Source organism: Corvus kubaryi, unplaced genomic scaffold (genome assembly GCF_017639235.1).
Source record: "Corvus kubaryi isolate FWS band 111438036 unplaced genomic scaffold, C.kubaryi_AGA036_p1.0 37302, whole genome shotgun sequence".
NCBI lineage: Eukaryota > Metazoa > Chordata > Aves > Passeriformes > Corvidae > Corvus > Corvus kubaryi.
In genome coordinates, this window is record NW_024581095.1 from 5,017,258 (window position 1) to 5,161,436 (window position 144,179).

Here is a 144,179-nt window from a genome sequence, read left to right on the forward strand (position 1 = left end):
AAAGCTCCATTTCACCAGTGGCTGTTTTCTGAAAGGGAGAAGACTGGTGGTGTCCCTCCCAAACACCCTGAAGTGGGTTGAATGAAGGCATTCCTTCAAAAATGCTAAATCTACAACTCCTTAGCCAGCCAGAACATATTTTAAATTAGCTTTTCCAAAGTTTTCTAAAAGCCCTCAGCAACTATAACAGCAGCCTAAACACTGTAAACAAAGTGTCTTTTCCATGCTGAACAGCTTAAGGAAGAAGGAAAGTGAGAAAAAAAGAGACAGAATAGGAAGAGCAATGGAGCACCGAGGCTGTCCCTGTCTCTGTGGGGACAACTCCCCACACCTGGTCCGAGTGCCTTGTGGCTTCAGCAAAACCTCTGCCTCAAGCCTTCAGCTTTGCCAGGCAGGTTCCTGGCTGGTCTCAGCCCGTGCTGGTCTGTTTGGTGTCCATCACCCTGTAGGATAAAGAACTTTCCCTGCTTTTTGTGCTGAGTGAGTCCCTGCAGCTCCACAGGAGCGTAGCCCCAAGCCTCTGGTGAAATGCACAGCGCTGCCTGAGGGACTGAGCTTCCCCAGGCTTGTTAAAACCAGCCTCTCAATATCCTGCAGCCTGCCTGGGAAGTTTTGGCCAAGCTTCGTCAGTGAGATAGGATGAAATATACCATCTTGTGGTGGAAATATTAATTAGTTACTGTTTCTGAAGTGTATTAGATGTTATGGTGTCTCTGTCTCTTCTTATCTGCAATATGGGCTTTCTGGCCCTTCTCTCTACCCCAACCAATTTTTCATATAAACCTGGAGTGCAAAGTCTGCACTGACACATTACAGGATGAGCCAAGTGACTATCATTCAAATATTTATTTCATGAGAAGTAAGAACATTTTGCACTTTTCTCCAGAACTCTTTCAAAATCAGCTCATTTCTTCTTGTTGGAAGAGAGCCCATTGTTCATTTGACACTAAAGATAGAGCTTTGCTGTTTTCTTTTAAGTCTGCATTTGGAGGGTGGACAGCAGAGAGGGAGTTAAGCTTTATTATGCTGCCTTGTCAAAAGGATACAACATTATGCAAAAGGAATGAAGTGGAACAAAAAATTTGCTTTCTTTTCCACAAGCTGTCTCTCACTGGCATACAGTTTTCAAACGATATTCCTCTTTTGCTTTGTCTGGTAGATTGGGTTTCAGATGACTGTGTCAATTAAATGGCAAGAGCACCTTGCTGCCTCAGGAAACAGCCACCAGCTTCCTCCTGCCCTCAAAACTTCTGAATTAATGGGGCAGAGGGGTGGTGCTGTTTGTCTGGTTTTAAATCTCTCTTAAATAAGCATTTGAACAGCTTAGTGCTGGAGCCTGCAGTCTGGAATGAACAATGTTCCCCCAGAGCAAAGGCAGGCAGAGTGTCACACCCGCAGGAGGGCAGGAGGGGCCCTGAGGCACAAAGTGATCTGCCCGAGGTGACACCGAGCCTCAGTGCAGGGGCAGGGACCCAGGCTCACAGCTTCCCTGGCTTCAGACTGGAGGCAAACAGAGAGGGACTGCGTGATCCACCAAGAGAAAAGAGGACAGATGGTTGTTTTCCTCTGTGGCTTTGCAGGATAAACCAGGAAACACTGAGGGATGCCCCTCCTGATTTGTTTTTCTAACAACGTGTCCCTACATCCCAGCTGCTCGGCTCACTGCAGAACGCTGTGCAGGGAAGGGCTGGAGCACAAATCTCATCAGGAGCAGCTGAGGGAGCTGGGGGAACTCAGCCTGGAGAAAAGGAGGCTCAGGAGGGACCTTCTGGCTCTGTTCAACTCCCTGACAGGAGGGTGCTGCCAGCTGAGGGTCGGGCTCTGCTCCCAGGGAACAGGGACAGGAGGAGAGGAAATGGCCTCGAGCTGGGCTAGGGGAGGTTTAGGTTGGGTATCAGGAAGAATTTCTTCACTGAAAGGGTGAAAAGCGTTGGAACAGGGTGTCTAGGGAGCTGATGGAGTCACCATCCTTGGAGGGATTTAAAGGATGTGTAGATGTGGCACCTGGGGACGTGGTTTAGTGTTGGGCTTGGCAGCGCTGAGTTAATGGTTGGACTTGATGATATTAAAGGGGTTTTTCAACCTAAACAGTTGCATGATAGCCAACAAAGTATTTCTTTGTGTGTTTATCACCCTTGGAAGTGGAATCCCTCATGGCTGGATGTAGCTTGCATGGTGCACAGCGAGGGACTCCAGGCAGACTCCCAGTGAAATCCCGAGCTGGGTGTGATTAACTTCCCTGCGCCTCTGAGGAGCAGCACCAGGAAATTGCTAACACTGTAAATTGTCTCAAACACGCACTTACTGAAGCCTTTAAAGAGCAATTACTATATGTTAACTGAACACCCATCAACTGTAAAACCAGCAGTTATGTGGGTTTAATAGGTATATAAAGGAGAAAATCTCACCACCCTGCAATTAGTTCTAAGTCACATAAAAAGTGTAACTTGTACACTTATTGCTTATTAATACATAAAACATGTACAGTGTGTTAAAACATTTAATTAGCACGTGCCTAACAGGTTAAAAGTTAAGTACCAAATTATGACTAAAATACTGCTGAGCTCCTCATTAGCCATGTGAAACCACTCCCCAACACGCAGAGCTCATATTGTCCTGGGAATTAGGTGCTTTCAGCTGCTGTTCAGTGATTTTAGATCGGGGACAATGATATTCTGCCCATTTCCACTGACTCCAGAATCACCTCACAACACAGGATATTCCTGAGAGAGCCAGGAGGCAGAGGAGGGAAGAGATGCTCCTGAGCAAAGTCTACAGCCCTCACCTCCATGAGGCTGTGTTTAAAAATCTGGCCAGAAAATGAGGTGTGAACAACAATCCACATTGTGCTGACCTCCACCAGGGGCTATCAGCACATCAGGACAGAGAGGAGGAGGAGTGGAGAAGGTCCTCGTGATGGAAGAGGAGATCAGTGGTGAATGACATCAGCAGGAGGGTTTGTGGCAGAGGCCAGGGAAGAGGGGAGCCAAAACTGGAGGGCTGGAGGCCTCCAGCATCACCAAGAGGGAAGTGAGGGACTGGATATTACTGAAAAAGTAGGAAAAGGGAATGAGGGCGGGCAGAGCAGGGGGTAGGGCTGCAACTTGGACCTGCAGCAAGGATGGATTCTTACCAGGGATCCCAGAGGGTGGAAAATATCTGGTGTGTGCCATTGGGAACGCCACCCCATCGCGCAGTCTGTTGACAGAAGGAAACCACAACGCAGAATTACCCTTTGTTTAGTCTAAGTCAGCTGCCAGCATGCACATACACCACATGAAAGGCAAAACCTGAACATGTTCCCAGAACATCTTCCTGAAAAAGCCATCTGCTGCTGTCTGAGCTAATGTTACCGTCCTCCCCACCACAGTGAGCTTTGGAAGCATAAACTCCATTTTCCAAGGAAGATAACATCCTCACCTCTGCTTCAAGCCCCAAGAGACTTGTAGGGTTTCTCTGCTTGCACAAGGAGGTGGTGGGGGTGGGACATCCAGAGAGCTCCCTGATTCTGTGGGGTAGGTCTGGAAGTGGTTGGCCAAACTGAAAGTCCAACAAGAGAGGGCTTTCTCTTGACCCCAAACAAACAGAGGTGCAGTTGCTTCTCCCCAGAACGTGATGGCACTTTATTCATCTAGATAGTAGATCCTAACTCATGGTACCCCACCAGATGGAAAGATTAAAAAAAAATATTAAAAAATAAACATTAAAATTAATAATTAAAAAAAGAATTAAAAGTTGTGTGACTTTCATGCACAAAGATATAACTTGGAGCAAATATTTAACTGAAAGCTAAATCCTTTCCACTTCTAAATGTCTTCAGGCTAAGGCCATGGACAAGGATCCAACTCACCTGAATTTGTTTTTGGGTTATGATAGAATTCCTCAAAACAACCTCAAAAATACCGGTTCTCCATCTAGCAAAAAAGGATGGTAAACTATTTTTCTGCTCCAGCAGAACAGTTCTTTATATTGCAAGATTTTTTTTGGTGGAGTATTTCTGCTCTGTTCCTTCCAGAGGAAACACTGCAGAAATACTTGTGTGACATGACTTCTTTATGCTATTGTCATGTAAAATAGATTATTGTCTTGTTCCATTTTTCTTATTCCATCCTCTAATTACTCTCTTTGAAAGAGCATTAGGGGCAAAGGATAGTAGCATGAAACACTAACAGACTTTTGCTCAAACGCTGTCTACTCTTGGTGAAAAGAAACATTAGATTTAAAATAACTGAAATACTTCATGAACATGAAAGCCTCTCTAGTGCAACTGATCCTTCATGAAAGGGACCTTGAAATGGTGATAGGAGATATTTATACATAGTTTTAAGCCCTTGTCTGTCACTGGACTATAAACAGGAATTAAAGTTTAGGGATTTTGAATGCAAGTTTTTACAACTCTTCCTCCTTTGAGAGACTCAAAGCCTAAATATTATAGGTTTTAGTGTTATTCATGACACAGTAAAGTTAATCAAGAGGGGACTATCACTAGCTTTAAAAGAAAGAGATCCCAGCCTGAAACTGGAGACAACCTGGACTAACCACAGCTGTGCTGGAAACCTGCTTTTGAGGAAGAAAACAAGATTCCCCACTGCTCAGAGTCAGCTGAAGACAATCGAGAAAACTTTGTGTGCGTTCAAACCAGCCACGGAATGGAGTTCCTGGCATTTGCAGAAAATGTGGCTGAACACAGAATTAGTAAACTCCCACAAAGCAGAAACTCACCTGAGTGCTGGAGAGCAGCCCAGCTGCACTGCACCCTTGATATTTCATTTACAGCACTTGCTGGTGCTCATTCCAGGATGGGAGCTCTCTGAAACTTAATCTGGACATTTTAACTGAGAAATCTTGGAGACTTGTCTTGTTCAAGGTTCCACTTCTGCATGAAAAATGAAGTGATCACCTCTTTCCTGAGCATTTTAACCACCTGGTAGCACAGCACTTCTCCACTGCTGACTGGTGAAGGCACATGATCATGCCTCTATTTGAATTCAGAGTGTACAATCACAGAGTTTGCTTGCAAGGATGACACTGAGGAGAAGGTCTACCTTTTTTTCACAGCCAAAACCGAGGTGAATTCTCCCAGTCTAAGGCTCTCCCAGAATGCAGTGTCCCTGGGAACAGCCCATCGACTCAGCAACAGCACCCACTTGATATAAATTAATGGGAGAGGAAAAAACATCTCCTTGTCAGCTTTCCAATTAAATTACATGGAAAGAAATCTAGGTTACAGCACGAGACCCTGCAGAGGTCCTAACTGCTGAACATGCACTTTTAAATGGATTAAATAACAACATACAGTTAATCTGATGGTAAGAATATAATTATACTTTTGTTGCTGCTGGTCATTTTCGTGGGATATGATATCAACCTCTGATCACCTGTTCTTCCTGCTCTTGGTTAACAGGACAGAAGCACAACCAGTTCCTCAGAGAAGGATCAGTCATATTTAAAGCTGTTGACCCCCAAAAATCTTTTTTCTGCCATTGAGCTGAAGAAGCACAAGTCCTGTCTGCAACCCCTCCCAAACAACCGTAATAATGTCTCCTTAAATATCCCAGCTCCTGCCAGCCACATCCTGGGCCAGAGTTTTCCACCTGGCTCCCAGAGCACTCCTGTGAGGGAAGGTGGAAGAGGTGGCTACAGGAGCAGCTGAGGAACAGGGGGAGTAAACATCATTTTCTAACCTGGTTTCCAGGAGGATATTCCTGTGGCATTAGCGCAAGAAATAGCCTGCAACTGCAGCAAAATGTCTCAAAGGCCTCATGCCTTTCTGCAGGCAGCATGTTTTGAATGCTGGGTATTTATTCACCTATGAGAAACCAGATCCTTTCCACTTCTGAATGACTATTTTTGCTCAGATCATGTGGCTCCAACAATCATGTGCCTGAAGTCCTGAAGAGTCTAAGCAAAGGAAAACATTTTCTGGAAAAAAACACATCAAAGACCTAGTGCTTTACAGAGCTTGCCTGCTAATTCTCTATTGGTTCTTACAGACCCAAACTTCATTCCTTTAACTGCAGCATCTCTGCTAGAAGTCTGCAGTGACTTCAGTCTAAATGATTCCACAAACACTTGAAGCAATGTTTGGCACAGTAGCTGAATCTGGTTTCCTCCAGTTGCAGAGAAAAACTTAAAATTTCAGTCTAACATTTTCAACATGAGCTAAATTAATTTGAGGCATTGCTGGTGAGTACCCCCCTCTCTTTAAATGATGCTGAGAGCACAACAGAACAGCTGCAGAGAGACATATTTCACTTAGATCTGGAAGTCATGCATGTACAGTTGGCTAGACTGAGCTAAGCTCTTCATTAATAGAAGTGTAAACTCTATGGAAAATTCAAGAATTGACCTGAGGCATATTTGCTGTTACAGCAAACTTTCAAAGAGAGGAATTATTTGAGAAGGAAAGCGTGACTCTTCTCATTCCAGCACCTGACTTCATTTTTGTTCCCTAAGCATCCCAGCTGAAATTAATCAATTGCAATTCTTGACTGATTATTTTATGAAAAATGCATTTTATGAACAATGTCAGAATAACAGGACTCTCACAACTAACTTTTAGGAAGCACTTCCTTTTAGGATACTAAAATAGCAAAATTTTTTAACACAGAAGTATTTCACCTCTCAGTTCTCATCAGAAAAACCAGGTGTTTAGTCAAATCCAAAACTGAACTGGTAGCAAAAGTACTGTGACTTATATTACTAGAACACAAAATTAATGTGAAAGAGGACTTCTACTTCTGTGGATAAAAGCTTTTGTCAGAATGGATTAAGGTGAGACTTTCATTAGGGACAGATTATTCCCTTCCTGCTCACCATGGGATTTTCTTTTTTCTCCTTCAGGAGTCAAGACATTGAACCAGAGAGGGAACACACTTGATCTGATCAATTTCCACATTCTGCTGGAACAAAACAGATCTCAAATGCAGCGAGAGGAAAGTCAATAGTGCTACCCGAGTCTTAGCTGCACACTCTGTTGCTACACAATACAGTGCAGTGCATGAGGATTTATGTTATTTTGCTTATTTTTTGAGGCTTTTTTCTCACTTTTTCGCAAGCTGACAGAGTTTGCATTGGATTCCTCTAGCTGTAAAAAGCAAGAACACTGGTTCAGCCATGAGAGCAAAGCAAACCCAAAATCTCTCCACACTGACACTGTTTTTTGGGTTTGATTTGAGGCATATTGCATGTGTGCTGCAGAGAAGGGATTGTGGGATCCAAGTTGGAATGAATTAAATCTGAGCTAGAGATCGATAACTTCTCCTCTGTGATGGTCACTTTCTACCTGTTAAGGGCTCTCGTGTGCTGTCACCCAGCAGTGATGCCTATGAACCTAAAGAGAAAATCTGACAAAACCCACTTTGATTCTGCTAAGAAACCACTGCCTTAGTTAGGTGATGTGCCACTGAGCATACATTTAGATGCTCATTTATTTTTGGTCAAAAATGATTAGCCGTAGGACAGGCAGAAATGCTGTTCAGAGAAGGGCTGTGAGTCAGTGAGCACAGCATCAAAGTAGTTCACACTTTCACCAAAAACCTGGGCTTGCAAAAGCAGACAGGCTGGAGAAGTCAAAGGTTTAGAGAACACCAGAGAAAGAGGAATTGGGAAACAGGCTCATGAAGGAGATCTGGAGAACTCTGGTTCCGCCTCTTGCCAAAACCAGGATTATTGCTGACACTAGACCAGGCCAGTGGTGTTTGTGGTCTCTTTGCCTTGGAGCCAGACAGATGGCTTTCATGGTGGAAAAGTCCTGTGTCCTCAGAAAAATACTGAAGGAAGACTTCAGGGTGAGGAAGAGAGCAGAAACTTGTGCCAGCTCCCATTGAGCTGAACACCAGCAATTGTGTTTAGATATTTTCTTGAAGCCTGGGGGCTCTTTTGCTGTGTAGGTTCACATGAAGTCCTCCAAGATAACCGGGCCAAGAGTACCAACATTCCACATAGTCCCTATCACTTCCCTAAGAGTGGATTTTCCTCTGGAAACCCCACAGATCCAGTCTTCTGTGTGACCCTGCCAAGTGCCAGTGCTGTCCCTGAGTCACAGGACAACCTCAAAGGCTGACCTCTTCTCCAGGGAGGTTGGATGTTTGGAAGGGAGGGAGATATCAGCCTGATAACTGCTATTCCCATAGCAACTCCTGCCAGGCCTTTGCTCTGGGGTGAACACAAAGGCAAGAGCTCTGCATGGGGAGCATTCAGTACCTCCAGGCTGAAGGAAAATGCCAGCAGTCAAGATAGCAACAGTAAGGCAAACATTTACCCAGGCTTCATAAGCAAAGGGAGGACAATGAGCCTGGGAACACAGTGTGTGCAAAATCCTGGCCGTCCCACGGCACAAACGCTCCCTGGGAAGCCCAGGGCTGAAAGAAAAGGACTTGCCCATCGAGGCAGAGAGGTAATGTGAGTAAAGGATCACTGTCAGTCACCATTCCCTTTGCTTCTTCTCTCCCACTCCTGTGTTGTGTTTCAGCTCAGCACAGGGAGCTCAGCACAGGTGATCCAGGACCTGAAGGGAACTTACAGGAAAGGTGGGGTAAGGCTGTCACCGTAGTGATAGGACAAGGGGGAGTGGGTTCAAATCAAAGTGAGTGGGTTTAGTTTAGATTTTAGGAAAAAAATCTCGGCTGGGAGGGTGGGGAGGCCATGGCACAGGGTTCCCAGAGAAGCTGTGGCTGCCCCATCCCGCAAGGCCAGCTTGGACAGGGCTTGGAGCAACCTGGGATAGTGGAAGGTCTCCCTGTCCATGGCAGGGCGTGGAACAAGATGAGCTTTAAGGTTCCTTCCAAACCAAACCATTCTAGGATTTTGTGATCCAGTCACATCCAGCCTGATACCTAAACATGGGGAGATCAAATGCTTTTGTTTCCAACTCACACAATCCTGATGCCAAGGTGGATGGCAAAATGCAAGTGCAAGAATCTAGAACTCATCCCAGGGTCTCCCACTGTTACATCAGTGATGCAATCCTTATTAGCAATGTCTCACTGAGCAGCCCTTTCCTTTTTTAAAGTGGTGGAAGTGCAGGTAGGCTCTGGGCTAGAACACATTGCGTGCAAATTACTTGTAGGCCATCCTGAACAAATGTTGCCAGAGATCACTGGAAAAAGGTAGTGTCTGACAGCCCAAAATGCATCATTCCTCCCCTTCCCCTGTAAACATAGGTTAAGGAAATAAGCACTGTAACAGGGAGATAGAATATTTCTCTGCTTTTTGACTTCTAGGGAAAAAAGCACACACAGCTACGAGGCGATCAAAGGTTTCATGCTGTTTCACAGCACACACATTCCTTTAAGATCCAACTCCAGTAACAACCAGAAAGCTGCTTAAACCGGGAACAGGGTCTGATTAAAGCACAACCAGATAAAAAAAAAAAAAAATCTTCTGGCATCTTCTGAACATGCACTCAAAAATCTGTATTTAGCAAAGGAAGATTCCATGACGACACCACGAGCATCACTTTAGGTTTCTGGAGGATGAGGAAAGCCTCCAGCTCCAGATTTCTGGGTGTATATTCAGCTCCAGTTAAGCACAGCCCCAGTGCTGGATCCAGCAGGTCATCAGATACTGGGGAATACAATACTGCAGCAGCTCATGACGGGGCTGAGTTGGTAATCCAAATACCAGCCTGTCTCCATCTATTTTGATCTTCTGATACAGCCTGCAAAATTCCCTCATTTCTATGTTTGGGTTCAGGAGGAGTCAGCAGAGCTTGGCAGCATGCCCCTGACCTCTAATGGATGTTGGCTGGGGCATAGTTGAAGCATTCTTGGGGGATGTTGTAGACCAAGACCTGCGTGAGCTAGGGAAAGTCACTCCCCATAACCTGCCAATGAAAAATTCCCTGTGAAACACTGGGGGAAAGGGTGCAGGAGGGAAAAAAGAGCACTTTGCTCCCCTTCAAGAGCTGCCAAAGCCAGTCCAGTTGTAGGGACCCATCTCCAGAGCAAGCCAATAAAAAACCACACACAGACAAGCACGCACTCTTAAAAAGTTTTTATTAATTTTCATTGTTTTTTTTTTTTAAAAAAAACAAACCCGTCAGTGCAACAGTTCAGTATCCCCTTCCTATCCCCCATCAGTAAGCAGTAATTTTAAAATCAGGAAATACCGAGTGCTGAAGCCAATGGGTTAGCATTTTGCTATTATTTCCTTCTGTCAAACTCTGAAAAAGTCCTCTGTATAAATTAAACAATGAAAAAAATGTTATTTTCAATTCTATGTCATTACAGTCAACAGAATCATAATAATGCACCTAAAATGTGTGTCCACAATATATCAGGTATACATTTTTGGGAAAAGAAAAAAAAGGAAAAAAAATATGACATTCTAAGTTGTTAAAAGGATAATGGTCCCATATTTTTTTTATTACAGGTTAGCAAAACAAAATCCAATGGATTACAATATTTACATGTTATTTGAAAAATTAAGTAGTGATAAAAGCATGTCACAATCATTGTTTCTTTTTTTTTTTTTTTTTTTTTTTCCTTTTTCGTTTTTGGTAACCATTACAAACACCCAATCCAGGTATGGAACTGTTTAAATATATTTGAAATTAGGCCAATTAAAAAACAAATACACAAATAAAGACACAAAATGTGTATTTATACTTCTCCCTCCAATGTGTTTTTTCTATGATGTTCCCTCCCTATATAAAAAAAAAAAACAAACAAAAAAAAAACCAAAAAAAAAAAACCCAACAGAAAAATTGAAAGAATCCCCTTAACACACAATTGATGAATCCCCAAAAGCAAAACACCATGCTTCTCAAGTAGCACTTATTCCACAAATGCAACATTTTTGCCATCATTTTTAAGTGAAGCTCTCCAGGACACAATTTCCTGGAGAGCTTCCTATTTTCCCCCCTCCCCCTCCCCCAGATCCCCCCCAAAAAACAAAAAAAACAAACAAAGACACATGCATTTCTAAAACTAGGTTTCAGTCAAGTACTTTCTACTTTTTGGAAAGAAACTTTTTTTTTCAGTTTTTTTTTGTTTTTATCGTTTTTCCTTTTTTTTTTTTTTTAAATTCTTTTTTTTTTTTCTCTTATTTTTGTTCACAATCAGAACATACCATGGGCACCAGATCCTGTATTGGCCACTCAGGCAAAATCCCCAAATTGAGTTTAAATAGGCTTCATCGCCAAGGAGTAGTGCAGGATCAGCCACTTAAGGTATGCAGGTTTCTATCCATTCTACACTGCTCCCCCCATGCTAAAAAGCTAAGGAGGAGGGGAAAAAAACTCAGCAACTCCATCCACTGGATTAGAGTAAAAGTAGTTCTCCAGGCTCACTGTCGTGTGTAACCAACTCACCTCCGCTTGCAAAAAGATGTGTTAACAGACACCCCTCCCTCCCACCACACCTAAACAAAAAAACAAAACAAAACAAAACAAAACAAAAAAAAAAGAAGAAAACACTCACAAACCACAGACGGAATTAAAAAAAAAAAAGGGGAAAAAAACCAAAAAACAAAGGCAGCCAATCTCAACGAAAAGTTACTGGTGTGAGACTGATCGATGTTAATATGACAAGCAACAGAATGGTTATGAGGACCCATGTGTTTGGCCCATGAGCTGCATAGCTGTGCTGTAAGTTTGGTTCTTAAGGTATTTTTTTTTTTAAAGTTAAAACTTCTTTGTTATCTCCATATGTTTAAAATTAACGAGGACGACGACGACGACAACAGCAACAACGAAAAAGGTTCTATTCACAAGATCTAGTCTCCTTTCCCTGTCCCCCACTCAAAAAGAAATACTCACTTTTACATGAGAAACTTAATTGTGCTGTATTTGTAACACCTCAGGCTGATAGAAAATAAAACGTGTGGCAAACAAAACTGCACAATCAGTCACATGAAATCTACCAAATACTAAAATTATAACTGAATACTAACAAACAGCTTACCTGGAATAAAGGATGACAATTCACAAACAGTTATCTAGGAATTAAAGTATTTCTCTCTTTTTTTTGTTTTTTTTTTTTACTAAAATAATTAAAAAAATCACAGTATTTTAAGAAATAAAACCCACACTGGGATTTTAAGCACAATTTGTTTTTTTTTCCTTTCTTTAAAACTTTTTTCTTCTTCTTCCTCCATTCACCACCTTGCCCAGCAGTCTCTCTACATTTAACCACAACAACAACAGGTAGTACTGACAAATGCAGAGATCTCCCTTGGTTAATTCTGAGGTACTAGGAAACAGGTGACTGTTTTTTAAGCAAAGCAGTTTCTGTTTTGTTTTTTTTGTTTTCCTTTTTTTTTTTTTTTTTTTTTTTTTTTCTTTTCTAAAGCAGTTGCGTTCAGTCTGGAAAAGCGTTATGTATTAAAACTAGAAAAACGCACACAAACTTGTGCGTTGAAAAGTTGTCCCCCCACCACTTCTTCCACGCTCACGACGCTTCCACTCATAAAACAATCGAAGTCTCTCCACTGCAAAGCACGATGTGTAATGTAGGAAAAACACGGGGAGTTGCTTCATTAGTCCAAGATGAATATAACTTCCCATTGTCAGATCCAGGAGGAAAAAAATGCAGTGACGTAATGGAACCACTTATTCCATCACTTAAATAACTTTTAATATACACACACTCACACAGGTACCAGTGCTTTGAAAATAGATCATTCAGTCCTAAAAGCAGCTTTATCTCTTCCTTCTGCCCGCCCCACCCCACCCCGCCCCTCTCATCACCGTTCAAGTACGTCGATTAGAACCACACACCAAATGCTTATTCACTTTTGGCCTCCGGGTTGTCTAGGAGAGGTTTGTCAGCAGCCACGATGCTGACCGCTGTTTCTCCGGCGTGGGAGTAGTCCACCACCATGGTCTCGATGCCTTCCTTCTCTTCTGGCAGCGTGCTGGCGGTGTCCTCCACATCCTCCTTGGGCTGGCTGTCCTCGCCGCTCCTGTGCTTGCTCTCGTTCAGCGCCCTGCGGTGAAAAACAGGCACGGTCGGTCGGGCACAGGGTACAGCAAAGCCATGCCCGTCACATGAGGGACAGGAGCGGATCACTTTCCAAAAGAGCAGCCACACCATGCCACAGGCTCAAAAGGAGAGGCAGACGAATGAATGTGCTGGTTGGACCCATGACATTCAAGCCCTGAAATCGAATCTTTATTTGTTCTGCGCTGGGACAAACTTGGGACCAGAGGGAAGAACTCAAATTGTGACACTTGAAGTTTATTCCCATCTCCCTGGCCTCTTGTAAACAAGACTTAGGAGACACCAAACAAAAGAACAGGAAAGGAGTACTTTTCCCAACAAATTAATAAAATCCCATAAAACTTTTCATAGGTTGCAGCATTTCAAGTACTTATATTCAGACTTATATTCTCTTAAGGGTAAGAGAAGTTATTGTTTCTCATCCCATCGCAGTTAACCCACAATATTGTACTCAAATGCTTCCCAGATGTCCGCAACCTTGAAAGAAATCCACTCTTTGAAGATACTCTGGCTATAAAGGAGATCTCTGCTACCAATGAGATCTTCATCAAAAGAAGGAAACAGACTGTTCCAGAGATGCCTGTGATGCATATCACACCACAGTGTGCAAACTGCCACAGAGAGGAAAAATTATTTTAAAAATCAACAGTACACTTAGGGGAAGTGTATGCCAAGTGAATGCCAAGAGGCATTCACCTAGAGACAATCTTTAAGTTTTAGAATCACAGTTAAACCCTACGGTTTATAGCCAGCCTGGTCAGCAGAGTTAAGAAGAATGAATGGGTGAACATGCAGAGACATCTGATGACAGTATCCACAGATTTAGGTCTACACAGAACTGTGTTTGCATTCATCGTGGCTTTTTGGGAGGGGAGATCTGGGGTGAGGGGAATATACAGAGTTCTACTGACACCCCTGGCTGTTCGGCAAGGGAACACAGAGCAACTTACATGCCGTGTCTCAGCACATGCCGCTCCCACTCAGAGCCCTCTGTAAATGATCGGCCGCAGAACTCACACGGGAAGCGTTTCTCTGGAGCGCTGCTGTCAGGAAACATCATGGGATCTGGAAAAGAACAGCACAGCCCATGAACTCGGAAATGCCAGGGCAAGAAGGGACCACTGTGATCCTCCTCTGATCCCCTCTGCTGCACCTCTCATTCCAGAAGAAGCAAAAGGACTTTCCTGTCAAGTAACTGGGAAAATGCAACTCCTGCAAAAGAAAAGTGACGCTGCAAGTGACAAACCCCATCCTAGGTCTTAAAGCATCTCTGCAAGCAGGGGCAACAAGTTACTACTCCCTGTTCTTGTATTTCAACAAATGAAGAGACTGTGGAATTTGAATTCTAAATCAAAACTGTAAAGTCTAGGACTGAAGTGGCCTGAAAGCAAAATCGAAAAACCCACTCAAGTCTATCTACAGTTTTGGAACCGGTAGTACAAATTTTAGGAAACACATGGATTTGGCATATTTAACATGCGATTCTTGTAATAAATCATGAAGTCTCATGGATTAAGTCCTCCATCTTAACTACATAGGTGTTTCATCGCATCCTAATCTTTTATACAAAGTGCTTGGGGCCTCATTTGCAGAAGTGTAAAGCACCTTGTAAAATGAGTGAAGTCACTGGCAGCTCAGGGAGTGACATTCCTGAAAGCCAAGCTCCATGTGAACACAGCCTGCTCCGACAAAAGATGAAACATTTTCTCACAAATTAAGATGATCACCGCACAAGCCATTAAAAATAATTGCACGAACTATCTCACTTGATTCTTTTGCTGGAAATGAGACAGCACCATCTGCTCAGAGCATTAATTCCTTAGCAGGGATTATCTTAAGCAAGAAATCAACAGAATGTCTTTCTGACTCCTCCTGAACTACATAATAAAAGGGATTTTGCTTAATTTTGGTTCTGATCTCTGCTCACTTGATTTCTTCTCTCAGACTTACTCTGCTCGGGATCAGTCTATGAACTCAAAATTGCTCACACATTCCCTGTTATTCATACCTAAGTCCTGCAAATGCATTTTTGTGACACATTTCTCACTAGTTAACCTTTACCTCAATTTTATATGGAATGGTTCTTGACATAATTTTTTGCCTCTTCCCATGAAAGGAAAAAATAAAAATCCACTTTGCATTTCTTATTGTTGGGGACTTATTTGTTATGTGGTTAAATATCATAAAGCTGCTGTGTCAGGGGGAACACCAGAATACAAGCAAATGCCATTAGCTCCGTTTACATCTGGATTTTTAACACCTTAAGCATGGCACAAATGCATAAACACACTGCAACACAGACTAGTCATGAGAGGGGGATTAATATTTTTGATATTTAAATCAGTTTTAAAGGCAAATGCTGCTGATGTTCTGTATAAGAATATACCTATGGTAATAGCACACAACAGGGTGTTTATTCTGGGCCTCTGCAGAGAGGAGATGTGAAACACAGAGACTGTTTTTGCCTAAACAGGGAGGAGCTGGGGTTGTGCAGCCTGGAGAAGAGGAATCTCTGGGGAGACCTTTCAGTTCTTAAGGGAGGCTTATGAGAAAGACAGAGAAACACTTTTCACCAGAGAGCAGTGACAGAGAAAAGAGCAACAGTTTTAAACTGAGAGTAGGATAAGACTGGACACAAGGAAGAAAATTTTTAAGATGAGAGTGTTGAGACAGTTGCAGAGGGTGCCCAGAGAAGCTGTGGCTGCCCCATCACTAGAAATGTCTAAAGCCAGGTTGGACGGGCCTTGGAGCAGCCTGGGACTGTGGAAGGTGTCCCTGCCCATGGCAGGGAGTGGAACAGGATGAGCTTTAAAGGGCCCTTCCAACCCAAGGCAGTCCACGATTTGTACCTGCAACCCCCATTAAGTTTAGCAAGTGTTACTCCAGTAAATTCACCACCTCTTCAGACAACACTATCCTGCTCATCCTACTTCCCAGTAACTTTTGCTTCTAGGGATGTGAATTTGGGCTGGTTCCCTGGAGGAGTATCAGCAGCTGCTCTTCTCTGGGTCCTGCAGAGGAGAAGTACCAGACTGCACACATGCCTGACTTCTCTGTGGTTTTGCTGTGTCACACATACAAGCACTCACAGACATTTAATTTTTGCCTGTTACAGAAAAACACCTCTCGATCTGCTAAGACCAACACATAAAGATCAGTAAGAACCTGTCTGAGACAGAGTTCCTACCTGGGAGAGCTGTACTTTGCATGGTCTATGCCAGACACTTCATTTCTCCCCACACATCTCCTTTTATGCTACATCCTTTACCACAAGCAAATGACTGCCCTCCTTTCCCATCCAAGACTGCAGGTCAGCTCTGCTGCCCAGCTCTGTCTGTCCACATGGACAATGGCCTTTCTTTGGACCAACGGCCCACTTGGAGAAGCCACAATCTCTTATTTGCACCTTCAGTACTGCGCAGAGGAGCTCAAGTCAAAGTGGTGAATCTAGGGAAGAAATCCTGATTCTCCCAAAGTCACACACTTCGGACAGGTACTTGGAGCACACAGAGGCACTCTCAGCAAATCCCACTTTCTGCTAACACCACAAAGGCTAGAATTGTCATATGCACCCCACGAGCACCCAGGATTACACAGTTTGATGTATTTGAAAGCTGTGACAGCATTAGCCACTGTGACAGGCTCTGTCTGAAACCACAGGTCTGGTCCTTTGCTAAGAGGACAAACCATTTCTGTGCCAGAAGTATCTTCTGAAAATGCCTAGGAAGATGCCAGCATGCAACTGAGCATCCACCCATGTCTTCAGTTCCTGTCTCATTGGGATATTTCTCAAAAATCTTGCACCTTAGAGTGGCAATTCACACAACTTGTCTAGAAAAATGCAATCAATACAGCTGGATCTTTTCTAATATCCTTATTGCAGTAGGCATAAGTGTTTTCTGCATTTTCTACCTATTTTAGTATCATCTGTTACAAATGGTTAAGAGATTAAAAAGGAGGAAAAAAAAATAACAACAGTGAGACATTAACCCTACAGGCCAGAGAGGAAAGAAATGCTGCAAAACAAACTTGAAACCTTGCCTGATTTTTTTAGGCTGGTCATCCAAACAAGCATGCAGAAATAATTTTAGCCAGTCATGGATTGAAGAAAACAGAGACACAGGTGAAAAAAAAAAGGACAGAATCATTAAAACATTGCCTTGCTTAACTCTGAAACATGAAGACAACACATCCATTAACCCTTGCAAATGTAAAACTCCAGCATAGAAGGTGACGGTTTTACACTTTCACAGTGTAACCTAAAGCCAGTTTAAACAATGAACTTCACCTTGGGCTGCCCCCCTGCCCGTGGCACATTTGCAGGGATTTGTAAGGCTTGGCAGAGAGCACTTTCCTCTCCTTGGTCTGGGTACCACAGCCTCCAAGGTCACCTCAGCACCTGTGCCTGTGTGTAACGCTAAGGTAATCCTCACCAGGACAGCTTGACTCCTCACCCCCTGCTAGCTGTGGGTCTACACAGGACATTAATCAGCCTGCTGCATCTGCAGCTGTGGTGAGCTGGTGCTTCAGTCAAACCACAACACCATTTTTGTTCCAGCCACCAAGCTCTGAGGGTCGAAGCTGTCCCTGAGCAGACACAACCAAGCAGGTTCCCAAACAGCTGCTAATGCTGAACTCTGAAATGCATATGGAATTGACACCCCTTTAGGTCCTCCTCCACTGGCTTCCATTCTCATTTAAGTAAAAGCCATCACTACCCACTCTTGAAGTGCTGCTGATAAGCAGAAACTGAATTTATGCTGCAGGGACACTAAATTAAACCCAGGATGCTGGGGTCTTGCTGTTAAAAGGCAAGAGGCATGATCTGAACCCCCCTAGTTCTGTAAACTACCTGTAATCCCAGAAATAGGAATTTTTGAATGCCTGAAAACATGTACAGAGACATGTTTCTTTTTGTGAAAAGCCCTTGAGTGAGTTTGAAAGCTAAAAAATCAGGAGGAAGAAGGTAAAAATGGTGGAAGTACAGAGAACTTGGCTAACTGCAGTTGTCAGCATCAAGAACTGGGTGACCTGTTGTACAAACCACAAAGGCACTAAAGACATTAGAGAGCTGTTGCATTTGAATGCTGAATTGTTGCACCAGACAAAACACAGTTACACCAGATATTGAAATAACTTGGCTTTCATGGGAGAAGGTTGTTGGAAAAGAAACCCTTCATTTAATTAACTGAGAACTTACTTGTTCCCTGCTGATCTAACTTCAACCAAACCAAAAGCATATGGCCCGGCCTTGTTGAAGTTAGTGGGACTATTCTTAGATACAAACCATGGCACATATTTAAATATAAAATGGTACAGACAGGTGGGGTAGGGATGTACCGTGGCTCTGGAGCTGCCAGCTGCAGCAATTGCAAACAGGACTGACTATCTGACAAAGAATGCTGGCCAGAGAGTAAATAACAGCCCACAGAGTAGCCTACATCCCTCACTTGGACAACACCAAGTGAAAGCTGGGTACTGGTTACTGAAACAGAAAATCTGACAGGCCACTAAAATACATTTCCATAGTTTTTCCAAGCCCTTATAGATGTTATCTGAACAGGCAGATTAGTCACAGATGCTATCTGTGCTTTCTCATAGCATGTATTCTCTTAACAGAAACAAGGAGGATTAGAAACACAAGATTCCCACAGGAGCTGTGTCTTCAGGAAAGCCACATTCTGCTTCTGCTGCCATGCCTGCTGCAGACTTTGTGCTGTCCACTCAACAGCTGACCTCGCACAGTTAGACTGCTGAGGCATGTTGCAGTGCCTAAAAAAACCCAATGAAAACCCCCCAACACATCAAAGACCAGCACTGACCTCTCTCTTCAGCCTTGGGGCTTAACTCTTCTTCTTTTTCTTCTTCATCACTGCTAGAGCTCTCTGTTTTCCCTTTCATTTGTTCCAACTGGTCCAAGTTAACCCGTCCAACCAGCTCAAAATTACGACTCACCTTTGAAAGAAACACTTCTGTTAGCACCCAGCACAATCACCAACCAACCAGAGACGTGGCCACATATGCAGAACAAAACCAAGCACACCCCAAAGCCTGCTCAGGTCGAGGTGACATGCAGCCCCCATAAACAAATTAACACTCATTTATTTCCAGTGACAGCAATCCTTCTACTGCTGTTTATTCGGCATTCCTAATTTCTGGTTTCTGGAAATTAATGAGATTCGGCAAACCCCCTTCATTTCTCCATCCAGTAAATGTGAAACATCAAGTCGTATCCTCATTTTTATGCCATTATTCAACCACTGTGATCAAACACTGCTACCACAGATCCACGCTGAAGGGAAACTCTCTGTGACTGGTTCATTCAGCTTTATTCATGAAAGGATGGTTCTTTTTCTCACTAAGCACACGGCTGCTGTGTGCCACATACACTCTCACTCATTAATAACAGATTAATTTTCATTATGCCGGGCTGCAAAGTGCTTTGCAAACTGATACACAGACTATAATGGGAACACTTCACCCAGCAGACAAATTCAGCTAACCCTGGGGTGAAATGCACCAGCTACTTAACAGCTCACAGCAGCAGTATGAAAGGAGCAGCTCAGGGCACAGGAGTCAGGAACTCCACCACATCCAACAGGAACAGTGGAGCAGCAGCCCAGATTTACAGTGGAGGCGGAGAGCGTGGAGCATGACCAGGACACTGAGGCTAATACTTGCTGGATGACAAACGCCCTCTGAGCTCATTGATCACTGCTGGGAAGTGTTTTGGATTCATCTTTCATGCAGAGAGACAGCCCTCCAGCAGCACAGGCACTGAGCCACGGAGGCAGAGGGGATGGAGACAGAGTGGTGAGTGCAGTACAACATGTCCTGCAAGATGCTGAATGAAATATCAACACCCACTGACTGTTTTTTACCCCTCTGTGGGAAAGGAAATGGGAATGATCCCGAGGAGGATGTGAAGTAGACTGCAGTGTACATCCAAATAACAAAGTATCCTGAATGCAGAGGTGTGAGGATTCCTAGTACTGGGTACAGACAGTTGTGATGAGGTTCTCTAACTCAGCACATAACCCACAACAAATTTAAACAAACAAGACCGCACGAAAGGCACTTGATTTAACTCAGCTCATACAAAGAAATTCTTTTTAAGGTGCGATAGACAACCTGTGTAGTAGCTGAGCCCAGAACTTAAGACACAAATTGGAGAGGTATAACTTCCAACGAAAAAAGGGGAAAGGATGCCCTAAACTCCCCAGCACCACCACTGCAAGTCCAGACTGGAAGGGAGAGCTAAGTTAAGGGAATAATCTTCTCAGCCTGATGCACTGTGTCAAAAAGAACCAAGCAAAAGCTCGTCCTGCATATACCAGACATCTTGCTGTGATGACCAGGAGGTGTGGAACTCCTTCTGCACCATTTGAATTGCAGAAGACTCTCCAGAAGTAAAAAAAGATGGCAGAGGAGCATAGCAGCCCAGCATAAATTAACAAAGTTTGGTTTTGTAAGATGGACAAATATTTTTTAAGCATAAAAAGTGGGAGGTTTTTTCTGGGACTTCTGCTGCTAATACCTTCCCTATAAATATACTTGGCTTTAAGGAAAAGTCATTCAGTCAATGAAGTTTTAGTGAGGACCTTGGGCAGCTCAGCTCCAACAGGTGAAGGCATATAGCTGCCTCCCCTGGAAACTGCCAAGGAAGCACGCTAGGAAATATTCCAAAACACATCCCAGTTCTAGAACTTAAACGGTTTCTCAGCTACAGAAATTCAAAGCTAGCAGTCTGTGGAAAGCCTTTAATGACTTCTCAAAGACTGGACCTGGTTTGCACTCAGGTAATCCACAAAAACTCCAAAGCAGTCTTAACTTAGGACCTGGTTAGATTTGCTGTTTATCTTTCCCTTGTTAAATGTAAAGCGGGATGTATAGCCCTCTTTGTTAATAAAATATGCATGGCATGTCACGCTGCTGAAGTTACCAGAGCAATCCTGTGCTTGGAATCTCTTGCCTTTTTACAGGGGCTGAATCACACTGCCTTGGTATTGTTCCACGACCCTTTTCCCACCCCCTTTTAAATAAGCCCAGCATGCACAAGGAGCCTTTTACAGATAATCACACTCTGCATGCAGCAGTTTGCCAATTCTGATCAATCTGAACAGCTTCAGAAATGATTATTTTTCAGTTTCTGAAGAAAAAAGAAAATAAGTAAGAGAACAATGAGGAAGGGAAGTGCAACATCGGATTAGTTTCCAGATTTGGGGAGGTAAAAAACCCCCAATGCCAAATTGGCTACTAAGACATGCAAGTAAACTAATAGTGTTTGCAATGAAATTAAAGCTATTTGGGTCTTACCTTGTGCTCATCTCGAAGGTGAGCGTCCAGCTCCTCTGTGTGTTTGGTCTCATAGTAGCAGAGTTGGCATTTGTAAGGTTTCAGTTCATTGTGCTTCTCTATGTGCTGCTGCAAGCTCTCGTCACTGGAGCAGGTGAAGGTACACTTGTCACAGCGGAAAACAACTCCCTTCAGGTACTTGGACAGCTTGGAACGGCAGACTTCAATGGGAACAACCCTCTCCTCTGTGGGGACAGCACAACATTCACTCAGTAACACCAGGGAACAGTTCTCCCTGCCAGGACGGGGTTAATCTCCAAAAACTACAAAGGCAGGTAATGGGTGATTGGGTGAAGAGGATAGGAATGGAAGGTTTTGGGCCAAATGAGACTCCATCTGTGAGTCAGAGGAGCAGAGCCCAGAAATACAAAACCAGCCACAAACCAGCCAAGACTGAAAGTGTGATTTTGTCCAGTACTTGACAGTGGCCAGCAACAGCTTCTAGAAAAGTAATAAACAGGGAAGCTGCAGGGTGCTTCCCAATGCATTACAGGCTGCTGGCTCTGCACAAATCCGAGCTGGTGTCCTCATCATCACACCCAAACCTACCCTCTGGGGACTGAGAAGGTGAGCAGGGCAGCACCTTTCCCTGGAAAAAGGCTGCATAATTCAGCCAGCAGCAGAAACTTCCCGACATACCCAGAGCCTTCAGAAAGCTCAGACTCAAACTCTGCACATGTACGATGTACTGAAAATGCTCTTGCTGAGTTTCTAAACTCTCCACTCCTCTAACAAAGCACTGATGTTTAACAGAGCAGCAATTAATTTCGGTCATTTGACACAGCCAAAATCCGATGTGCCTCAACATTCATCCACTGTGGTTCCCTCCACGCTGTGCACACAACAGAAACCCCAAATCTGACCGTGCAGCTGAGAGTCACCAGCAGATCCTCATTAAGGCTTTTGTTACCCCAACTGGCATTTTGAGCTAGAACACTTGAAACTTAGCACTGTTCCTCCTTACGGACTGCACGTTAAAGGAGGGGTTTGATCCTTCTCATCCAGGCTCATCCCTAAGGACAGGCAAAAAAAAGAGGCCTGAATCTCTTACGGTAGACATGAAGGCTGAAGGAATGTGAGACGTGGCAATGCACACATGGATCTGAGCCAACAGGCCCTTTCTTTCAGTGAGGAGGGTAAAATTACATCCAAAGACAACTACAGAAACACGCGCCCCCTTTACAGTAAGACTTTTTTCTTCAGCTCAACAAAATATTCCATCCTGCCTGGCTTTTCCCTGAGCACAAAACTTACCCTATCTCGTAACTTCCCTCTTTTTGAAGTTTTCCCCAAAGCTATGCCTTAACCAGAAAAGAAGGAAACAAACTCCCAAAGACTTGTGATTCTTTTCTACACCAACAACAGCTTCTCTAACCACAAAGAAACTGAGTAGCGGCCATTCAGGGTGGAAAGAGGGGAGGGGAGAATAGGGTTCAAGACACAGCAGAATTTGAAGCTATGGTGCTGAGATCACTAGAAAAACTTTTTACAAGGTTGTTGCAGCTGTGTGCTTTTGGACTCACAGAAGTAAGTGACACAGCTGGTTTCAAAAGTCAAAAAGCCAAGTGAGGTTTTCAAAAACAGAAATACTAATTAAAATACTTTAAAATTCACTTTTCATGTAATGCCTGGCACAGATTTAAAAAGCTAAGACATGGAATGGTATAAAACTTTAAATCTACCAGTCTGAAGTAATGAAGCATTCTCTTACTCACATTAACAAAACCTATTACCTCACAATCACACAGAGTCCCCAAATCAAAGGCAACAAAGTAAGAGGAGAAGAGCGAAACAGACATGAACATCAATTCCAGATTGAAGGATTTCAGTATCAGGGAATGACTTACAACCTTCACATGATGTATTCATGTCAGTGAGCTTCCTCCAAGCAGTGATTTTGGAACCTGCAGGGCTACCTGGACCTGGAATGTTACATTTCTTAAGGTGATGCTCTCACCTCCAGCTTGCCCCTGCAAAGCCCTGTTTATCTAATTACTCATTTACTATGCACTTATCATGTCTGGACAACAGAAAAATTACAGCAAACCATAAAACCCCCCCACACAAATTGAAGAGGTAGCTTCTTTACCCACGTGTAGACTTCTTCAGAGTTCATCAGTGTCTAATCAAAGGCTGCTGCAGACACCTCACAAAAAGATGTCCTGGCTTGTGGAACGATTTTGCAAGAGGTGTAATAAAAAAATAACCACAAAATAAACACCTGACAAAAGCATCATCTTGGTTTAAGAAATCCAATCCTTCCATTAGACTGGAATATTCAGGCTAATCACATCAGGGAATTAACTGAAAGGACATTAATGACTAACTATTTGCAGTGCTATAACTCAAAGTAGACACATATTTTTTTGCTCAAGGCACAAGAGAGTTCAGGACTGTATTACTCCTTAGTTTTAAGGAGATATCTTTATTCAGCAACACACCAAAGCTCATATAACTTATTTCCTTCTCTCAGAGGTAAACCAAAAAAAGCAGTCCTACTATCTAGACACAGACCAATTATTTGGTCATCCTGGGTTTTGAAAATGTGTATTTTTTGCCTGGAAATCCAAACTACAGTCACAGAACATGCAGAATTTGCACTCCAGTAGTCAAAAGCAAGCACTGCATAAGGGCTCTGCATGTCATCAGTGAAGCTGTATGCACAATGGAAAATGTCACAAACAAGCATGTGCAAGGAATCAGGATATGTGGCAAGGAAGCCTTTGGGGAGGTAGCTGAATTTGAAAATTTATCCAGAAGGTAACTACTCCAAACGTGTGGGTGTTACCCCTCTTGTATGGGAGAAGAAAATCACTAATTCTCTAAGGGAAGGAAAAGGAAGAAAAATGCCCAAGGATTTAAAAGTAGAGCCAACAGTGAACTTGGTAAGCTGCATTCAGCCCTGGAAAAACACCAATACACTTCAAACTGCATGAGAGGAATGCTACTGGAAGGGATAACATCAGGAGAAAAGGTGGTCAGGCACTGGAAGGGGCTGCCCAGGGAGGTTTGGAGTCCCCATTCCTGGAGGTGTCCAAGGAACAACTGGAAGTGGCACTCAGTGCTCTGGGCTGGCTGACAAGGTGGGGATAGGTCACAGCTTGGACTCGATGGTCTCAGAGCTCATTTCCAACCTAAATGGTTCTGTGACACACTAATTGCATTGTCCAGCATAAAGGCCAACACTGCTGCTGGTCATGGATCAGGAATTCACTGTCTCCTCTTGCCTGTCATAGAGACCAGGAGGGAAAAGACCTGTCATAAAGAACCAGAGAGCCAAACTTCCCCTCAGTGACCTGCAGCAGCCTCTGGGTATGTCAGCCCCGTGGGACAGGACACCGGCAATCAGATGTCTGTGCTCCACCTGTACCCACAGAAGGGAGACTGAGCTGCCCTTATATTGATCAGGGGTGAGTGGTACATGACAGAAGCTCTTGGAGCCTCTCCTTCTTCATGGAAAGCAAATTCCTTGCCTAATTTTTTTTTGTTCTCACTAGGCATTCAGGCTTCTAGCTGATACTCCTTTAACCCTGTGAAATTCAGCCTCAGTAGCCACTCATCAGGAGGCAAATATATTCTCCATTTCAAGCACATGCTGTTTCACCAAGGATTAGGAGTGCAGCAACTTGGAAGTAATGTAAGAGTCATGCATCTGTAAACATGCCTTTTGCACAAAAAGGAACATTAACCATGAGTGGATCAAATCCTTCACTCCTGATTTTACATACTGCACCACTCCATCTACCTCAAAACTAATTTTCTTGGGCCGCAGCTCAGGGTTATGCCCTTGCTTTGCCAATGCAATGGCCATAAAACAGGAAGGCTATCTCAGACTACATTGACTATCCCTCAGTCTCTCTTCCAGTCCATGTTAAATCTTGTCAAAACTGTCTGCTCCAGCTGCCACACAATTAAACACAAGAGCAGAGGGTTGTTTTTTAGCTGGATATATGCACCAGAAATAACTCTTTAAGTATGAACCCTGCTTCCTTTATTACCTGGATACGTGATGTCAAAGAAAACCCTGTGGTGGCCTCTGTGACTCTTTATCAGCTATAATCCCATTTGCATTAAAACTTCTTATGCTGCTTTTTCTCTCTCAGCACCGTGGTGCATACACCATTACGTCCTTTGCTATAAGGTTTATTTCAGCAGCAAAAACTCTTTGAGGCTGGCTTCTGCAATTGAAGCAACAGTTCTACAGAAAAACAGATTGACAGTTTTACTCACCCAGGAGGCGAAAACCTCCTTGCAACGGGCCAGAAACAGCTCTGCACAAGCAGTAGAGCTGCTTGAGCTCATTAAGTGCTCTTCCACTTCTGCAACTGGACATTCCCAGTATCAAATCTATGGATGATGGAAAACACCCTAAATCCATCCAGTTCCCCCTGTTTTAAAAGTCTGGCATTGTCTCCTGGAGCCCTGGCACAGCCACAAAATGGAGCAAACCAGGCAAAATCTGACATAGCAACACCTTCAAAGACAGGAAGTACAAGCCAAAGCATCTGCCAAACCCTTGCAACCAAACATGGCAGCTTTGTAATGTGCATTCTGAATCACTAACAGGTCATTTCCCCAGATGTTGCCTCAGAACAGCCCTGCTAGCAGAAAGAAATCCAAATTCTGCCAAGCTCCCCATGCACCTGGTACAAGAAGGACTTCAAGCTACCAGCACTGAGAGTGGTATGTTACAAGGAATTACGGTAGCACTTGTCACACCAGAATCTCCTCCAGGAAAAAGATGGCATGCAAAACTTGTGTTTGCTCACCAGCAGTACCCCACTGTGAAACTCTGCCCAACCTGCACGCAGGCAGAGTGCCATCCCAACACATGGGTTTGGATTTCGGCAGCCAACAGACCATCTACAAGCATCAAGTGTGATAGCTGTGGGCAGGAATCCCAGCCCAGAGAGCCCAAACTGCTGTCTCTCCTGAGCTAGCAAGCCCACAGTTAATGGAATGTAGAAATCCCTAATCCCACTTTTAGCAGGCTTAAAAAACTTAAAAAAAGGAGACATGTAGACAGAAAAGGAGTCTTACAGTAAAACAAAAAATGAGATATTTTGTTTCTAAGAACACTGAGGAGAAAATACTCAAGGAATTTATCAAGGGATATTTTGAGGCCTCTATGGTTAGCTGATAAACCTTTTGGGTGAGTTTATGATAGCAAGGCCTTTAAGATAACAAGGACATGAGCAGGGCACAGCTCTGGCCTAGATCAAAGTTGCAAATTAGGGCAACACTTGCTAAACAGATGTTTGATGGCTGCTCACCTCCCTTGAGGAAGAGCTTAAAAACTATTCCAAATCTGCTCTGTTTTGGCACTGGTGAACTTTGAATTTTACAGGAAATAAATCAGATGCATCGTATAGAAACAAAACAAAAAGATAAGCAAGGGCTAGTGACTTCTTCAACATGAACTTGTCCTCATGTACAGAGAGAGTAAAAATTTAATGAAACCAGTGTAAACAATTTAAAGAAACCAGACCAGGGCAGCGTCCAGCACTCCCCTCGCTGGACACAGACACGGACACGGACGTTGTTACCTCTGTGCAGAACTATGTGGTCAATCATGTTGCGTTTGTATTTGGTGTGATAGAGACAGAGAGGGCAGCGAAGGTCTTTGGGTCCTTCCTCAGGGACTGCCGAATGCCCGGCTTCCACGTGCATAGTAAAAGCAGATCTGTGAGAGAGGAGGGAGAGAATGGCAGCAGTCAGGAGGGGAACCACGAGGTGTCACAGCTCTATAAGGGATGTGTGGTGTAAAGAGGTGCAGATGCCACTCAGCTCTGTCTGCACGGCCCTGCAGAGGGGCTGCTCACATGAGCGACACATGAGCAGAGGTATCTGCAGGCTTGTACCCTCAAAGCAACAAACACTCCTTGTGACAAGATATTCTGCTGCATGGGTTGCCCCATATAGTCACGTTGCTATAGCTAAGATAGCAAAAGAATTCCCATCCTTCATGCTCATTATCTGTCTTCAGGCTGAAACATTCAGTACGCTTTCTCCAGCAAAGGTTCAATTTTTAGCCAGTTGAGCAAAATCCGTCAACTGTTCTGGGTTTGCAGAGGGGAGGACAAACTTATCTCGGGCAGAAAACACCTTAACCATCTTGATCTAACCAGCTAAACTTTAGGTTGTGGGTACAAAAGGGATTCGTATTCATACTGAGTTTGGCACGGAGTGGTTTAACTTTCAAAGCATCAGCCATAAATATGAAAACCCAAGACTTAGAATACTCTATTTATTAGTGTGGAAGAATAAATGAATACTCCACAGTACTCCTCAACCAAAAATTTCATGCTGGCATTACGCTGGCTGCATACTTAAAGGTTGCAAGAGATAACAGAACTTAACTGTACATCCATCTAACCACAAACTCAGTTGCTGAAATGAGAGCTGTGCCTACACTTGAGGCACTTGGTAATTTTTTCCCAAAGCAGTGATAAACCTTGCAAAAGCTAAGAGACTTGACACATTGAACTGGAGTAAAAAGTGGCTTTGGACCCAATCCAGCAATCACTGAATTCTGCAGGTTTATTTCTATCAACTTTGGTCACTGCTTTCATACACTTAAGTTTCTAGGGTGGCTTGAAGAGGGGATTGGTATGGGCTTTTTATTTTGCCTTCCCCATCCCTTTTTAAAGACAGAAAATACACTGCTATGAATGTGTTTAAATGCTGCCTATTTCATAACACCAAGCTGAAAGAAAATGGCACTTGCAAGACACAAAGAGATTGGACCTGGAAATTTCTGGTAGTATTTAAGACAGAGAGCAATCAGGATATTAAGCAGAAGTAGCACATTTTAACACAGAGAAAGCAAAAGTGAAGCCACAGAGGGTAGAGACATGTAACTAGGAGCTGCTCTCATGTGGATTCTCCAAGCTTTGCACTCAACATTTTCTTCAACAGAACTCCTTCCCTTTATCAGTCCTACTGTTTACTGTCACTAGTAACAAGTTTAAGACCTCAAATGTCAGCTGAGGGTGTTATGCTCAAGGGCCCAGCACATCAGGAGGAAATGATGAACTGCACAGGTGCCTTCTCTTTTCTTACAGAGGAGCAGCTAAAAACACACACACAAACAAACACACAAGGCACTGAGCCTTTAAATTTAAATAATTGGATTTTCTGAAATGTCTCTGTATGCTATCAGATATGCTAGAGAATAGCATCTTTCTACCATTTAAGCTAGAAAGATCGGAGGGAAATAGAATTACATGAGAAGGGTTTCTTCAGTAAGGTGATATAAATTCCCCTGTAGCCCCAGGACACTTGATTGTCCCACGTTTCATGCTGGTTGCACCAGGAAATTACATTATTTCTGCAGAGAAAATTTCCACACTTAAGGACAAAGGGATCATGAAATGATAGTTTTTGATTCTCAGAGAATCTCAAGAGAAGGAGGGGTGCAGCAAAACTACCACCACGGACTTCCAGAGGGCAGACTTTGGCCTGGTTAGGAGACTGGTAGAGAGTCCCTTGGGAGAGCATCCTGAAGGACAAAGGGATCCGGGAATACTGGATGTTTTCCAAGAAGGAAATTCTAAAGCTGCAAGAGCAGATTGACTCCATGTGCCAAAAGATGAGACTGGCCTGGCTGAACAGAGAGCTGTGTCTGGAACTTGGGGGGAAAAAAAGGAGAGTTTATGACCTCTGGAAGAAGGATTGTGCCAAGAGGACAATGGGGACGTTGTGAACCTGCCGGCCTTAAGTTGCACCAAGGGAGATTTAGATTGGATGTAAGGAAAAAATTCTTTCCAGAAAGGGTTGTCAGGCACTGGAACAGGCTGCCCAGGGAAGTGTTTGAGTCACCACCCCAGAGGGATTTAGAAGATGTGCAGATGTGTCACTAGCGTTTAATGTTGGGCTTGGCAGTGCTGGGTTAATGGTTAACTTGACGATCTTAAGGGTCTTTTCCATCCTGAACAATTCCATGACTCTAAAGCCTACTGCAAGGACTTACTGTGCTGTTGTCTGCAGCAGATGGTACCGGCTGTTGCAGGAGAGAAGAAAATGGATTACATGGATGCTGCTGTGATCTGGCATGGCATTTCCTACGCTCCTCTCCCTGGTCAGCAGTGGCCATGCCCCTGTTAGCTACAGCCAGCTCTCAAAGATCTCAGAAGTCTTTTCAACTGCTTAAAAACAAAAACCCCTATGAGTTAATTTCATCTGTTTTGTACAGTACTTACTTAAAGCCTGTATAAAAGGAGCAATCTTTGCACTTGAAGAGCTTTTTCCCTCCGTGCTTGTCGCGGTAGTGGCGCCGGATGCTCTGTATGTAACCCGAAGAGAATTCGCAAAATTCACAGTTAAGGATGGCTTCTGCTTTTTCCACTCCTGCAGCACTCCCTGAAAGTGGGATTGGGCTGATGTTGTTGTTGTTCCTGGCCAAAGCTGCTGACTGGTAGTGGTTCAACTGCTGCTGAACATCAGGAGGCTCCGAGTACGAAGAGTCTGCAGGGAAACAGAGCAAAGTTGTTATTCCAGGTGGATCAACAAATCTAAAAAAGGCTTGATGATGCCTGCTCCAGAACCTACTGGCTTTTGGAGGGAGTTGACCAAGCTGTTGGTTATGAAACTAATCCTGCTTTCTGAAGGGATTAAGAGGTGCAGCATTTCTTAATCTAATTTAATGTGTATTCTACAATTTAAAAGGTGAGCAGTATGAATTATGGTTTTTTAGATCTGATTTTGGGGAGGAAAGGAGTGACACATTTAAATTAAAAGTAGCCTAAAAAGAAGCCTGATTTTGAGACATTTAGTTTGTGAAGGTAAAGCCCGTTAATCATACTGCCAAATGTTTTATGTGTTTGGCACATAAATCAGACCAGATCCTCTCAAATATTTTATGCCAGTTCACACAAGGTGAAGATCTGGCACTGGATACATGTAAATAATCTATCTATATGGAAAAAAAAATAAAAGAAAAAGAAAAAGAAATGGATACTCTTCCCTATTCATGCTGATGATGTTAGAAATTAAATCACCACTGGATAAAAGAGATGTTTAATCATCAATTACAGCAAAGCAAACTTTCAAACCACTGTGTTTTGCTATACTGAGGAAAGAGATCCCTATAGACACATCCCTTCTACAGCCCCACAGAACTCTGCCACACCATTTTAATGGCATGTGGAAGAATGCAGTCCAGAGATGTCTTGGTACTGAAACTGAAAGCTGTTAACATCTTGGTTGGATACCCCAAAAAAGGAGAGGGGGGGTGAGGGAGGGTGGTGTTGAACCTTTCCCAACACACTGCTTTGAATGTGGAGGTTAGGAATTCATCTGCTTTGTTCAATATAACCCACAGCTGCCCATGAATGGCACAAATCAAAGCAGATGAATAAAGCACAGATGAATTTCAGTGCAATTTTCCTGAATAGAAGACAAAAGGCTCTTTTCCTAAGCTTTCTAGAAGGGGGAAAAAAGCAATGAGGGGGGGTGTTGGGAGGGAGGGAAGGCAGGACACAAACTGTACCAGCCACCTCCTGCTTTGATGCGTACTTTGTTTTCCAAAGCTGAATTCCCCAAAGCTAGATATATAGGAATTCCCTAACAGACACACATTTGTGGGAACTTAACACCATCCATTCCGACCAGTTAGTATGGGGAGACAAAAGGCAAACAGGCCTATACAACACTGAGTGTGGGGACTTCTCCACCTGTCTTCAAAAGAGCAAAATGCTTGCTTTTCTTTTCCCACTACCACAGGCGGGGGTTACACATGCCCAAAAAATGAGTAACAAATAATGACAATAAAAAAACCCACACCAAACCCCGAAACAAAACAGGCACAGCAGATAAATGTCTCTGGGCTCCCCTGGCTTTACCACCAGGTGTAGACAGCAAAGAGAAAGGCACAGACAAGAAAGATTCTGGTAAAATGAATTGTTTTGTTTTGTTTTGTTTTCCTTATCCAAGCCCCATGAGCTGAGTGAGGCTGGATTACAACACAGCATTTCTCATCTCCTGCTTCCACCACTTCTACAGCACGTTTGTTCACCAGGAGAGCTCACAGTGAGCTCCACCTGTTTAAATGTCAAGGCTTTCTTTCCCTTGTGCTTGAAGCAGGCTTCCCACTTCCTTTACTTTGGCACAGGACAGGCCTGAGGAACTGTAAACCCTCTGCAGAAGCCTCTTTTCTCTCAAAGGCAGCAACTGTGTGCTCACCCTCCTTTGGAACAGAACCTTGAGGTCCAAGTGCACGGCTCAGAGGGGATTTGCTGACTCACTTCTCTGGGCTACCAGGTTCAGTGATTCTAAAAGCTCAAAACACTGTTAGACATGACAAGGGCATGGCAGCCTAAAAAGAAAGTTCATAGCATTTGGAACAACTTTTTTTTTTTTTTTTTTTTTTTTTTTTTTTTTTTTTTTTTTTTTTTGTGTAATCAAATTACTCTTAGGGTAATGAAGTCTAGTTTGCAGCTCACTTGTTCCCCTCCTCAGGAAGAAACGATCAAAAATTTCCACCACACCACCAATGTTCCTGGCCAAAGCCTCAAGAGATATCCATGGCTAAGAAAGCAACAGGTCTAAAAATGATTATTTTCAGAAGGAAGTTTTGCTGTTGTCTGCAAGATCTACTTTACTTCAGATGTTTTTACTCCTCCTATCATCTGGTGTCTATTATTCCAGCTTTCGAACTTTCCATCAATTATTTACACAGCCCTGTGGAACCTGGTACGTGAAAACTGCAGAAGTGGATAGCTTCATGTCAATTCCCACACACACACACACACACACACAAAAAAAGCACATCAAGTCACTTTCCCTGTCATCAGGAACAGCTAGAAGAAAATTCTACCTTTCACGCTGGCCACCTGGCAGGTTTTGGTATATTGTTCTTTTACAATTAAAATAGTTATGATATTTAGAGGAATTTAAAAAAGCCATCTGAAGAGTTTTTTTTCCAGTGAGTCGTACCCTTGGACAATGGTAGCATGCATGGCCTGGTGTACTCTTTGCCTTTTCCCTTGCCAAATTCTTTCATTATACGGCAATCTTGCTGTAGCTCAAGATCTACCACTTCCTGAAGGAAAACACTCAGGATTAACACGTGTGTAAAGGGCTTCTGTTGGTGTCTGAGAAGCAGCTTGCCAGACAGCTATCCTGGCATGAAGGTGCAGCCCAGCTCCACCAGGAACACCCTGGACAGAGTCCAAAGTTGACTGAAGGCACGGGAAGTTTTCCACTGGGTTCAGCGAGCCCCACCTTCATTGCGCCGACTCCAAAACCAGCAGAGGCAGTGGAATGACAGCAACTGACTTGAGCTTGCCTCCAAAGATCCTGGCACACAGAGCACAGAGCAAACTGCCAGCAAATGACAAACAGTGGATGGGGGTGAGATTTCGGATATTTTTTTAACATTTATTTTTCAAAAGCAGTGTCTCAGAGAAGGGCCAGGGGTTCCAAATCCACAGCCATGGAGCAACAGCAATGCTTTAAAAACGGTACTTTCCCTTGGGCACCAGCTGGAAGAGTGGGCTGATGTTCCAGACACATTTTGGAGGCTGCCCCAACAACAGGATGCCTGGATGCCAGGCTGGAGAATGAAGGAGGAAGGGAGCGGAGCTTTTCCCTCAGAACTGACCCAAAAACTGAGTCATGGCTGTACACAATGCAAGTTCCACCTCTTCTTTTTCCTGCACCCCAAGCACAAACGGCTGGGAGTGCTCTGATAAAGTGTTAACAACCTTGGCCTGGAGCAGGAAGAGGGTTTAGCCATCCACGTCTGAAAAAAGCAAAAAAGGCCCTAAGAGCCTACAAGGTCAAAAAGCAGAAGACATTTAAAATAAGCAAAGGGAAGATTTAAGAAAATTTGTATTAAGTACATGTAAAACACAACAGCAGTGAATAAACACAAATGAAAGGGAAATGAAATGAACAAAAATGAAATGCCAGGAAGTACCATTTACATTTTAAGGAAAAAAGGAGGGTTTTTTTTCACTAAACAGCCTTGAGGCAGCACAGGAAAATAAAGCACATTCATATATGCAGTGAAAGAGAAGAAAATGGAACACTTAGCCCTGACTCATTTGAAACAACCAACCCAACAAAAAAAGCCCACACCCCAAAACACTGAGATTCCTTTTCAAAAAGTAATTTTATTCAAAACAAATGGAAGGACTTCACCGTGCAACTCCAAAAATAAGACAACAGCATAGGATGATCTGAGATAAAATGAAGGACACCTACAGTTGTGTCAAGAGGCAAAAATTAACAGTGACTGCTGTAGTTAAAAACGGAAGAACAGCGGCAACGCTGCAAATCTCAATTTTGAGATTTTACATACGGCATCTACCTACAAATTACCTGCAGAGGATGAATAACAAGGCCAACAAATAATGTAACCCCTGTCAGCACCTGTGGATCTGAAAGCCATCATCTTCCCTTAGTACAGAACAGCGTTTTTATACCCAAAATTCCAGAAATGAATAGCTGAAAGGAAAGCAGGGGAAATGCCTGTCCATGTGGTGATTTAGCTGTATCTACATTACCACTGCACTCTGGTAAGAACACACAAGCAAGTCCCACTGTGTCCCTCCATGGGCATTACCCAGAGTGCCTGAAGCACTAAAATGCCTGGTCAGGGATCTTTTCACCCTGAAAAATTCATCCAGAGTACAGTACCAACAACTGGGACAATGAGTCTGCCAACAAACCTGGAAGTTACTACTTCAGCCAAAAGAGCAAGGCAATAGAGTCATGACAATTCAGCTTGAATCCCTGCATACCCTGGGATCACACACTGGGGAAAAAATGTACAATGAAAACATACAATGAAAACCCACCAGAGAAGCAACATGAAAATCCAAGTTTTATTGGATCCTAAGCAGCATGTAACACGTTTGAGATACCTAAATGAAAACAAAACTTTGGGATCCCTCCAGAAGAAAAAAACGCAGTTTCAGCCCCTGAATACATAAATTTACACAGAAATTCAGTGATGTTTCCGTTGTTTGTAGGTATTTTCAGCGCCATCAATGAGCACCATACGCAACAGCAACACTTCCACAAGACTCCTAAACCCAACAACAACAGGCTGGAAATACACCCAGACATGTCTAAGTAAAGAGACACTGAGCAACCGCTGGGAAACAAGAGGGAAAAGGACTTTATTAAAGGGAAGAAATTAAACCACTGCTTCATCCTTTTAGGGTGGACAGAACCAGATATATGTAATATAAACACTTTCATGCTTGCAAAGTGATGGATAGGGGTGGAGGGAGGAACACTGCTTAGGAAAAGCAGTTGTTGGAGTACACTGGAAAGTGACGTTATTGAATTCACAGAATTTTAATAATTCAGCAGCTCAATGACCAGGAGGAGTCACTGGGAGATTAAAGTGAACACATCATGCTCTCCTGGTATATCCACACAGAAACATCAACCACTCAAAAGAGACCAGCATTTGCAAGAACAGTGAAACTGGAGACACAGATGTTTGGCTCGTGAGGTACGAAAAAACCCCGAAGAGAATGTATAAATAACATTATACACACAAGCACAAAAAGTGCTTAGTAACGCTTTGTGAGGAAAAAGAAGGAAATTAAGTATTAATAGAGGCCTAGGACATTCTGGATCTGTGAGGAAATGTTCTAGAGAGACTAAGAGGAAAATATTTGGAATGTTATTTAATTTTATCTTTCATTCATAAAGAAGATTTTCATCAAGAACGACAGAAAAAAAATCCAAGGGTTTAAGAAAAGCAGCAGTTTCCTCTGGATAGAAACAAATTTGTAAAACCAAGTACAGATGCAGTAAGACCAAAGAACATTGACAAACAACATACGGCCAATTATTGCTTTAAAATGCTTAAGATAAGCGTAAGGGTGGAACTTAGGAGATTTAGGAACACAATCCTTTCCAAAATTCAATGGGACTCAAAATTACCAGCCGACTGAGTGGCAGGATTGCACACATAGCCATGAATGGCAACAGCTTGAAAAGTGGGAGGGTGGCGAAGCAGGGTGTCATACAAAGATTGTGAAGACTGCACACATTTGTTCACTTTATGCCATGCAGCACTGACCTGGAAGGAAGAGTACGTGGGAGGGTGAAATGTTCTGGCAATAAATTAAAGCGGAGGGGAGGGGAAGATAGAAGAGACTAAAACTCTGAGAGATACAGCTAAACACTCATGAAGAAGCTCAGGGAAGCAGACAGCCCAAAGAAGTCTTGTTCACTGCATATTTAAAAACAGAGCGTGAGCCCTCTACCTAAATCCTGATTTCTGCTAATGAACCTTTATGCTGCTAGAATGTTGTGAGTTAGAGACAATAGAAGCAAGTTTTGTGCCCTCAGTCGCACACTCCAAAAGAAAAAAGAAAAGTAATCACCAAGTAAAGAAAATAAAGCCCTGGAATAAAATTGCCATTTAAACGATTTATACACTGCCACCACGCCCCTAAAAAACCCACAAAACCCAACAACGAACCCAAACCAAACCAAACACCTTCTTGGAGGAATTTATTTCAGCATTATCTGTGAAGGCCACTTCTTGGATCATGTCAGAGCAGCTTTTGTGAGAAAGATATTATATCTATTTCTAAGCCTCAGAAGAGAGCAATGAGAAATACACGTGAACCATGCAATCTTGTTTATTCAGAAGAGGTGAGAGAAGCTATATCCATATTCCTTTATAACTTTTAATTTCCTCCTAGGTTGTGTGCATAACCTAGCTCTGATTGGGACTGAGACAGGATAGAGGCTATGCAGCTTCTTGTGCTAATATCCATATAATTTCCAAGGGACACAAATTTCACCAAATATGAAGAAAATAATAAATAATTTTTATCATCTGAATCACTTCCACAGAGTGAATCTCACACTGCTGCCTGTAAAAGAATTTTGGAGCTTCATAGCTGAGATCAAGAGTGGCTACAATAGTCCGTGTAAGATGATGCATTTGAAAGCAGTAGGAACTAATCAGGATTTACGTAGGAGTAATGTAATTTATGAAGTAAGTTGTATCATTGTATTTCCATAAGAAGAAAAAGATCAGTCCAGGAGATCCCCATGCCCTCCTGTTTTAGAGTATCTGGCACCACCAGGAACTCCTATTTGCATGAGCTCTCAAGGCAGGCACAACCCTGCTCTGCTGATGTTGTGATTTGAAAGGATCAATTTAGCAGTCAGGAAATGCTTCACCATAACTTCCAGTTATCCCTTGTTTTTATCTCTTCTCCCCACAACAATATTTCTTTCCTGGTTTCAACTCAGTCTAACTTTCCTGCAGTTCTTTAGGTGACTTGGCCACTTACTGGTCTCATTTAGGCTGCACACAACCCTCTCATTCTAAACGGAGTTAAATTCCATTATCTAAATACAGGATTGCACTTAAAACCAAGACTTCTGCTCCATGTCAAACACTGGGACCTCCATGAACTTACCTATTTCCATAAAATGCATAAAATAAAAAGTTTGTCTAGCTATTCCTTATTCTGTTGAACCAAACTCAAACTTCATAAATGGAAGTGCATTTACAGAAGAGAGGAACACAAATAAAAGTGGAAATAGCTTGAGCAAGACACTGATTTAACCAATCTGCTAAAATGACTTACAGGTTTTTTTCAGAGTTTACAAATGTACGAAGTTCTACTTCAACTCACTCTTCACTCAAGACAATAATCTACCATCACTGACCAAATGATCCTTGTGCTATTCTGTTCCATGATTTCCTTCTCATTTTTAAGGGCAATTCATCAGGTGTTTTTCAGATTTCCTTCTGTATTGCACTGACCCTCTACATATTTGTATTAATACAAACACAGTGCCACAAACATGTTCCTGTCACCTAAATGCTCACTCTCCTCTAAGGCTTGAAATGAAGAGGAAAAAGAAATCAGATTTATCAAGCAATAGATATTTGCATTCTGCTTTAAAACTGGCCCTAAAATTACAGTGGCAATATATGGCTACCAAGGATTCATTCTAACCACAGAACTCAGGAACATGAACTTGTGTGATTTGTTCTGGAGACCTCCAGCATACACCTTGACATTATTTTTACTGCCAACAGAAAGTCCTCATCTCTGTCACCAGCTCGGAGCTCAGAACACTTCGGGCACTATTTTCAAGCACTTGTAGTAACAATGTTCCTTAAAGAAGAAATAAAACCAGCTATCTAAATGTCAAATATTGGGCTGTCAACTATGATGATAACACACATCCATTTCAACAGAGCTAAAATGAGCAAAGAAGTTATACCTCTCTGCCAAGCACCAAATCTCTCCAGTATGTTTTAAACCAATGGGATAAACTGGAGTCTCAGGTGACAGGGAGAATATCAGTGAGGCTGACAGAGAAGGCTACGAGTATGTGGGAATGCAGAAATGCCCTCTTGCACACCCTTGGTCATGTCACACCCTGTATCCCTTCATGCCAACAGCATCCTTTTTTACTCTGTGTTGAGTGATCACAAATTCCCCAGACACACAAGTGATCAGCATCTACCACTCTTGTCCTCTTCCTGAACATAAAAAACAGAGCCAAAAGAAAGTGAAAACCTCAGGGAAAAAAACCAAAACAAAACGCACAACAGGAATCAGGATATGCTTCTTTCTTTTCACTGTGGGTGCAATCAGGTGAACTCCTTTCTGCTCAGAATGAACCCAGAAGATGTTTCTTCCTTCATCTGTTTCTTGATCCGCCCAAACATTTTTCTTCTCCCTACCCTAGGGAAGCCTTTCAGTGCCACAGCAATCCCATCACAGCAGGGTGGCTGACTCCATACAAGGCTGACAGCAACCTTCTCCCAGCTGCATGAGCTCCAGTCTCTGTCCTGTTGAACCTCAGCTCTGCCTTTGCCCATCCAGCTCAAGCACAAAAAACAGTACCAGAAAAAAAGCACAATGAACAGCGAGCTGACACTCCCCTCAGCACAGCCAATGACATCTTCCTCTGTTCCACCAGCCACAAAACAGCTCTCAACGTGCTGTAGGAAAAGGCCAGAAGCCAAACAACCATATCGCAGTGGAAGAGAACTACAGAGAACAAGGTCATTCCCCCCCCAGTGCCTCAGGACCTTGAAACACTGAGGAGTTTGTTCAGTAAAAGCGGAGGTGAACAAGCCCTGTGCTTGTTCCACCAGTCTCTGCCAATCTCATGAAGGAGAAAAGTCCTATCTGATCAAGCATCTGGTATTTAGCTTTAACACTAACCACAAGGAGTAAGACACACCAAGTTCCACTGAGTTTTACAAGCACTGGAAGGCAGTGTGGCCACTGTGGGAAGAAGAGACAGGCAAAGGCTGAGGGGAAAGCAGGAACTTGCTTGCTCTAGGTTAGAGAAAGAAGGAACACAGCTGGGGAAAATAAAAAAAGCAGCCTGGAGGTAACACAGATTAATCTGATACTTGAGAGTGAGCATGAGGCATCACTCCTTTGGGGCACAAAAGCAGGGAAACAAGCAGAACAAGCTCTTTGCAGCCCAGCTGTAACTACAAAAGCAGAGGCATCTGCTGTTCTGCAGTAGGCAGATCACCATCTTGCATCCCTACCATGGATGCAATCCTTCCAACTCACCTGGCAATTAAAGCAATTAGCTGCTGAGGCTCCGCCTGAATTTGCCCTGTAGTCACTACTGGCTCTCTGCCCTTCCAGTCAAACTACAGTGAAACAAAAGGGTCTGAAACTTCAAAAGAGTCTTTGTCCAAGCCCCTCCTCCCAAAAACACCCCAAACCCTGAACTAAATACATTGTGCTCTAACACAGTGTCTTCTGGCTGTGACGACTGACCATTGTGATTTTCCCCAGACAGCAGCAGCCATAAAACACAAAGACACACCAGCAACAATGAGAGAGAAACAGCACCACAGGGGAAGGGACCATCTTAAGAACTTTCTGCCCCGAATGCAAGGTTAGAAAAATATCCCTTACCAAGAGTAACAGTGCACATGAATAAAAATAAGCAAGTCAGACACAATCCATTATACAGATCAAAAAAACCAAAACCCAACAGCAACAAAAACCAAGAGAACCCAAAAATCAGGGCAGCACGTCTGATAAGATGGAAAGCCTGCCTCTCTTCTGAAAGGTGGAAGGCAGAATCATGACTCACTGGCATCAGATTAGTGGATCTCATTGAAACGGTGCCCTGCTGCCCACAGTTCTCCTCTCATTCTGGTACTACATGAAATTGCTTCAGCAAACCTACTACCAAAGGCCCTCTGCACCCTTCGGGGGTTCATCTGTGAGGCACCACACAAGAAGACTGATTATGCACTATCTGCTTCATAAAAGTGTACAGAAACAGGAAGGGATTTACAGTTCTGAAATAGCAGTCCAAGACACAAGACTTAGTCAAGTAGTTTTGTGCCCAGCCTAGCTCTGGCAAAGCAAGCAGATGTATTTATATTTCAGTCTCTAGATGAGGCAAAGTCATTTTCCACTGGCAAAGGCTAAAGTTCAGGAAAAAAAAACTGGAACGGGGCACTGGATGTTTCACTTAGCAGTTTTCAATGCATTTGCTGCTGCAAGTAATTAATGAAGATGTTGACATACCATGTATTGGAAGACTCAAGAAATCTTCTAGTTCTGACCTTACGTGTGTTTTGTGATGTGTATTGGTATTAATGACAGATCCGGTTTGGTTTGCACAACAGTGAAAAGAGTAATTATTCAGCTTCAAGGGTACACAGGAAGTGTTGTGGCTTTCTATAGATCAAGAACTGGTGACCAGTAAAAACAAATGGCCTTATACCACAGCAGCACGACTGAGGAGACATTAGAAACCACACCCAGGTCTGTTCAGCCTTGCACTTTGCTGTTTTATTTTGACAATTCTGTATTCCTAAACAGTAAAATTTTAAAAAACCATAATTTTGAATTACTGCACACAGTCATGATACAAAGAAATTTATGAGGCTCCAAATCTGCCAGCCATATGAGTAAAGAGCAGTGCTTTTCTCTACAACATGGTTAGGCCAATGGGGTCATTTTCAAAAAATAAAGGGCTACTCCAAAAATCAGTAATAGCACCCAGGGCAATTTAGGGCAGGTATTTCACACGCTCTCAAGAAGTCTCTGCTGTGGGTGAAGTCATAATGTGAAACTCTTTATCAATCCATTGAGTCACTCTATTTTACAGACTTCATGACAAGGGGTTGAGCTCGTGAGTCTCTCCAGTTTGTGAGAGGGAGGCAGTTCACCACCTCCACAGCCCCTGAACATGAGCACACAGTTGTAACACCAGCAGTGTCTATGGACAAGTGCTTTCCCCTCAGCTGATGATCCCTTTGCACACAACTCCTGCTGCTGTTTGTGTTTTGTCACGTTCAGCCACACAATCTTTGTGTCCCTGCCTCGCCTGCAGCTCTTCCCTATGGAAAGAGAAGGGAGCCTTCCAGTGTGGCGCCTTGGCAGTGCATGTGGTGGGATTCCATTGCCTTGCACTGAACAGGAGCAGAGCTGGGAACACTTACCTGTGACACACAGAGCCCCACAGGATGACACCACCACCAAAAAACCCAAAAAACCCATTCTGGCCAGAGATCAACATGAACGCAAGCTCTTACTCTCACAAAGGCTGAAAGAACGTGGAAGCAGGTCTTGTGAAGAGAGTCATCCAGCCCTCCTAGCAGTTCGTAGCATTTAAATTTACAATTAACTTTTGCTGTGCAAGTTCTCCGAACTGTTAAGCAACATTTTGGTGTAAAACACAAATAAGTAAACTCAAGCAAACAAGCCAAACACACTTGCAAATATATAGGAAATCCCCACCACTTCCTTCTTGCAAGACAAAAAATACCAGTGAACTATCAGGAGAGCAAAAGAACATTTTACCACAATGGCAACCTCATCATGTTAACAAGAGCTGGACACTACAAACTATTCAGTGCTCCTACACTTTGAAAAGCAGAAAAATAGCACTTGTGACCAACATTATCTGGGTTGTTTTTTTTTTTGTGACTGTTCGTAAGTAAAACACCCACAAACCAAAATATTATTACCCCACAGTGCCCAAAAAAACCCCTCTGAGTGCTTTGCCTCTGGTTAGAATAACATTCAGTGAAAACAGGTTCTTTATATACCAAAATATTGCCCAGCAGGCAAAGAGGGGTACGATACAAAAGGCAGGATCTTTGAATGATGTATCTTTAAAAAAAGCCTTCTCTGCTGACTCACTGAGAGTGACACAATCACCTTCTTACACTACTGCCCTGAGAGAAGCACACACGCCTCTGAATCACTGTTATTAACTGGACTGAAGAGGTTTTTATGCTTTCTAATGACAACTGTCACTACCAGAATTGTCACTACAGTTGGCAAGGATAGGTCTACCCAAAACGTTCAGCACCTACTCCATTTTAGCTTCAGTTCCATGAAAAAAGTCTATCAAGCACCCCAAAACACCTCTGGGATGTACAGCTGAGTGCTTCAGGTAAGTCTGCTGGTACCAACACAGAACTGAAAGAGACAAGCCACAGAAATCTAAATACATTCACTTCTTTTAATGAATGGATCAATCTAAAAGAACAAAAGGAATGTTCTAAGAAAGGCCCGTCAGGGAACAATTTTTTCCGGGAAAAGAAGCATCACAGAAATTCCACTGGGCTGCTGTCCCAGAGCAGCTCTATTCAGACAAGCACTCTGCTATTACAGCTCAGTACCCTTCTTTCTCCCTCTTCTACATTTTTACAGAGCTCCACAATCAACAAGATGAGTTCTGCTAGCTCCCCAAATACCCGCAAGCCACCCTGCCATATTTCCTATTCCAACCACAATACTCATTCACAGACAGGAACAGCTCCTCTCTGCAACCATTTCAATCACACAAGTCTGCTGCACACCTATCAACTCACAAAACAAGTTCCCTAACAACGGGATACAACCTTTTGTCTGTCTCTCACCTCAGCCCTAGTTCAGTGCTGCATCCCAGGTGAAATGACTCGATTCACTGTTCACACTGCAGGTTACTTTATACACACCCACAGGCAAAATCCAGCTACACCACACCATGTGAGCCCTTCCTAATACTCCAGCTGGACATAATAGTGCCTGCACAATAATTTCTTATTATTGGGACCAGTATTTTATCTAGCCTTGCACCTATTTTATCTATCACCTGCAACTCACAAGCCTGGGCCAGAGGCAATGGTTTACGGCCTTCTAAAACAAAAAAAAAACCATTAAATGGTGTGAGAGAGGCCACCATTAACCTGATCTGCAGCCAACAGTATAATGTCAAAAAATTACTTAAAGCAGGTTATTCCTTCCTCAAGCAATGCTGAAAATGCTAACATGATTATTATAACACCTGTACTTGTCTGACCAGCTCCCCAGTGGGTGGCTTCTATTCTTGTCAAAGTGACTTAACCATTAACCCCATTTAAAGATGATCTAGCTAATTGGGACAAATTTGGCCTTGGTCTCAGGCTGTAGTGCGCAGTGCAAACCTAGGTAACAGAAGTCAACCCAATGAAATGCTTTTGTTAATAGAGTCATCATTTTATCTATTTTTAAGAGGAGTTCTTAAAGGCTGAAAAATTATCCTCTACAGGATCTGCAGTTGAATTTTAACTCCACTAATCATGAGTTTGAGGTCCCAGAATAAACAAAATAATAATAAAAAAAAGTAACTGAACCATCCTTCTCAAAACTGAGTTTTGTCCTTCTGTATCTCTCCACACACCACTGCTAGCAAAAGACTGCTAACACACAGGAAAGGCTAGGACAGCCACTGAAAATTATTCTGCACTTCTTAAGTCAGTAACAGAACATTTTATTTAAAAGGCAGTAAAAAAAAAAAAACAGTGGAACACACCTCAAGATGTACTCAGCTTGTTGGATTAGTTTAAGCAAGCATTAGCAAAAAAACTCAGTAATTTCACTCTTCCAGACAACCCACTGACAAAAAGTTGTCTGGGAGCAGCTGGTCAAAATCTTTTGTTAAGATTCTGATTCTGACCCAAAAAGTGACTTGCTAAATCACAAAAATATTTTGCATGTCTTTTTTTTTTCTTCAATAAAGTATTTCTATGCTAATTACTTATTTCTTTCAATTCCTTTCAGCCATTTTCTGAGCTTCTTTTTCTTGCACTCTTTCTCATTTCACTTCTGGGTTTTTTTGTTGTTGGTTTTTTGGTGGGTTTTTTTTTTTTTTCTGGTGAGAAAGAAAAGGAAGCTAGGACACCAAAAATGCTACAAAATGATTACTGATAGTGATTACCTCCCATCCTTAGTTCACCAGTATTCCAAGCAAAACAACAAATAACAAAATTCTTGCTGTTTAGCAGCTAGAACCACTCAAGCTTCTGGAAAAAGAAGTATTTTCCCCTCTTCTAACACTCCTTCCATACATTCCAGTTCTCTGAACATCTGCAAACATTCTCCTTCCATGTCAATGAAACTCATCCAGGAATTAAAGCTGTTTTGTTTTGGCTTTTTTCCACAGAAGAGCTCTTTTCTTAACTGGTAGGAAGTGACACCCAAAGATGCCTCATAAGCTACTACTTAAAAAGCCTTAAAGCTTGCTGTGATACCACACAACACCTCTTCTATTTCTCTGTTTAAACAGTGTCCCCTCCCTCTGCTGCTGTCCAAGAGTCTTCTTCCCCAGCCCTCCAGCACAAGGGGATTAACAGCTTTCAAAGGAAGCACTGAAATGAAAACAGTGCTCAGGTTCTCCTTCCTGCAGCTGAATATCTGAAGGTACTTTTGGTGCCCTCTGTAGCCAGGACAACAACAATAACTACCCTTACTACTATTACAGGTTCACATTTTAAGCTTAATCATGTAGTTTAACTGAAGTGCCCTACTAACAAGATTAGGCATTAGGAAAAAAATTGTTCCCTGTGAGGGTGGGGAGGCCCTGGCACAGGGTGCCCAGAGAAGCTGTGGCTGCCCCTGGATCCCTGGAAGTGTCCAAAGCCAGGCTGGACATTGGGGCTTGGAGCAACACCTGGGATAGTGGAAGGTGTCCCTGCCTGTGGGAGAGGGGTGAAACAAGATGATCTTCACATTCCCCTTCCAACCCAAACCACTCTATGATTCTACGAATGCAACGGAAAATCAGCAGCACGGATGGAATTTGAAGATCCCTTCCCCACCGGCTATCAACAGAAACTATGAAAATCTTCTACAATGTAAATATCTGCTAACAAAGCCAGCAGTGACATATTCCAAAGTCAGCTGGTGCAGTGAAGGAACAAATTAATGTGGAATGAACCAGTGAGGCCCTCAAGCAGATCACTTCCTACAACACCACGTTTACTCTTGGTTTTGATGCAACTTCTGGGTTTCCTCTTAATGGTCAAATGAAGATGCTTTAGGTGCAAAGCTGCCTGCTGCAATTTTGTTTGCAATAAAAATATTAAGCGGCACCTTAGACAATTAAATTCTTGCTCTGAGGCACCTCTTACCATTAGAGTCCTCCACTTCTTCAGCAGGAGTGTGGTTCTTGGAGGTGTGGTGGGCGTGTGAGGCTGCAAGGTTGACAATGCGGGGTCTTGGTAGTGTCAGTGCTTTCCCATGCACTTTCAAGGAGTGCTCTTTCAGCTGGCTGATTGTCATGGTGGAAAATGAGCAGGAGGAACATTTGTAGGCATGTTCACCTGGGTGAGCGAAATACAGGCAAGTCATCAGCTCACAAAAGAAACAAAATGGGGCCCTCACACTTCTCTTACTGAACTTGGCAGTAAAATTCCCATGGACTCTTCAGCGAAAGAATGATCCCAAAGAAAACAAGCTATGCATGTCTCCTTGCTGGAGCAGTCTGGAGCCTGTGGGTGTAGACACCTGCTTTGGACCAAAGCATCACTTTCTGACAACTGCAGATCCTTGCACAGCAGCTGAAGTCAAAAAAACAGAGACCAGACTCTTAGCATGCCTGTGTTGCATGGTATGGGAAGAAAACAGACTCTGGGATGAAAATGGAGTCACTTAACCACGGCACTTCCAAATTTCTTTGGGAGCACAGCAACTAGAGATGGTGAAGTCACTTGTTTCTGCATGCAGCACATCCAGCGTCATTATTAATGAAGCAAGAAGGACACTACAAAACTTTTAACAAAGGGCCCTCCACAGAAAAATAAGAAAGAAAAAAAAAATTTAAAAAAACCCCCGCCAGTGTGGTGTAATTACATTTGGGAAAGGTCACAGTTTTCCTTGTGAAAAACCTGCCATTAGGCAGCAGTAATCTTCACAAAAGTGGCAACCAAGTCAAGGTTGTGAACACAGCAAGGCCAAGTACAAAGGGTGTACCTACGAGGCTGTGTGGAAGTGTGTTATGAAAAAGCACTAAAAGGAGTGAAAGAACAGAAGTAATGCACAGTAGTGGATTTAATTCTGAACACATTCCAAGCCATAGAGACAGCAAACAAAGGGAAACAAATCTTGATACAAGATTTGTTTTGCATGGAGGCATGGAGGCAATTGGAACACAAAGTGAAACTGTCCCAACACAAACAATGTGATATTATATACAGGTGCCAAGTTATTGTTTTGGAAGTGCCACTTCCATGTACAAGAGTAACACTGGCCACATATGAGTCATACATAAAGTGCCAAAACTAATATAGGAGTGAAATATTCATGAACAGGAACAGAAGAACGAGAGTTCTGGTAATGAACGAAGCAGAAAATGTTTTCCACCTCTCAACAAATCCAGCAAAGAAGGTTCTCAAGCAGCATGGTTTCCCACACCAGAAATAAGTGAACCAAAAGAGAATATGAAAACACACGTGTTGCAGCCAATCAGAGTAAGCACACCTGAAAGGATTAGCAACCATCCTCCACAAAACTCCCACCCCTGTCTTCCAGAAAAACCACACTAATTGTCAGGACAAAATACAAGCTCTTAGAACGCCCTTTTTTGGTGCACCTGAAAAAGAACAGATCACTCAGAGTCTGAAGTGGTGAAACAAAAAACTGTCCTGCGTGTTTTTTTCAAGTGACATTCCTCACCTGTGCATTGTGTGAGCCACATATTTCCTTTTTACAAACAGAAGTAGAACATTTCTTGAGTAGCACGCACAACGAGTTGTTCAATGGAACATAAAAATTTGTGGACAAAAGATATTCCAAGGTTACAAGATACCAGTGGGATACAGATAGAGACCTTCATGGCTTTGTCAGTGTAAGAGATTCCTGGATGACAACATGCACCAACCAACCATTAACTTAAAAACACCACAAGACATTAAAGCAAATAAAGGATGATTACATACCAAGCAGCCTAGACACACTAATAAATATGCTCACTATTCATTTCAAATGGACATCAAATCATGAAAGGATGTGCCTGATTGCAGAGGAAAAGCAACAGTTTGGCTCAACAGAAGTCTTCTGCACTTTTTTTGACTGCTAGTTTTGCATCTGACAAAGTAATCACATTAATACACATACAAATAAATAAATAAATGCAAGGATTTATGTAGTGGGTCTCAACACTTGATATGTACTCAAAGCATTATGTTCCAGATTACGCAGAAACTGAACAGGCCCAATGCTCTTCTCCTGCAGTCACCCATTTCTGCATTTCCAGAGTAATTACTAATTAAGAAATTGGTAACAAGGATCCCTCAAAAACACAAGCAAAAAAAAAACAACCCCAAAAAAAACCCCCAAAAAAACAAAAAAGAAAACAACAGGTGAAAAAGTTCAAATGCAAACAACAAAGAGCCCGTTTAGAGAAACTGTAAACTGTTCTGCTCCACGCCAAAGGAGATGGCACAACTGGATGGAAAAACAAATGCCAGAAACACTGGTACCAGCTGTCACACAAGAACGGATTTTGTAGTTCACTGAATTTTGATCCATGCCCAGAAAATGAGGGAGAGAGGCAGACTGAGTAAAACACTTCAGGATTCAGGATTTTACAGACTTTTATAAGACCTCCAGGAGACTTCAGGAAAAATTCGGGAGGACTGAAGTTTTAAATTCTAAATAAACGGATAATGAGATGATTGACAATTGACAAAAAAATGGCAACATGAGAGAGTTTCAGAGAACCACCATGTTACTGAAAAACTGGGGAGTCTGAGGAAGTCAGACATTTGTTCAGTAATACATACTTCTGAATGACTGACTCAAAACATACTAAAGCAAAGGTCTGACTGAAAAACATACAAGCAACTTTTCTGTGACGTGACCATTCATTTGGTAGATATGGGACTGAGGCAGAAACACATCTGTAAGCCTTTGGAAACCCTATTACCCAAGTCATTGTGCGAGCACTATCTAGGCAACCATGAAATTGTGTTCTTGTACAATGCAAAACACGGCCCTTCAAGGGGTGTCCATCCACTAAACCAAGTTCAGAAGCATGAATTCCTAATAAATAAATCAATGAACTACAGGAAGAGAAGTGTGAAGTAAATATTAGCTGCACGGCAACTTTGGGTCTAAAAATCTGGCAGGTTCAAGCAGGAAGCCCAGCTGTGTAATAGCATAAAGAAAACATTACTTTGTGGTTGGTGAAAATAAAGAACCATGGCTCCTCCGTACAGGATGTGGGATTCTGTGACCTGGAACTGCTGTATACAGTTGGATTTCCTAGAAGGGACAGAATGCCATGGTCCCATAGAATGGGAAGGTGGCAAAAGTTGAGCTAATCTGTTTTATCCATCCAAGTACAGAAACTGGCACAAGCTCTGTGAAATCCAAAAAAAATACAGGAAACAAAGTACACAAGACCATCAATCCCTCCTATACTTCTGTAGATGACAAATGCCTTTGGATCAATGGCAACAGTTAATTTTTAGTTTTTTTTTTTTTTTTTAATCAGCAGACAGCTAGAAATTTCTTATGCCTTTTCCCCCCATTTTTCCACCTTCCTCCTCCACCACAGCCAGAGTATATGACTTTAAGCAAGCAAAAAATAGAAAAAGGAACATTCTTGTAGTCCTTTTTGTCAGAAACTCCTGTTCAAGGAGTTCCTAGTCAAAAGTTTTTAACAACTGGGCTGGTTTTCAGGTTCTCAGACTGGTCACTATTCTATTATTTGCATCAGAGTGCATGTTTGGATTGCAAACCAAAGGATAACCTTTCAATTCAGGATGCATGACGGTGCCAAGAGTCTACGGCCGAGGAATAAAGATGAGGAAATCCTGAGTCTCATTTTTTAATGATCAACGGTGCAACAATCTCAGGTGACCTACTCTGTGTGACACATCACCTTCCCAGTTCCAGTTCCTCAGAAGCATGTCTGCTTGCTTGCTTGCATGGATTCCATACTGAAATACAGAGATTTGCAGATTTCCATGTTTGGTAATGCAATTCTGACATTCTCAGTCTGTTGCACACAGACCTGACTCCCAAAGTTTGCAGTGTTTGGTTATAACATGAAAACCAGCATAAGACTCTACCAAAACCAAGGTGCAGTTCACAGTCTTTTTCCCAGAGTCACCTAAAGCACAAACATAAATACAAAGAGCAGAGCAAAGCTCACTGCCAATTTTGTTATGGAGTCTATGGTGTTAAGTGATGAAATCCACTTGGAGAAAAGCAGAAATAAGGAAAAAAAAATACCACTCATATAAAAGAAAAGAGAAGAAAGAAGTTCTTGAAGTACCCATCATTTTAAATCCCTGCCCTTCCCATTACCCAAACACCCACTTATCCCAACAGGTTTCACTGGCTGGCAAGCCACGACTGTGGCCTTTGGAAAAAAATCTTACCCAGTTCTGGTGACAAAACACGTGGTTCAACCCAGCATCTGTGATCAGCCACAAGAACAACACGGGCCATTTCAGCTGCCAGGCTGCAAGACTCAGAGAGGAAAAACTTACCAGCGTGAGCCTTGAGGATATGGGTTTTCAGGCGGCTGTTGTAGGAGGACTTGAAGGGGCACAGTTTGCAGCGGAACGGCTTGTGGTGTCCATGGTGGGTCTGCATGTGGCGGTCCAGGCTTGAAAAGAGACAGAAAGGGAGACAAGAAAAGAGTCAACCATTTCAGCCGTCCCTTCAGAGGCAAACCAAAGCACTTTATAGCAACAACAGAACAAGTAAGGATTCTTTCTCATACTCTCTCTTCAACAAACTCAACACATCTGCTTAAACAACAAAGTCAAACCTAGTGTGATGGAAAGGAGCAGAGCTGACACCAGTTCTGTTCATACAGAGAGCAAGCCACCTAAATAAACTTACAGGGCAAGATTAGTATAAACTAAGTTATGCATGACCCAGAAAGAAGAAATATGAAACAGGCAAGAAATTATTTTCTTATGAAATGATCATTATACAGTTTTTCTCCTGCCAAACGTTTTTGTGAAAATATGTCCCCTCTTGTCCTGTTGATCAAGGATTAAAAAAAAATTAAAAAAAAAATATATTTTTTTTGTTGACCAGCTTTACTGAGGAAGCCTTCTTTTGGTTACTGCAGCAAAAGCAGATTAGAGATCCTGCTCTGGGGAGGGTGCCAGCAGGGTACAGTTGATGAGTTCCAGGATTAAAAGGCAGCAGAGTTTCAGAAGCAGCAGTGTAGGAGATTCTACATGAAGCTCAGCAGGAGGAGAAGGGGTGGCAAAGACCAGCCTCTACTTTCTTCAGGGAAAATGGAAGTACCAACAGCCTGAATACAGCGAAGTGATCAAACACTGCTCTCTCCACAATTTGCTGTAGCAGCTCAGTAAAGTTTGGAGGAGAAAAAAAGGATGTTTCCCACATTTTCTAACATAAGATCAAATTCATTCTAACTGAGTGAATCCTGCAGAGCTCTGCAGTTCCTACACTGTGGCTGACAGGCATGAATTCACTGTCTCTGGGTGGCAGGCAAGTAGTCTGAGCCCAAGCTGTAAACATTTCCAGTGCAGCCTCTACTTTGGACACATTTCTGCTTTGTGATCTCGTCTTAGCTTGAGTCATCTCACACACACACACGGTGATGGAACAACAACAGGGCAGAGACACTGCAGGAGTTGCAACTTGCCAAAACTGCCCTCCATCCCCCACTTAGTTCTGGATGTATTTCGGGCATAGTTCTTTTTATTTGTCCCAAATTGTCCTGCTCTTTTATGGAATATCAACATGTAGCTCAAGTAGCAGTTGCTCCAGCCCTGTCACGCTACACAAGATTTCACGTGATCTTTAGTCCCACACTGACAAGAGCATGAGCCAGAAAATCCCTGTTTACGAGAGCTAACACTGAAGCCTGTGTATTCAAACATCTGATAACAGCAAAAAAAAAAAAAAAATAGAAAATGAACTTTATCTCCTCTCAGGGTCACTTCATACAATATAACTTTAGCAGAAATCCAGGATGGGGATTCTGGCAAGACAAAATGCACAGGTTTCCTAGAGAAATGGGGGAAAAATTCTCCTAAATGAGTAAGGCTTTGAATGCCTGCAGTGAGTACTTCACAGAACAAAACTTGTTTTAAATAGCCTCCAGGGAATGAGATTACTTAACAATTAAAGCAGGCTGCCAAAGAGGTATGTAATACATATTAAGCTATTATAAATATATACCTTAAGGTACTCTACATGGCAATAATTAAAACTATATTCACAACCACATACTTTGCCAGCTGCACTCTTCCAAAAGGAGGTTTTAAAGTTTCGTTCAGATTCAGGCTGTTTAAACATTTGGTTTGGTTTCTTTCACAGACTTAATCTCCCAGGAGAATAATTGCATCAGAAACAAAAATAAAAGAAGAAGCAAACAACTTCAACAACAGAAACCACACCTATTATCAAGTTAGGTGATGAGCTCTTCCCTGCCATCCACCACTTTTTGATTTACCCATCCTGCAACTTCTGGGACATGACTTATCCTCTGCAGGAAACAGAGTAACTAGGCACCAAACCCAACAAAAGTCTGATTGTTGAAGCAAGTTTACTGGGCAAACAGCAAGTCCGGCAGGGGCTCTCCTCACTGTCAGCCTTCCCAAAGCAGTACACATCCTTCCCCTAAATCCCTTTCCTACTCTGGGCTGCTCAAGCCCGTGGACCTTCCCAACAAGGCAGACCAAACTGTGGCATCAATTTGCAGTGCTGTGACACCACCAGAAACCTTCCTTTTTAACACAAGGAACTAAAAAAATGCCTTCTCTTCCACATGCATTTGATTGCAAAGTGGTGACATCATCACCAAATTTAAGAGAGAGTGCTGTGAATGCCTACATCAAATGAGTACCTGGATCTGTCTTCTTTTGTTAAAAGAGTGAATAAGCAGCTCTCTCCCCAGACATTAAGAGAAAACACAGACCTGTGAATCAGGTCCAGGATGCCAAAATATAAAATATATCACAAACCCCATTTTGGGGGAGGGGGACACACATTTTTACAATTAAAATAATTTCTAAAACTAACAAAACTAAGTCAAAGCTCAGGGAAACAAATTATAAGAAATGTGACTATTAATGATCAACATGTATCAGACAAGGAAGCAGGGTGAAGGAGTCATTCCTATACCACACTGGTATGAATTTGAAATATTTGTAGACTGAAACTGCATGCCATAATTAAGAAAAAAAAATCTGATCTAAGATAAATTTATGGCACTGTTTTAACAAGAGAAATGAAAACTCAACCCACAAAGAGCTGTAGTAATTACAAACAAGGTAAGTTACATGCAGCAGAAGTTTCTTAAATATGAAAGATTAACTAGGAAAATACTTCTTGGTTTGTTAAGCCTCATGCATTTGACAACGGTGCCTAAAGTAGTGGGCTGCACTGTTTGCCTACTGAAATAATTCTTATTCTTTGGCCTGCATGCCTCTCCCCTACGTGCAAAAAGAGGGCTGACATGAATTCAAGAAAATACAAAGGTGAAATCTTATGAACAGCCAACCATAATGGCCAAGGATATTGTAGGTGGGAACTATGCAAATACCACGAGAAAAGTGTGGCTCAACATCAAGTCGAGCGAGCCCTTCTTCAGTGTCAGCCCACAAAACAGCACTGCTAGCAGGTGATTTTTAGGAAACAAAAGTAAAAGCCACAACTTACTTGTGCCTGAAAGCAGAGACAAAGGAGCAATACTGGCAGCTGTACTTGTCTTCCCGGGTAAACATGGCCAGAGCCAAGTGACTCCTCTCGTGGGATCGCAGACCCTGCATAGACATCAAAACCCGGTCACACTGGCTGCAGTGGTAGCCCCCAGGCCTGGCTTCATCTTCCAGGGATGCTCCATATTCAGCTTCTGTAAATTCCACAATGCCAGGGTCTTTGGCTCCCTCAAAACCCTCCATCAAAGTTGTGTTTGAAGGATCTTCAGCTTCCTGCTAAAAAACACATACCCCCCCAGAGCCATCAATTCTCTCTCCCTTCTGCCCCTCGGTCTTTCCCCTGTGTTCATCAGAACGTCCAGGTTTCCCACTGCATTATTTCTCTAAATATATCCCTACACAAACTCCACATCAATGGCTTTCTGAAATGAAAAATATAAAAAAATTATCTATTCTTGGGAGGGAAAAACATAATTATATCTATTATATACATGCATGCATACGTCAAAAAAAAAAAATCTCACTCCTTGATCAAGATAAATGACAGTTTATTTTGCTCTGGCTGACTGTAGCTACCCTGCAAACTAATATAGTTGTCTACTCCACAGTAGGTTTTGTCCATCAGTGTCGAACTCTAAAGAAAGAAGCCAGTACACTAAGCCCCTAGAAACCTCTTCAAAAATATAGAGCAAACAGAAAAAGTCTTTTTTATTTTCAACTCTCTTTCATAACTTTCCTTTCTCTTTTCTAACCAGAACATGCATTTGTGCAGCTACTTAAATACCCTGTAAGAGCACATTCTTTAGACCGTGGCTCTCAGCTTTTGTTCCCTGATGCAAGATTTCTATTTACTCAAAAGAAAGCACTGACCCTACATAAGCATGACTTGAGAAGCGAGGAGAAGAGGGAAAGGACTCTTAGGAGGGAAGCATCTGAATCTGTCAGGAGTACCAGATAAGAAGGTAAAGAAAGGTCAGTGGTAGGGCAATGAAAGCTCTCTCAGGTGGTGCGAGTTAGGCTGTGGAGGACACGGCTTCCCCATAAAAAGCAGATTATGTCACCAAAAAAGCCCTGTCAGTCAGGCAGCAGGAGTCTCTGACAAGAGCTAGTTCCCACAGCCTTGGTGCACTTTCACTTCCCCTGCCAATAAATATCCTGGAAATCAGACTTTGGGACATCGCCTGTCCTTGGAGATGTCATAGGAGGCACCTCTTTCCACAGGGAGAAAGGAACAACACGTTTGCACCTCATCACCTGAAGGGGATCGCTGGCTCAGCTGGCCACTGACTGTTTTGTTTGGAGCCAGCATGCAAGTTCCAATGTGGAAAGGTGCACACTTCCTCTTCTTAAAAAAAAAAATTTAAAAAATATATATATATAAAAGGAAAATTAACAGCTCTTTTTGAGCTTAACTAAGCAGAAACGTAGCCCAGAAAGTAGCTGAGAGAAAGTTCCCCGCTCATAAACCAAGTCTTTCGGTCATCAACGACATCAACTCCTTTGTGGCTGAGAAGAAATGAGAATTTAAAGAGTCTTCGTGCCCCTGGATCAAGAGTGAAAAAAAGTTAAAACATCTTGAAATGAACCAAACACACTTCAGAAACTTAATGTTAGATTAAAACATCATGCTGAACCGGAATGTCCAGTTCAAAACCCATTCAACTTCACAAGAGCCCTCCACAGGTTATCAACAAGGCCTTTATTTTACACAATGCGAGTAGTTTCAGTCACTTTCAGTCACCTTTAAGGAAGTCTTACCTTTACTGTGGCTGACACAGAAGAGACATTCCCGTATTGGACATGCTTGCGGAGGTGATTACAGATGGCTCGAAGTGTTGGATGGACTTCCACGCAAAATTTGCATTTGTAGCCAACCACCTTCCTCTCCTTGAGTTTTGAAACGTCTTCCAAGTGTCCAAAAGCCTGTTTGAGCACACAAGCACAAATCAATGAAGCAGGTTTTGTCACATCGTTCTTAGGAGCACAGACCAGACTTCAGACCTGACGTTATACTTGATGTCCAGTTCTGCAGAACTGCAAGGTCAATTCCTGTTGACATCATTAATTCCTACCAAGTGGACGAGACATCTGTGCAGAAAAACCCTTCAGTTCATGGTTAACAGCGGTCCTCTAGAAGACCATTCCACTTTAGCCTGAACTGTGCCTTCTCCTCCATGACCCCATGACCTCCCCAACATCTGTGCAAAGCTTTTCCTGCGCAAGTGTATTTCTCAAACTGAAGCAGAAGGAAGGAGGAAAGCGGGCAAGAAATTGAGCAACAATTTGGTCCTCTAAGGCACTTGCCCAAAGCTTCTGTCACCAGACAGGTTTATGTCATGCTCATACTGAGTGCTCAATGAGAAAAAGGACTGAGAGAGAGAAGGTTGAGAAGCAAACTGATATGTTATTCAGAAGGACATGGAAGAAGAGGATGGGACATTTTGTAGAGAATCTGCGACACAGTACATGGCAGCCTTGCCACAAAAGAACAAGCGACTGTCAGACACAGATGGCCCTCCAGAAGCATGGGAGGGAGGAAAGAAGATAAAGAAAATACTGAATGAAGCAGTAGGAAGGAACAAGATTTCCTACAGAACCTAGGGAGATGTGGGGATGGATGAAGAATTAAAGCAGAATGTGTAATTGACTTATGGAACTCACTGGCACTCTGAGTCATCCATTAGCCTGTGGTCATTTGGCTGTCAAAGAGAACATGCAAGTGGGTATTGGTGGGCTCCCCAGCGGGGAGCAGGGGGCAGAGAAAGAGACCAGACACACAAATCCTTACCCTCTCTTGTTTGAAATCTGCAAAAGCACCATCTGCATATTTCTGCTTGCTCAAAAGCTGCTTCCTCCTCTCCTGACGTTTGGCACGCTTCTGGAATTCCTCATTGTGACCATTCAAGTGTGCAGTCAGCTCTGCCGTGCTATGCAGTTTTGTATCACAGTGCTTGCACTGGTAGACAGGGCTCTGAGAGCGGGTGCCGCTTCCAAGTATGGAAAAGTCCCTCTTCAAATCCTTGCTGTGGTGGTCAGTGTAATGCATGCACAGCAGCTCTGCCGTGCTGAAGGACAGCTTGAAACATTTAATGCACCTGAAGGGAAGCCACTCGATTTCCTGAGCCTCAGCCTCCACCTCAGGCTTTTCGAAGTCGTTCCTCTCCTCGGCTGGAGCTGGTTTTTCATGCTCATCAGCGTACACGGCAGTGAAGTATCCCCCCAGCTTGCTGGCATGCTGCTTCTTAGGGAAGACACCAGGGTGACGCTTCATGTAGTGGGAAACAATGCCCTTCTTGCTGAAGGACTGGAAGGAGCAGAGCGAGCACTTCTTCTTCTCTACAGCCCTCCTCAGCTCCTCACTTAGCTGAGGAGTGTCATCCTTGGGAGGAGATGGAATGATCACTTTATTGGGTTTGTCGCTTACCGTCCTGGAGGCTGCCAGGCAGTGAGTGTAGTAAGCATCAATGTCATGTCTTTTCTGGTAGTGTGCTGCAAGCCCTTTGCGGATGGGGTTGGTGTAGGAACATAGAGCACACTTGAAGAGGTTGTTCTTGCCCTCTGGCTGTGCCCGGACATTGTTATGTTTGATGCGGTAGTGCCTGGCTATCCCCTTCCGGGTGGAGCAGAAATATTTGCAGAGCTGACACCGGAAAACTGTGTGAGACACTAAGTGAGAACTGGAGAAATGAGGCGCTGGCATGGAGACCTCTCCAACATCCTCAGCAGCAATTTCTGGGGAGGCCTTGATTTCAGTCACCATGTCTGGCTCCACTGAGGCAGACACCTTTGGTGGCGACTGGGCAAAAACATCAAATTCAGGTTGATTGTGGTACTTCTCGTAGTGGATTTTCAGCTTCTCAAGGGTTCCGTGGGTGTAAGGGCAGAGTTTGCACCGGTAAGCACCATAGCCTTGCTTGAAAATCCTGCTTGTCTCTTCCACATCGTTCTGAGCAATATCAGTCGACTGCTCCACGTCATGCACGAAGTCTTCAGCAGTGACTTTTACTGATGGGTGCCGCTTCTGGTAGTGTGTGAGGACGCCATGAATACGTGTGTTAATGTATGGGCAGTGTCTGCACTTATAGACAGCCCCTGGGTTAATGTCTATGTCCTGAGCAAAGTCTGCTGCTTTCACTTTCATGCCAGGATGCTTTTTGCCATAATGTGTCAGGAGGCCATGCAGGTTGTTGTACTCAGACTGGCACACTGTGCACTGATACGGAGTGGAGGAGATGGCAGGATTTGCAGAAGCCAGCTGGACAGTTTTTTCATGGGAAAGGCTGGGATCCTCTGCACACTCGGCATCCTGATCCATCTGTGATGTTGCCATCTGGTCTTCAGAATCCATTCTGACCCCACCTTCATCAGGCTGTGGCATGGTTTTCTCCACAGAATCTTTCTCCTTAATGATATCTAGCAACACAGACTCATCTCCATTCATGGCCCAAGGGTGAAATGCTTGGTAGTGATTAGTAATATCCCAAATAGAAGATGCTTCAAAAATGCAGTCTCTGCATTTATAGGTCTTCATCTCTGTTGGCATCACTAGGGCAGGAGGGGAAGGATCAGGACCTGCCCAGAGTTTGGTTGCCATGTAGGTATAATCAACATAATGCTCGGGATGTCTCCTTTGGTAATGCACAAGCAAGCCACTTGGCTCAGTGTGTGAATAAATGCACCATTCACAGTGATAACCAGCTTCTATCAAGCCATCCAGAAACGCCCACCTCAGTATGGATGTGACCGTGGCCTTCAGATTCGGGTGGTCTTTCTTAATATGCTTCCTCAATGCATAGAAGTACGGGGACGTGTAGCTGCACTGCCTGCACTTGAGGGCTCTCAGCTTGGACTTGTCCCGCTCGGTGCCGGACGTGTGGGCAGGCAGGCTGCCAGCTGACTTCTTCTGGCTGCGGTCACAAAGGCTCCTGATGGTGGCCGTGTGTTGCCGGATCACATCCGCGTTGGCTTTGAAGTCGCGATGCTTCTTCTGATAGTGGATGAGCACGCCCTTCACAGTCCGGTTCCCGTAATCACAGTGCTGGCAGAAGAACATTTCGTTCTCGGGAGGGTTCACGGAGGTCTCGGATCCGCCGCGGCCCAGCTGCTGCATGGACACCGGTGGCCTCTGCATGCCAGGTGGCAGCTCCCCTGCCCGCATCATGGCTGCGGTCGGGGGGGCCTGCCTGATGTACTTGGCTGTGACCTTGATCTCTGGGTGCCTCTTCTGGTAGTGGACAAGCACCCCCACCACAGAGCGGTTGCTGTAGGAACAGTGTTTGCAGTAGTAGAGCTCAGTAGAGAGGTCTGGGGGTGGTGGTGGGGGAGGTGGAGGCTGAGAAGCCAAGTTGGACAGTTTTGGGGAGATGGGAGCCCCCAGCTCAAAAGACATTTGAGCGAGGGCAGAGCCCCTGTCGACAGAGACTACACGCATGGTCTTCTGGATTCTGAAATATGAGGCTTTCTCTTCGGGGTGCTTTTTCTGGTAGTGCACCAAAACTGAGTGCATGTTAGGGCTTGCAAATGAACACACATCACAGTCATAAACAACCACAGTGTTGACTGAAGGTTCCTTCTGATTTTCACATTCAGGACTGAAGCTCTTGGTGGCACTTTTGTTAAAACCAGCTGGCACACCAGCCCCGCGAGCCACGGGGGTGGAGGTTGCCATAGTTTTTGGAGCAGAATTCAAGATCTCTCTCAGTGTCTGAGACTCCGTGTTCAGCCCTTCTTGCTGCTCAACAACATAGCTTGAAAATATCATTGCATTGTTAATTTTCACTGTGGGATGCATTCTTTGGTAATGTGGCATCAGGCTTCTAACATTTGGGCTTGTGTAAGAGCAGAAGCGGCAGCGGTAGATCAGATCAGAATGATCAAAGTTCAGTACATTCATAGCTTCAGGATGATGCTCTCCATAATGCTGCTGCAGGTCTTCAAAGTTTGTGTAGTCAATGTAGCACTCAAGACAGCGGTACACTGCACTGTGATCATTGGGATCCAGGATGTACCTGAAGCTGAATTTTATGTAGGGATGCATACGCTGGTAGTGGGTGCTAACACTCCTGGCAGATTTGTTGCTGAAATCACAGTGTTTACAATAGTAAAGCCTGCCAGAGTCACTGAACTCCGAATTCTCATTGTTCTGGTCGGTACCGTACATGTTGGACTGGCTCCCCAGAACAGAGGCATTAGGGCTCTGATGGTCCTTCATGCTGACAGCAGAGTAATAGTCCTCCTCATCCTCGGACAAAGTAAGCTCAATCTCTGCCCCGTTGGTGGAATTGTAGTCATGCTGCATGCTCCTGAAGCTTGCCTCCTTCTGGGAATCATTAGCCTCTCTGCCCCACATTTGCTGGGGTGCGTAAGAACTGGAAACCTCTATCATTGGTTCTGTTTGCTCTTCTTCTCTGTCTAACTCCACCTCTATCTCCACCTCATTGTCCTCCTCCTCTTCCTCATCATCCTCCACATTAATCACAGCATCCTCCTGCTGTTTGTTTTGGCTGATCTTGCTCTGCAGGTTGCTCGCTATTTCATCGATTCTAGTTCTCTTTTTCACGGGAGAGAGATCTAAGGGGAAGTCATTTGAGACCTTCCTAGGAGCTTTTGCAACAAAGTTATTTTTAGATGAGAGCCCAAGGATGGAGGTCTGGCTCTTCTTCACCGTGCTGGCAGAGGGGTGAGCATCTGCCTCGCTCTCCTGTGGTGCGTTCGATGGCGGCCCATCGTATTTTGGCAAGTTGTCACAGAACGAATGCTTGTGCTGCTGATGAACTCTGAGGCCTTTCAAAGTGGTGGTGGAATAGTTGCACAACGTGCATTTGTATGGATGCTGTGAATGGGGCTGGGGTGATTGCTGCTGCGGCTGCTGCGGCTGCGGCTGAGGCTGAGGCTGTGGCTGCACGGGTTCCATCATCCCAGCTGACTTCCTGCCGTTGATATTCCCACTCTCAAAAGACACTGTGCTGTCGTTCAGGGACGAGGCAATGCTCTCAGCCTGGGAGTTCATGGTGTCCCAGTCAGATGTTGTTCCTGTGTGACACTGCTTGTGGGCACCGAGCTTCAGTGAGCTCTTGCAGGTGAAAGGGCACTCATCACACTTGTACACCGCCGTCTTCCCAGACAGGTGGATGTTCTCAATGTGACGGGAAATACTTCGGCGGTGCATCGTCAGGAAAGGGCAGAAAGGACACTGGAACCTGTTCATGTATCTTCTAAAGGGAATTCCCTTTGTTTCCAATAGTTTGTTGCCATCAGATCCCATCAGCTGCTCTGCAGACATTCCTGAGGTCTGGTGATCCATGGAGTTTAAGCCATTCTCGCTGTCCATTTCATTTAGCTCTTCATCTGAGCTGGAGTCATTTAGCATACTGCTTGTTTCCAGGTCAGCAGAAGAATTCGTCATATCAGCAATTCCATAGCGGGATCTGTCAGACAAATTAACCATGCCCGAGTTGTGAGGTGACTTAGGCTTTATTTGAGGGTAAGACACAGAAGAAAACTTTGAAGATGTAGAAGAGTTGGGCCTGATAAGAGAATTGCCCATTGATCCCCTGAAGTTTGAGACATTAGCATTCGACATCTCACGTCCTGTTGTGTTCATGGAGATGTAATTCGAGTTTGGAGAGGCACTCTGGGCACTCTTACTCTGCAGCTCGGGTGCACTGGTTCCATCCTGCTGCTGCCTCAGGCTCGACAGTATTTTCACCATGCTGCGGTGCTTCTTCATCATGTGGTCACACCAGCGCTCCCTCCGAGGTGTCTGGTAGCTGCACCACTCACAGCAAAAGTTGCCCCTAGACTTGGTCAGGGGCTTGACCATCGACTCCAAAATGCTCCGCTCCACCACCTCTGCCGGCAGCTCCTTGCAGGGTTCCTGCACTGGCACAGAAGCAGACGATGATTCAGACACAGCAGCAGCAGCAGCAGCAGCAGAAGAAGGAGCTGAACTCTCTTTCAGGTTGTTTTTGTGATACATTTTCTGGTGCTTAATAATCCTTGCACGCCTGGGTGACTTGTAGGTGCAGAACTGGCAACTGAAAACTTTACCAAACCCTTCATGCATCATGATGTTGTAATTTAGGGAACTAGAAGCTGGTGGCCCCACTGAGCTCCCCCCAGCCTGTGCTCCATGAACCTTCCGTGTGTGCTCTATGAGGAGGTTTTTGGAACGGAAGTAACGCACACAGAACTTGCACTGGAAAAACTTGCTGGTTGGTTTAGGATTTGGAGCCATATGCTGCCCATAGAAAGTCTGGCTCTGGCTATAGTAACTTCCAGTCCCCATCTGACTTGTTGCATTTTGCCCTAAAATGAGAATTAAGGTGTATATGTAAATAAATAAAATAAAATAAAAAGGCTTTTCCTCCACCCACCCGGTATGCTTAAGAATGTAACCACATCCTGAACTGACAATAACCACTCCAGGATTCCCTCACTTACTTATGGTAATATCTACAGACCTGGCAATGGTCAGAAAAGTGACCACTGTGCATGTCTACATATAAATGACTGTGGTGTACAGTTTTGGGTGGATAATTACCAAAACTACCTTCTTGGGGGAAAAAATAAAACTAGTACACTAACAAAAGTTGAAAATTTTGAGGAGATTCATGGTAGTGAAGAACAACCATGAGAAGCTGAAAATGAAAAATCAGTATGCAGAACCCCATGAAAAGAAGCTGGGAAATAAAACCATCTTCCATGCTTACATTTGCAGGGGGGAAAAAAAAAAAGCCATGGTCAGAACCAGTATGGCTGATGCTAGATACCTGCTTTGCTGACATAATGCAAATTTTTAAACCACATTAAAGGCAGAAACGAAAACATATTGAAATAAGACAAATGTAAAATAGGGGGTAAGAGCTCAGATCTCAGAGTTGAGACCAGTCTTGGAGTTGAGATTTACCTGCTATGTCATCTGCAATTGCGAATTCATCCTTTACAGAAGAAAATTCAACCTCGGTCTGGTTGCTAGCATTGAGGGAACCAGACCTTGGCTGGGTAGGACTCTCCTCAGAGACATCAGTTGGCTGCAGAAAAGCAGTGTGAACATCCTGAATGTGAGCTTTTAGGTCTTCGTAAGATGGAGCTCGAAAATCGCAGCCATCACACTGCAGGACCTCCATGGTTCAGGATGATCTTTTACATTAGAAAAATCTGCAAGAAACACAGGGGAAGGAAACAAGAAGAAAGATATGAGTTTACAGCAGTGCTTTTGGAACAAATCCTGGAAACACCAAGGTAACACCAAGCTTCTGATGACTCAGTCATTTGCAGAGATTCCACAAACACAGCAGCGTGAAACTCAACCTTTCCTTAACCTATTAAGAAGCGTCTACTCAGATCCACAAGAAGTCCTATCTGGTAGCTCACAAGCTGCTGACTCAACTCCACGAACAGTCGAATCTCTGACAAGTGACTACTGATCCAGTGGACTCTGTCCTCTTGGCTTTTCCATTACATAGGGCTGTTATTCAGAACTTGGTCCTGTTCAAAGACCACAGCCCATGTGAAGAGAAATGGCACATCACTCCCTGTCATGCACTGGAATTTACCAACAGAAGACAGGAGCTTCTGCCTTCAGGAGACACACCCTAACCTTCCGGGAAGTTGACGACTCCTGCATCATTCACTACCATACATCAAAAGCTTTCACAGGGAGAAATCTGCCTTCCTTCACAGCATCCTATCAGTCCTGATATTGGTGGAAAACCTAGACCTAACAGCAAGGTTAGATGCAGTGACACCAACCCAAGGCAGAATACTTTCCTCTGCTGTACTTCCACCAAGCTTTTAAGGGTACCTCCACTCTTGTTAAAATGTTTACAGTTTCATTTCAGTCTATTCTAGGGACAAGACCTTTGTGCCTTAGCAGTCTGTGAGATGGAGACAGCCAGAGGAAGAAAAGGACAGCAACGGGAATAACCATACCGAAAAAGTACAATGGAAACATGAGTTACAAAGACTCAAGAGCCATTATGACTTCCTTGATTTATCCAAAAACCCTGCATACCTTCAAGTATAAAGCAACATAAAATACAGTGAAGGATGGTGGTTCAGCTCGTGACAATTAATCCTGCAACAGAGGGCTGCACTGCCATGAAGGACAGGAGACACAAAGCACAAGCCAAACAAAAGACTTAGACCCTCCTACCCTGTGCAGTGCTTAGACACAAGAGCTACCTTCCTGTGCTAATACAGCAATTGCCTCTCTAGGCTTCTATGCATGTGCCGGAAAAGGATGACAAATCGAGCATTTCAGCAGCCCAAGACACAACAGCAGCCCAAAGCAATTTAAATTCCTTGCATCTGTTGTATGTGGAGTATGAAGGAAGCAACCTACCAAGTGAGGAGAAAGCTCCAAAACACTAAGGCACAGAAACAACAGAGGGTACTGCACCAGGATTTTAGATGAAAGAATGCTTCTTCTGATAGCCTGCTAAAATAAACTTCTAGCAAGTCAAATTCCGGACAGTCTGAGCACAGAGGCTCTCCACATATTTACCTGCATTACTTTGCAGGCTGCACCGTCTGCTTTCTCTCCCCCCACTCCTTCTCACCACCAATAAAGAAAATGAACGCTGCACCAGCTTCTTTTCAGCTAACAAAGTTACAATAATCGAGATACTCAAGCCTTTATGTGCAAGCACCAGACCAAATTGTGTGGAAGAGGTTGCTATCTGCTCTGGATCAAATTACAGCAGTCAGTGAAGCCCCACCCCACGTCTCCTTTAGCACAGTCCATTAGACCTGAAAACAAATTTTTCCATGGAGCAGACGACTCCTGCATTTAGAGCACTTCACAGAAAAGCAGATCATCCAGTTTTCACTACCCATCCCCCAAGCTTAGTCCTTTCATCTCAGCCAAACAAGCCACAGCTCTGCTGAATGTGTTTATCACACTTTCAAGAGATATGAGCCCCTGCGTCACTGAAGCTTTAAGACTCACTAAGCTGCCCTAGTCCTCTGAGCTTTGGGAGCAGCCATTTTAGCTCAGACAACTCCTGCACTCAGAGCCTCAGAGCTTCTTGCCTGTGCACAACATGGCCTCACTTAGCTTCAGCTCAAGCACACCAGCCTTTTTTTTTTTCTCCTTTTTTTTTTTTTTTCCCTTTTTTAACTCCTCCTCCTTAGGTGATGCTTTAAAAATCACCATCCCCCAGAACACATCTCCCTTTCTCCTGCATGGCTTGCCTTCCAAATTGTGTCGCTGCTCTCCCCCTGCCCTCCTCAAAGCTGCACCTTCTCTCCTTCACCAGAGGCTTGGGTTTCCCCAAACCATCTCCTCAGGGTTGGGTTCCCCTGTCCCATGGATGACAAAACGTGACGGTTCGCTCCACAAACGCTGCATTCACAGCATCAGGACACTGGTCCAAGCTGTCCTACATGCAGAGGCGATACACCGCTGAGCCTCCCAGGAGCAGGAGGAGGAGGAGGAGGCGCGGGGGAGTGAGGGGGGACAGCAGGCGGGGAGCCTCCAGCCGGGCCTGTCCCTGGGGAGCTCTCCTGCTTGGCGCAGAAGACACACCACCCCACTCCCCTGCCAGATTCCAAAGTCTAATGACCTTTGTTAATCACCAGCCAGCCTGTCTGCATCAGCAAACCCTGCCAGCAGACACACCCTTCACACAAAGGCTGTAGCTGTGCCTTTTAAGAGAGGTTCTCTGAAAGCTCCATTGTGTGGAAGAGATGAAAAACAACGCGCACACAAAAAAACCTCACTCTTCCCCCCCCTTCCCACAGCCCTCCTCCTTCTCAGACCCCCGAAAACTTCAGACCCTTTAGAAACATCACCGCAAAACGCTCTCAGCTCTGTCTCTTTTGGAAAACTTCAGGTCAGCTTACGAAATAGAAAACCAGAAGGGAGACCAACGCTGAGAATATGAAAAAAAGACAATCCTGGCAGCTTCAAGAGGTGAAAACCACCACCATGTTCATCTCCAGCACAGGCTGCTGCTTGGAGAATGCATCCTTAAGGATGCTGCTGTCTACACGAGCTTAAACCAACCTTTGTGTTGAGAGGTATCATTAATAGCTGGTGATTACAAAACTGGTGGAGACTCTCTAACGGGTTCCAGCTTGAATCTCAGCAAGGTCTGCCCCATAAAGGCAGCACAAAGTCCGAGAAGAGGTTAATCTTACTGCTTCCTGTGAGGAACAAACATCAGGTACAGCTGAGTGGACTTCAATGTGATGTTTTCACCATGCATCACCCTGACAGTGGGATGAAGCATTCTGTAAGGAATTCTGCTCTACCATTTCCATGTTCTTCTTTAAAATCCTGTCATTGCACGAGGGCTAAAAACAGAAACTTCCAGTTGGAGCTCATATATCAAAAGAAACTGTAACACAATGTGCATCTTTCTTCCTTTTTTGTCCGCATGGGACGTGACACCGGGAGAGACCCACCTACCAACCAGCAAAGAGCGTTTTCAGGTGTCAATGGTAAAACACTGGCAAGACACATTCCAAGCCAAGGAGACAAAGCAAGGTTCTCCCATCTCCATCATGGTCAGCTAAGGGAACACATTCCATAACCATTTACATTTTCAGTAAGAAAATTTAGAGGGGAATGGAGGTGGAGTGAGACAGGAGTTACCAGATCTACTAACTCAACAGCAGAAGTGTGGGAAGAAAAACCCGAAGCAACCAAACAAAACCACCATTAAATGAATCCATAAATCCCACAAGCCTTTGAACATATTCACAAGCAATCTCTTGAGACCACATTGCCTATAAATAATATGTGATTTCTAAAATACTTTTACTAATGCAATGCTAACCTCACGAAACATTATTAAAATGCCATTGTCTGGCTAATTTGCATTTACAACCTCTTCTTAAATACATGGCCTTAATGCTTAAATATGGAGGTATTCTCATTTTTCTTATGAGCAAAAAGCTTTCAAAACATTGGGCAAAAGAGATTCTCAAAGCCACCATTTTAAAGACAAAAGGTGGTCTCAAATTGTCTTCAGCATCCTTCTCTACACTCATAAATGCCTGAGAACATCTGAGACACAGTTGCATTAGATTTCGAGGTTTTTAAAAATCCAAAACAAAAGATAATTGTGCTTGTTGAACAACAGTAATTACAGAATTTGGCAGCAGCCAAAGTAGTACAAATCATTATGTTTAAGTTTGGTTTTAAAGCTTCAAAATATAAAATTAATTGTGAAGCCCAAGGCACTGACCTCAGAATTGAGCTTCTGTGGTTTGACTACCCATCTGTTATATTTTGAGATGGAGTCAGCAGAGCTTCTACAAGTTAAGAATATGCACACGCACAACCACAACTAAAAAGGTCAGTCAGACCACACAACACTCTGTGAGCTTCCAGCTCAGCATTAGTAACACTGCATGTGAAACAAAGGCATCTCCAGCTCTCCAGCCCTTCCTCTGGTCAGAGGATCTGGGGCATCTTCATCCCTACATCACACAACCCAGATTGCACACACAGCTTTCATTTTACTCAGTGAGAAGGTGGAACTGAAGAGAAAATTTCTTCCCCCTTGCAGGGACCAGGGAAATGGTTGAGTCACCCTCCCTGGAGGTATTTAAAAGATGTGTGGATGGGTACCTTGGGGGCACGGTTTAGTGGGTGAACATGGGCAGTGCTGGTTGATGGTTAGACTAGATGGTCCTCGAGGTTTTTCCAGCCTTCTGCACCCTTCCAGAAATTAACTACCAAACACCATGGAACTGCAATTTGCTGGCAAGTAATTGCTTGATAAGACAAGTTCTCAAAACTCCCATGAGTAACACCTCAGGCATTTTTCCTTGCTGGAGAAGGCTGGGTTTTATACCAGTGCCTACAGCTGTGCTGAGAACATTCCAACTCAGCCCTGCTGCCTGGGCTCCTGGCCAGGTTCAGCCCATGTACAGTGGAGCTGCTGCTCTGATGTCTTTGGATTTGGGACTTTCTTTTTTCCCCCCTGATTTTTTTTTTTCTTCAACACTTTTTATAATGTAAGATCACAACAGAGAAAACGAGGACTGAACAAATACAATTATAGGAGTAATGCAAAAACTTACACATTGAGAAACTGGAAACCAGAAGGCTATTCGAACTGGAGGAAGCCAGCCTCATCTTTCATTTATGAAAGGAAACCCCATAATTAATTAAGAATTCAGAAAATAAATTCAGCTCTCAACTGCAGTCAGGCAAACTTACTCAACTCATGGGTCTTTTTCAATGACTGAATTCCAGTCAAGCTATTGGAATTCTTGGTCCTCTGAGGACTGTCTTTGGAGTTACTTCTCTGAGCTGGTAGCAACATAAACTAAACTGAAAGACCATTTCTTTTTCCACTTTTTTTTTTCTTTTCAATTTCATAGAACTGGATTTTGATGGAACTCCATGAATTGGGTTGCAACTCTGCAATATACATCCTTTGTGGTTCATATTTTCTTGTAAAGGAATTAATGATAAAATTTTATCACCTGTTACAGCTTTAATTATCAGTATCTCCATACATCCAGTTTGGGGTTGTTTGTTCCATTCTGAAACTCAACACTTAAGGTGAAAGAGATTTGTTAGTTGATACCTATGATTCCATTCTTCCACTAAGTATTTCCCTTGACTTACATGGGAAAATGTATCAAAATTTAATGTATTTTCAGGAAGAACTTTACTATTAGAGATTCATAACAAATCAGTAGTAATAACAATCTAAACTGAGAAGACACAAACTCATTTTCTTCCAAAAATGTCCTTATCCAGCCACCTGAAAAGGTGTTTGAACCTGAAGTGGGCTTCAGATCTGATTCCACGAAAGGAGGTATTCCTACTACACATTCTTAGTACATTATCTTCCAGACTTTTCAGAAATCTCCCTGTCATGGACAATAGGATAGCAAACTTTGTTGATCTCCATACAGTTGATATTTATTTATGTTCCTGAATACAGACATTTAACATACCTGACACCACACTAAGTCTATCACACCTTGCAAAATCTTCTACGTTTTAAAAAAAATATAAACCACATTAATCTTAAAGCTCATGGAAGAGATGGTACTAACTGCTGCCAGAAGCATGGCTGGGTTTTTTTTTTCAGTTCAAGAAAGTAACAAGGATTCACAGAACCTCTCACATAAATGACATGAAATGAGTCCATACATTGCTATCAACTCAACTGGGTCCCCAAGACTATGACTTCTCAAAAAATGGGGGTGGAAAAAAGTCAAAACAAAGAAACAAAAAATCCAAAACTCTAGAAAAACATGATTATGGAGTATTAATACCTATTAGCCATCTCACTGTAAGACCCTAGCAGGATAAAGGCACACCATGGATTTTCGATGAAGGTGTGTAAGGAGAATCAGACAGTGGCACCTGTCTGCTTCTGCTGGGGCTTTACTGATTCAGGCTACCTACCGTGCCGATCACGCCTTCATTTCTCACAAATAATGTTTCTTCTACTTTTTTCTGTCCTGGGGTCTACATATATATCTGTTCTGTTTAAAAAAATACATTAGGAGGCCATCCAAATGACTGAAGGCTACTTTCAAACTTCAAACTTTTGAAATAAAAGCAGATTGCAAATAAAATGCCACAATCTTATTAAAAGACAGACTGTCATGCAAATTACAATTCTGGCTTTTTTTGTCTTTCTTTCCTTTGGCTTAGCTGTGAGGCAGTACATGATACAGAGCATAGGCAACAGAGTCTTAGGATAAAGAACTTCCCTTATGAGAAAGCCTCTCAAACATTAAATGCTCTTGCTCCAAGCAAGGCTAGGATGAGTTCTTCTGATCTTCTGAATTACTTTCATGGCAAGTTATTAATCCCTACAGAAATCAGAAAGACACTAAAATTATATATAAGAATCTGAACAACTGGATGGTCAGAGTAGCACTTTCTTCCTTATTAAGTATGATACTTAATTTGCTGCACAAAACTAGTTTAAGAGGGAGATGAAACAGCATGGGGCAAAACTTTTAGAATAGAAATGTGGTTTTGCCACTTGGTTTCTGTACTAAATGCTCACAGGACATGAGCCAAGTCATCCACCTCCCTGACACAACCCAGCCCTTCAACGCTCTTGTGCACAGACACACGTGTCGAAGGGGCAAGTGGGCTGGCCCAGCCGGGGAAAACAGACACCAGAGCCAAGCAGCTTGGCTTTTGTACCCTGCTCATTAGTGCTCCCCATATGGCACAATGGAACTGAATGCGCTGGGTCTGGGGTTTCTAATTTCCAGCCAAGAGTGTATTGTTAATCACCTCAAGTAATGCTGTTGCTGTGAGTTAAGAGGTGCAAACCCCGGTGTGCGTGGAGTTGAGAGAGAGAGGGAGATGTCAGTAGGTGGTGCTGAAGAACACGGCAGCACCGTGCCTGGGTACTCCAGAAACAACCTAATTCCTTCTCATGCATTGCAAATACCTTCCAGGAGCTTTTACACAAAGGATGCATTACCAGCCTCACCCTGGAAGGAGCAGGGGAGGAGCAGGCTCCTCAGTTTGGCACAACCCCAGCAAAGATCTCTTCCCTGCCAAGAAAAGTCAGAGCTGTTTTAAAGGGGGTCCTGCCAGGAGCAGATCAGATGCGACAACTTGCACCAGAGACTCTGATGGACCATGGACAGAAAGAACAAAGTCACAAAGTCGTGTCTGAAGAGAAAAGAGATTATCTCCTGTTAGCCATATGCCCTTAAAACACTCTCTAGTGCCTTTAGAAGTAATCTTGCCATTCACCCTGAACTCCATGCTCCATGCCATGGTCACTGGCAGTGCTGTGGCTGGTGAGCTGCAAACTTTAAAGACCAAATCTCAGTCTGCAAGAAGCACGGTATTTTTACAGAGGCTAAATGCAGCTTTATAAACTGGCGACAGAGCTAAACCATGGGAACACAGAAACTGCTGGATTATTTCAGGTGCCACAGAATTTTAATCTTAAAAGATCTGAGATTAGGCCAGCCAACACAGCTGGTTTAAAACACACACAGGCACTCAGTGTAGTCACAGAGGTGAAAATCAAGTCACTAGCACTCAGAAACCACAAATGCAAAGGGCAAAGCTCTGCTTTGGGCCTGCTACTGAAAAAATGTGATGCCAAATAAAGCCACAGTATCACTAGCTTGAAAGATGGATGTGAAAAGTTGCTTTCCTGGACTCACGTTCCTCCTTTAAGTGCAGAAACTGAACCGGACCTGATGTAGCTGTGGTGACAGAGATTGAACTTGGCTGGTGAGAGGAGTAATCTTCCAGCCAGGGATCATTTCCCTAATTTGGCACCCCATTACCCTGTTTGGTCATTCAAGACTCGCTAAGAGAAGTTCACAGGGGCAGTTGGGAACCAAAGGAACATTGCCTGGATCAGATCCAAGGAAGCCACAGCCCTCTGCCCGTCTTTCATCACCCATAAGAGCTCAGCTGAGTAAGGACCCTTGGAAGTAAGGAGCCCTCTCCCTCAGTCCATCCAGAGATCTTACATGCTCCAGAGGTACTTTAAAAGTACAAGAGAGCTTGTGGAGGGGATGGAAAAGGACATTCAGAGGAATGGTTTTAACCCCACAAAACTGAAGCACCAGAAGTCATGTTCTGTACCAGCAAGCAAAGCTGAGTGCAACAGCACATCACCTCATGCAAACTAAAACCCACCTCGTGCATGACTCCAATTATAAAGCAAGATCCACTGCTGAAACCCTGCTGGAGGATAAGAAAATGCTGATTAACGAAGTCTGAAGATTGTTCAGCTCTCCCAGCCTACCCCTCAGAAGCACGTTTGTTTGAGGAGCTCCACTGACACCCTAGCTATTTTAACACTGCCTTTGTCTCCAGCTATCCCTTCCCTTCCCCCAAGCTTTCTGCTATATTTGACATTTGCAGGGCAGCAAGCAGAAGCTTCTCTGTCCGCCAGTTCATTTCCTCAGGTAATACAAATCCATCACTGACCCATTTATAATACCAGACAGAATACACAGTTTTATTTGCCCACTGACTCACACGCAGTATGGCAGCCAGCATCTCTGCCCCAGGTAAAAGAGCACACACTTTTCCAGCACTTGACAAATCTCAGACCAGTGATTACCATTAGGCTGCCACCTTTTTCCCTGCCAGCCCCTCCCAAGAGATCTTTTCCACCTGAGAAGGTGAAGGTCCTCTGTCTGTTTTGTGGTAGTGGCAGCAAGATGCTGGTGCTGCCACTGATGGATGAGATGGGATGATGCAGAAAAGGAGGACAAGTTGCTGCTAATGTATTGCCCAAAATACTTTGTCCCAAACAACCTCAGCTGTAGATAAGAGTCGACTTACATGTTGAGATGCACTATGAATGCAATATCCTGGGTCCAAATGAGAAACTTGCTCCTTTTTGTCCCCCCTTCAGCCCCCATTTCCACCCACTTACTCCTTCCAGGAATCAAATTTTTGCAGTTGTTGTGTAATAATACAAAAATCAACTACAAAATACTTAAAATAGCACTCTGGCTCATAATCATAATCATTAATGTGATACATAGATGGCAGATGTGCCCTAGAAGATACCAAGTGTCTACAGTGCAGTTCACGATGGGGGGAAAGGGTGATCCTGGGATTACGGATCACAACATTTGTGAATCCACCACAGTTAATGAAAGTTCTCCAGCCAGAAAGTGTTTTAATCAAAGAGGAATTAGAAACTATTAGATTAAAACCAGGAAAAAGCTGTTATTCCCTGAATATTAAAAAAACCCAAACTTTGTTATGCAGGTAATAATTAAGAACAATCTCCCATCCAAAAAGAAAAACAAATAACACAACCAACCTCTTGTTAACCTTATTTCAATTCTTTCCAGTAATAAACATCTCTTGCCCCTGACTACTGCAGATGCATTCAAATTAAGGAGAAATCTGCTATTAAAACTTGGTTGTATCAAAAATGGTAAGAGGTTGAAGCTCGTAATGGAGTTCTTCTGCCCTACTTTAATCCTTTTTTTACTTTAAATAAGCTGTTTGAGGGTCAGCCACTGAGATCCAATTTCTTTTTCTTCCTCCTAAGAAATACTCAAACAGGAAATGGATCATAACAAATAAAAAATAACTAAGACTTTCTTTGTAATAAGGGCTGTGATTATAAGCAACTGCATCCTTCAAAAGCTACAATCCGTGCAAGTATGTAGCCATTACAGAACTCTTAGGAGTTTTTTTCTCTTCTGCAAGTCCATTACACAACACCTTATTTTTTTTTCAGCTGTTGCAAATGCTTTGCATTTAACGACTTAAACTCAGCATTGTCTTCAGGCATTTAAATTCATCTAGGAAGGTAACAAAATCCAATTTTAGAACAAAATCGTCAGTCCCCGTCATAAAGATGACTCGTCTTGAAGAGCCATTCTCAATTAACCTTAAAGATACGGGGGATGAAATCTGATAAAAGAGAAAGTGGCTGCCAAAACTTGGCTCCAGAATATGTAAACAATTGCCAAACTACATATATAGCCCCCAAGGTCTCTTGCCACAAGGAAAGTTCAATTCAAGACTAGTTTATCAACATAAAAAGTATCTCTTGGGATAAAAAAAAAACCTAACAAACCCACCCAACAACAACTGAGTAACCTGGAATCTGCACTCAAGTATTTTATTTTTGTAACAGGCAAGAAGAGACTGGAAGAGATTTTGAGTTTTCCTGGCCTAAGAGAATTCTTGGGTAAATTCAAGGTGTCAGGACTTTTTAGAAAGCACTTAATGTATGTCCCTAGTAAAAATTTGGACCTTTTCCAATTAGGAAAAAACAAAATGCACTTAAAACCCCATCAAGATTCTTAGACAAATTCAAGAAAAGGCAGCCCAGTGGCAGCTCAGGCTTTGTCAGGATTTTGGTTTGGTGCATAATAAGCAATAAAGAGAAGCCTCAGGAGAAGCATTAAATAAACAGCCAATAAATGGTCTTCTAATAGGACCTGTCCTCAGAAAAACCCTTATTTTGTTGCAAATGCAGTTACATTATTGAAAATTGGTGGGACAGTGGCTCTTCAGGACAAGTATTCTGCTTTTGGCAACAACTAGAAGGCCACCCACACTTGGCTTCAGAGAAGCAGGGTGGGCAGCAGGTCAGTTCTCCTCTCCCCCCACCAGCACACTCGCTTTAGAGAGCACCTGAGGGAGAAGCTGCTCCAGGAATATTCCCTCTCTGGAATGAAGCAGACAGATCATCTGGGCTGCCAGCAGCTCCACGGCCAGAACAGAGAAACACAACCCAGTGTCTGCCTGTGTGAGTGTGGAGCAGATCCTCAGGTTCATCCTGCACATCACACCCAGCCATGTGTGTGAGCAGGCACACAGGTGAGGCTGTACCCAGAGCCAGACGTGCTTTGGGACCAAAAAAGGCTGTTTGGAACTGCAGTGCCTCTGTCTAAATAACTCCATGGCTTGGAAAACCTTGACATTTACTCTGCATGCAAGAGTGGATAGAAGCGGCTAAGATATTTTAAGCTAATAAAGATGGAAAAGAAAAAAAAAAGGTTTACAAATATGCAAAAGAAACTCAGAAGATTCAAGTCCTATGGTGGTGTAAAATCCATCTGTAAACCAAGCAGAACCTTCAACCTGATGAGATACAAACAAAATTATGCAATACAGCTTGCCTTTTAATCTGGAAAGTTCAGAAGTAATGTTCTGAAAGCACTGGCTCCCAGTGATTTCAACAAAGAGAAAGTAAATTCACCTATGATAATGGCAAAGACACCTCTACTGCATTCCCAGTTCCAAAGCAAAGGGGTACATAATTCCTATTATCTTTACTGATTATTGTAGAGCCACTTAAAAAAAAGGAACCAAGGTTTGACTTAAAGGGAAGGCACTTAAAACCTTCCCAACTTACTGCTTTTCCAAGACGTACATATAAGTACTTCCAGAAGATCGAATGCCATTGAATCCTCCAGCTCAAGGAACTTTTAAAATAAAGCAGGATTAAGTTCAAAGCAGAACCACATAAAGAATTCTATTTTCTTCTTATTGAAGGAATAAAGATGGAAACAAGCAAGCAAGAAACAAAAACAAACAAGCCAAAAAAAACCAGAAAACAAAACCTAAAGTATAAAGACATATGTTAAACTTAACTGTTTAAAAAAAAAAAAGTTTTATGGTGGTTGAAAGGGACAGGGTACATATTTTCATTTACAAATGGAGAGGAGACAAGGACAATCACATATATAAACAGCACATTCTCATTTCATTAGGAGTCCAGCTAAGTGAACAGCTCTTCAGACACAGCTTTCAGCAACACCACTTGCCAGTCAGTCAGGTGGATCTCCTCCCCGTTCCTTTCATCCCAAAAGAGCCATACATGAACCTGATGACACCAGAATTCATAGAAAGGGTATTCCGAGACATTTGATTTGTTTTTAGCCAACATCCTTGAACACTAAGGAAGAGAAAAAAGAATGTAATGCGGTTTGCAGTCCACGCTGGACTTTTTTCCGTTTTAAAAGTCATTTGAATAAAAGGCATTTGCGCCTTTTTTTTTATTCATTTCTAGCAACAAGCATTCATTCAGGCGTGGGTTCTTGTTTGCAGGAATGCACGCAGAGTCAAAGTTCCACATTAATTTATGACCTCATTGACAATGTGTCTATGGGAGAAGTGTACAATCAGTTCTGCGCAGATTTCATTTTCCCTTCTGCTGTTTATGGAACACTGGAGCATGACAAAAGACAGGATCATATGTTTCAGGTTTCCATTCATTTATCACAGACAAGTCATTAAAGTCAGCAGAAGTCACTTGCTGCCAGACAGAGCAAAGACTGAAGTATCCCCCTGTTTTTCAAATGGCTTTAAATTCAAAACGAAATCTGAGGGCTCACAATTTTAAACTGCACATAAGAAACAAAAAGGCAGATTTAAGTATTTCAGGCAGCAATACTGACAGTCTATTCCATCCAACCACAACCTATTTCTTTGACTCATGCAGTTCAGGCCACACTTGTTGGTGGGCTCTGTCTGTGTGAAAAGCGAGTTGAGTGAGTCTGCACCACAAAAAAAACTTCTTCCTTTACCTGGTAGTGGAGAACCACAAAGAAGTGCAGCAGCCTGGCTCCAGGTCACACAGCTGGTCTGTGGCACAGCCAGCAGCACAAAGTGGCTTTCCAGACTCCAGTGCTTGCTTGTTAGGCCATGCTACCTTCCTGTCCCTGGAATCCCAGTGCTAACTTCCCACAAGAGGAAGAAATGAAAAAGCTCCCCAGCAGAGCAGAAGTTAAAATTCCAGAAGCAAGGGTAAATCAAAACACCACACACAAGGGTACAACTGATGCTCTTTATTTATCTTTGTGTTTACTTTCTAACTGGAGTTGCCATTTCCACCTTTCTGCACAGAATCCAGGCCTTTTGCTGAAGAATTTAGGTCAACTCGGCAAAATGTCTGCAGAGCTGCAGAGAAGAATACCAGTGGAGACAAAGTTCGGGGCTGGTGAACATGGTCTAACCCTCATAATACTTGACATTGCAGTGGAGGAGGGACTTGGAAAAAACACTGGCCTGTTTTTTCAGGAGGGCTTTATTTGAGGGTGAGGAAGGATATTTGGTTTTCAGGGCTGGCATCTAGAAAAAACTGAAATTCTCAGTGAGCTGATAGGCTTTTGTTTTAATAGGACTTTGCCCAAACTGCTGAGCCTTTCTACTCTATTCCCAAACTCTTCTAAATAATCAGCAAAATAATATTAATTCTGTTCTAGCAAATATCTGGACAAAACTCCATCAATACTTACTAGCAGTCATCAAAGAGAGTCTCCTTTATAAAGGATATCTGCAAGAGGAACTCTCTGGGTCTTCTTCAATGTCTTTTTTTAAGCAGGAGATATTCAAGACCATGGAAGAGGAAGTTTGATTTAATCAGACCTCTCTTTCACTCATGCTAGCTGGAGCCACAAAGCATGTGCACACTTCCACTCCACCCTGGCTGTCAAAATTTATGACAGCAAACCAAGCAATTAGTTTTCACATGCTGACAGTTGGCACCTATCCTTCATTGTTTGTACGTCACCACAAGCAAGATACAGGTATTTTATGGATTTCTTGCAAAAATGCTTAGGTTGTAAGAGAATCACATCCTACAAAACCTTTAGGCTACACATCACCTTCGGCCTATGTTCAGCCAGCATGTGAAGGTACTGTGGTTTTTTTGAAAATGTAGTTTTTCAACAAAATAAGTGTTCCATACTGAGAGTCTGGTGTCTAAGAAAATACATCTTTCCAAAAGACTCTGTGCTCAGAGCCATGTGCAGCCTACCAAGGACTCCTGATCCTGTTTAATGTGAACCCAAACTCTGCAAAAGGAGCTTACAGGCACAGAGCAGCCTCTGTAGTAATCCAAGATACTGCTGGCATTCCTGCTGAAGGAAGCACACTGAGCATGCTTCATCCTGTGTCTGCAGAGCAGAACCAGCCTGAGCTCTGCCAAAAGCCAAGTGTGTCATGGGCAGCTGTGACTGCTACTTTGCCTGGGCAGAGATGAGGGAAAACACCTCTTCTTTGGGTGTTTATTTTCCCTGCCTGTAGCTGTCAACTGAGATACACAAAGATTCTTGGTGCAGCTGGAAGACACCTGGCTAAAAAACTCAGTTTGCATTTGCAAGGTACATCTGGGCACACCATGCAGTAGAAAGCATGGGCTCCAATCTTCCAGCACACCTGAGGTGGCACACGGGCTGTGCACAGGTGCCTGCGGCACTCAGTCTCTGACAGTGTCACCCCAGAGAAGGACAACCCCTGCTGCTTCACACCCTGGAGGAACTCTGGCTTCCCACCCTGGTCAGCCCAGCTCACAGTTGCCACGCAGAGCCTGGGAGTTGGTGTGAGATCAGCACTTTGGGGAAGCAGGCAAAAAAGGGTTAAGTCTTTCACTGTCTTCATCCCTCTCCACATTCATAATTAATGAAGAATTGTATCCTCCTAGGTTCCTAGACTTGTTTGTCTGAGTAGAGTCACCTTTTCTTTCAAAAGACCATTCCTTTCTAAGATAATTTGCCTCACTTTCCAAGCTGTGTTCCTGGCATTAAACTGCACCTTTCTGCTTTTCTGTCACAAATTATTCTTCCTGGTCTATCCACTATCTCCTCTGTATGCCTCTCATCCTCCAGGTCTTCTAGAAAGATGATCTGATCATCTGCTATTTCTACAGTCCAACAGATAAACATGCCAGTGATATGGGTCTGAAGCCAAAATAGTTGGTCCTCCCTTTCTTCTGAAGGTGTCTGGCATCCCCATCACTCAGCACTCAGCATGAAGTAAAAGCCACTGCTTTTCTCACTTAAGAAAGGAGCACATTCTCAAAAAAGACTGCTCAGCCCAGACCCCTTACTCAGTAGGGCAGAGAAAATGAGGGAGAGAGAAGGGAGTGCCGGGAAGGGCCTACAGCAAACATCACCAGGAATGACTGGCAGCTGTCTGTCCCTCAACCTGCTGCTGCTGCTGCTGAGGGGCCTCCCATGCACACCAGAAACTGGCATCTGAGGCTACAGAAGCCCTGATATTTCTTCCTCTTTCTTTTTGAGGAACAAGACTCCCTTTTTGGTTCTCATTGTCTGCTGCTCAGGGCTCTATAACTGATACAACCGTGGCCAGCCAAGGTCCTGCATATGTGTTGTGCGTGTGTGTTTGCTATGTCTGGATCCTCAGGAAGGCAGCGTGGTATTTTATTTTTAAACTTTGGCTCCTGTTGCACAGCCCCACATATAATGGCTCCACTCCTGAAGGTTGGATAGTCTTCTGCTATCAGTTTTCAACGAAAAACAAAGCCATCCAAGCCAGTACCACCAAGAGGACAGGAGCAAAGTTCTTGCCTGAAGATTTTCATTCTCACAAAAAAAAAAACAAAAAACAAAAAACCAAGAGATTACAAAAAATATTAAGCCATCACTGTCATCCCAGCTTCATGCTGCTGTATTCTTGCAAGCTGTAGAATATTGTGCAAGTCCCAGTAACTGCTGTGGTTTCAGAGACTTCTCTAGGTTTTTATTTCTAGAAATTTGCTGGAGTTCTGCCAGTTTTCCCCAGCTGAGGACCAGACCTTTACGTGGATCAGTACTCACTACCGCTTTTATGATGGAGAGTCAAAACAGGAGTTTCTCCTCACCTGAAAGCAGAACCTGCAATGGATCTCCCAGGTCTCAGAAGCTGAAGGAGGCAGAACCCAGACATGATAATCAAGGCCTGGTGCTATGGTTCACCCTTCCTGGAGCACCTGACCTTCAGATGTGTTGCAAAGCTGACAAACTAACTGATATCCTATACTTCTAAGCCACCTGCAGTACAAGATCATTTAAGCAGTGAAGGTTCACTGTCAAGAAAGAAATAAAAAAGAAGGAGGTTTCATTTTCAGCTGAGCACACAGGGTCTATATCTACAGTCCTGATTACTAGAAGAAAGGAAATGTTCAAGTTGAAGACAAGAGAACTTGCACCCATGCCTGGGAGAAAAGATTTGACAAAGGATATGGGAGAGAAATGGAGAAAAAGGTTTGAAAAGAGGAAGTCATCTTTTTATATCTTATCTTATCTTATCTTTACTTGCAGTTCATGATGGGGCACCACTAATCAGAGTGTTATTTACAGGTTAAAATAGTCACTCACTCCAAAAACAAGGGGGGAAAGCTTCAACATCTGTCTCCTTTTTCATTGCTGACCACCTTTCTTCTCTCATTGTCTTCTAGCTCTTTCAGTCAGACTACTGCCATACAGAGTTCTGAATCTGGAAAGAAATCTTCCAAAACTGAAACTACAAATTAAGAACTGAAAACAATCTGCCAATTAGGGAATCAAAATTCTCCTTCATCCTGCCGTAGTAATTGGTTTATAAAGTTTAAAAAAATAGCATTTACAGTGAGGCCTCTACTGCTGACCTTCAAAGCCAGGCTAATGTACTATTTTTCCCCTGAAACTGACTTGGTTTTTCATCAGTTATCAAAAAAGAGGATCTAATGGTAGTGCTTACTGTTAAAGTCTTTCATAAGCACAGATGATGAGTTAATCTCTAGGTTGCCTAGATTTATCACCTTTAACACTCCAAAGGCTAAGATTTTGAAAGATGACTAACAAAAAAAAAATGAAACCAATTACTACTGAAATCACTGAGACCCTGAAATCTACTGAAATGCATTCACAATAATAATACTACTGCTAGTAATAATTTCAGATGGCTTAGTTGGGCTACCTAGAGTAGAATGTTAGGTTACCCTAGGAGATTGGCGTGTTGACAAATTATGATTGGGTTTTTGTGCAACAACCTCTTCTATGGTAACTACAGGACAAAAGCCTCCAGTTCCCATCTGTAAAACCAGGACTAAAGTTTGGGGTGACTAAAGTGCTGCTAAGTTCCAGAGGAAACCAGAGATCTTCCTTCTGGGGGATTTATTTATCCTGTAGAAATCACTATGTGAAAGTCTACAGTAGCTCTGTCAGGACTATTAAAAAAAAAAATCTATTTCATTTTTTCCTCTGCTGTAGAGACAACAGAAAAATGCATCTGACTGTGAAGAGGATCAACTTCCACCCACCTTCTGCACAGATTCCACTTTTCCACTTGGAGAACAAAATGCAAATCACTGGTCCATAGTTTTAAGCTGAAAACGGGGATATGGGGGAAAACCCACTATAGATAATCAAGCCCAAACTGATAACTACAAACCTACATTCAGCCTTATCATTTCACTCAGTTTGGTTAATTTGCTTCCCATTCGTTTGCCAGGTGAGAAGGAATCTTCTTGCATGTTCTGGTAGAACACAACCACCTCCTTGGACTCCCTGCAGCTCCACATGGCAGGATTCTCATCAGCTGTGCTTTAATCCCTAAACTGACACGAGATAACAGCACTGGGACTCATCTTGCTGAACGTTCAGCTTCTACAGCCACATAGTTTGTCCACAACCAACCCAATCAAGCCTGTCTCCCACCACAGCATCCGAAGAGAAACTACACTTGACCCCTTACAACTTCTGACAGTCCATGAGAAATTCCAGTACCTCTTAATTTTTTTGCACCATTAAATTAGAAATAAAAAATTGTTTACATAATGAGCATTTTTCTAGTCTCATGTTCCAGCCACTGCATCTTTATACAGCTTAGTACAGACTCCAGATTCCAATAATCCTGGACACAGACTAGCAAATTGTCTGCTTTTAGTCCTTCAAATGTCACTCCTGAAAACCTCTGAAAGGAAAGAATGGACTACCTGAAAGCTTTCATGATGAAGCACAATTTTCTAGACTTCAAACTGTTACTATCCCCAGCATTTCAGCCTAGTCCGCTGTTCTAACTGTTTTAAATATCTACTACTTTGCAGGATCACTTTTTTTGTATTTTTTTTTTAATTCAAAAGGAGGACAGGACCCTCTAAGCCCACACAGCCTACAAAGCCAACACATTTCTTGAGTGAGTCACAGAGCTTTTTCTGTTCCACATTTCCTATCTTTTGCAGATACAAACTGAACAATGAGCTTTTACGTCTGACACATTAAAAAATATAAATTACTGGTGTAGAAAACAGACAGAAAAAAAGGAAAAGTCTTTTTAAATCTTGTCAGATACCCTTCTTGTCTGACCTGTGGGATGCTTTTGTTTTGAATGGAATGGGTCCAAAATACAAAGGAAAACCCTTGCTTATCTCTTTGGGATCAAGGGTTCTCAGAGGCACAGCACTGGTGTTATTTGTTTGATACATCACAGCAAGGTCATTACTTCAATCTTGGAAAGATCCAAAAGTCTTCTGATATGCCAGAAAAGCCAATGGCCAGTGGGATCTATGACTCTCCTGCACTGTCTGCATGGAATTTTCTCATCCCACAGTCCCTCTCTCCTAGAGCTGCAAAAAACAGGTGCCTCCATCTGGATGATCCCTGAGGCACTGACCCAATTCTCAATTCCTTTTACTTGGGGGGAAATAAACCAAAACAGAAACAAACAAAAAGCAAACCACACAAGATGTCAGACTTAGATCTAAAGATGGTGCAAATACATGTTTTGATCATTTGTCTCCTTCAGCTCAGCTCCACTGTGAACATTCAACGACAACCCAAAAGTCTGTTGTAGTCTTTTGAGTGCAATGGATGAATTCCAAAATTCAAGTTTTGTCCACAGGAACTTCAGACATCCACTCTGCTTGACCTAAGAGATGCCTGAGAACCCAAGCACACTGCTGTCATTCATGCAAGCCACTCCTCCATGCTTCCCATGCTTCCTCTTTGATTTAGGTCACAATATAGCTGCTTTTTTTTTTTTTTTTTTTTTTCTTGGTGAGATTTATATGCACCCATGAGATTTTTCCCCTTGTCCTCACACTCAGGCATGGATTGAAAGCTCACTGATCTCCTTCCACAGGACAGTTTTGGAATATAAACATTTTTGATCATCTTGTCCAAATAACACTGACTTAGTTTAGACACAGTTTGCAGCCATGGTTGAATAAAGGAGCAATATTGTGGTATTATTTCCTGTCCCCAGTATTACTCCCTTCAGGTCAAAGATGCTGGAAACTCATGCTGGTGGTTGTTGGGACAAATCCAGTATGGCACATCCTCTGGGATGGCTTTTTAGCCTCTGCTGAGAATAAACAGAGGGAACAGTGAGGTGGATTGAGAACCGGCTGAAGGGCAGTCTCAGAGGATGTGACCAGTGGCACAGAGTCCTGTAATTAGTGGTGTCCCCAAGGTTGGATACTGGGTCCAGTATTGTTTAATGGCTCAGTATAGAGTGTCCCCTCAGCAAGTTCACTGATGATACAAAACTGGGAGTGGCTGATGCCCCAAAGTGCTGTGCTGCCATTCTCAAGGGCCTCGAGTGCCTGAAGGGATGGGCAGAGCAGGACTTTTTGAAATTCAGCAATACAGGGTCCCGCACGTGGGCAGGAATAACCCCAAGCAGCAGCACAGGCCGGGGTGATCTGCTGGAACACGGCTCTGCAGAGAAGGACCTGGAGGTCCTGGGGGACAAACAGCTGTCCCCGAGCCAGCAGAGTGTCCTGGGCACAAGGAGGCCAATGGGATCCTGGGGTGCACTCAGAAGGGCATTGCCAGCAGGTCAGGGAGGGATCCTGCCCCTCTGCCCAGCCCTGGGAGGCAGCTCTGGAGCGCTGTGTCCAGCTCTGGCTCCTCAGCACAGGAGGGACACGGAGCTCCTGGAGCGGAGCCAGCAGAGGATACAAATGTGATTGAGGCACTGGAGCATCTCCTTCATGCAGAAAGGCTGGGAGAGCTGGGGCTGTTTCTTGAAAAGAGACAACAGGAGGTTGGACCAGATGACCTCCAGTGGTCCCTTTCCAACCTGATCCTTGCTGTGATTCTGTGTGATTCTGCAAATTTTCACAATTGCTTTTGGATACTAAACATGCCAATCACGGCAGCCCAGCCATCACACATTTGAAAGTGTCAACACAGGCTTCCAGTCAGGAGAGTCTGATGACTTTCTGATGCGCTTTTTTTTAAGTGGGCTTCTAAAGCAGCAGCTTCATTCCCAGTGCATGCTGATGATGGACTGTCAGCATCCTGAGGAATTAATTATGTCTCTTTTGAATTGACAGAATCTTCTAGGCTGTATGTGGGGGGAAAAAAAGGGCAGAAGGGATCTTGTGGATGGCGAAGACCAGTTGTGTTAGCACAGATACAAATCTAATCTTCATTAACTCAAAGAAGAGAAAATAGCATGTTTGCTAAAAAAAAAATTACAGCTGTTGATTCCTGAGCCAAGGAATGCTCTATTTTAAAGAAAACTGGTTCCATATGAAAGCCTTCCAATCATGGTGCACCTAACTGCTAGCAATTTCTAGTCCCAGTGACCATGCAAAAAGGTAATACACAGAGATCTAACCAGCCGGGTTACTGATATAAATTCTACACCCCTCCCTCCGAAGGATTCATTTCTCAGCTGAAATACCCCTTGAGGCTGGAAGTCATATATTATAGTTCTGAAATGTGAAGTAACCCTCAATTCTATGCAGCTTATCAAAAATTCCTGTCCTGCTCTCACTCTTCTCACATTTCCTTGGCTTCATTATGCTTTTAAAAAGGGAGATTGCTACTAAAATCCCAGTTGGGTTAATCTGACAGCTGGAGCAAGAGAAACCACAAGAATCTCCCAAGGAGAAGGTTCTGACTGTCCCAGCAATTTCATCAGTCCAGCTCTTCCTATGCAAAAGTCCCATCAGGAGCACAACTGAGAGGTATCCCAGAAAACACAGACAAGCTATTTAGGGGACACAGGGAAAGAACAAAAGGGGGAAAAAAAAAAAAAGAAAACCACAAAAAACCAAAAAGAAAAGTATAGAAAAAGTCTCAGCTAGGAGATCATAGTTCAGTGGATTTAAAGACCCACTGAGTATCCTTCAAGGTAGGCTTGGTCTCATATTCCAGGCCTGGAACATTTCAGCAGTTTCCTAATTACAGATCAGATTTTCTATGCAGGCTACAGAAGTGAAAGTGCTCCTTCAATACCAGTAGTCCACTGCCACATTTTCCTGCTACAAGCTTGTCAGCCTGCCAATGCAGAGAACTTCTAGAACTCCTCCTTGCTCTCTTCCCACAGAACACAAAGCAGCATATTCCTTCAGAAGCCCTATTCAAACTCCCTTTCTTCTCCATGAGCCTGCATCTTTGAGACAATGGATAAGAGGAGGCGGACCACTTCCGCCATTCATTTGCTCAGCCTGCTGAAACGTCAGATCTGTCTGATCTTGCAGCAGAAGCATTATCCTTTGTTCTGATCAGGTTGCACAAATAGCTGTGCTTGTGTCAGTCGCAGAGCAGAGATTTTTTTTTTTTTCCTCCTTTTTTTTTTTTTCATGACCAGTATGATTTACGGCTCACACAACACATTATGTCCTGCTAAAAATGTTGCAGTTTTGTTTTCCACCAGGCAGCTCTCCTACAAAAAAACTCAGTTCAGTATTGCACACTTAAGGAAGAAGGGGAAACTGCACAATGCTGTTGCTACATGTATCCTAGACAAACCTGCCGAAATATTCCCAGCCTCACACAAATGAGCCCGTAGTCAGAAGATGCACCTAAACGGGCTCAGGTTGAAGGACTTAAGAGAGGCAAGAGATGACTGTGACTCCCACCACTTCTCTGAAGGTTGGGCACTCCTCCTGCCCATCAGCAGCACCTGCATGTCCTGACAGCTTACTGCATCCCACACAGACAAATCAGGCTGGGCCCAGCCCCCCCCACCGCTGTGGTGACATACCTCTGCCCAGAATTCACACCTGGACTGCTTGCAAGCCATCTGCAAGCGAAGAGACAAAGGTTGGCCACTGCCAGGTTGTGTGAACACACACCGTGGAATTACTGTCTGGTGAGCAGTTCAGCTTCCCGCACACTCGGAGGAAAAACAGATCTCCACATCTACTGATAGAGTGCTGAGCTCTGAAGAGGTTACAAAACGTGGCTTTAGCTTTCCCTTCCCCCTGTTCTACCATACTTGCTTATGAAAACAGTCGTTATCATACATCCTTCCTCTTCCTAGGGCAGAAAACCAAATCAACCAGAGAACGCAGCCAGCAAGTTCTTCAGAACTTCAGCGTGTCGCAAAGCCTCGTTCAGGCTGGAGGTTGAACTTTACCTACTACCTCCAAATTCCTCATATTTTTGCCTAAGTGCAAGTATGTATGTGAGTATTCTGTCTCTGTTATCAGGTAAAAGCTCTAATACCCATTTCTGGCTTCTAGCCAGCATTTAAAAAGGAAAAAAAAATTGCTAATCCAATGGTTGCAATGGAAAAAACACCTACCACAGGGAAAAAATCCTCCTGCCTTTAGCCAAATCTAATCTAATCTTTTCTCACAGCTGTAATATCACTCTGAATGCTTCACTACCTAACTTTAACTTCACATACGGAGCAGGGGGAATTATTGATACAGACCTTTTGTACAAGGCCAGCCTGGGAAAAAAAAAAAATTACATGAGTGGCTGTGTTCAACATTCCTGAGTTTGCCATCAGAATCAATACAGCTCCATGAAGATACTGCCATTTTTAGTAACTATGTCCAAAACGCAACAGCATTATATGATTTCTGTCTCATAGAGGCTTTGACGTTCCATCTATTATCCCAGTCTTGCTTTAGCACATATTTTATATTAGAATGCGTTCCAGGAGGCATATGGCAATAGAACTAGGTCAACCATTAACCAAATAACAGGAAGCTGCTCTGCAGAGCACACCCTTCAAAGCTTGCCTAATGAGCTGGCTCTTCAGAGTGTGTCCTTCAGTAAGGTGGAAGCTAACTGTTCCATGGGATTTTCCTTAAAGACACAAGGTCGCCCAGGGCAGGTGACTTATGGACATGACAGACTCTGAAGAGCCGTCCTAGAAGTGTAAAAGCATCTGGGTCAGATTTTGATATGAAGAACAGTCCACGGTCACACCTGGGACATCAAACATCAGGAACCAGCTCCAATGATTTCCTTATCTTATGGAGCAGAGCCCGTTCCATCATTAATCTGCTCCCACAACTTCACAGGGAAAGAGCAGAGCCTCTGTAGAGTTTGTAGGGAAGGATACCATCACTAGATAAAGATTTACCATCTCTCTGTCCAGATGAGTCAATTCCAAACTCTTGCAAGGTTTGGGAGAAAAAAGGGCTGATACTAAGCCTTGCAAGTCAGTCTTTGACTAAATTCTTTGAGAAAGCATGTTTGCTTTCTGATTGATCTCGTTGAGATACATGGATTTAACATCATCTGCCAAAACCAGTAGAAAAAGAAGTCCATCATAATTGCGGATATCTTCATCTGTTCCACCTCAATCTTACCAAGGGCCTCCACTAAATATCACATTCCACACTTTTAAGCAACCGCAGGTGCCCAAGCTTGAAAGACAAGTTTTTAGGACTGAGAAGCACCAGGCACCACAGAGGAGAATCCATGAGTAACATGGAAGTTAGAAAAAGTTCTGACTCATATTATACTGTCAACAAAGCAGTAGAGATGGCCTGATCCAGTTGTTTTTAGACAAATAAAAGGTGAACACTTGCCAGCACCCTCATTGAGAGGAAGTTTGCATACAGCAGCCACTGATACCCATCACATAACTGTTGCAATAACATGGTAACTCAACAGCCACGTAGCACAAAGCACTGTGAACTTTTCAAATTCAAAAAAGACACCATCAAGCTATGTGACTACAGCTAAATCTTCCCACTAAGTATATTGGGAAAGTAATATTAGTTTTCTACACTCTCATAAAAAATGGATACAATCTCTTATCTCTTTATCACATTCTTCCTTCTGGACAGTATCTCTACGAAACAAAACATTCAGAGATCCTGAGGCTGTTATTTAGCCAAACAAAGCAAACAGTAAAAAAAAAAATCCTCTCTACACCATTACCAGGGATAGGCTTGTATTTCTCCATAATTTAAAATAGGAATGAGTGCTGTAAACATATATATATATATATCTATATATATATATCTCAAGAGTTTCCCCAGTAATTCACATCTATCCTTGTGACAAAAATAAAAGGCAAAAAGCCCATGTCTAACAGACATTCTTCTACTAGAGCCTCCATAACTGCGAACTTCTCTGCAACCAAATCTTTGTGAGGTGGGAACTCAGGTCCATCTTTCTGGTGGTGGATCCTGCTGGTTTACCAGACAATAATTCCAGTTCCTAATTACAGACACAGGAAATGATAAGGCATCCATGATGACTGAGAAAACAGTCAGTGTGTGTGATCATATGTCCCTGCAGATTGCTTTGTATCTTAAGCGACAGCTCCTTGCTGAAACAGGCTAACTCAGTGGAAGACTGCCAAGCATGCTGTGGTGAGATTATCATCTTAGTAGTTATTTATAATAAACTATCTTCAGCAAGTAGCACCTTTTTCAGTAGGAAAAAGTCAAGGACAATGCATTTTCTTCGCAGTACAGAGATGGTGTATGAGAAAACGTGCAGACAATTATCTGGTGGCATTGTTCATTTGCATATGAAGAAAAACCTCTGATGAACATTCCTCCAGCATGTTCTGAAAACTGTTCCAACGCCACTAGAAAAGGCACAAAACAACCAGCCACTACAAAATACAACCTGCAATGGAAATTATGTGGATAGACAGAACAGGGTGGCCATACTTTATTTTTAAAAAAATCTTTTGATTTGCCTGCATCCCTAAGACTTGTGATGATGAAACAGCCACACCATGGCATATCTATGGAACCAAGAGAGAGTTCTGCCCTGAGAGATGGTGTTCAAGTCTCAGATAACTCCTCAGTGCTACTTCTTTGCAAGAGCCCTATGCAGAAGTGCCAGAGTCCCATAGCTCCAACCAAAAAATCTGAATGGGGCCAGTGGGGCAGTTTTAAGGATGGAGTTACTGCAGAACAGAACAAACAGTCTTCACACACAAGCCATGTTTTATGTGCATTCCCTCCTCCCATCACCAAGTTGCAACTGGGAAAACATACCTGTGGGCTGACTACTCCCACACTCCCACTCCAGTTCTTAGGAACACATGAAGGAAGTCATGCTTCTGCAGGGCTGCCACGGAACGGTGTCTAAGACAAGGATTCATTCAAGGGGATCTGTAATATATTCTCTGAAGATCCTGCTGAACAGGCAGTGGAAACCATGAGAGCTCTGATTATGAAGTTCAGCTCTGCTGTGTCCATCAAGAAGCAAGCTCTGGTATTCTGGAGTTTCCCAAGCTGCAGCTACAGGAAGGTATCTCCAAATGGTATGGGTGGAAAAAAACCCTAGACCAGTTGACCAGTGTGTGGCTGAGCTGACAGAAGACATACCACCAGATTTTTTAAGTCCATTGAATGCTTAGCAAGCTTATTTAGAAATCTTCTTTCTGCAGATTTAGATAGACATGTAACAAGATTTGGCTCTTAAAAAAAAAAAAAAAAAAAAAAAAAAAAAGGTGTCATGGCTTTAGCCAAATAGGACAAAGGCATTCTAAAAGTGCATTTCTGCTAAAAAGAAAGCAGGAACAGTTACAGTAGCTTCCTAGAGTTTCTGAGTAATTACAGCGTTTCAAGGTCTACACAGTATCACAGCATTCCATACCTTCTGCATTTCGCAGCTGCAGTTCAACGCTCCCAAATGGTTACAGCTTTTGAACAAACTGTGTCTGCACTAAAGCCAAAAGGATCTACAGTGGAGCTTCATCGGAAGCTCAGGACTTGCACATGACTGGAACGCTTCTCTTTCTCCAGCTCTGCTTAGCCCTTCAGCCTCCCCCCAGCCCCTTTTATAATCCATCTGACATGCCTCTGGAGTGCACTTCATTGCTTTGTGTTTGGTTTGTTTTTTTTAAAAAGAAACATACACACAAAAACCCAAAAAAAAACCCCAAAACAAAACCAAGGAAAAAAGCCCCCACAGGTTCAGAAAGAGAGGAAGAAATGGAGCCCTGCTGGGCTGAAGTTTTCAGATGACAAAGCTGAAGGTAGTCGTTTAATACCAACTATGAAAGCAGCACAAAAGGACAAGATGCAGAGGGGGGAAAAAAATCTATTTGGGCTTCCTGCACTGGCATGAAATGGCTGCTTTCCTTCTTACTGCCAGCTCCCATGCTTCATGTTGACATTACACATCCTGTGCTGTAGATCCACCCCCATGCTGATGCTTGCCCAACAGAATTATCTCCTGCGTCACAGCAGTGGTAACAGAACTGCTGGCTCTGCAGATCCCAGAGCACCATTTCAACACTTAATACATGCAGCAACTGGACACACCACCAGATATTCCAGGCTGGTTTATGGCACTCTCAGCGCTGTACTGCTTTGCCTAACCTTCTGTTAACCAGATGGTCTGCTCTCCCCTTGGGACCAAACCATTAAACTTTATTTTATTAATTTCTACCAAAACGCAGGGATGGTTTGGAGCACTTGTATCTGGTTTATCTCCAACAGGGTTGCTAAGATGGAAATGGCCTAAAAATAACTGGAAACGCTGCTTCACACCAACAGAGAACAAGATCTTTTGGAGTAAATATTTAAATGATCTTCCAGATGAGCCACCACAGCAGCATGAACCACATGAATGGGAACTTGCATTATGTACACACACGCAAAGGTACACGCTCCTGTCATTGTGGAAGGACCTAGGTTGCCTTTTTCCTGATCCAAAACACTTTTGTCTTCAACAAGCCATTACCATATTAGTATCTATTCAAGCCAATCCCTTAATTAAGAAGAAAAAAATGAGGCAAAATGAGGGCTTCCAAAACCACCACAGTTAATGATGGGACTCCAGAATGCATGAACATCATCCACAGGAATCACACCAACAGGAATGTTCTCACTAGAACATCTGCAAAGTCACATGAAATCGTACTTCAGGGACACGCCAGCACTAATTGAAGTCAAAGTTGAGTATTTATAACATTCATGCTCCTACTGTCAAAATAGAAAGAGTGAGAATGAAAGAAGGAGCACATGAATGAAAGTGAAAGAATTATCTCATGCATATGCTTCCGCTGAATCTTGCAAATCTGCTACAGCCATGCCCTCACATGCAACCACAAATGAGCATCTCATGTATGTAGGTGGAAGCTGTTGAAAGTTAAGGGCATCCTCAATTCAAGATGTAATTTTCAAACGCCTCCCTGAAAGCTCCACAAGAATTACTCCACACAGCGAAGGATCTGATCTTCAAATGTTTACTCACACAAGTAGCTGCAGTGAAAACTCAGAATCAGAGCACAGCGACTATTCACATGAATGAGCTCTTAGAGCACAAGGGCTTTAGCTCCCATCATCTATTATCTACCAAATGCAATACGGTAACATGAAAATGCAGCAGTGGTGAGGCCTGACCTGTTAAAAAGCCTTTGTTAACATTCCTAAAAGTGGCAGTGAGCAGTTATGAAATAAATAAATAAAGCGCACATGCCTGCACACTCAACAAAATCCCAGGAATGTAAGAAGAATCCTGTAAAAGTTGCAGTTTTGCTGTCTTCCAAAGGAAATAGGAAGCAAATCCACATAAAATCTAACTATTAACAAATCATTAAAATCTGTTCTTCATGGCTACCACCACAGTGCAGTGCTTTGAGAGCACGACTGGATTCACTGCTCAGATTGCTGCTCGCATAAATTTGTCTGAGACTGGAAATCATCAACCTAAAGCTCCAAATCTCTGCAGGCTGGGGTGTCAAACACTCAAAGAGGATGGCACTGCCACTATCCAACTTCCTACATGTGACTCACTTCTTCACACCACCTGGGCAGCTAAAATGTTCTTGTGGTCATCCATTACTAAAAGTCTTACTGAGACATGAATAACCCTCCAATCTGGATGTCAGCAGATCAGCAGGTATTGCCTTCAGCTCATAAGCAGACTGCTTAATTCACCTGTAAAGAGGATTAGATGTCTTCAGCACATCAAGGAAACAAGCATGAGAACAGGCTGTGTAACATTTTAGCTCCATCTATCTTTAAAATTTCCCCAAAGAGCAAGATTTTTTTTTTAATGTCCCATTTAAGTTACTAACTCATCATCATATGACTGGCCTCCACTGCTATGACATACAAAACTTCAGTATATGGTGACAGGCCCCCTAGAAAGTCATTCCACAACCTGAAACATCATCTACCCTTCAAACACACTAAAAATAGATTCCTCACCCCCTTGAGGTCTCAGCAGCCCATCTGATATTACAGTACAGTATTAACAAACCTATGTAGACACGAATTCTTAAAATAAATATCTTCAGAGATAAGACCAGAATACCAGCAAGCAAACTATATTCCTGTGCACCACTGGTGAACCTGTGGAAGCACTGAAGAACCATGGAGGGCAATGACCATTCCATGTTCATTTTGCAGGAGCACAACTCGTGCAACCTTTGGTCAACCTGTCTGACACCTTGCCAAGCAGCTTCTGACTGTCTGAAAGACATTTTCTGAGTACAGCCTCAGCAGTTTTTTTATGTGGTTGCTTGGGAGAACAACACACTGAAAATCTTGTCTCCCCCCCAGCCCCTGCCCCACGGTGGGAGGAGAGCAGCACATTTGTAGAGGGTGTGGAATGGAAAATTCATAGTAGTACTTTATCACCTCTGCAATCTGATCCTTTTAGAATAATTCAGGTTTACTCATTTATTCATGCAAAGACCCAAACACACTGACTCACTCTCTCAGCGGTCCCAGTGAGTAATAGTTATGTCCTTGGAGCCAGATATTTCAGGTCTCACACATGCACGGGGTGTTCTGGCAGGAGAAACCCGCATGCTCTTGAGCAACAACAGCTTCTTCTCAAACCTACCAGGATGGGAACACACCAGGAGCCAGGGCCACTGAAGGGTTAAACACACCCATCCTGCAAGCCCCGAGGTGCCATTCACCATCTATGCTGAGAAGAATGTGGCCTTGGGTCACATTTACCTACAGAAGGGCTGCTGGAGTGCTCCTCTGCCCAGGCCCTGGTGCTGTTGCACACTGGGCTGTTTCACACCATCTGCTTGATCACAGACAAGAGAACTTGGCCTCTAGGTGACCTGACAGAGCTGAAAGCTGATACGCTTTCTCCCCACTGCCCTCCCCCAGCAAAGATAAAAGGTCATTTAGACCAAAAGAAACCTGTCCACACTGACTTGAACTTACATTAATTCAACTTTTGGGATGCACTCCTGACCGGGAACCCAAACCCTTTCTCGCAGGGCTGCAAGCCACAGCCATATGACGGGGCAGGAACAATTCAGCAGTCAAGGAGCTAATTAACTAGGCTGAGAGCTGTCTGGCTGCTCTCAATTTTCCATCAGCCATTTGTTACATTTTTTTATACTTGTCAAGCTATTTAGAAGCTGAGCAGGATAGAAGCAAGGCTTCAGAGCCTGCCAGTCCTGGAGGTCCCACATCCAGGAGCCAGAGCCACCCAGCTGTAGACAGAAGGGAGGGGAAAAACTGAAATGCAAAATCAGAGCTCCCAATCAAATACTGAGAGAAATAATTCCAAATTTCTTCACACTGAAGTTTTATTTATTTATTTGTTTTCACAGCGCCACTTGTCTCACAACACAGAAGAAAACAAGAAGATGACTCCGTTGGCCACCGTGCCTTCCAAACTTTGCTGCATCACCAACTAAGCAGGTACTGTGAATATATATATTTGTCCATACTCACCGCAAGCAACAACACACTTGAGAAGACAGGATCAGTCAGAATTACAGCAGTGACACAGAAACAAGGTGGCAGGTAACCACATCTCATCTCTCAAGCGCCTGCCAAGAGCAGAGCAGGTTTGCTCCAGTCTCACACACCAGAACCACTCATGAAAGGAGGCTTTTCTTTTCTTATCTTGGTTTGTTTTAACACACACAGCAACAGAATCCAGCACCAGGGTCTTAATTTCCAATATGGCTGTTAAATCCTAATTATGCCTATTTTACTGGGTAGGGGGATAGATGGTTGAAGGAACAAAAAAAATTAAGAGCAAGATTTCAAGGGCTAGACAGCAAATCTTTGGTCTCCTTACAAAGAGCCTCATGTCCACAAATCTAGCTGAGTCTGACTAGAACTGAAGAATCCAAGTCTGAGTTAAAATAAATAAACATCCATGGGCCTCTTAAGTTCTCTCCAGAAGCAGTTTGCTCAACTAGAGATGAGTACTCATCCTTGACTCACTGCAGCCCCCTCAAGACCAGCACTCCTCAGGCTGTTCCAAGTTTATCCCAGACTGCAGTTATCAGTTTGTTTAACAAAAACATGAAAACTAAAAATTAAAAAAAAAAAAAAAAAAAGGAAATGACAAAAAAGTTGTTAAACAATCACCACTGACATAAACCACTTTCACCAATCCTTCTGGAATTTCTGACCTAGGATCTATTTCAGCTGCCCTAATATCAACAAGAGGGAGGCAGAAAGGAAAAAAACAAACCCTTTTCAGCATCATCAGCCAGCTGAATTCTGACTTTTGGGCCACAGCAAGGCCTTTATTAATGATCCCTTTCCCAGCTGCACACTCAGTTGAATTCTCCAGCATGTCAGTCATTAGAAGGTAAATGGACCACCCTCCACATCACCATCATGCTGGACCAGAATCTTCCAGCACAAGTAGTCTCCCCTTAGCTTTGCTGTTTATTTGACAAATATGGAGAAAATTTTAAAAAAGTGTGTCTGCTGGAGCACAGGTTCCAAGCGTCACATGCCCCCATCCTGCTCTTTTCTTTGAGAGGTCTGGGGACAGTGTGTGGGAGGAATGTGTTTGCCTGGCTCCTGTGATAAGTGGCCATTGTGCTTTGAAGCATTTGCATGACAACAGTCCAACCCAGGATGACCCATCTTCTTCCCAAAAGGAATATCCTGTGATGCCTTCTTTCCGCAGCAGCCACCAATACCACCCCAAGCCACTGTTTGAACCTAAGAGCTGCAGGCGGAAAGGAAGGGTTTGCTCATCCGAGCAATGCAAAAGAAGCCCCCATTGTCCTACCAGGCCACGGAAACACTGACCACATGTGCATCAGAAGATTCCATTTTTAGCATCTTTCAAAACAAAGTCTTCTCTTTCACATTATCACGAGCACACTGAATCCTCAGTCTTCCTATATCATTCTCTGCAATATCTGCTTTGTTTTGTCTTGAAAAATCGTTCTCTCCTGCCTCTCTACCCCATGCCATTGCTCTGTTAGCAGCAAGTTTCCACTGCACATAATTACGGCATGCTTTTGCCTACTTTTTTTCTGTTTGCTGAATAGCTCTGCCTATTTTCTACTTGTGCTGATGCTACCATTTACTTTTCCTGATGCTCTAATCCTTGTATCCTTTGAAGGCCTGACTTCCTCCACACCATGACAGCAGCTGGGGTTCTCAGGCCCCTTTCCAGACCTTTTTAATAGCAACAGTAATGCCACTGATGAACATCCTACTTCCTAATCTTCAGGTCAGCATAGAGCCTGCATCTGTAACAAGTGCTGCAAATACACCATCCAGGGCTGCTGAGCACCCATTATCTAAATGACTATCAAGTTATTAATTGCATATTCCTGGAACTGGAAGGAGAAGGAAAAACACAGCCACATAATGCAAGCACTTAGCTTCTTCACACATAATCCCAATTAGAGGGTCTTATTTTCCACCAGGAAGTAACAAGTGACACACTTCAGGAACTGAATACTTAATATAACTGGTTCAAAACTAATAGAAGTAGCCCAGTGAATCAAGTGCTTTCTCAGAATTATTCGTCCTAAACACACACTGGCCTTGCAATGATTTCTACCCTAATAAGCTCTAAATAAATCCTTCCTAACCACTCAGTACATTGATGCTGTGCCTACAGCTCTTTATGCTGACATTATTAAACAAGTATTCTTAAAGAAATTGCGTTTGACTCCACTCAAGAAGAATTCCTGAACATCCTGAGATCTCCTGTTTCCATCTTCCTTCAATTGCCAGCTAAACTAAACTAAATTAATTGCTTCTCTTGATGGATCTTACCATCTTCTACCTAAGAAGCTGATTTTAGCCCAAGCCAAAACCCCACTGTACTTCCCCTAGACAGCAGCTGTGGAGGTCCATCATTATACCACCAAAAAATCCAGCCAAAAGCGATGAGACTTTTGATCAAGGTAAAATATAATATACAGCACTGCTGCTAGGTCTGGAACAGATGTCCTGACAACCAACGGATCTCCAGAAATGACTGCTACAGAGCAGTCAAAACCAATGATAAGGGAAAGCTCTTTCCCAAACATTGCTCAAAGAATAGCTCCTTCAAGTATTGATTAGGCCAGGATATTTTGAGTTACTGCAGTAACATATGTTGCCTCAAGCTGACCAAAGCAACTGTACCAAGATCTTCAACTCCCAGAGAGCTGAAAAGAGCACAGGAAAAAAAAAAAAAATTACATTGTACCTAAAATTGTATTCAACTATAAGGCACTAGACACAAAGATTTCCCTTTCCTCATCTCAGACTCTCTCCTCTCCTTCAAATCCCTTTAGAGATGTATTTGTGCTGCAACTCCTGGCACGGCTCAATAAAGCTCAAGAGATGAGGGGCAGACTTTTTAGTTCTTTGGCATTGTTTTTAAAGTTAAAAGAACAAAACGGAATAGAACCCAAAAACAGTCTCAGTGCTTTTGTATTTACCTATGTGCTGAACTTCCCAAGCACAACCTGAGAGCAGAAGAGTACTTCCAAAACTCAGGACAAAAATGAAGAGCACATTCTATTAAACCTGGTCCTCTTAGTTTGGAAACTTCTACTGATGCCCTTTTTTTTTGCTACAACCAACAAGATAATTATCATAAGTCGATCTATCTCCCTTCCTCCCCCCTTTTCTTCTTTCAGCACTGGCATACAAACCATGCTATTTTAACTTCTTTCCTGTTCTCCCAGTTCTTCTGGAACATTTTATTTTCAACAGTCAACTCATTTGGAGAAGTGCCATGCTGAAGTTCAACCGTTTACAATGTTAACTGTGTCTCTGCCAGCAGCTGAGGACTTGCATCACACCACCTTCTCCAGCACCTCTTGATTAAACAATTAAGAGTTCCTCTCTCTGAGAAGTCAGATGTCTAAGCAACCTTCACTCTCATCACAGTCCTATTTTTTTTCCCCCCCTCAAAAATTATTCTCACTCTCTGAAGAGTAAGATGGCATTTCTCATTCTCTCCTCAACTAACACTTAGCAGACCTCCTGCTCACCTCCTATGGGCCCACAGATTTCTTGGTTATTTAGTGTTCTAGAGTGAAGCAACTGTTTGACAAGCAAGCAAGCATTTGAACTGATGAAGTTCAACATCTCTGCTGAAGCCAGCAATTAGAAGTTCATACTTGAACACATCTTGGATCAAGAATGCACCTTAAGCAAATCATACAGTTCTGGCACAGGTAGCAGACCATATTCATCCAGAACAAGTTCACAAAAATATATAATCTTTAAAGTAGAGAAATATCTGTTAAGAGTCAAAATAGAGAAACATATGATGTTAAAGGAGAATTTCCATTATTTTTCTCCTACAATGGATTGGAACTGTAACAAAATATAAGGAAAAAAAAGACACATGAAATGACACAGACGTCTTGGCCTTCATAGACCTTTCCTGATCTGTGAAAAACAGGACCTCCTTCCTCTCTTAGCAGCTTCTTCAGATCACTATTTCACTGGGGACTTTTGCATTTGTCCCTAAGTTTGCCTGGTGAAGCTTCAACATGGGACAATATTAGTTAATAAACAGTACACAACTATTCACCAATTTCACACTTTTAAGTCCTTTTTATGCGGTTTCTTACTTCAAAGCAGTGTTGTTCTGCCCAATTAAGGAAATTATCCACAACACCACACAGAGAAAGTGTTACAGTAAACTGAGGTAATCTCAATTTATGTTGTAACTCCACACATGTTGCTTGGAATAATGGGAAAACCCAATAAGAAAAGATGATTTACACTGGGTTTCTGTGAGTTCCAGATTTCAAGAGACATCTTTTGAGCTCTTCTGAAGTAACCTCCCTCAAACTGTAAGTTGTACTATTATAAGACTTAAGTTCTTCCCATTTCCTTTTTAAGGCTAAAATTAAACTTGCCCATTCCTTGGGGCCCAGAGGAACATCTGCCAGATGTCCAGACATCTATGTTGAACAATAGTCATCTACTTGTCAACTCTCTTTTTAATCATCCTTTTATCGGTCTTCATAAAAGTCAGTCCTCTTTTAAGTCAAAGTTCACAACACTAACAAATTTGTTATAAAGGTTACTGGATTGGAATAATCATATTTTTATCCGTTTCCACTTGCAGTTGCCCTACTTTCCCTTTCCAGCACCCCATTATGTCCTCATATTCTTCACAATCTTAAGCACACACAATTGTATTTTTAGTTTTCCTCTTGCAACAAAATAGTATTTTTAATTACAGAAGGAAATTGTAAACATGACATCTTAAGTTTCTCATCAACATAACCTGGTATGAAGCTAGTGAAAATATGAAAGGAAATCAAGTAATTGTTTACATATTTTTAAAGTAGTGGTTCATAGGCTATGTCTAATAGGTGTGAGAAAAGTGATTAAGAAAAGCATATTTAAATACTGGAGAACAAGGTATCAGTGCTCATTCTTTCTGTTAGAGCTTGCACCAAGAGAAGGTTCTGTGTGCTCCAAACCAAAACCAATTGAAAGCCATTGTCTGAACGAAGAAATTTATGCCTAATTAGGAGAAACATCCATGTCATCACCATGGCATGAATTAAGATCTTCTCTCTGGAGCTTCTTTAAAAACCAATGGGTTTTCGGGTTTTTCTTATTTGTTTCTTTGTTTGTTTGGGATTTTTTTGGGAAGTAGAATTGTCTTGCGTTGTTTTGGCTGGTTTTTAGGTTTTTTTTAAATAAAAGTTCTTCAGCTAGTATTGTAATAGCAAGGTGAACTTCAGTCTGTGTGGGCAGAACTACAGCAAAAAACACCATTAACAAGAATATAATTCTCTGAAGAGGTTTCAGTCTCATAGGGAGGAAACCCAGGAAAAAAAAAAACAACAAAAAACCCCCAAACAAATAAACAAACAAACCATTAAAACACCACCATTCTCACTCCAGCTCAAACTACGGCAATGTTGTTTGGTTTTCTAGGGTGTAAGAGGCCCTCCCATAAAGGTCCTGATCTTAAATCTCAGCGTTGTTCTTGGATTGCACATGCCACGTTCAAGGGCAGTGTGTCTGCAGGGCACGCCGTAGTGCCAGCACTGGGCTGACCTCCCCAGAAGTAAGAGGAGAGATTCACAGCTCTCTGTCAGAGAGCCACAAGCACTCTGCATACAGTCCATATAGGGGATGGATATTTGGGATCTGACCCAAATAACCAAAGGTCAGTGGGCAAATTTTCAATTTTTCTTCAATGGCTGATTTAGACCTGTGCAGAGACTGAAAAATGCATCAAAGAATATCACCTCAGGGGGGAAAAAAGGAAAACCAAAACACCACAACAACAGCAGAAACAAACAAACAAAACCCCAAAACCAAAAGCAGTTAACCTCTCTATTTGTCAAAATATAAGATTAAACATACCTGAATGGTATGTTCCATGGCCCTCTTCTGAAAGATGGAGACAACCAGAGTATCTTAGTAATTTGGGTGACGCATCAGCAACCAGAACTTAAGAAATGCACAGTTGATAAAGCAATATCCTTGCACAGCATATTAGATTACACATTAAAACATTCCTTCCACAGCAAAAAAAAAACAAGGGCATTGATTTTAACGTTTAAGCCGGATCTCAAGTTCATCACCCATCACTGGAATCCTCAAATCTTTCTGGTTTTTTGCACATCTGGGATCGTGTTCTGATTCACATTCACTGGTCCCCATCCTGCCACTTAACAGCTTTCCATATTTGTTCTTAAATCCCTCAGAGTAACCAATGTAGGGACATTACTCACACCTTCCCATGGAGCTGTGCCTTCAAACTCAGCAGCACTGCACCCTGGTATCCCCCTCATGCATTTCAGGATGTATTTTGAACTTATTGAGGAGCTGCATCTACTGTGCAGCAGACGTGTATTTTTCAGCGGGTGGGAAAAGATCCGAGGCCTGCTTTGGGTCTACTCAAAATCGCTTCAGATTAAAAGGTGGGTTAAAAACAAAGCACACAAATTCCTGCTCAACTGCTATCTCACTTTAAAGATCTCAGGTTTCCATAATGACATTAAAATCACAGTAAGAATGTTGCTGTAAGTTTTCAGGAAAAAAGAATATTTTATGACACCAAAAAGACAGCTGTGAAAACTGTTTTGCTTTTTCCAAGAGAAATTATGTATGTTATGATGCTCTGAGGAACCTACTAAACGCTTGCCAGTATCACTTTAATGCAACCTAGTGAGTGGAGAGAAATATTCCATCTTAATTTAAAACACATCCAAAAGAAGGAATGCTCTTGAAAATGAGATGTTAAAAATCCCAAAAAATTAGGCATCAGCACCTAGGAAAAAAAGAGACATTTCATGATACCCTCTGGAAGAACCTGAGCAGCCTCAAGCTGCAAGCACTTACCTCCAAATGCTTTCAGGAATCTATAAATATATGCTTATATACACTATTTACTTGGCCAACTGATCAACCTCCAAAATCCTGTGGTCTTTAACCAAAGAAAAATATCTAGAAAGGTGACCTCCGCATGAAAGCATCAGAGAAAAAAAGCCTGAGGATGTGTTTCTCTGTGTGAAGGAGAATCTGAGCAATTTCCTCCAATCCTCATTTCCTGATAGCATGAAGACAGCGAGAAGACCCATCACAATGTTGTGCATTGAAAAATCTGAAGGAAACCTTAGGGGAAAAAATCATGATTAAGCCAGCTCCTGCCCAGCAAAGCCTCAAAACATGGAGAGACATCCACAATGTTAGGAGCACTTCCCATCTCAGCTTTGTCTACTCTCTCTCTCCTCCATTTTCTGGTGGAGCTAGAGAACATGACATGGCTTACCTGACTCAGATCACAGCTCTCTGCCAAACTAGTCACTTCCTCTTAGACATGCAAGCAGCTTCATGAGACAAACAGACCCCCACAGACGCGCACACAAAAGCAGGAGCAGAAAGCACTCAAAACTTGAAGGTCTTTCCCCTTCCAAACACCAGAAAAACAAATGAAACTTTTCCCTTTTTCTCCCCCAAAAGAGGGGAGGTGAAGGGAGGGGGAAGAAATCCTATCAGATCACAACTACATGAAGCTCCAGGAGGATCTCTCTGTGTGGAGAATAGAAACCACAATGCTGAGAGGAGCCGGGGGGGACGGGGGGGGAAGGAGAAGGTTACTCCAGAAGACATAAAGAGCCTGTGGACCGTGTGTGTGCATGTGTGCGAGAGCGAGGAGAAGCTTTGTGTTGTGGAGCCTGGACTGGAACCAAAGCAGACAGCTTGCAAATGGAGGACAGGGAGATAAAGAAAGGGAAAGAGGGGGAGAGATAGGGAGAAACCTGCTCCGGGTGGGTTGAGAAAGGGGCAGGGGAGAAAGCGCCTTCTCCCTTGCCTGGTTTAAAGGTAGGGACATCGGGGAACTGAGCAAGTAGAAGTGGGCTCCTTCCCCTTCCTTTCTTCCCTTCTCGCTCTCTTTTCTCTCAAAGGAGAGCACAAGCGTGTGTAATGGCTCCTGCTCTCCAGCTGAACGCTGTCCTCCTCCAAGCCACCTCCTGCGGGCACCACCAGCCCCCCAGCCCCGACGCCGCCGGGGACCCCCGCATCCCAACTCCAGGAGAGCCGCGGTGGAGGCACCACCGCCGGGGTGAGGGACCAGCCTCGCCAGCGGCGAGGAGGGCAGCGAGAGGGGACGAGGAGAAAGAGGAGGAGGGGGAGAGTGCCTGGGAGAGAGAAAGAAAGCAAGAAAGAAAGAAAGAAAGAGAGCGAGAAAGAAAGAAAGGAAGAAAGAGGTCACCCGATTGCGTGGGTCGTGCCAGCACGGAGCTTTTCTCTCCTCCGTGTGTCTCCCGTCTCTGATCCAAGTCCACACGCACAGCACCATCCAGACCTCGCACACACACACATATCCTCTCAGGCACCCCCCACCCCGAAAGCTCGGCTGGTATCTCACTTATCTCCCCATATTTCCCCCCCACCCCCCCCGTAATGCAACAACAAAAAATTAATTAACCGCCTTCCTCCTCCTCCCACCACCACCACCACCACCACCAGCACCTCCTCCTCTTCTCCTCCTCCATGCAAGAGACTTCTCTCTCAAACAAAACACCCCGCTCTCGCTCCCCTCTCTTCTCTTTTTTTTTTTCTTCCTTTCTTTCTTCTTCCTTCCTCCGTTGACCGAATGAATGGATTTCAGAGGAAGGTGGTGGAAAGAAAGACATAAAAGACCAAACAAAATAACACACGCACAGACACACACACACAGACACACACAGACACACACAGACACACACACACACACAAACGAGAGATGATCTCTCCAATGCCAAACCAGAGATGGGTTTTAATTGCAAGAACTTACAGGAGCGTCCCGGCACTGCTGCTCTTGCTGCTGCCTCCTCTCCTCTCCTCTTCCTCTCTGCCTAGCTCTTCTTGTTATTGTTGTGGAAGTTGTTTTGTGAGTCTCATGTGCTCCTTGCCAGGTCTCAGCAATGGAGGATCGCCATCTTTCCCTGCTTTTCCCCCCCTCTCTCTCTCTCCCTCTCCCTCTCTCTCTCTCTCCTTCACTGGTTTGCTGCAGCTGCAGATGACCTGAGATATCCGTCTCTCTCTCTCTCTCTCTCTCACCCTCTGTGTCTCTCTCTGAATAATGAGCAACCAGAGGGAGAGAGAGAAAGAAGACAATCTCCTCTCCTACCACACAAAACGCAAGAGCACCAGGGGGTGCAAGAATCCTTTCTAACAACAACAACAACGTGTAGGGGAAGAGGAGGAAAAAGAGAAAGAAAAGAGAAGAAAAGAGAGGAGGAAAAGGCAAGAAGAAAGAGGAGGGAGGTGGAAGAGGAGGGGGGAAAGCAAGCAAGCGAGAGAGAGATCCAGCAGGCAGACAGATGGAGGAGAAGATGGTAGTGATAGAGGAGGAGGTGTTGAAGATGAAGGAGATTAAGAGGAGGAAGGTGGTAACAAAAAGTTAAGGTTTGGGACACTGAATCACTCACAGGCCAGGGAGGAGGAGAAGAAGGGGGAAAGATCTGAAGATCTTCCCCTTCCAAGCTGTTGCCTTCACAAAGCTTGCTGTGCAGGAGCACTCAGCAGCTCCTGCGATGCTGGGGGAGTCGCTCGGATGGAGCGCTCTGCTGGGTCATAGCTCTCTTCCAGCCATGACAAAAACCGGTTTCTGCATGCAGATCTGCCCCCGAGGTGATCCCTCAGACACATCCATCTAGAGGCTAATCTTCCCTGAGCAGGGTAAAGAACATAAATGGAGCTGGAGGTTGCAAAGTATAAAACCAGATCTACCACGTGGTTGGTTTTTAATCCCCCTTCCAGCTCGCATTTGATGTGGAGAAAGGACACTCAAATTGTCCATTTCTGGCACGTATTTTGAAGTCTACTCCTGGAAATAAAGACAGTCATCTCCAGGTTTTTTATTTCTCACAAGCGTTTGGGAGAAAAGAGAGCTTGTACTACTATCACCAAAATCACTTCCTACATTGGTGAAACGTTTTTTGGCTGCAAAATAAAATAAATAATTCCACTTAAAATAACTTTTATGCCTCCCAACACCTAGTTGTCTGCTTCTTTGTGACTGATTATTTAAAACCGTGGAAACTAACGATCAAGGCTCACAAAGAAAGGTATCTGGGTGATGAAGGCAAGCAGACAAAGACAAAGAGGCTGTAGCCTGCATTTTTATTTAGTCTCGTTTCTATTAAGCATTGTCCTGAGCTACTTCTTTTGCTGCCCCCACCTCAGCGCTCCCCCCCCCCCCCCTCCAATCTTTCCACAGCACCAGGTCAGATTCTTCCTGGGGTTATGTCTAGCGGGGAAAGGGGGATGGGGGTGGAGGGGCGGGAGGAATTAGGGTTTACGTGCAGACTCAGTGAATCAATACGCGGGAGTGAGGCAAAATCAATTTGAGCACAAGGGCATGACTGGTATTGGAACATCAGTGGGGTTTCTCGAGCTCTCAAGCTCTCCGCAGCTCGCATGGGCTGGAAGAGAGACTAGAACCAAGGAGCTCCGGTTCGGGTGAAGGGGGAGATCCTCCCCTGCTCCGAGGAAGTTACATATGAGTGTTGAACCTGAGGTGATCTCCTGGAAATTTTGAGTTCAGGTTTTCTGACTCTGGGAGAAGTGTCAGGCATGTTAGAACTTCATTGTCTCTCCCAGCTCAGCTGAAGACCAAATGCAGAAATACTAACAATAGCAGTAAAATAAAATAAAATAACGAAAATCGGTCACCCAGGTACTGGTCAAATATTAAACCCATGCACCCTCCGATCTTCCCATCCGCAAGAATGCCATGAGTACAAAGCACACATGCGGGATCCCTCCTATTAAATCTTCTTTTTCTTTGAGCCGTGCAAGTTAATGACTAAACAGGAGAAAGATCTTCTCCCTCCTCCTCCTCTCCCCTCTTTCCGCTCCCCCCCCCTCCACCCCAAACAAGTGCTGTGAGAAATGGGAGGAAGGATAATATCTGGGCAGGAGCACTGTTGGATTTAGAGAATCCTTCTTAAGGAAAAGGGGAAAAAACACCAAAACTGAGGATTCCTACTAAGACTACTGGTTTCATGCAGACAAACGGAGCGGACACCTCCTAAGAAGCTGATAAAAGAACATTAAGGAAAGGGAGGGACTGTCTTACGGCTGCCAGAATGTGCATGTGTTCTGCCTGCAATTTTCTATAAATCATCCTCATCGCAGGAGCAGAGCGCCTGGGCTTTGCAATGTTGACGTACCATCAACGCCGAGGCAGATAATTCACCTCTTTGTCTCTCAGCGTTATATCTTATATTTAAAAACCAAACAAACAAACAAACAAAAGGGGGGAAAAAAACCCCAAAACAACAAACCCAAACAGAAATAAATAAATAAATAAATAAAAAGAGACCGAGAAAGAAAGAGCAACCCACAACCACAAAACACGTTACTTCTGACCAGAAAGAAAGAAACTGGATCTTCATGGAGATAGTCTGGAAGTGTTTTCCCGCCCTATCCCCCCGCTCCTTCGGCGGGGGGGAGGGGGAGTCCCTCCCGCGGCGGTCCCGGAGGAGACCCCCGAGCTCCGGGGGGACAGCGGGGCTCCGGACACGCACCCGCGGTCCCGGCGGGAGGAGGTCGGGGCGGCCGGAGGAACCGCGGTTCTATGGGGCAGCACCGGGGGGCACGGGCGGGAGGCTTCTCCCCAGGGGTCCGGTGGTCCATAACTTCCTCCCGCAGGCTTTGTGACATCCCCGCCGCGCTCCGAGCGCCGCCGGGGAGAGCCCGCAGCGAGGTGGACACGCTGGGCTGTGAAGAAGCAGCCACCAGGGAAAAGAGAAGGGGGGAGCCTCCCCGGAGACCCCTGAGCCCTCGGAGCGATGGTTTCGCGCAGGAACTGGCATTTCTGGCTACGGAGGCGAGGGGGGCGAGCCCGGGGGGTGCAGGATTCTCCGCGGGTGGTGGGAGTGCGGGGGGACCCTCCTGGCTGCCCCCGGTGCCGCGGCCGGCAATAAAGAGGTTAATCGTGCTGACAGCCCCCCTGGTCTTAATTACCCCGGCGGATTAAGTGTCCCATTAAGGGCAAGGAAGACAGTTTGGTCCTCTCTGGGTGCTGGCATTTGGGTCTCCGGGGGACGTCGGGCTGTAGCCAGGATCTGCGGGGGCTCCTCTGACAGAGCCCACGGCAGCCCCGCTGCCCACACGCGGGTGGGAAGCTAGAGAGGAATTTCAGCCATCGTCCATCTTCCCAGCGAAGGTGGTGTCCCCACCGCCGTGTTGGTTTGAAGCCACCGGAAAAGGGATGATCTTGGTTTCAAATTAAAAAATTAAGCCTTTGGTCATTGATGTGGAGTAGATGGTCGATGTTCCACCAAGGGAAAGAAAAGCCTGGGGTGAGAAAAGAAAAAAAAAACGAAAAGAAACAAACCCAGACATTTTTCCAGCCTCTCAGATTGGCTGCATCTTTCCTCACCCAAAAAAATCTAACCAGCCTGAGCCCAGTCCCAAGCATTTCATCGCTAAAACTGGGGTTGGCTGGTGTGCAGTGGTCAGGTTTGCATGGCCGTGGCTGACACCTGCATCCTGCTCCTTCAGCCACAGCAGCCCGTGGAGGCTGCACAGTGAGCCCCAGGGTAGCAAGGCCACAGGCAGAAGCGTGAGCAGGCAGTGTAGAAAGATCAAGATGATGCTGTTCTGACTTTCCTTTTCCCCTAGCCCACTGCCTCCACCCAAACCTATTTTTCCATGGGATGGAGAAACATCATTTCAGGGTTTGGCAGACTGGTACATTTAGCAAGGTCAGTGAACACAGCCTTAGTGAGCAGGAGATACCAGAAAAGCAATGTGGAAAATAAGACACTGAGAACACAATCATTGTCCATGATCAATAGTGAGGCACTGTTGTTGATGTCCACTGACAGAACTGGAAGTGCCTTCCCTTTTTTACTTCCCGGATTTGGAAGGATTTCTTCCTTTTCCTACAAGGAGTTTGTATGAACTTCTGTTTATTCTCCTCTTCTTCATGACTGTTTTATCCTACCAGAGCCAGGCTTCAAAGTCCTTCTGCAAGAGGCGAGTAAGTATTCTATCAGCTGCCTGAACAACTAAATATCAGTCTGTCTGTAGAATAGTGTGTTCTGCAGCTATTGAGAGAACTCCACTTTCCTGTCTCTAAAAGATTAGTAATGTGCTGATCTGACCTTTACCCTGTCAACTCACTTATTTTTTTAACCTCCAAGAGTTTCCTTACTGTGAAAGGACTTTGTGGAGAAACTGGTTGGCTGGCAACACTGAAGTCTCGCCCTCATCTATGAAAGACAAGGGATATCTCATCAATAAAATTTTCTTTAAGCAGATTCTCTTATAGAAGACAGTGGATTTAAGAAGGTTTACTTGTAAATAGCCCGAGTCTATGCTCTTAAGAACTCTTCAGAAAATTCTCCTATTAAAACATAAAACTTTCAGCCTGCTAACAAAATTTAAAATGCTTTTTTTTACCTGACAGAGCTCAGACTGGAATCCGAGAGCTCTGACTGGAATCTCCAAGAGCCAGCTCTTCACTGGTGAGATCACTTTGCCTGCAAGGACACCCTAGAATGTAGTACACATGTTGAAAACCCATAGAAAGATATATTTTTATGTTGCTGAGAATGCTTAAGAGAAGTGCACTGGTGAGGACCATGCTGGGTATTGCAAGTAATTTCCTTCTCTGATAGATGCATATTGTGGCAATTATAAGAGAAATAGAGGTTTTGCTCCTTTGAGGAAGATGAATCTTTGGCAGTCAAGTGTCTGAGTAAATTCACAGTTAGGTTTTTACCTGCCCCCAGTATTCCTCAGAAACACTTCACTAGGACCAGGACTCAAGAAATCACTTTGCAAAGAGAACCAGCCCTACTCCAAAACCTTTTAATTGAGGCATGAGACAGGAATAATGGATGTGTGGTGTTGGCAGGCTGTGGTAGACCGCAAGGTGGGTTTCGTGGGTACCACAGGTCACACTTCCCCAACCTTAGAAAGTGTCTAAAAGTGCAGGCAGCAGAAAAACTTGTGCTTGGAGAGCAGTGAAACTTGCAGTGGAGTTAACGAAAAATAATTCCTTCAGTGTTAAAATTAACTGAGTTGGAACCAAACAAAACACATCCCTAGTCACTAAAACATGAACCTCAAATGGCCCTAGATCTTTATTAAGTAATTTGTCGGCATATATCCACTCTTCAGTGATAAGTTTGATTTAATAAAATAATAGAATGAAGTCTAGTCAAAAGGATGTTTTATCCACCACTAGAAGACTAGCAACAAACTGACTTTGCAAAAGTCTGCAATTACCATAACAAGGATTTCTAAGCAACTAAAGGCACATCCTGACTTCACTTCTCACTGCTGAAAAGCAGTGACCATGAAGCTTAATCAAATTCAGGGGTTTTTTTTTCATTTTTGAAATCTTTAGAAGCAAAATATTCTTTGCTGTAGGTGCAAATTAAGTTTTATGAAATTCAGTCCTTCAAAAGACACAGCTGGATTTCATTTACCTTCCATGTGGCTTTAGATGGAGTCAGTGAGATTGGAACTGCAGTCATTTTACATCATCTGACCTCTGGACAATGACAACAGTTTGCTGGTTGGGTTATCGTATCCCAATATTGCATTATGCTCACTGCTAAGACGACTTCAGGAGAGAAACATTTTGATGTTGTCTTCAGAAGAGAGAGGTACTGAGTGATTTGTGAAATGATTTTGTATTTATGGGTTAGACACAAATGGTTTCTGGCTATATTTACTGGTCATTTTCCAGTGTGTGCCGCCCTCCTACTGTATTTTACTAGATGTATGCAATTCAATACAAATCTATTTATACTTGTATACCCTTGAGAAAAGCATTTCCCTTTTTTTTTTTCCCAAGACCTAAATACAACTCTTGCATCTCCTAAGGTCTAACACCTTAGTATTTTTAAAACTTAAGCTCTCAAATACCAGCCAAATAACTTTTATTCTGTGTGTCCTAATCAACTTGTATAATATACAGCCTCTGAAAAGCTTGAGTTCCCCTTCCTAGCCAGTTTTTCTGATACCTAATTTTTCTAGACATGCCATAAAATTGATCAAGGCCATCTCTGGCTTTGTAGGGAAGTACCTGGTACCACGGAATAATCTGTCTGGTGTATGCAGTTTGATGGCATTTTTATTGATACATTACAAAGTTAGCCCAACTTTCATTTTTTGAAGCAACTCCGGTAGGTATTTCCATTGCCTGTGGAAGGATTTCAGGCGTAGTTGATTTCCCATCTTGCATGCCTTTGAAGATATAAAAAGGAAACAATGTATTTTATCTTCTACTTTTTGAACTACTTCAGCTTATAGTTTATCTCCTAATGAAGGTGTTTCTTCTTCAGCTTCTGCTGAAGTCCCAGTGCTACCCATGGGTCAATTCCAGTTCATTTTCCCTGGGAGTAGAGGGATGCACACTGCAGAAAGTGGAACGTTGCTGAAGTGCCTGCCAAAGCTCTATTCTTCTAATAATTCTCATTTGTTTTGGGCACCCCTTTTCCTCTCTTTGAGCTTGTCACTGCCGCTGCTACTCTGGAGAGGTTTCGACAAAATCCCTCTGAAGATTTTGCTCAGGATTTTAAATTTGTGACTAGCACAAAATCAAGGTCTTCCTCATCCCTCTGCCAGCCATTCATCTTTGTTAAAAGATTGAACTTTCTCTAATCCCATATATTTATGGCATTTCTTTTTTTTTTTCCCCCTATTCTGCATCTCGAAATGATCAGCCAAATCCTCAGCTGATGCAATTTGGCTGGCTTCATTGACTCCAATGGATAAAGTGCTAATTTAAACCTTCTGCTTGGCTCATTCTTGCATCTAATTGGGTTAATAATCTTTACCAATTCCTTTCAGTAGTTTAGAGATTTCTCTTTTTACTTGTAGGTGTCATGTATTGAAATTACATGTTTCTCTCTCCATTGGTGTTTTATTTATGATACAGTGATAGCTCATAAAGTCTTAGTCTCTTTTTGAAAATTACATTTTTTTCTGCTTCCTTTTCTGATCTCTCCAGAGTTACTGTCTCCTAATGCCCACCCTGACCTCCTTTATTTTAAACCACACTTTTGCTGAGTTTCTCTCTCCATTAATTTATTTTAATATGCTGTATTTCAAAGGAGCCCTTCTTCTGCAACATCTCACCCATACTCATGTTGTGACAATTATGCAGAAGGCATTTTTTCCAGTCTTTATCTTCACAGCTGTTGTGTTCTCTAGAATAATTGAAGATGCACCATTTGTAATATGAGTTCATATTTCCAGTGATTACATTGCAGGCTGATCTAGTCAGGGGTGGCCAATCCTATTGTCATGAAATGTAACCTCATATTTAAGGAGAGAAGTGCTACACTGTATATTAAAAAAAAAAAAAATCCAAATATATTTCATAATTTACAGACATCCTTACCTGTCTTGCAACTGCACATAGTAATGTTTTTACACTAACACATGGAAACAGCTGGATACATTTTGCTTCCTTTTTTGCCAGCGCCAAATATTAGGATTTTCCAGCCTTTTTATGGAAACCTAGGCATTTGAGGTGACTGGGTGGATCCCGTTAATAGGGAGAAGGTAGGACAAAAGAAAGATGCAAAGAAGAACACAAAAGAAAGTCCATAAATAGTACCAGCACACTTGGAAAAAATCCTCACCTATAATTGCAAAAATATTTCAGCATCCCATTCTCTCTTCAGAAAGGTAACAATTATTTATACATATCAGTCGCTATGTAAATGCCACCTGTCCAATCAATATATTAATATTTGAATTAATTTCAAAAGAAGATGGCAGAAAAAAAAAGCCATCATTTCCTCAGTAATGAACTAATTTATCTGAAAATCTGACAACTGCAAGTGGGTGGTACTCTTTTCGGTGTAGTCTTTCAAAAGATATAGCTGCAATCAAGCTGCTACTTATTATTCTAATAGTAAAACATGCCGAGCATCAAAACTTGACATGGAATGTAATGAGAAGTGATATAATTGAGCAGAGATTTAGCAGACATGTTAGTGATATTATGTGAGCATGGTTTCTGCTCCAGTTCTTGAAAAGTTTATACACACACACACACTTGATGAGTGAGACAATCTCTGGTGGAAAGTGGACCTTAGGGAAGGACCCGGAAGAGACAAAAAAAGGAAATGTGGCCAATGTAGGGACAACGCTCTGATATTAAATAGGCAAATAGAAGAGTTTATTATGACAGATGAAACAGTGGCTTGTTCAGCAGAGTCGAGGGGAAGGGAAGGGAAATAAGGCAAAGGGGTTAAAAAAAGGGAACAGAGGAAGAAACGTTTAAATTTTACTTGAATGCAAGTAATAACCAGAGAAGAGGATTCAGGAGAGGGCTGAAATGTAGCTGGGAATCACGTGTTGATATTTAGTGGTGGTATCTGGGACAGATTGAAAGGGACATGGTGGGTGTCGGGAAATGCACCAGAACTGATTGTGGCAAAGGTAACCAAGCCAAAGTTTCTCAGAACAGCCACAAAGAAATCAATAGCTTCAGGGAAAAGAGTAAGGATTCATGTTTGGGCTAAAAAAGGTGTGGGCAATAGCAAGTTCACAGCTCTTCAGAAGGAAAACTAGATAAATTACATATGCAGGGGGTATAATCAGGTTTATTCTGCAGCCAGTTAGCTCCAGTTCAGTTGAATTTGCACTGAAAATTGCTCCCTGTCTCTAGACTGGATTATCATACTTGTTGCTGCTTGCCTGTTCTGTTCTCAGTGGTTTTTTGCTGCAGGTGCTGTTGCCTGTGGAAGCTTCTCCCTGGTGCCCGGTTGTTTTCCAAGGCCCAAGTGTGCATGTTGTATAACGTGTTTCTAGTCATTGTGACTGCAAATTAAATTCTGATAAATGTGCCTCAAACACAGCTGATGCAGGTACTTCTGAGTCTGCAGAGAGCCTGGAGCAGTAGCTCCAAAAGGTTTGGACCTTCTCATTCATCTCAGTATGTTCTTAAATTGTCATTCTTCACATTCTTCTAGCTTAAATATCAGCTTTAGAGCCGGGCTCACGTGTTTAACTGTTTCCCTTTTGATCATTTCATAGAAGCCCTCTGAAGTTTTTATTCCTTAATTTCAAAGTGTTTCTTGTGCCCTCCAGGTGAGAAAGTCCGGAGCTGCAGTGATATCTATTTTCCCTCTTGACAACTTTCAAGCTACAAATGGGAATTTCCAGTGCAGGAACCCATGGCATACTAGAAAAAACATAGGGACTCCAATAAATTAATTGGTTTGCCTACCTACTAAGTTGTCCCTGGGATTAATGTATTGAGTGATTAATTGCCTTCATAGCCAGTTACTCACGGGTTTCAATATCTTCAGTGTAAAATCAGGCTGCCATGTAATTTCCCGGCAAAAAGAATGCTTTGGCACACCAACTCAGGTGTGGTTTGCTGGTGAGGAGCCCTTAGATGTCAAAATGTCTTTATTCACTCTTGATCTTGCACTCCTGGGGTTGGAGGGCTGGTGTTAACCAGTTTTGTTCCACCAAATGCTACCTAATTGCGCTGATCAAATGTCAATTCACAGCAGTTTAGTGCTCCACGAGTTTATTCAAACATCCATCCTCCTCTGCTGTTAAGTCGTTAAGTTAAACAATTGCTCTTTGTCCCTTGGGCATGGGGATTGACGGACACAAGCAGGGGAAGTGTGAGTCACAGGGGATGGACACTGGCATTCCCGGGCAGTGAATCCTGTCCCAGCGTTCACCATCAGAAGGAACCCAGTTTCCCTGCTGGAAACCTGTTCATCTGCCAAAAGCTGTTCTCCTTGGTCTTCCCCAGCAAGCAGGACTGAAAGCCAACTTTGGACTAAGCTCTGAGATAGCCACAGTTTAGCCTGATGGGTAAACCTGGCCAGCTTTGTGCTTTCCCTCTCTCACAAGGATTCCTTTGCCTTGCTAAGGTCTCATCTGCATCAGGAAACTGATGAGCCAAGCTTTAGCAGTATCATTATTTCAATATAACCAGTCCATTTCCTGTGTAGACAAGCCCTTCAGACTAATCTTCTTGCCTGACCCACAACCCCAGTTGCAGAAGCCTTGGAACATGTTTTGGAGCCTCGTTCCACTCCTAGATTATGAAGCCTGCCAAACCTTTTCATTTTGCTCAAGGCTTCCTGCCATTTCAGCGTTGGAACCCATCTGATTCCAGATCTTTTGCCCACCAGCCAAGAAGTTTCAGCCAAGCCACATACATCCTGCCACCAGGATGCTCCTACCGTGCCAAGCTCAAAATCCTCCTCAGTTCTTCTGTCCATGGATATCTAACCTTGTTCAAACTTTAACGACTTGAGGAGTGGACATTTTGAGGCCAGAACGCAAGTTTGGAGGTCTGTTCCTTTTCCTCATTGTTAGTTTTCACAAATGGATACAGAGGCACCTGCTCCTAGAGAGTTCTGTGATGTAAAGGCTGTCTCTAATGTTGCCTTACAAAATCAAGAAATTCCATCATTCCTGTTCAATCCTTTTCTTAGTTTAGCCACCAGACACTGTTTTCATCAACTTACCTCTGTGAAAATAGCAGGCAAAGATGACATTTTTCTTCTGCACTTCTTATTTCATGCTCTTCTACATACCATTATTCTTGCTTTAAGTTTTTTTACACATTATTAAATTATATGAAAAAAAAAAACCCAAACCAAAAACCACCAAAACACCTAACAGATATGCAGTGATGCAGATAGATGTATCTTATGAAGACACCTAAATGCAAGTATGCACCACGGGGTGAATAGGGTTTTTTTTTACATTTTGTAGTTTTCAGTTTCAATAAGTCTCACACACTATTCCAATTTTTTTTTTTTTTATTGTTATTAGATTCCAAGCCAGACCAGCAAGAGCAAGCTTATGTGCAGTTTTTAGCATTGTGGGCATGCACTATAAAAAGAAGACTGCAACAGAAGCACAAGTTTCACTGTATAGCAGTAATTCTTCTTCTTGCTGTGTAAAATTCAACACTACAAAAGAATCCCACTGCTTAAATGCTCTCAGGTAGGAAGTGCAGTAACTCCTGCTCATCCCTTCACTGGGGGAAAAAAAAAATCAGTCACCACATCAAGATCACAGTCTTGGCTGTTTGCCTCACAATTTCAACTTCACTTCTGCCAAGTTCTGTCAGGGCCTTCCACTGCTTACCTGAAATCCCCTAAAATCTTCACTGCTGACAGGACCTGTCAGCCAGGTCAGCCCTCTCTCATTTCTCCTGTCACTTGGGGACCAAACTGAGGAGCAGCATTCCCATGTCCTTCGTAAGGATCTGCTCTCCAGCAGGGCTGGCTGTCCCCATGGCCCCAGAGGGACACACTTATCCTGCACTGGAAGTCGAGGAAGGGTTGTATCCCATCTTCCAGCCACGTCTTTCACCCTGCTATACCAGCCCTTCCCAGCTCATTTTTCACCACTGGGCACTCAAGGTTGAAATCAGGGCTGGGAAGGACCTTGAAGACCAGAGATCTGACCTGGAACGAAGTGTTGGAACCAAATGTTGTACAGAAATGTGTGTCTAGAGGGCCATCTAACTTTTTCCTGTCTCAAAAAAAGTGTTTATTGAAAGGTAAAAAAAGCACTCAGATTTTGAAGTGTGAATACTGTTGATTATGTTCTTTGCTTTATTAAGAAAAGCTCTGGCATGTGAGGACAAAAATCAAATGAATCCCATTCCCTGCCACTGGTGATTCTTCCCTGTGGTCTTGAGAGCATAAATCATTCCTTATTCTCTCCTTTCCTCTGAAACGTTAGAGAACAAGATGCAGTAGCTTTCAAATAGCTTTCAATTGATCTTCCTGAGAAGCATGGGTGTATTGGGTCACTTCAGCCATGCTGTGGAACACAATTAAAGCTATTCTAAAGTATTAATAAACATGCCACAAAAGGCCATCAATTAATTCAGGCCCTTCTTATTTCAGGTGTCTTTTCTTTAATGAGTGTGTTATTTTTAATGGACACTAAATAAAGTTTCCAGGAAAACACACTTTTAAATTCAAGAGAGGTTGGCTATTTTTAATTTTTTTTTTTGTTGTTCTATTCAGAAGAGGAAGTAAAAAGCTCTTATGACTATTTCAATGTATTTTAAATTAATGGCTCATTTTCTGATTAAAAATTACCAAAGCCATAACAGTAGCATTTTGGTAAAATTGTATAAGTGTATATAGAAAACTGGCATCTCAAAAGTAATTTTAATAATTCTTTTGTGCTTCCATGCATTTTTCTAGCCATGAGTGCTAAACACATTCCAATTGACCCAATTTTTAAAATAATTTGTTAACAATATATAAATGGTATCCCAATAACTTACTTACTGATAGCTGGAAAGGTTTAAAAAAATAGTCTTCTCTAACAGAGGCTTGAATGAAAGTATAGTTGTACTGAAATTTATTAATATTTTATATATTTTTTCTCTGAGTACAGTGGTAATGATTTGAAAACTTTTAAAGCAGGGATTTAGTATTTTCACAAAACTTTTATCACTTTAGAAGTTATTAGCATCCTAGATTAAACAGATTCATTCCCTAGTGTGGGAATTTGGGAAAATTATAACCCCAGTCATTGAGATCTACAGAAAAAAATTAGGTGGAAGCTGTAATCCATTCACCTGGGCAAATTTTGTGGAATTTGCATTCCAGTCATATAAACAATTGTCGGGATAAAAGGGAAGCAAGCATCTTTCCAAAATTTGGGTAGGCATGGCAGATATGAAAGACTGATACTCACTGAACTAAAGTTTCTCAGGCAAGTGTTAACAAAAAAAAAACCAGCGTAATAACAGTGTGTTCAAAATAATGAGAAGAGCAGAGCAGGAGGGTGAACAAACCAAAGTTTGAAAGATCACAATTAGGCAGATCTGTAATAAAGGTGAAGCAACACAAAGGCTAAACCGAACCTCTCAATACCAGGATTGCCTGGAGAAAACATGCAGTTAACAGGAAAAAAAGTGCCTTTGCTCAGTTTGAGGCACAGGTGGGTTCGGCTGAGTGAAGAAGGAAAGGCATAATCACGAATTACTTTACCTCTGACATCCACAAGCACCTCACTTCACCACCTGTGGCAAGGAGGGGCACAAACCACCCCTGGTCTGCACACTTTCTGCACAAGTGTGCAAAGCACCAGTGCCTGCTGCTGCCCCTGACACCTGGAGAATCCCTCGCGCACGGGTCCTGTCCTTTGGCAATTGGTGGGGCTGGGCGCAGGAGGCGTGCTGGAAATTGAATTGCCAAATATAGGAAACAATCTGTGGGAAAATGAATGCTAGTCGGATTTGATCAACCTGGAAGCCACGTTTCATAAACAGCAAAGCGTCCTGAGCTGCAGCCTTGTCCTATTTCCACTCAGAGATTTTCAGCCCTGTCGCTTTCTCACCCTCGTTTGTTTGCAAGGGTGAAACAACAGCAAGTATTGCTTGAGGAGGAGGTTTCTACCTCGTTATGTGTGTATTCCTTGTTGCTGAAGGCAAAGTAAGGTTTTCCTTGAAGATCAAAGACTTCCTGTAGTGTGATCGGTATCTAAAAAAGACTTCATATACATGATGAGCTTGCACCTTTCTGATTCATTCCTGTAACGGGGAACTGCACGCTCACTGCCCTATAAACAAGGCATGGCACCACTCATTAATATGCTCCACTCAAATGAATGGAAGCCTTTCCATCAACCACAAAAAGGTTTGACTCAAACCTTGAGGGCCTGGTGCATCTAATCTTCCTTGCTCCGAGGGGTGCTTCCCTTTGGATGTAGTCCCACCATCCTCATCCTCTCTGGCAGCCTCTGCCACCTCTTCCCCAGCTCAGGCACTGGCTTTTTTCTCTCTGCAGCAGCAGAGTGGAGAGGGAAGAGCATCCGTGCATCCCTGGTTTTCAGTGTGGCCTTAATTTTACAGGCAAGGGAAGGATGCTTCCCCTTGCTCCTCCTCCAAAACCCTGCTCCAGGTCTCACTTAGCAAGGCCATGCTTCAGCACACAAAGCAGCAGGATAAGCAGAGCAATGGGCTGCCTGCTGCAATCGTTTGCTAGGCTTTTTGGTTTGGGTTTTTTGTTTTTTTTTTTTTTTTGCATCTTCAGATGGTCCTCTTCAAAGGATTAGCCCCTTCCTGCCACACATCTAACCAAACCGAGAAAAAAAAAACAAAAAGGTGTTTCCTTCTAGGTCTACTTGCACTTTGGTCTTTTAATAGAAGAACTTGTCAGTCCTTCAGTTCAGAAAGGATTTTAAGCAGGGGAACAATGTCCCATGGGGCCTCAATCATCTTTCCCTTTGTTTTCCAAGGTAACAAGTGCCCTTCATGCCTGCAGAGCAGAGTGGATCCCCCACCCTGCAAAGGCAGCACTTGCTGAGCAGAACAGAGCATCTTGCCAGGGCTTGGGGCCACGCTAAGAAATGGCCTTATAAGGACAATTGCAAACTGCACCACTGTTTAAAAAGGAAGCTGTGCTTCTTTGCAATTGCCCTGGCTCATGCAGACACACAGCCACAAGCACATGTGAATGTGAAGGCTGCGTGCATGCGAGCACACAGAACTGCGTGAGCAGAATACCTGCGAGCCCAAACAACCTGTTGAGAGAGGGTCAGAGAGCAGACACGCCACAGACCTCAGCTGGCTTGCTCAGTGCCCCACCTGAAATGCTCAGAGACCCAAGTGATGCACGTATATGGACCCCAAGTGGAAGAGAACAGAAAGCTCTTCAACCACTCAAAGTGAGTTGATTTTGGCTGAGCTACTATAGAACATTTGATAAAGTCAAAGTTTTGGCAAGCTTCAGGCTCCTCAATCCAAGCTCAATATAGTGAGGATTGTTCTACAGAAATGAAGGGATTGCCTGTTCTATTTTGGCCAAATAGTTTGCAGGGTTGAGTATTAGTGGCACTGTGACTGTCATCCTCATGGTGTTAACTCCCCGAGGGGCCCTCAGATTCCTCCTCTGTGTTTGTTCTTCCACTGCACAGGGAGCAGTCTGATGGATTTTGCTCCTGTTGTTTAGGTGTGTGCTTTATTTCATTCCCAGTTAAACCTATTTTGGAGGAGGGGTTGGGGGAGGTGGTGGTGTTCAAACGTGGCCGGGGCTGAAAATCCAAGCTGCGTTGCAGTAAAAGTGGATGACTTGATGAGGTGCTGTTCTCTGACAAGACATTCAAAGGCTGCGGTTTCAAAGCTCTGCTCTGGGGTGCAGCAGGTCAGGTGCTTTTTCATGGAGTTACTGGCCTTGTGAGCCAGCTGCTGCTCAAAGTGTGAGATTGGAGTGAAGCGACTGGAAGCCCCTTCCGGAGGTGCATGACATTAAGCACAGGGGCAATTACACAACCAAATTCTCACAGCATGCAGTAATATATTCAGGTTTGTAGAGGCTTATCTTAATTTATTTTTTTTCAGGATGTGAAGGAGTATACCATGAAAAGATCTCTCTGGTAGCTGTTCTGACCTCATATTCCTTCCTCAAGCATCTGCTGTTGGTCATTGTCAGAGATGGGACCAATCTGACCTAACAAGACGAATTCTGCATACCTTAGGTAATTGCACATTTTCTTTTTTTTCTGCTTGACATTGCAGATGAATAGTTGAGTGGGATGGAGCCTTGATTTTGCCTGATGCTGCTAAATAAATAATATTAGTAAAGAAGGAGGGAACGGATTAAATTCGAAAGTCTTGGCACTACAACAGCTCTACAGCATCACTTTCTGCATTAGGAGCACAACAGACATGCAAAAAATTATGTATATGCTAAGGTAAGCCAGAGTAGGCCTCAATTTTCCACAGAATTTACACAGGCTCTCTGATGCCTTGCTTTTTATTTAATCAGGAGTGCTAATGTTCCTGACTGAAGTCCTTGTTCGTAAACTCTTAAAACTGAAGAGCGTGTCTTCTTGTACCTCTAGGAGGCTGAGATGTGGGTCCCCAAGAGGAGTCTTACATTTTTATTTGATTTATTTTATTTTGTTTTGTTTTGTTTTATTGAATTTTTAATCTTACCAGGCCACTAACAAGCCTTTCAGAGGAGGAATCTGATGGAAACACAAGCCAGCTCTGCTGGTTGTAGGCACACTGGCAGTGCTGTGGGGAACACAGATCTCCGTTTTTGTCCCCAAAATCCTTGCCCAGTAGGTAACAGTGGTGACAGTGGTTTTGGGGGAGCTGCGTTGACTTTCCCCTGCAGGATTTCAGATGTGTGCAGGCAGTCATGCCAGAAATATATAAGAATTTGTAATTCCAGAAAATTCCATAAGAGGAAGGCTGTATTTGCATGTCTTCCCTATAGATTGGTCATGAAACTCTGGATGTTAAGGACTGAAGGTTTAACTGCTTTGCTTTTCTCACAAAAGTCATGTAATGGATATTTTATAGGTCTCTCTTGAGTTTTTGATGAATTTTTTGGTATCAGATATTGACTACTAGACTGTCATTTTCATTCATTACTTTTTAATAAAAAAATGGAAATTCTACAAGATTAAGTTGTTCACGTGAAGTAACCACTTAAATCTAAACTTGTCAATCTTTGTTTACTATATTACAAATTTTCTCTATTTTCCACGAAAAGGTAGCCTTTTTCAGAAAAAAAAAAAAAAAAAAAGTGGGATATATTGTCAGTGATTGTTTCTTCATGAGTGAAAGAAAAAAAAATTATGAATAGTTATACTATAAACACATTAAAGACTTGAAATGTAAATATTCAGAGAAAAAAAAAAAGAGGTTTCAGCTTTTCATTCATGAATACCAGAGAGCTAAACAAGACTGTCTTTATATAATCTCGTATTACCCAATTCGATAGTGGGGCATGAAAATGTGAAGCATATATTTTGCATATCTTGTATAAACAAAGGCATCTCATGTATCATGGAGAAATTCTGGACATCTTTAAAAGAACAAATCCTGGGGAGAGGTGCCTGGGTGAGAGGTGCAGTAGAAAGACCAAAAAAAAATGAAGTGCCAGGGCTGTAAGTGGAGAAATGCTTGGATGGAGTGGTAAAAGTGTATGAGAACAGAAGCCTGAACCAGAGAAAAAGGATTTAAAGCTCCCTTATGCCCTCAAGATAACTCTCTTAATGAAGAAAAAGTCCTCCATGAGTGGCAGAAATAATGAATTTTGGTTTTCAGCATCTCTTTCTTATGTGCTTTTTCCCATCTCTAATAAAGGGTGAGGTTATTAGCCACTCTCGGGGAAAGAAAAAGGAAACATCGTACGCTCAATTATACGAGAGGCTTCTCTCTGGAAAAAAAGGGCTGAAGCTGCTGTAAAGCCTCTGCTCAAAGAGAGCAGAGCCAAAGCTAAGCACCCAGGAACCAAATAAAATATCCCAGTTAAAATTCTGGCCTGTTGGTATGGATGGCAGAGCTTTCCTTGACTTTACAATGCTGGGCTTTCACCCCTGTTTTTAATTGTCTGCTGAAGGTAAACAGCTCTTTTTCTCTTCTCTCAGGGTAAGATGTGAAATTTTTACTAACCCTTTGGTTCTTGACTAGCCCAGCTTTCCTGGGATGATAAAATAAACCTAAATTTAAAAAGTGCCCTAGCTATGAGGCTGGGCGAGGACATCAGCTGTATCTCAGGGTGAAATATCAGAAGACTGCAGTGCTGTAGGAGAGGCTTAGCACATCAACTTTTCTGTTAAAAAAAAAAAAAGTAGTACTTGTGATGATGCAGTGATAAAGCTAACATGGTTATGAAGGCAAGTGACTACAGACTTTCCAAGCTTAAGGATTAAGGTTTTAGGTTAAGCAGTCCTTCTGGACAGAAAGGGGGAAGGATTAAAAATCAGAAGGAAGATCAACTGTCTCTGTTCATAATATGGGCGATAGGTAAATTGGAAAAAGTGCTGTTAAAATATTTTGCCTTTGGAACATCAGGGTGGAATGGACGTTCAGGGCCACACAGCAAAGGGGGAGTCCTCACACTTTTAAATCCCAGCTGTGTGATAAGGAGTTTTCACATGACATGGGGCTAATCTGTTTACAGCAGTGATGCAGATGATCCCATGGCCTGTTTGTTTTTGCTTTTGTTTCCTTTTTTTTTTTTCTTGAGGATAGTAGACTGGCATAATCCATAGATATGAATCTGCAAAACAAAAATTAAAAATCTCCTTCTGCTTCTCGATCTGTCAGGCATGTTCAGAGTTCCTCTCTGAGCTTCCAGCAAGGAAGCAATGTTCCTTCAGGAGAGAAAGTGAAGGAAATCTGCCTATTTATGCCACCACATTTTTCAATGGTCAAAAGAGGACAAGTCAGGAATCTCTGTGGTGTGGGTGGTTAACCATTCTTCTTTGTTCTGCTACATGCACAAAGCCAACGCCCACCTGTTTTCCTCTTAAACTTGGTTTGCAGAAACTTGACATTTTTTACAGAAATTTATTTTATTTCCTTCCTAGGACTTTAAAAGCACCCAAGGTATGTTTATGTTTCACATGCCTCCTTGGTGCACAAAAGGTGCTACAGAATGGGGTGGGGGGGAGGCTGGGGAGTGTGGGAAATCTTTCCTATCATCTCAAATATTTGCAGGGCTAGAAAAATCAATGTCATTTGCACAGTGTTATAGAGAAAAAAAAAAAGGACAAAAAACCAAAACCCAGGACCATTTAAATTTCTGTTGCAAGACACAGTGAATAAACTATGACTTTTGGGGAAAAATAGAATGCTACAAAAGGCTGAGTTATAATCAGCTCAGCAGGGGTCATAGCAGGTTGATCCAACAGCCATCCTCATTGAGGTCCCAGTTCCACACAGCATTTAAATGCATGCTTAATTTTAATCACATACATAAGTCCTGCATGACCTTAATGTTAAGCACGTGCTCCAGTGAATTGCTGAAGTGCGGGTGGAGACGTGGTTTCGTGAGGGCTGGGAGCAAGAAGAGGAAAGAGGCCCTTGCTGTAGGTTCTCATTTATGGGCCTCAGGCACGATCAAAGGCTGCAGCATTAGTTCTGAAGCAGGAAATGTCCTCACAATGCTGTGAAGCAGACAACAAAGGTAAGCAATTTGTAGGGAAGGTGTAGTAGGAGCTGGAAAACATGGCCCACAGGTTGGCTGTGCACTCCTCTTCTCTCTGGGCTGCATCCAGCCCTGTGGCACTCATTCCACAAGGACTTTAGGAAATGCTTATGGTCTGATGACAATATCTGATGACTTCAGTGGGAGAAATTCAACTCATGCTCTGCTTGAGTTATTTTGCAAAATGTAAGTCTACACACACTGCTCGTTGGCACAAGGTTGAATTTTACTGTCTGCTCCCTTTTCCTCAGACTTTGCTGTCATTCTTTTGATTTTAAGGATGTTTTTCTCCTGATGCAAATGAAAAAGCCCACCCTTCTAATTCAGGATAAAAGGGGGAGAGAATTTTTCTTCCAAGAACATCAGGCCAGCATCCCAATGGCAGTCAGGTTCCTCAATCACGTTCACTTGCCAGTAGTATTAAACTATCAGAAGTGTCTTGATATTTATGCCTGGATTCAGTAGTTCAGCTGCTTCAAGAAAAGTCTTGGAATGGCCACTTCCCCTTATTTACTTGTGGAGTTCTGTCAAATAAATTGAACGCAGGGCAGATGTTAGAGGGAAGCATGTTAGATGGGGTCCTAACGTCAGTATTGTACTCACCGGGCCAAATTCTTTTATATTTGTTCATTACTTTGTCAGGAACACTTTGGTAGATAATACTGATTTAAACGGGCCAACAAGTGCATCAAACAGCCCAAGAAACTGTTGTATGAGAACAACCATAATCAAAAATGTGGACTCTCCTAGTGCAGTGCTCCGACTGGCGAGTTTGGCCTCTCTGGATTCCTTGGTGACTCTCCTGCACAAACAACTCTGCTCCTTCACCCATAGCTGGGGGGAGAAAAAGACTCTCTGCTCCTTATTTGTAAAAGCCAACACAGTTAGGGCTATGGTGAGCGCCATAAAACAAATATTTTAGGTTGAGGGTGAAGGAGGATCAGCATGGTTCACAGTTCCACCACTGTTCGCTGTGATTCTGGCCAATGTGGCTGGCAGCACAGGGACTTCTTCAGCAGTCCTGCTGTTTGGCCTCAGACAGAAAGCGTGTTCATGACTTGGGCAGATGTTTCTGCTTTTAGGAATCAGCCGTTTCCTCTTTTCCAGAAGCACATGCCAGCACAGTCAGTATCTGGAAACCTGCTGCTTCACAGTAGGTCCAGAGTCTAAACTGGTACTTTACTAGAAAATGGTAATAAAGCAGTTTGAATTCCTTTTATCCTTCATGCTCTTAATGGCTTTCAGGTTCATATGAGACCAATCAATTAATCCTGGTTCAGACCTAGAGGAATAGGATGTTTCTCACCCTCTGAACAGGAAAGAAACCCGTAACAAAGATTACCAATCCACTTATTAAGACTTATGTTGGCAGCATAGTCTAACAGAGCCTCCAGCTGGGGTTGGGACTACAGATTTGCAATCTTGTATAAGCCTAATGTTCACTAGTCATATGCTAATTAATTGCTAAATCACAAAAGGCAAATCATAATTATTGTTTCAGGTTAGCAATTCTCCCTGACCTGATTGCATGCTTGCTGTTTGAAAGAATTAAGGAATGAGGCTCATTTAGGAACGCTCACCTGTGTAATCTATGTTTTTGGCTCCATTAGCTTTTGTTTCCAGGTGATGAAAAACTCTTTCTGATCTGAATTTTCATTTTAACTTTTCTTGGATGGATTCTGCTACACTTCATCATCCTGGGAGGTCAATCAAGTAGTAAGAATAAGAGAGGAAGAGCACAAAGAGTTGAAGTGATTATGGCTCTGGTCATGCAAAGATTTTCAGTGGGCTGAATGTGTCACACTGTGGCCAGCTACACTTGGCTAGGTTTGTGCAGACTGGGGTACTTGAAGTTTCCCATTTCAGGACTTCTTTCTGGAGGCAATTGGACCACTTGTATAGCAAGCCCAAGCTTTTCTAGCTTCTTTCCTTATTTGCCCCATGTAGTGCTAGCACTTGGTAAAAACATTCCTGCTGAAGTTTTTGTTGGTGAACAGAGGCACAGGAATTACTTAAGCTGTTCCAAAAATCCCACTAAAATGAGAAGCAAAACTCCTGTTGATCTCAGGCATACAGAGTCAAACTTTTATTTTTTTAAAAAATGTTAATGGCATATTTGAAAACTGATCAAAGAAAGCTTCCCCAGTTCTTTTGTCATGTGGGCCAGTGCACCCAAAACTCCCAGTGAGGGGAGTCAAAGGGTCATCAGGAAGCTTTCTGGCTGACAGTCAGGCATATTCACATGTGAGGGCTGGCTGACATGTGGCTGAAGTCATGAGGATGCAGAGGATACTGCCTTGGCTCAGAAAGCTCTTACTCAGCTTGCTATCTAAAACTGTCCCAACCCATCAAGCCTAACGTGCTTAGATCTCTTCCAATCGTTATCTGTTAGTTGTGTGGTGAGAAGGTTGACTTGGCAGCTCTGAAATGACAGTCCAGAAATTGGAGTAATTTCCCTGCTAGGATAAGGTAGTTCTGGCAGTCCTAAGAGTAACTGTGCAGGAGGGATGAGGCTGCTGCATAAATCCCTAGTCTGAGGATATCTCACCAACAGGCACATGCTGATCTGCCCACTGTTACTAGTCAAGGTCATAACTGAAAGATTTTGATGGTTGCCCCGAGCTAGCCAAATCTCAGGGCTGTTGCTCCCTGCTGCCCTGTGTCTTCTGGTTCAAACTGGGACTGCAGAGGAGCAACCCCTGGCCAAGGGCAGCTGCATGGGTTCCTGGTGGAAAAAGGAAAAGCAAGATGAAAAGAAAAGAGGACTGTGACTCCTGGGCAGTAGATGAGTCAGGAGCATTGGGAGAATTTTCTAGCAAGCAAGAAGCTGCTGCAGATGAAGAGACACTCCCCCCACCCTGCTGTAACTCTAGCCAGCCGGCCAAGCAGCACAGCAGGCATTCAGTGGCACTGGCCCCAGCCCAGCTCCCTGTGCCAGACTCCCAGCACACCTGTTGAGCATATTCCTTTCACCCAGCCTTCAGCTAACATTTCAACCGTGGCTGGTGATACACCCAGCCTGCTGCAGAGCTGCAGTACTCACTCATCACACCTCAGTGCCCACCACGGCGCTGGGATGTCCCAGCCAGGCAGAGAGCGCTGTCACCCTGAAATGCACAGGGTGATCCACCTGCCTGGTGTGGCAGGAGGAGCTCAGGGAGCGTGGAGTTGCATTGGGTTTGGTCAGCACTGAGGAAAGGAGATGGGAAAACGCCCAGCACAAGGGCAACCTCTTCATAAGTCCTGCCTTCTGTCTTTGGTGCTCCATCCATCCATCCATCCATCCATCTGTCCATCCATCCATCCATCCATCCATGGGCTTGCACTGGCATCTCTCTGCCCAAGCCTCACATCCTGCTGTGCTGTCCTGCCTGAGGATGGTGAGAGCTCCATGGTCTGGGTGAGAGCAGCAGACAGGCATCCTGGCTGGTGCTGAGCTTGCTCTTCCCTTCAGGATGTTCAGCAGTGAAGTCTGCTCCCCTTAAGGGCTACCAGCAGCTTTTAGAGGTGCAGCTCTCAGAGATGTGAGGGTGGGGAAGTGTAGGATGAGGGGCAAGGCCTCAATGTGAAAGTGCAGGTTACCTGCCCTCCCTGCTGCTACTCCCTTGATCTTTGACTCCCTTGAAGTCAGAGGCTGGAAATAAGAGTTGGGTTAAGCTTATGATGAATTTCTTAACAAAGGAGGGACAAGGAGCTGCAGGAAGAGTAGGAAAAACAGCAGCAGACGTTTGAAAGGACAACTCGGGCCTCAGGTGGCTTTTAGGCAAGGTGTAGTATCTCTACAGACATGTCTTCTTGCCACATGATGCAAGATTAAAAGGAGTGCAAAATGATATGGTACTCTTCTTCCTCTTCGTTTAGCTTGTCTCTTTTTCGTGTTTAGAAACACATATGGATGGTGTGTGCCTTAGTGTTTCATGAGGAATTTCCAGGTGTGCCCTAGCTAGTTTTATGCAATGAAGAGGATTAAATTGCCTCCTCAAATAATCTCTGGTTTACCTGTCCACTGCTGGAAAATCCACTGGGCAGTTTTCTTAGAAAGTGCTCACAGCAATGAACATTTTCATGTGAACTTCTGGTTTAGAATCAGGGCTTTTGAAAACCTCCAGAAAAAGTGTAGACAGGGAGGACTCCACATACAAAGGATGGTTTATTCCACCCCACTATGCAGATAGAACTGTTCCAAGTACTGTTCCTGAAGCCAAAGTTTGAGCTGCTTTCTACAAACCTAGAGATAAAGCCACAATTCTTGCAATATGAGACAACTCACACATAGTGATGGGTGAGGTTCAGAGCTGCTTCATTTCAGTCATCCCCATTTGACAACACAGCAGGAGCAGAGGGAGTTTTGGAGGTTCAATCTCTCCCCAAGAAACTTTAGAGTAGTTATGAAGCAGCCTTAAACTTCTCTCCTGATCGTGATCCAGCTGAGTCCTTGATCCCAACCCAAGTTAAGAAGGCTGGAATTGTCTCTAGGCTGAATGTCATTTTCTTGCGCTAGGACCTTTTATCTCCCTGTGGTTGTTTAGAGCAGTGGCTGTTCTTTCATGTTGAGAACACATTGTCTGTGTAGGCTTGGCTGTGGTGGAGTACAGGTCTCACTCTTTTCGTTAGCAAAGTCATGAGTGAGATGTTTACTCTTCGCAGCGCTCAAGGGCAGCGCTAATTTATTTTTGTAGCAGTCCTTTTTAGACGGAGAAGTTGGTGACAGCCATAATTTATTCATGGTGCTTTGCAGCTCTGCATGGCATGTCACACAGGCCTGCAGCAACTGGAAGTAGTTATTTTCTTAGGAAAGTGTAGAGACCAAAACTGATAACACACAGCGACATACAGGAATCTGCTTATGCTTAAGGAAGATAATGCACGTCAGCAAAGGGAACTGCAGATGGATGAGACTTCTTGTTTTCCTCATGTCCTCTCTCTCAGTTCTCCTCACATGAGTGTGTGTTCAGCTTCATGAGACCATGTTTACAGCAAGCAGAAATTATTTTCATCCCTCCATGCTGGTGTCCACAGCTAATGCACTCACAAGAGCTGCATTTAAGGGCTCTCTCCATGATTCCCAAGGAGAGACGTGGAGATATAACCAGGTTTGCTCTTCAGGGACGAGAGCTCCAAGTCACATCTGCTCTCATTAGGTTCAAATTTGGCTATGCTGAACACATGCCATCATCACTGTCATTGCCATGGCAACCCGTGGCAACATCAGACTATCCCAGCCATGTGACAGGAGGTCAGGCTGAAAGGAAACCTGGGCTGGGAGAAACGCGGCGCTCGCATCCTCACTGGTATTAATCAACAAAACAGCCACCAGCAAAGTAAATTTGCTTTTGTGCAAATATTCCCTTCCTCAAGCTTGCCTGAATGAAAAAGCTGCTCTCCAGGGATTTGTCTGCTGCTTTGGTCTGGCCAGGGCTTTAGGCTGCCCATTCTCCTACCTACGGCTGGAGTGCTGGTTCCCACAGGGTTGTTGGGGGGGACTGGTGTCATTCTGCATGCCTTCCACCAAATTAGAAAAAAAAGAAGGAAATCTTTGGGAACCAGGCATCCAGCTTCATGCAGCTTGTGAGCATTAGCCTCTCTGTTCAGATGATGGAATGCCATAAATTATGTGCTTTATTTTTTTATAAAGTTGGCTGTCCTTCTATTCAAAGGGAGGGGGAGAAAAACAAAGCCTTAAGATTAAGGGGATTTATGAATAATTTGAGACCATGTTAGCTTTTAAGAACATCTGGATTAAACAAAAATTAAACTGGAGCGTAAGAAATTCAAAATTAGGATTGTTGTTCCTTCTCATGCAGTCTTGAAGCCAGTAAATGTTCTTCCTCTGACTTCAACGTGTTTTACCAAGACCTCCAACAACCACAATGTCCTGATTCTTCTCCATTAGAGACAAGAAAAGCAACAAGAGTATCACCATTTGTTACATCCAAACAATTTCTCAGCGCATGCAAGCTGAGAGTTTATTATGCCACAATCTACAACAAGTTTTTTCCAAAAACTTACCTAGCAACATTTTCATATTAGCTTCACCATCATAGTCCAAACATATGATTTAGTGTTTTGTCATTGTACACATGGGGAGAATCACTTTCAAAGTCAGTGCTGGGTCAGCTTCTGTTTTAAGAATTAAAGCAGAAGTTAATTAACTAGCATATTTCATATCTTTGTAGTATAGGTTACACTAAAATTAGCCAGAGAGACAACAATCTGCAGTGACGTAAAGGACAAGTTAAGGTGGCAAACACATGTTTGGGGTCTTCAAAATCCTGTGTCTCCCTGTGATTTCTTGGGCAGTCCTTCACTTCTGCTACCATTTCCCACTGAAATAAGACTGCATGGAAAATTATGAAAGAAACAGTAATTTACTATGGCCATACCCACTCTGTATGCATTTTAGAAAGGACAAGCGGAAAACCATAAAGACGCCCAACAGTCACTGAGAAGCAACACCCAACATGATCTTATTTGTAAACCACAGATACTAACAAAATAGGTTCCTTTTGATTTTAATCACTGAACTGGTTTTATAGTGCCTCATCCAGTATGATGCCATTCAAGATAAAAAGAGTTAATGTTTCTGCATTTGTAGCTGGGGGGGTTGAGGGAAAAAAAAAAAAGAGAAACTGCAGAAGATCTTTCTGGAGTACATTGTTTGAAAATCCACACTTACTCTTTATCAGCCTGCAATTTTTGTAAAATAGAATTAGTGTCATTCAGCCTTAGATAAAGCTTCATTAACGCCAAGATAGGAGGGAACTCTGTTTACTCGTTTGCTCAGTCCGTTGTGAAAATTTTAATATCACTGTGCTCTCTAAAACCCTAGTAGCCTAAATACGTAAGATAATAAGTAGATATAGATTTACAGAATAATTTGGGTGTAAGGGAGCTCTGGAGGCCATCTGATAGTTCAACATCTTACTCAGCTAGGTCAGTTTGCTCCAAGTCTTGACAAGTTAAGTTTTTAAAACCAAGGGGAAAGGTCCCATGAGAATGCTGGGCCTCTGTTCCAATGTTTAACTACTCATATTGTGATTTTGTTGTTCCTCCATATGTAGACAAAACTCAGCTAGCTGCATTGCCTTTCACCCTAAGAGGAGTCTGGCTCTATCCTGTCTCTGCTTCCTGAAGGGCTGAAATCTGCAATAAGGTCCTTCTTTAGTCAGACCTCTCATAGCAAGACACAAAAAAACCCCCATAAAACTGAGCCACAGGAGAGCTCTGGCAGAAAAAGTTTGTGCAAAAATCACCTTACAGGACATCACTCAGCATTGTTTGCATGGGAGGAGATCCTAGGAACACCAGTTGGAGACTGGTGTCTGTGCTGGGCACTGAGGAGGAGCTGTAGCTGCGTGCACGGAAATGTTTTGTAGGGATGGACAGACAATAAACAGACCAGAGGGGAAATGAGGAACAAGGGAGTGAAGCTGTGACCCCATTAACACATAGAGGAGCAAGGGGGTGGCAGATTATCTTACAAGTCATTTGAATGTTCCTTCTGAAATACTGAATTGCGTTGCCAAGGTTATAAATTCTGTATTCAAGGAAAAAATAGGAAGGCCCTGCACGCATACAGATGTCAATATGACCCTCCCCTCCTACCTTTATGCCAAAGGTATTGCTCAAAATGTTTATTGGCATCATCAATATGTCAAATAATATTAATGACATTACTAATATGTCTTGGCCTAAGTGTGATTGAACAACTCCAGGCAGCTCTCTGCTCTCAGAGCACTTGTAAGCAAGTCTGGCAGCCTCCTATTGGAACTGGCTGTCTACAGAAAGGGGTCTTGTAATAAACTGCCAGTGCCACTGGAATTAATAAATTCCTCTGTTGGGTGGGCTTTTTTTCTTTTTTTTTTTTTTCCCCTCTTTTTTTCTCTTTTTTTTCCCCAATTTTTTTCTATCCCATAAGGAAGAACCAAAGAGAATTTTTGTCTCATATCCACAATCAGACCCATCAGGCAGATAAACCTACGTGGGAGGTGGAGGGCAACACCTTGAACTGAGACCATGAGGGGACAGGCTGTGTCAGACCTTGGGTTCTGCTTGCTGCAGCAGCCTTTGCCTCAGGGTAAGGAACACCTCCAGACATTCAGGAGGAGAACTGCTGTCTGCAGTATATCTTCAGCAGATATGTGTCTCACTGCTGGGCTACCGACTACAGAGAGAAATCTTTGTTACTGCCAGATCAGAGACCTCTGTTTGGACACTGAGGTTTCTCCCTGTGTGCAAACTTTTTTTTTTTTTTTTTTAAAGCAGAGTCCAAATAGTTCAGTAGCCCAAATAAATGCATCTAAGTAATGAAATCCTGTTAGCTGAAGGGCAGCCAGTAGGTGAGAAGATGTTCTGTTTCCTCTGGACATCTTTTTGTAGCATTAAATACTAATGGAAGTGCTGAGCCTAAATTCTAATAATCTCCTGCAGGGGTTGTTTTAGTTATTATATTTATCATCTTCATGGAATTAACAAAAAAATATAAAACTAAACCTTGTTCTCTTGCCTTCTTCCACCCCCATCCAAAAACTTCTTTCCTTTTAGCTCAGCTTTTTCTGTAGAACCTCTTTGCAATTTATACTTACCTCCACACTTTGGAGGGTGTTTTTTTAGAGCACATTTGCTGGAGCAGAGGCATTATTTCTCTGTGCATTGAGCTTGCTTCTGCCCACTATGAAGAACAGAAGTTTCCACAGATGCTGAAAGTAGATTATTTCCTGTTTGGTCCTGTTTCTAAGCACTACAAGTGCGAGAAAACCAATCTGCTGGTAGAGCCAGGGCCAGAGTCCACTGAGGTAAGAGGCTTCAGAAATTGAGTGAATAACTTTTGAATGGATGGAGGAACAAGCAATCTAAGGCACTGTATGAGTCTCAGTTCATTTTGATACTAATCACAAATTATACAAAGTATTTAGTTGAACAGATGCAGGTGAGTTTATTTCATTTTTAAAGATCAGGTTCACTTTCTGGTCCTTGAAGACACTGATCAGTGAAACCCAGTTGCAGTTTCTAGGGCTGGATACTTCATTAAGTTGCTTGCTTATGTATAAGTGGTGGAGTTTTGCTTTCATAAAATTCCAGTGGTCTAAGTTAAAACATCCTCCTTTGGCCCCTTTGCTTGGCCACAATGCTTGAAGATCTCCATGAAAATGGGAGATTTGACCCAGGCAGCCCTGAGCCCCGGAGCAATGCTGTCCATGCCGACTTCCCAGCATGAGGCATTGTTTAGAACCAGAGATAACGGCGGGCAGCGAGGTACACCTCCCTTCTGGGAGCTGTGTGCCACCTTTCCAGCACTTTATCTCCTGGAAGGAAAACAGCTTTAGACTAAACCAAACACTCTTCTTTCTGCCCGGTTGCCTCACCCTTATTGTTCCTTTCTGGCCTGAGGCATCCTCTAAGGAGCTCAGGATGTTCCTTCCTCCACAAAAGTCCTGCTCTGAATCCTGCAGCAGCTTCTCTGCAGCCCCAGCCCGGTTTCCTTATGCCTTAGCTGATCCTGCAAGTAAACAAAAGCCACCTGCCAAGTAAGCACATCCTGCTCAGGGGTCCTCCTCACCCTGGAGCTTTGTCTCCTGAATCTCATCCCTTAGAGAGATCTTTTGCTTCTTTAGATGACTGCATTGATACCTGGCTCCTTTGTTCTGGCTCCAGGAAAATTCCACAGCCTGGAGCCTGCCCTCAGCATGGACTTACAGCCTCAGCCTTCCCGTCGAATTACCGATGCTTCCACATAAATGGAAGATGTTTGTTAATGGTCTCCTATTGTTAACCATGTGTCACCCCCACCCCGTGCAATCTCAGTTTAAAACTGTGGTAAAAACAGGACCAAGAGGGATAATTGCCTATTTTCAGAGCCGGGCTTCCAGTCCGTCAAAGAAAGTCCTGCATTTTCAAGGAGAATTAGTGAAAATCTCAAGCCGTTTCCAGATATGCAACTGTGCCAGTAGACTTTGGTTTACTTGATTTCAGAGGTCTTCTGATTTGACTAAAGGTCACACAATTAAGTTAATAGCTAATAATCCATATATGTAGTTTAAAAGATGTTTTTAACAAATACCTAGATGAAGATGATAAAGCATCTTCAAGAAATTTAATTAGGTCTGAGTCTTCAAAGCTGATTTTTAGTATATTGGTGTATCATAGCTGGAAAGTGTCTTGGACACCCCTTCATATCTTCCACAGTTAAATAAATATTAGGGCTTTCAAAAGCTATTTGAGACTGAGATAACCAAGATGAATTTGGAGTGCACCTTGGAATTTACTTATTAAATCTCATCAAGGTCTCTTCTCTCCACTGAGCTCAGTTCCTTCCTTCATGTCTTTTAAATGTTTCACTTTTTTTTTTTTCCTAAATTAATCCTTTGGACAAACTTTTAGGCCATAAATTTCAGAGCAAATGATTCAAAATCCCCACCGTGAGTTTTTCAAAATTGCAGAGTGTAGGCCAAATGATGCTTTCATTGAAGTAAGTGGTAAAAAACGTCAAGCAGTTTCAAAAGAAGCCAGCACAAGAGTCCTTATGAAAATACCACCTTTATTACTTTAAAAAGGAGGGGAAGTTTGAAAGGACTAACTAAGAAAATTCAATGCCCAAATCCCATTGTAATTCAATAGGAATGGGGCGCCAAATTCCCTTAGGCTGCTTTGCAAATTCTCTCTCAACAATGGATGGCAATCCACTGCCATTATGAGCCGGTCATTCTGCAGTGTCAGAGGGTCAAGGTGATCGCTGGGTGGTGTTACCTGGCCCACAGCTGAAATAACGCCGTGGAACTTTGGTATTTTCGCCACTGAGACAAAATCATCTGGACCAGGCCAGACCCAGCTGGAGGCTGCAGATGGCTGGGGCTGGTTGTTGTGTTTTAGAGGGTCATTAGGCATCTCCAGGATGCTTCACCTCTACTTCTAGGACCCTCTGAGCCCTGGAGAGAGAAATGGGACAAGGAACTTGCAGGCAAGCTCACAAAGGCCTGAAGCATTTGATTAAGAAATCACCCAAAAGAGCAAATCCTGTTTCTTATGGTTGTCTCTCCAGATCAAGTGAAGGCAACACTGCAGCTCCTTCCTCTGCCAACCATCCCTCAGACACATGGGCCAAGAGATGTCAAATCTTCCTCGCTGCTTGCCACAGGCTGGAAAAAGCATTTCTGCTGTAGCAGAGGTTTGGGAGGCAGCATCCAGGAATGGCAGAGCCTCCACCCCATGCTGAGACCTTCCACACCACCAGCAGCCCAGCTTTTGGCCCTGCACTGTCTGCAGTGAATTCTTGTTGTTCACAGCCTGGTGTGCCAGCTCCCTCTAATGCTCTGTCTGCATGTGAGAATATTCACCTAGAATAGCAGAGGGGTGCAAACAGGTTCTTTGGGACAAACAGTTCCTACTGACTTTATAAATTCATACAAAAGGCTTTAATTTCTCGGAAGAAAAAAGGCCAACAGTGGTTCCTGCACTGGCACCAGACAAGAAATCTTTTTTTACTGAGGCTTATTAAATCTTTTTTCCTCTTCAAAAGGAGAGCCCTGTCCCAAAAATTAAAATAAAACCGTCCTCTGCCCTTTCAGTCATTGTTAATATTGGTCCGCTTCATGGGCTGAACCAAGAGGTTTATAAGGTTTCTTTCATTGTGTAGATTAATTCCACATACTTTTAGATTCTCAGAGGTTTTTCTTTTTCAAAAGACAGAAGGCATATTTTGTTTTGACAACTCAACTTTTTAACCAGTTACATCAATTCTTGCATTTAGATGAACTCCCCCCCCTTTTAAGCTCAAATTTACCTACCAGAGACCAGGGGAAACAACCCAAGAGTGCTGTTGAGATATCATTTGTTTCAAGCTCCCTTCAGAGCTGTGTTCCTCCTGCCTAAATTATATCTCATGGTGCCGTTTTTAACAGGCAGGTTCTTAGATTATGTATGATTTGGGTTTATTGATGGAGCCAGTCAGTCTGCAGGCACTGTTTCTTAAACAGTTTTCAGAGAGAAAAAAGAGATTTCCAGTTTGTTGGTATTATCTAAACCAGAGCAGGCTGCTGTCACATGTAAGGAGGAGCGCATTGTATATCACAGGGATGTGGTTTCCCTTAGCAATGAGATTTCAGAGGGGTTCCAGAGCAAAGCCCATGAAAGCCTAAACACTCCAGTTGACTTGACTGGGCAGATTTGAGCACCAAGGAAAACCCACAGAGTTAACAACACCATGACTGAGGGCACATTTGTTGATTATGTTTCAATCATTCTCTGTTCAGGTTTCCTGAAAGTAAATATGCAAACTCCTAAGACACTAAAATCACTTTCTCTCTTTATACATATATATATATATGTATGCATGTATGTATGTATGTATATATAAGAATTTTCATGCTGTTCTCCCTGTGATCTTCAGCCATTTCTGAGTCTTAGTCGAGATAACAGTGAAGTCAGTGATGTGTGAAAGACATGGTGGATGGAGCTGGCTTAGCTTTGGGATTGCTTGTGGGGACTGGATATAATTCTGAACACTGCATGTTTTTGGTGGGCACATCACAGCTCAGAGAGGATCCCATATTTGAGCTAATTTAATGTCACAGCGAATGGTTTTTCTGTAAAAACTGCTCGCAAACAAATATTTGAGGTTCATTCTTCCTTTAGGTGGTGAGGGCTAAGAGTTAGGAGGTGGGCAGAACACTCAGTTCATCTCTTTGGTTTTGTTACTGAAGGAATATTTTTTTAGAGTGAATAAGACCACCTTCCAGTAGTTGCTTTCCTTTTCTTCCTCAGGCTATTAGGAGCTTCTGTGCATGCAACTATTCCAAATCAACTCCATGCAGGAATGTTTTTCTTGAGAATAAGCACTCATTTTCATAGTTTACTTTAACCCACTTCAGGACCAGCAAGGCATTCCTGACAGTGGAATCAAGGAAATCAGTGCCTGTGTTTCACAGAGACTGAGAGGCCAATCCCTCACCCTCTGCTTTCTAAACACAGAGAGCAAAGAGTGATTGCCACTGATCTGCTCTTCTTCTAGAGAATCCTCCTGTCCACAACAGAGAAGGCCTCAGGTGCTCAAAAAAAAAAACCCAAAAAAACCCAAAAAACCAACCAAACAAAAAAAAACCAGTTAAAATTCCTAGTCTGAAAATCATTGTGCATCAGGACCTTGGCAAATTACACCAAGCAACTTTTCCCCCACCATTTTATCAGACATTCTTGATTTTGCATTGCAGTGCCAGCTGTATACACATACTGTTATATTATGCTTTGTATTTATGTTATTCACCAGTGATGCCAAAGAGAATACAAAAATATGCTTCAAGTACTTCAAAACTGAAACTAGGGCTCTCAATTCATCTATTTATGTCATTTGAGGACAAGCAAGCAAACTCCTAGACAAGAGTGAAATGTACATTTGTTAATGTATTTTCTTTGGAGGGGGGGGAAATTGAGTTCTTCATAAATGAATCCCTGGTGATGCATAAAGGCAGCTTCTTTTTTTTGTTTTTGCTTTTGATGCCATGTAGATTCTAAAAACATTATCCTAGTAAGGCTGCATTCTGGACAAGGACCACTAAAATTTGCAATTTTAGTATCACCAGACATTCCCTATCAGAGAATAGCCAAGCTTATTGGAAGTGTCATATGTTTTAAAATATTACTCGCCCACACTGGCCTTGACTCGTTCTGTTTTCTAGTATCAGTAATCTCTGAAGGTCTTTTCACGGTGCTGCAGTCTGTTAAGTAGATACAGGAAGTATTTATCCTCTGAATGGAGTAATTAACCTTTCGTCAGTGTCCTCCCAGAAGGCTTCCTTGTCCTTCTCCATGGCCACTCAAACGTCCAGACAAAACAAAACTCCCTTCTTTCTGAGGGTTCAGCAATATGGTTTTCTGCAGAGTTCTCAGAGGCTGAGAGAAGGAGTTGAAGTACATATGGAAACCAGGAGGTCCCAATACCTTGGGCATAAGCTTCCCTCCACTGCTGCTATACAGCACAAGCAGAAATCCTCTGTGATCAGAGCTTTCAGTGAAAGCATTGGCAAGGCTGGAAGACTTTCTTTATCATCCTTTGTCCCTGGCAATTTGTTTGTTTGTGCTTCCAGTGGATGTTACAGCACACAAGGGCGAGCACAGTCACTTGTTTTGTGCCTCAGGTGATTCCAGGAGTCTCTCCCAACAACTTCTCCATTAAATCCATAACCTGAACTGTACGTTACCTGTTCAGACAGAATAAACTAGCAAAATCCTTAACCAGTCATTTCACTGATGTTCTCTCCCATATTTTTCCTCTAATTTTGTCATTCTTCATATCCCTCTCACTCAGCTTTGCTCTTTGCCTCTTCTGTCATGTAGAAGAAAGTATCAGAAGCTGGTGGATGGTGACAGACTAGCAGGCTTGCCTACCTGATTTTGCACGTGGCTGAAACTGTCATGATGCTGCCCTCCTTCCATGTGTCTGTGCCTCCTGCTTCCCTCATATATTTATTTTGCTGCTCATGGCAAATTTCCACCTTGGGCACAGGGAAGAGGGGAAGGAATCCCAGAGGTTATTCCTTTCCTTCCTCAGAAACAGGCGACTTCGTTCAAGGGCTGCTTTGCTGCTTTGCCAAGTAAAGTCTTAAATGCACCTCTTTTCTTCTCCTGCTCACCAGCTTGCAAAGTCCTTCCCTCTCTTTTTTTGTCCCCACACGCAGGGAGCTACTTGCAAAAAACTGAACAGCTCCAACAGGAAAAAAAATCAAGGCTGTGATTTGATGAACACTGGCTTCTTCCAAAAAGGACAACTTGTTCATAGTTCGTCCTTTACCCTTCGCTCCTGCCCACTCAATCATACCAGCTCAAGTTTGTTGCAGCTGAACAGAATGAGGAAAATTGTCTCATTTAAAAACACCCTCCTTTTCCTTGCTTTCGTTTGGTTTTGGAGGCGGCTTTTGTGTGTTTTGTTTTGTTTGTTTTATCCTTAAGCCTGCAAGCAGTTGTAATAACACAACTGGGGAAGCAGCTAGGAGGGAGAAGAGAACAGCAGAAAGATGGGTGAGAGTCACGCCAGAGTTGCAAATGAACAAAAAGCTCACCTAACTGTGGCTTTAGACACCTCCACCTCAAACAGAGTTCTGGGGAGAGACAACTCTCCCAAAGATTTACAGAGGAAAGTAAAGGCATTAATTCCTCCATTAATTCCTCCTGAGTCCAAGCACCCTATTAAAAGCCCCCCAAAAACTAAAGTGAAAACAAACAAAGAACCCTTTCTTAGCTTGGAAAAATGTGACAGAAACTTTGACATTTCAAATAACATGTTTTGGATTGAATAGAAAGTTTCATGCAATCTGGAGAAGTCTCTTTTTTTTTTCCTTCTCCCTTTTTTTTTTTTTTTAACTCCGGAGTTTTTGAAAGGCAGCTATGTTATCAAACAGATATGCTACTCTGTGCTCAGCAAGCCTGCATGCCCTGAACTGCTCCAGGTCCCGTCAAATGGAGTGCAGACACAGAGTGGAAGTTATTGGCTCAATGAACATCACTCGGGTCAGATCTGACATCCACCTGTGTCAGAGAAGTCTAACATTACAAAGCTGGAGCAGAATCCTGGCAGTCTGAGGCTTTGAATTAACCAAAAATGCATCCGGAATGACCAGCCCGCAGCGCTAACATGCAAACATAACAAAAATTTTTGCCTCCCAAAGGAACACAGCTGTGATTAGAAGGAAATATCATTTCATGAGCTATTCACCTGAATCAATGGGCATTCCCTGCATTGCTTCCCAAAGCAGGAACATCCCCATAGCAGGATCAATGCTTTGTAATTTTATCCCAAATTCTGCCAGTCAGTAAGGAAACTGTCTTTTCACTAGGTGTAGAAAAAGGCATTTTGGTCATGTTGGATCGTTCCTTACTTCTTGTAAAGTTGTTTAGCTCAGAGGTGGTTTGTTGCGGTTTTTAAATTTGTTTTGCTTTCGTTTCGTTTTGGCTTGGGTTTTTGTTGCTTTGGTTGTTTGGGTTTGGCTTTTTGTTGGGGTTGTTTTTTTTTTTTTAATCACCAAAGAGATGAGCCATAGTAATCAGGGTGCCTCCCTGTTTTTCTCTACAGGAACCTTAAATCACATACCCTAAACACCACTCTGCTCCAGGCTTTCCAAGGACTTTGCAAACACCTTATCGGAAGAAGGCTTTGGCACTGTGCCCGAACTGGAGGCAAAGTGTAGTTTTTAACACAGTTTTGGCTCCTCAGTGAAAACAGGATACTGCTTCTCCCTGTCAGTGTTTCAACGTCTTTCCTGGTGCTGCTGGCAGTGTGAAGTACAGGTCATTCCCTCTCTCCCAGGCTGGTAAATTCCAGGGACAAAGAGCCCTGCTGCCCTCTACCAAGTGGGCTGCAAACGCCTCGATCTGGCTTGAAGAAATGAGTCTGTAGGGGCCACATTCAGGCACTGAAAAAAACCCTTTTTTCTTTTTGAAGGTTAAGAAATGTGTTCCTGGCTGTCTTTTTACTGTGAATTAAGAAATAGTTTAGGGTGCCTTGTTCTGTGACACAGGGCACTTGGCAGTGATGATGCCTAGGAAAGAGAAGTGATGGTATATATCAACATATCAAATAGATATGACAATATCTGCCATTACATATAATAAAATCCCAGTTGATTGGTTACCTGCTCTCTCTGCACCATCAGCAGTGCTGAAACACGATCATAAATTGTTGCTGAATATGTGAGATCGAGCTGCAAACCCAGGTGAAAACAGAATTTGCCAAAGAGCAGTTTCCCTGATGTGAACTGCTCAGTTATTTTTAGATAGGGACACCCCAAGCCCAAACGTTTGTCTCTCGGCAGATGCTTCCCACATCAAAAGGATCCAGCTCGTGTTAGAGGCAGTGGAACCTCCCACCAGGACCCCTCCAAGCTGGCTCGGAGCCCATAATGAGACATTCCTCATCTTCTACTTGGTTCTTTAATTCAGACTTGACAACCTAGGATGCAGATTTAAATCAAACTACAGGAAAACTATTAATAAGCTGACAAATGCTGAGGATGAGAATTCTCAGCGAATTTAAAGCTGAGGGATGATTGCCAAGAAAATTTGGCTTTCACTCCCCTGTTGCTTTGATGCCCCTTGCTTTCAATTCTCACAGCCTAAGAAAACACTTTTTCCTTCCTCTCTGCTTTATCCCTAATCTCCCCAGGTATAAGCAGTGGAAGAGATGAAGCCTTCTTTCAACAGCTGCCCAAGACTGCCTCTCCTCACTTGTCAGCCAATTCTTCCTGCCTTTTAATGATTTTGGCAACATCTTACTCTCCACAGCTTGTTTCCCACCACTGCTGCCAGCCTGGAGAGCAGGCTGGACCCGGGGTGGGGACAAGGCTGGTAAGGCAGTGCTGGTCCCAAGGCTGGCAGCTCCACATCACGTGGCAGAAGGGCTGCTGGTGGGCAGCAAGGCAGGGCAGCCCCCTTCCAAATGCCACCTCTCCTTGGCTGTCCACCCTGCCCATAAAATTCACTCAGCAGGCACAAGGAAAGTGATAAAGGGAAGAGCAGAGTATAGGGGAAAGCTCTGAACCAGTTGCACATTTGCCCTAGGAAACTTCAGGTGGCCACAAGTACTTACAGCTTGGGTCACAAGAACATAAATTGAATTAATAATTTTGGCTAGGGAAGGGGATGAGGGAGGAATTAACTTTTGTGGTGTTTTGTGTTGCAATATTATGTTCCAGCAATTTGATTACATTTTGTGTGTGTATGTGGGTTTTTTGGTTTTTTGTTTTTATTTTGGTGTCCCCCTGAAAACAAAAAAAAGGCTGATATAATTTGTTTTGACAGTCCAGGAAGGAGAAGATGGTGGATATTTTGTTTTGAATATCATTCAAAAAATTTACTATCAATAAAAAGGAGAAGGAAACCAGACCTAATATTTCTAAAATCAAAAAAGTTAAGCAAAAGCTTTTCTTCAAACCAAATATTCTGGATTAAAGCAGACTGAAATTTGTTTTTCCATTTACTGTCTAGTAGGAAAAAGCCAGTCTCTTAGAAAAAAGCTACTGGATTTGAATCAAAGCTTTCTCCCTCCAGTTTTTCACCAATTATGTGAAAAGCTTTAGTAGCCAGTGAGGTTCCCCAGCTTGGACATCTTGCTGTGAGCTCAGGACTTCCCATATTCCGACGTCTGTACACCCAAGGATTCAGGGGATGGCAGCCGCTCTTATTTACAGCAGCCAGCCACCATGTAAACACCAGCCTGGGGGTAGCAGCAGGCCCTACATCCAGAGGACTCTTCCACAAAACATATCTAAGTTATGGCTATGTCTTTTCCTATGAAGAGATCATTATCTCCCTCCCCATGCCCATGGCAAAACTTTCCTCATTCTCAATGGGAGCAGGATTACCCTGCCAACATTTCAGTAACCAACAGGGCCAGCTTGAAGTGGATTTTCTGGCACTGGTGGGAGAGTTTCATAACCATGGATCGCTGTAAACTACACTGAGGAGTGTCTTCCTCCCTGCCTTTCTCTTTGTCTGTTTCCTCAAGCAACAGAGCTGCTGATGGGCACACCAGGGACAGGGCTGGCAAACGGTGGGAGATGCTGTTTCACTGGCAATTAGTGACTAGACGAGTGTGTATTTGTTTCTGCCTGCTTCCCATGAAATATTATGGATCCGAGTGTGTCATCAAAGAGTTGGAACTGTCAGCTGTGAAATCAAAAAACATACTGCAGGAATTGCAAGGCCACAGGAAGAATCTGCCTTTTCTGTCCCTGTGAAATGGGACACCAGGCCAGTTGTGCAGCAGGACGGATCCGTCCTCTCTCGCTCTGAGGGAGGCTGGCTCCTTGGCAGGAGTTCTGCTGGCACTGCTGAAAGCTTCAGTTTGACTGGGGCAAGCTGATGAGCCTTCCTGTCTGCTGTTCTCCTGCAGCTGATCTCTGATCCTGCTGAATCTCCCTCTGCTTCCCGCTGGAGAGTAATTCCTTCAGACACCTACCACTGCACAGACCAGACTGCCTTCGAGCCAGCCGGCTGAGGAAATAGTAACACCTAGCTCGGATGGAAAAGTTCAGAGCTAACCTATTCCTGAACTAAAAACACATTCTACCATCTTCAGGATCCAGTTATCCTATTATGTGCAAAGACCCTGCTCCAGCAAAGCACTTTAGCTCCTGAGTACTTGCCTCCTCCTATGCTTCAAGCCATTTACAGTGTCTTAAGAGTGCTTCTGGATCAGGGCCTGCTTTTCCTTAGCTAGCTCCTATCTCAGAGCCTTTATTTATTTATTAGATATTAGATGACTTTTCTTTGTAGTCTTTTTTTTTTTCCCCACCTTGAGTTCTTCAGGTCTTAACTCCAATTGGTTCTTCAGGTTCTTAATTCCAGTGACTTCCAGGGCAGCTGGTGGGGTGACTGTGCACATCCATTTCACGAGGTGCTGCATCTGATGATGCTGAAGGACAGAGTGGCACAATCCCTGTGCTGCCCCTTTTCTGACTGACCTGAAATGATTTCTGAAATGTCCTTTGACACCTTTTGCCAGATGCCTGTGAATAAAAGGAGAATGCAGAGGTGTATATGCCCCCCCGGGATGCCTCTTGGCCTTACCCTTCCTTTCCTCTCTATCTTTTCTGTTCTGACCTCTCACAGGATCATTTCTTGTTCAGGTTACCCACCAACTACTTTTCTGTTCCCTTTTGCTCCTCCTCTTCTCTATATTTCACAACTATAGAGCATAGCAAGGCCACAAATCCCATGATGTGGGGCACAAGGAAATAAGGGGATTTCACTCAACACCACATGTGACAGTCAAATGCTGCTGTTGATCTGCTCCAGAGGGTGTTTATGGCCAATGTGAAGGACTGGACGACTCTCCAAGACACCTAAAGCATATAAAGGAAGAAAGAGGGAAAAAAAATAAAGAAAGGTAAAGTCCTTGTCCAGTTTTTGTCTCAAGTCAATCTTTCTTTTCTTGCTCTGACAGCCCAGCTTTACAGCAGAACCGTGGAACTCATATTCGTAGAATTTGTATTTGTCGAATCAAAATGTCACCAGCATATGACACATGTATATATAATTCACTATAAATAAAACTCCATCGTTTTGCAAACGAAGGAAGGAAAAGAAACCAAAACATTAAAAAAAGGAAAGATTTTAAATGTCCCTATCTCTTTATATTTGCATGTCCTGAATACATCCTACTATTGTACAGCTCTATGAATTATCACACAGACCTATCACCACACGGAGGAAATATATTCAGCCTTATGACTTTCCTTGCACCATCTCTATGGTTAAACTAACAATTTGAAAGCAGATTCAAATTGTCATTGCTTTCCTGATTTGTTTCCTCTACGTTTGGAAAGTCCTCTGAAAGTAGCTCTCAATCAATTTGAATATTTCTCAAGATCCAACACAGGGCCTGTAAGGCTTTAAATGAGAGAGCATGCACCATGCAGTTCTACACATATTTAAACTCTAAAATGATGCATTTTTTTCATGATTTTTTTTTTTTTTTGCCTATATAGAAGCTGACAGTGGTGAATGTTATAAACCCATTATTCATTCACGGAATGGGCGATTCTGGTGCCCAAATAGGCTTAGAATTTTCTGAAAATAGTATTTCTGAAAATATTTTTAGAAATTCTTTCCAAGTTTCTTAAGACTTTCACTTTTTTTCTCTAAATCATGATGACAACATTTAAAAAAATATATTAATTTTTAATTTATTTCTCATTTTTATGGAATTATCGTAATTTGAGTCTAAGGTATTAGAAACTTCACTAAAAAATGTGGTGTTTGGAATTCTTTTTAAAAAAACATTTAAGTAAGCCCTTTCTTATTTATGAGAATTATCTTTAAAAGTATATATGACAACATTCCAACCACTTGCATAAAAACCCAAGGAAATATATTTCCGCAATTTTTTTTTTCCTGATTATTTCCTCATCTGCTTTTGCTTTTATGTGATATGGACTAGGAGTTAGGATTTTTCTGCTGTGCATGCATGGTGCAGAAAAGTTCCCAGGATCATGTTCCAGCTGTTTTGGAAGGAACCTTGAAATTGGTGTTGTCTTTTAATACAATTAATTAATACCAGTCATTATGGCCTGATATGATTAACTGTACAGCAGCACACAACCCGACAGTAGATGCCCACTTTTACCACAAGATAGATCATTTATGTAACACAATGCCTTGCCCGTTACACTTTTGCTTAGGAGCAATATTTCCAATTTTAGGAACAAGATTTCCAATATTTGCTTTTGCCTGTGGTTCCCATTCCCACTGAAGCAATCCAAGTGCCTGATTAGATACATAGGAACAAGTAGAAGTGGGGTTGTCCTTTTCACATCCTTTCCCAGGTGGAAAATAAAGCTGGCTGAAGGGATGCTAAGGGATCATTCAAGATTATTTCCAATATGATACTGTATTAGTAACGTATTTGGGGGGGTTTTTTGTTGTTGTTTTATATGTTCATCTTGAGGGTTGAGATGATCTTTTAAAAACAGGAAAGTGTAGCAAATACAATACTCTACCATGCTTTCATTCCTTCCTAGCCTTAGGTCCTCCAAGAAAATGAGCTGTGACATTTCATGATACATGTCTTAATTTTAACTTGGGAGAGAAAACAAATAAGTAAATAAATACAAAATCATCTCATAAGTATTTTTCGAGGCTTGATGGAAAGTTGTATCCTTCTGTTGAAGTAATGTTGCCTTTTCAGAGGTTTTACTGGAAACAGTTTGATGTGTTACACTGTTCAGAGGGAAATATTTAGGGAAAAATAAAAGAGAACTAGTAAGCTACAGCTCCAGATGCTGTCTTTACAATGGTCAGATCATCGGCTGACAGAGATTCCATCAATCACTGGCCCTTGCTGAGGACTTCTGCGCTGAAGATTTTTGTCTGCGTTGCTGTGGGTTTCTCCATATGAAGGGAAGGACCTGAGAAAACTACTCTATTTTATCTCTGTTGCAGTAAAAGGGGCCAATTATCAGCTGCAGTACTTTGGAGAATTTCCTTTCTGGTAGTTCAGAAACTGCCAAAAGCAGGGCACAGAAGCCAGAAAGAACGCTCTTGTCATTGGCCCAAACAAACAAAAAAAGATCCCCAACAGAAAATAACTCTCCCTAAAATAAAAATAGTTCTAAAAGATCAACAGAAACAAAAATGGACCAGATTTTAAATGAGAGCCTGTGATTTACATATCATGTGGCTAGACATAGTTTTTGGAAGCTGTCCAGCTCAACCCACTTTTCCCCACCATCTGTCAGCAGTGGGTTTGCTGACTGCAGGAGCTTGGAAGCAACGGCGCGAGAGGCGAGTGTTAGACAATCGAGTTTAAACATGACAAGAGCAGGGAAATTCAAAGGCTTGATGATGTAATGTGCTAACACTTGGCTGTTGTGAGAAAAAGAGGAGGAGCAGCATAGCGCAGAGAAATGAGTTGGTCACCTTTAGCCCTAATTCTCTGGCTCTCGTCAGTGTGCATTGAGACCCAGGCATGTTTAAACATGCAGTAGGGAAGTGTTTAATTCACATTAGGCCAAGGAGGTTTGGGATGGTGATTTAGATGTTGGCTTCTGGCGCCTGCTTTAGGCCTGCTGACAAATTCTAGAGAAACTGAAAACTTCTGAGCTCAGGAGGTGAGTCACAAAGTGAGGGACCACCAGAAGATGAGCTGGCTGTGGGTTTTATGCCCTTGGCCCACATTGCTAGAAGAGCTGAGACTTCCAGCATCCTTACAGTTGCATTCATAGACAAGTATCTTTACCAAATGCCTTTTCCTCCCATCTTTGCTGTGGGTCTACAGCAAAGACCAAAACAGTAATAATCTGCTCACCTCGAGATTCCCTCGACCGAAATGGGTGTCCCAGCTCATCAGAATGAAGCTGAATAAGCAAGGGACCCTCTGGGTCACACGGGGCTGCTCTCAGGACACTTAATTTGAAGCCAAAACTCTGAAAAATGCTCAGAAGATTCCTCAAACAGAACTTGAGGAAATGGATCTGCTCTCCAGGAAAAACATGATTATGGTGGAGTACAATGCCCCTTGCAAAATGGGAAAATACATGCATCCCACAGTCCAGCCTTGACTGAAATGGAATTCCAAAAATTCCATCCTGAAAGGAACTTGATCGGAATGAAACTTAAAAGCTGCTGCACACATGATATAAGAGCATATTCAGATGCAGGAGACTAAGAGGTTGGGGAAATGCATGCTGCCAACAGAAGGATACACACAGGGCTTGAGGTGGTAATTGTAGGATTGGGTCTCATTTGTGTCACTGTAAAAGCTTCTCTGAGAAATACGCTTCTCATCTGGTCTTGGGCAGGCAAAGGGATTTCTCCAGCTTCCTTTGAACAGGGCTGTGTTGGAAAAAGCTCAGTCCAGCCTAGTTAAACTGGCTGCTAAAATTACAGCCAGTTGGGGAGCTGGCTATTAAAAACTCTTGAATGAGCTGCGTTTCCTCCTGATGCTCGTTGCTTGTCTGCTGGTAGAGCCTGTGCTTGGTCCAGCAGGCAGCTCTCCATTTTTCCCTCTCTCACCCAGGCTGCTCTGGCTTCATCCCAAACTTGCCAGTGCCTCACATGCATCTGATGCTCAGCTCTGGATCCACCACATCTGCCAGCCCCACCTCTGGCATTCTGAGGTGGTGAAGCCCTGCTTTCAAAGGCTGTTTTCTGTCTTTTGCAGTGAAGAGATGCAGAACACGGGGCTCCCCCTGTCCCACTGTGCCACCAGAGCCTATTCCACTGAGGGACAGCATGTGAGGGAAAGCAAGGACAGCGGCTTTTGTGTATTTTTGTTTCTTGGGAGAAGAAGCCAGCTGTAGGTTTTAATTGAACTGTCTGTGGATTTGCACTATTGGGCACGACAGCAGAGTCCAGCCCTGGGAGCTACAGACTACCAGTAGTCTTCTGAGTGAAGTATGAGTAGGGAAATGGATCAGCACCTGTGGACTGATTATAGATTTTGATGTGGTGCCATGGCTAGGATCCATGCCAGTAAAAATCCTTATAAAACCCGTGGACAAAATTTACTGCATACCAGCTGTAATCAGTTTTAAAATCACATTTTTCTCGGTTTTCCTTGATTTTTTTGCTTTGTTTTGTTTTAAGAAAATGGTAGGAGTGCAATTTCATTTTTAGATCAAAGTTATAAACCCTCAAGAATCCATCTGAAACTTATAAACTCTCCATTTTGTTTTACATTGAGATAATTAAAAAATACCAAACTATATATGTATTTTAATTGGGATTTGAAGAATGACTCCCAGTCACATACCTTGTAAACTAAGTTTCATTGAGCAATAAAGCTTATAAAGCTCAGTTAAAACAGCTTTTGACAAAGGGGGGTTTTTTATTAAATGAAATACTTGTAAACTGGTGAATATTGTAATCAGGTAGAAATTGCTGCCTGAGGAGAAAAAAAACAAAAACCTATATTTGAAAAAAGGGTGAAAGTTCTTTGTTTCCATTATTATATGTTCCTATTTTGTCATAACCTACAAAAGTCACCATGACAAGTGACTAAAACAGAGAAAAGTGGTTCCACTGTTGAATCCTAACAGTTCTACATCCCAAAATAACTGCGCTTGGTTGCCTCTAGGCATGTTCATACAGCAGGTAGGGTGGCTCTTCTGAGCAAACCTTGTTCTGGAAGCCTCCCTCAGCATTTTGAGGGACATGTAATCAGTCTGTCTCTGCTGTCACCCAGCAGCAAACCACTTGCCATGGTCTTGAAGGGATTCGGAAATGATGAGGAAAAGATGCTCACCCCGGCGTCAGGCCCACCTCCTCGTGAATGTAACCCAAAAGCATCAGGAGTACCAGCACACTCCTGAGGCTTGACAGCGAGCAGCTGTGAGTTTGGACCAAATTGGAGCGGCGTGGAGGTGGGGTGGATGGATCTGCCTGCCCCAGGCTGCACTTACAGCCACACCTGCAGCACCTGGGCCGCCCCTTCCTGAGGTGGAGCTGTGCAGAACTGACACTGGACACAGCTCCTGCTGCCCCGTGCAGGTCCCCCAGGACTCTCAGCTTTTCTGGTGGTGCA

The 144,179-nt window shown here is 43.2% G+C and overlaps 1 protein-coding gene across 6 annotated transcripts; it reads right to left on the reverse strand.

Moving 5' to 3' along the window:
• Positions 1-9,981: 9,981 nt before the first annotated feature.
• Positions 9,982-99,592, reverse strand: ZNF462 (zinc finger protein 462). 6 transcript variants are annotated; one of them, XM_042028133.1, is made up of 13 exons: positions 99,466-99,591; positions 61,109-61,359; positions 54,989-60,507; positions 53,959-54,123; positions 52,202-52,476; positions 49,042-49,160; positions 44,674-44,865; positions 29,501-29,765; positions 26,846-26,982; positions 21,261-21,484; positions 18,767-18,899; positions 13,895-14,009; positions 9,982-12,930 (listed from the first exon to the last, which is right to left on the reverse strand). In XM_042028133.1, the coding sequence occupies exons 2-13, from the start codon at positions 61,326-61,328 to the stop codon at positions 12,729-12,731; spliced, it is 7,566 nt and encodes a 2,521-aa protein (XP_041884067.1). In that variant the 5' UTR covers positions 61,329-61,359; positions 99,466-99,591; the 3' UTR covers positions 9,982-12,728. The 6 variants fall into 6 exon arrangements, with proteins under 6 accessions (XP_041884067.1, XP_041884071.1, XP_041884068.1 ...); XM_042028137.1 differs by having other exon boundaries at positions 54,989-60,081; positions 98,521-99,591; XM_042028134.1 differs by having other exon boundaries at positions 52,202-52,473; positions 98,521-99,591.
• Between the last annotated feature and the right edge of the window lie 44,587 nt (positions 99,593-144,179).

Coding starts and splice junctions, on each gene's coding strand:
- ZNF462 (XM_042028133.1), bottom strand. CDS start 61,328: ATGGAGGTCCTGCAGTGTGATGGCTGCGATTTTCGAGCTCCATCTTAC. Junction 60,508..61,108: donor AATTGCAGATGACATAGCAG/GTAAATCTCAAC, acceptor TTCTCATTTTAG/GGCAAAATGCAACAAGTCAG. Junction 18,900..21,260: donor ACCTTCGAGATGAGCACAAG/GTAAGACCCAAA, acceptor TTTCTTTCAAAG/GTGAGTCGTAATTTTGAGCT.